The sequence below is a fragment of the Rutidosis leptorrhynchoides genome, chromosome 4 (genome assembly GCF_046630445.1).
Source record: "Rutidosis leptorrhynchoides isolate AG116_Rl617_1_P2 chromosome 4, CSIRO_AGI_Rlap_v1, whole genome shotgun sequence".
NCBI classification, from domain to species: Eukaryota; Viridiplantae; Streptophyta; class Magnoliopsida; order Asterales; family Asteraceae; genus Rutidosis; species Rutidosis leptorrhynchoides.
The window spans coordinates 425,050,574-425,194,752 of NC_092336.1; the positions used below are offsets into that span (position 1 = coordinate 425,050,574).

The window sequence follows — 144,179 nt, forward strand, 5'->3', positions numbered from 1 at the left end:
TACCATAATTGGGGTTTGGATAAAAGAACGACACTTATGAAAATTAGACTATGGGCTATTAATGGGTTTTATATTAACTAAACAATACCTTGTTAATTTAATATACAAACTTATAATTCGACGTATTTATATATAACCACTTACGCTTTACTGGGTACGGTGGGCGGGATATCTATAAATACCAATAATTATTCATTTTACCGGACACGGAACTGGATTAATAGTTAATAGACTTGTTGAAACAGGGGTGAATTACATTCAAGGGTAATTGGTGTAATTGTTAACAAAGTAGAAAAACCTTAGTTTACACGCAGTCGATAACCTGGTGTATTCATTAAACAAAGTATTAAAACCTTGTTACAATTCGAATTCCCAATTAGTTGAAATATTTGACTTCGGGAATAAGAATAATTTGACGAAGGCTTTTGCTCTTTATATTTATGACTGATGGACTATTATGGACAAATCCGTATAGACATATTAAATAATCCAGGACAAAGGACAATTAACCCATGGGCATAAAACTAAAATCAACACGTCAAACATCATGATTACGGAAGTTTAAATAAGCATAATTCTTTTATTTCATATTTAATTTCCTTTATTTATATTTAATTGCACTTCTAATTATCGCATTTTTATTGTTATTGTATTTAATTACACTTTTAATTATCGTACTTTTTAATTATCGCAAGTTTATTTTATCGCACTTTCATTTATCGCAATTTCATTATCGTTATTTACTTTACGCTTTAAATTAAGTCTTTTATTTATTTGATATTTTACATTTGGTTTTAACTGCGACTAAAGTTTTAAAATCGACAAACCGGTCATTAAACGGTAAAAACCCCCCTTTATAATAATAATATTACTTATATATATATTTGTATTTTTATAAAAGTAAACTAATATAGCGTTAAGCTTTGTTTAAAGATTTTCCCTGTGGAACGAACCGGACTTACTAAAAACTACACTACTGTATGATTAGGTACACTGCCTATAAGTGTTGTAGCAAGGTTTAAGTATATCCATTCAATAAATAAATAAATATCTTGTGTAAAATTGTATCGTATTTAATAGTATTTTCTTGTAAAATTTAATAGTATTTTATACCCCTTAGCTTTAACTATCAAGTATTTTTGGCGCCGCTGCCGGGGAACTCTTAAACGCCGAAAGCGCAACGCTAAATATTTAAAAAAAAAGATTTTTATTTTTAGTTTAATTTTATTAAAATTCACTTTTGTAAAAATACGTTTTTTATTATTCGAAAATATAAAAAGAAAACAAAAATATAAATATTTTTAAGAATTTATTAAATATTTAAGTTTTGTAAAGTTTCTTTATTTTTATTTTATAAAAATATAAGTTTTATTTAAATATTTTTATTTAAAAACAGAAAACAGAAAAAAATATAAAATAAAATAAAAAAAGATCAAATATTTTCATAAAGATCCAATTTCCTTAAGGATCTACATTTTCATAGTCATGTGGGGCTGTAAACCGTCTTTCAAATGTGCACTTTGCTTTGAAAACCGAAAGTAAATCGGCTATTTGATTGCAAGTGTCGTTGACCTAAACCCGAGGCAACTGTGGATGACACACCCACCTTTAACCATGGTTCTATCGTTACTATCATTATTTATACCGCCATATCAAAATCACTGATGTACAAAGTGTGAAGAATAAAAAAGTGATTCGTGTGATGTATTATATTATTTCAAGTTATGTATTGCTTGAGGACAAGCAACGCTCAAGTGTGGGGATATTTGATAGTGCTCCAAATGAACATATATTTAGTAGCAATATCCTCCCAATATGTAAATTATTTAGTTGTAATTGTCCTATTTTAAGTTGTAATCGTTTATATTAAATAAGTGCAAAGACAAAAGGCGAAAATGACGATTTGAAGATGCAAATGACCAAAAAGCTCAAATGTACAAGATACAATCCAAGTGGTTCAATTTATTGATGAAAAACGTCTAAAAATGACAAAAGTACAAGTTGCGGAACGCAAAGTACAAAATATTAAATTGTACGCAAGGACGTTCGAAAATCTGGAACCGGGACATGAGTCAACTATCAACGCCCGACGCAACGGACCAAAAATCACAAGTCAGTTATGCACAAGAATATAATAAATATATAAATAATTATATTAATTATTTATATTTTATATTTATATATTTATTATGTCGACAAGCTAGGAGCCAAAAGTTTGTGAGCTGGATTTTCAAACTCCACGACTCGCGGAGTTTGAAGGCCAAAAACTCCACGACTCGCGGAGCTGCCAAATTCTAAAATGCCTATAAAAGGTCACGAATTCTGCGAGTAAAAATAACGTAATAATAATAATACTCCGTAGTATAATATATATATATATATATATATATATATATATATATATATATATATATATATATATATATATATATATATGTCATAACCCGTCCTTAACCATAAGAACGAGTTAGATAACGTATGATTTCATTGTGAGGTATTGACCTCTATATGCGACATTTTTAAAAGAACAACTGCATTTATTTTACATTACAAACCATAACTCTTATTTTAATACAAGCTTTAGACAATAAAAAGATGATTATCGTTTAGCGATAATCTTAGACTTACAAACTTTACATGTGATGATAACAATACGATTTCTAGCATATTTTACATTACAAATCCTCCGATATGCAGTTTTATTTTTGACACAAATATGCATACTCAAGATCTTGTTTAAATTCAACATGTTGCAGCGGAAGCTTCTAATTATCACCTGAGAATAGACATGTTTAAAACGTCAACATAAAGTTGGTGAGATATAGATAAGAATATCATCAATGAAAACGATAACAAACTTATCTAAATATGGACTACAAACTCGATTCATGAGGTCCATGAATACAGCTGGCGCATTCGTCAATCCAAACGGCATGACCAAAAATTCGTAATGACCATAACGTGTCCGAAAAGCAGTTTTCGGAATGTCCTCTTCTTTGACACGTAATTGATGATAACCCGATCTTAGGTCGATTTTCGAATAAACACATGATCCTTGCAGTTGATCAAATAAGTCATCAATTCTCGGTAGTGGATACCGATTCTTGATAGTTAACTTATTTAATTCACGATAATCTATACACATCCTAAAAGATCCATCTTTCTTCTTAACAAACAAAATTGGAGCTCCCCACGGTGAAGTGCTTGGTCGTATGAATCCACGGTCTAGTAATTCTTTTAACTGACTTTGAAGTTCTTTTAATTCGGACGGTGCAAGTCTATATGGAGCACGAGCCACTGGTGCAGCTCCTGGTACTAAATCTATTTGAAATTCTACAGATCTAAATGGAGGTAATCCCGGCAACTCTTCCGGAAATACTTCAGGAAAATCTCTTGCCACAGGCACGTCATTGATGCACTTCTCTTTTTCTTTCTTTTCGACTTTATTAACATGTGCTAAGATAGCATAGCACCCTTTCTTCGAGCACTTTTGAGCTTTCAAATAACTAATGAGTTTTAGCTTTGAGTTACCCTTCTCTCCATAAATCATTACTGGCGTTTTATTCTTACGAGGAATGCGAATTGCCTTCTTGGCGCACACAACTTCAGCTCCTATTTTGGACATCCAGTCCATGCCGACTATTACATCAAAACTTCCTAATTCTACGGGTATCAAATCAATCTTAAATGTTTCTCCGGCTAAATTTATTTTACAATCAAAGCAAATTTTATCGGCTTTAATTAGTTTACCATTAGCTAACTCAATCATGTACTTAGCATCTAGAGGTAATGATGAACAATTCAATTTAGCGTGAAAGTCTCTACACACGTAACTTCTATCAGCACCAGTATCAAATATAATAGATGCGGATAAGTTATTAATGGTAAACGTACCCGTAACAAGCTCCGGGTCTTCACACGCCTCTCTAGCATTAATAACAAATGCTCTTCCACGTGCAGATCCATTATTCTTCTCTGGATTCGGACACTGGCTCTTATAGTGACCTTGTTTTCCACACCCATAACAAGTAATGGTAGCCAAAGCAGTTCTATTTGCATTGGTGGCACGAGTCTTGGTACCATTTGTATTTGTAACGAGGGCCCTACAATCTTCAGCAAGATGACCCTTTCGATTACATTTGTTGCATACCACATTACAGTAGCCAGAGTGATGTTTGTGGCATCGGTTACATAAAGGATTTTGTCCTTTGTAACCAAAGCTTAAACCACTACCCGCACCTTGCGTGATTTCTTGTTTCTTAAAAGATTGTTGTTGGTTACCTCGATCATAATTTCCATTCCACTTTCTTTTGTTACCTGATACCTTCACATCAGTATTGGATACTTTCTTATCCATGATGACCTGATCCATTAGCTCGTTTGCCATGGTTATAGCTTCATGAATTGTCTTAGGTTTCGATGCTGTAACATTTGCCTTGACCTTTTTGGGCAAACCATCTTTGTACATTTCAATCTTCCGTTCTTCGGTTGGAACCAATTCAGGACATAGCAAAACTAATTCCATGAATCGCTGATTGTAGTTGGTGATTTCAGTACCAATAACCTTCAGACTTCGTAACTCATCTTCCAACTTCCTAACCTCGTTCCTTGGACAATACTCGTTGATTAACATTGTTTTGAATTCTTCCCATGGAGTATCATAAGCTACATCTCCTCCTACAGCCTTCACATAATTTTTCCACCACGTGAGTGCACTATCTTGTAAAGTGCACGATGCATACTTGGTCATGTCCTTTTCAACACAACCACTTATTTTAAACACAGTCTCCATCTTTTCTATCCACCGGGTTAAACCGATCGGTCCTTCTGTTCCACTGAATGATGAGGGCTTGCAAGCTTGAAAAGTTTTGTAAGTGCACCCCACACGAGGATTTGGGTTAACTGCAGCACCTCTTGCAGCCTCGACCCATAACATTCTGTCGTTCACTCGCTGATTGATGAGTTCCTGGATTTCTTGTTCCGTCATTCGGTTCAATCGCGCCATATTCTTCTATAAGAATGAAAAGAAAATAATTATTCACATGGAATATTATAGATGTAGTGTATATTTACAGTACATTATAGCTTATTAATAATATGAACCAGGTATTATTATAAAAGCCTTTTCTTCTTATTAGCGTTTTACAATTATATCTAGAGTAGTACCTACCCGTTAATGTCCATACTTAATAGCTTAGTACAGAATCAATTACTACCATCTAAATAATACTTAACCATGGAAAATTATTGCATTTCACACTTCACTATTTTACATATGCTTATCTTACATCGAACATTAAGCAAACCACACTAATAATATTATACAAAACATTATATGATCCCATGGTTTAATACGGCAGCGCATCGTTTGGTCTATTTTCTAGGACGTTTAGGTTCAAAGAATCGCTTAACGCTTATCCTGGCTGTCTGCCTATATTTTGGCTGTGGGACTGAAGAACTGGATGCCGGGATAGAACGAATAGGAATAGCGGGAATAGGGGTGGTAGTGTCTAGTGGAGTTGGTGCCACATCATCCTTACTAAACTCGGGATTTGAATTTTCTAATTCATTAGCCTTTCGTTTCTTTCCTAGTTCGAACTCGTCTTTTGTAATTTCCTGTATTTCTTCCTCGGGTTCACTTTCCTCCTCGGGTTCACTTTCCTCCTCGGGTTCACTTTCCTCCTCGGGTTCACTTTCCGGGTTCTCTATAGTCGGTTCATCCGGAATTTGTGAGTCTTCCCCAAAGATATTATTTTCGTCATCGGATAGGTTAATGACTGGAACACCATCTGAAGATTCTGGTTCGGAGTCGCTGAACGTGATGACAAGTTTTGAGCCCGACATCTATCACACAACAACTAACCCATTAGTACTACATAATATTTACATATAAATTTTAACCAACAATGATAAGCAATGGTTTTTAAATCAGACCCGGTCAAAGTCCAGACTTACTAATGTATCCTAACGACTTATCAGTTAGACACACCAATGCAAACCTGGTTCGCTAAGACCACCGCTCTGATACCACATGTCATAACCCGTCCTTAACCATAAGAACGAGTTAGATAACGTATGATTTCATTGCGAGGTATTGACCTCTATATGCGACATTTTTAAAAGAACAACTGCATTTATTTTACATTACAAACCATAACTCTTATTTTAATACAAGCTTTAGACAATAAAAAGATGATTATCGTTTAGCGATAATCTTAGACTTACAAACTTTACATGTGATGATAACAATACGATTTCTAGCATATTTTACATTACAAATCCTCCGATATGCAGTTTTATTTTTGACACAAATATGCATACTCAAGATCTTGTTTAAATTCAACATGTTGCAGCGGAAGTTTCTAATTATCACCTGAGAATAGACATGTTTAAAACGTCAACATAAAGTTGGTGAGATATAGGTTTAATGCCGGCAGCAATATATATATAGACCACAAGATTTCATATATAAACGTTTTAATAAAAATATTCTAAGTGGTTGAGCACTTGGTAACCATACTTAACATTTAATCACGTCGCATATTCCCTTTATTATGAAATCTTACTACACCGTACCAAGTGTAGTCACGAAACGAAGTACTGTGCAACCGTTGAATACTGGTCGTCCAGTCCGGTTGGGGTTGTCAGGCCCGATAGATCTATCAACAGGATTCGCGTTTACAATACCGCTGTAAATATTAGTTACCAAGCTACAGGGAAGTATGCCAGTGGTACAACTCAACGTAGAATATATTTTTCAGTTACTTGTATCCATAACGTAAAACATAAAATACATGTATTCTCATCCCGAAATATTTAGAGTTTAAAAGTGGGACTATATACTCACTTTTGCCTTGAAGATATATATATTTTGACTTGGTCTCCGGTTGATATCACGAACCTATCCATATATAGTTTATCAATATATTTCCATTTTAAACAATCGTCACATATATATACTTATTATACTTTTAATAGTTTTAATAATTTCTTAGTCCGTAGTTAGCAGTCCGATGTTAGTAATTCAATTTTAATGGTTCATATTTAGGTGTTTAATAAACCCCCAATGAAATAAATAAAAACCCCCATCGTATATGTATTGGTCGAGATTAATCTTGACCCACGGTACCGGTGTTGTCTAATGACGTGTTGCGTACATAAAGTACCGGTGTTGTCAAATGACGTGTTGCGTACAATCATGGGATCTTATGATTAATCTTCTCGTATTGTTTACGGGTGATCCTGAACCATATAAAATTAAATTATGAGTACATATATATAAAATATCATGTTATTTTAAAAAGATGTGATTTATTTAATTTTCTCCAATTATTTTCGTAGCTAAACTAGTCTTAGATATCCGATCTCGTTTTGGTCATAGTTTCTTCGTTACAACTCCGTTTTCGTTGATTCAACTTGCCACTTCCTTGGATAGAGTCCCTCTTTAAGACTATGAACTGTAAATACCTTAGTTTGTATTCGAAATCACAGGTCATAGGTCAAACTTTAGTGAAACTTATGAAGTTAATCATTTTCCATCATGTAAACAACCTTAAATGATTATTTTTCTAAAAATACTTATACTTTGAGTTAAATCATGAAATTTTTATGTGTTATCATATTCATAGTAAAAATCATTTTTCCAGAAAATAAACCTCCAATTCAAAGTTTAAGATGGTTTTTAATTATCCAACCCAAAACAGCCCCCGGTTACACTCCGACGTCGTAAAAACAGTTTTTAAGGTGTTCTTTGAAAAACCAAGTTAAACCTTGTTAAATTAGCATATATTTAAGATATATTACAGGTCTTGAAGTATTTCAAAAGTTAAGTTAGAAGGATCTATTTAGTTTGCAAACAAGTTTGAAAACATTCAAACTATGTTCTTGTTGTTAAAATTTTATACCACAAAATAAGATAGCTATATATATATGAATCGAATAAGGTTATGAACAAAGTTACTACCTCAAGTTACTTGGACAAGATTGCTGTAAAATAGGAGTAAGAACCTAGAACCAAAAGGGTGATGGAATTGGATGAAAGATTGGAAGTAAGTTTGTGTTCTTGGAAAGGATTCTTGAAGTGTTTTTGTAAGGGTTTTCTTATGGTGATTAAGGCTTGTTTCTATGGCTAGATCTTCATGGTTTCTTGCTGAATGGTTATGGAGTTTAAGGGTTAAGAAAGAGTGTGTGTTTTAGCTAGAAAATGGAAGTGAAAGTTGAATCAAAATGAGGATACATGATCCTCCTTAAAAACGTGATTTAGGGGGGAGCAAGGACAAAATTTTAAGCTTGTAATCTTGTGTATTTGTCAAACAATCATACAAAAGCAATTACCTCTACCTTAGGGCAGTAACAAGGGCTAGTTAGGTGGTGATTTGATGTGTATATACCAATAGTAAATACGTATAGAAGTTAGGTATGATACGAGTACATATACTCTAGATATACGTATAGAAATCTTGTGAAAAATAGAATGAGGATTCAAATATAGCTATCTTTTGTGAATACACTTATATGATTCTATGTATTTAAGTCCTTAAAAGTGATTAAATACATTACATATACGATATATGTATAAACATTATAGGTTATAAGTATTTATGTCAAATAACGTTACGTATGGTTATCGTTTTGAAAACTTAAGTTAGTAGTTTCATAATATACTTATAACTTATTGTTATTAATACAAAATGAGATATTAAAACATTCATTAATCATGTTAAATATGTATATATACATAAACGTATAATTATCATATATTGTATAGTTCGTGATATCATCGGTCAAACTAGACGGTCAAACGTTGTGTAAAACTCTTTTCGGAAACATAAATCTCAACAATTTGGATTGCTTATCATGTTGGTAAGGTTTAATTTATATAAATATTAATCTTATAAGTATAGAACGATCGAAAAAGTGCGGGTCATTACAATATATATATATATATATATATATATATATATATATATATATATATATATATATATATATATATATATATATATATATATATAATATAGATTAGTGTTATATTAGATTAGTTCAGGTTATGTAAAGGTTATTTTAAGGGTTTTAAAGTCGGAGCTCTGTCCGTGTAACACTACGCGATAAATAATCAATGTAAGCTATGTTCTCCTTTTTAAATTAATGTCTCGTACTTAAGTTATTATTATGCTTATTTAAGACGAAGTAATCATGATGTTGGGCTAAAAATATTAAAATTGGGTAATTGAGCTTTGTACCATAATTGAGGTTTGGACAAAAGAACGACACTTGTGGAAATTAGACTATGGGCTATTAATGGGCTTTATATTTGTTTAACTAAATGATAGTTTGTTAATTTTAATATAAAGATTTACAATTAGATGTACCTATAAATAACCATATACACTCGATCGGACACGATGGGCGGGGTATTTATATGTACGAATAATCGTTCATTTAACCGGACACGGGAATGGATTAATAGTCTATGGAATTATTAAAACAGGGGTGAAATTATGTACAAGGACACTTGGCATAATTGATAACAAAGTATTAAAACCTTGGATTACACGCAGTCGATATCCTGGTGTAATTATTAAACAAAGTATTAAAACCTTGTTACAGTTTAAGTCCCCAATTAGTTGGAATATATGACTTCGGGTATAAGAATAAATTGACGAGGACACTCGCACTTTAAATTTATGACCGATGGACTGTTATGGACAAAAACCAGACGGACATATTAAATAATCCAGGACAAAGGACAATTAACCCATGGGCATAAAACTAAAATCAACACGTCAACCATCATGGTTACGGAAGTTTAAATAAGCATAATATATTTTATTTCATATTTCCTCGTACTTTTATTTATTGTCATTTTAATTATTGTTATTTATTTTATATTGTTAGTTAAATATCGTCATTTACTTTACGCTTCGCTTAAAATATAAAATAGACAAACCGGTAATTAAACGGTAAAACCACTTTTATATATTATTAATATAATATATTTTGTACGAATATAATTGTTTAAAATATAGTGTGAAATAAGCCAGCTCCCTGTGGAACGAACCGGACTTACTAAAAACTACACTACTCTACGATTAGGTACACTGCCTATAGTGTTGTAGCAAGGTTTAGGTATATCCTATTTGTAAATAAATAATTAAAACTTGTGTAATTTGTATCGCTTTTCCTAGTAAAAATATAAACTATTTCATACCCCCACGCTACGACATCAGATATCCCCAAAAAATACAGGATTAACATATATGTATACGTACAGGATTAACACATCTGTACAAAAATCGAAGTACTAAAGCATCCAAACTCTCAGGATGGGGGTCGTTAGTGCTCATAGATCTATCTTTAGGATTCGCGTCAATTAGTGGCCAGTTCACTAATTCTTAGGTTACCAAGAAAAAAGGGGTGATATCCGGTATAATAATTCAGTTGTAGAATATTTTTAAGTACTTGTGTCTATTTCGTCAAACATTTATAAAAGCAGCGCATGCATTCTCAACCCAAAAATATATATTGCAAAATCATTTAAAAATGGAGCAAATGAAACTCATGTATCAATATTGTGGTTCAATATTGCAGGAAAAGTATGCAGACGCAACGGAAATGATAAATGCAAGGTTGGCCTTTGATTCACGAACAATACCCCCGAACAATACCCATAATTTCCTTAGCTTTAACCTATTTGAAAACCCGTTTTGAAATCACTTGAACATAACCCTGTCGTAGTATTTTATGTGTAATACTAATAATAATACTAATAATAATACTTCTTAATAATAAGATTAATATTAATAATCTTAATATTAATAATATTTATAATATTAATAATATAAATATAAATAATAACAATAATAATGCGGTGGGAGTAATATATATGAATGTAAAATGTGTGTGTGTTTTGTATCTAGCAGAAACTGAAATCGAATGATGTATATATATATATATATATATATATATATATATAATATTAAAATATATATAAAAGTTTATGGAGAATCAAATGTGCTTAATGTTAGCCGCCTCTTTGTCTCATTCTACTGACAGTTTTTCACGGACGGTATTTCGTACTCTGTTGCTAATAATAGATGGGTAAAAGTATGAGTAAAAATTTCACTTTTATATTTGAATAAATATATATCTGTTTTTATTCTAAGCTTTATAAAACTAGTTGTAAAAAAAAATTCGTAATATAAAGTTTGTACACATAATATGTGTTTTCCTAGTTTTTGACTAGACAAAGATATATAATATAATAATATAATATTATAATAATATAAATATAATATAATAATTATGATAAAGTAATAATATAATAATAATTCGAATCAAATTTGAATTTTAAAATTTTAAAAAGTCGTATTTCTCAAATACTTTAGGGGTATGTTATGTAACTTATAATTAATAATTTCTATCATGTCGCTTCCATGTGAATAATAAATTAATTAATTTCGTTTTATTTACTATTCATATGAATAGTAAATGAATTAATTTCGATTCAACTATTTAAGTTACATTGTTGTACGTTGTGCTTTACAGCTTGTACATACAACAACAGCAAAACCCAATCACATATGTGTGGGGTATGGGGGAGGTGAGACGTAGTCAATCCTTCCTCTACCCTTGAGTAAAGAGAAGTCGTTTCTCCACCCCGAGTGAAACACTCACAAGAGTAGAGAGAGTCATCCCTCTCTCGATTCGAAGGATAAAGAGATTGCTTCCAAGCGGACCTCCGGCCAGATAAAGGAAAAAAAAAATAGAAGAAAATTTATATATATATATATATATATATATATATATATATATATATATATATATTAATAATAATAAAATAAAAATAATAATAAATAAATAAATAATAAATAGATAAATAAATGAATAAAACTAAAATAAAATTAAATAAAGAAATAATTAAATGGAGACTCCATGAAAATGGTGGGATCAAATTTTCATGGGATTTAGAGACATGCCTGAAATTCAATTTAGGCTCTAAGTAGCAATCGAGTTGCCAATAAATCGACACTCGCTATTGGCTCACTTAGTAGGGCCGTAATTAGGAAAAAAAAGTTATAGAAAAAAAGATAATATATATATATATATATATATATATATATATATATATATATATATATATAATAAATGTATATAAATATATATGGGAAACGTACCTTAGGCTGCTGAGGTGCTTAAGGCATACCTGGAAAGTGGTACACTAAAAGAACAATAACAATATATGACCATATACAAACAACCATAAACACACCAAAACATGCATATCTACATACGTACATACACCCCACAACCATCCATATATACATACATACATACATACATACATACATACATACCTACATACATACATATATACATACATACATACATACATACATACATACATACATACCTACATCCGAACCGAAACATACCTAATAAGGAACATACCTACATACACAAACATACACACGAAAGCATACGAGCCTACGTCCATAAAGAAACATAGAAGCAACCACATAAGCACACAAACAACAAAACAATAACATGCATACCCAAAAACATACCTACATAGACATGCGTGCATCCATACCCAAGACCCCAAAAAATGCGTACATAAAAACACAAACAACCATACAAACAACAACATACCTGCACATACAAGCATACCCAAATACCAAGAGGGGATCCTGGTAAAAAGCAAAGCGCGAAAAAACACTAAACATGAAGATACATGCTCACAAAAACATTCATACGTAGATCCCTTTAAAAGAAGACGCATACACACATTCCCCCATATCCATAAACCCACATACATACATAACCACATAACACACCTACGAACCAAAACCTACTCATCTATTCTAATTAAAGTCCTCCACGCATTCCTATCAGAAGTCATGTCCTCGGTCAATAAGAGCTCCTTCAAGTCGAGCTTTATTATATCCTCCCACCTACGTGTAGGTCTACCCCATCTCCTTACACCGTCAACCGAAAGTGTGATGACCCGAAAATTTTCGACCAAATTTAAACTTAATCTTATATGATTTCGATACGATAAGCAAAGTCTGTTAAACTGAATCTCAAAATTCTTGAACTATTCAATTACCTTTCGTTTATTCACGATGATGCACGAATAATTATATGTAAATAGATACATATACTATAACTTGAAAACATAACTAAGTGTTGGGTATATGATACTGTGCATTAATCTTATTTGATTGATTACCTGATTGATATATTTAACTACGGAGTTAAAAGATTATGCCAAACGATTCAAGTAAAAGACATTTACTGAGTCTCTTAAGGATTATGATATCATTACGGGTCTCTATTGAGAGGTCCACGTTGATTTGAGAAATCATTCATTTTTAACGGTATTCGGAACAAATGATAAAGTGTTTGTTTAAATAACGTAACTTGGACACATACAATAATAAGGAATATTAACTGTTGGAATTAGATATATGAATAACCTGTGTTATGTATTTTAAAAACGTGTTTATTAAATATTGAATATATATATTTAAATATAATATTAACTTGGTCATAAAACAATCTGTTATTATATATATAATAACAAATAACGAGACGATGATTTATAGAAGTAAATGACCAAAATACTCGAATGTTTAAGATATACTTTGAGTGGTATAGTTTAGGAATAATTTAAGACTATATTTTGACAAAGGTACGAGTCGCGAAACGTAATGTACAAGTTTTCTCAACGTACGAAGAGACACTCGAAAAACCAGAACCGGGACATAAGTCGAGTGATGACGTACGACTTATCGGAACAAAAATTACAAGTCAACTATGCATGTGAATTTAATATAATATATAATTAATTATTTAAATTAAATATATTATATATATTATATTAAATTATGTCGACAAACAAAATTACAAAAAATATGTGAGCTGGATCTGACGGCCATGTGATCGCATGGCAAATAGGCATAAAACCCATGCAATCGCATGGGCATCAGAATCAGGCCACACCTATAAAAGCTCAAGCATTTTGGTCTCTGTCTTACACACATACATATCATACTCCATATTTATATTATTATTATTATTATTATTATTATTATTATTATTATTATTATTAATATTATTATTAATCTTATTATTATTAATATTATTAATTAGTATTATACATAAAATACTACGACGAGGTTATGAGTGTGTCACTTTCAAAATGGTTTTAAGAGCGGGATAGAGCTAAGGAAATTATGGGTTATTGCCAAGGAGGTTATGGGTAATGTTCGGGGATATATTTATGAATCAAACCTAGTGTTTATCATCTCATTACATCTACGTACTTTCCTACAATATTGAATCTCAATATTAATACGTAAGTACTTATATTTTATCTATTATATATTAATAGTGTATCCATGTCTAGTACTCGAGTATATATATTTATAAATGCTTGTATGCTAAATTTCGTCTTTAAACAGTTTATAATGAATCAGGAATTAAATCCATATATTACTGGTAAAAGGTATATGATATACATGTTTTTGGAAAGCTGGCGAAAAATCGATAACTTTTCATTTAGACACCGAATAGTTTCGATGAACGGATTAAAAGATATGATCAACTGAATTATGATTGATGTTATTTGAAATTGCTTTTGAATCTACAATTAAGATTTAAACAACTTGTTTACGAGATTGATAAAGTGAATTTTTAAATATTGCTAACCGAGTAAATGAATCTTTATATAAGGCACGTCTCATTTTGTTAAACTATTGTCAAAATTGACTTTTTGAAACGACTTTGGATAACTTTTGTATGTCGATCTCGAGCATTAGGATTGTGATACACTATGACCTGACCTAGCTTGATAGACATTTATTGACCAACATATGTTCTGTAACATCCCGCCTTTTTCCATTTACTTTTTCGTTTAACTATTTAAGTTCCGTTATATGTTTATAACACATCTCGTTAATACGCGTTTGAATTATCTCGTTTAGGTAATTCCCGTACCCGTTTCCTAAGTTGAGGGACTAAAGTTGCCAAATGGAGAAAGAGATGACTAGGTCAACTAGTCAACTCTTTCCCCTCCATTCATTTTATCACCTCCCAAATAATACTTCACCTTTTTCTCTCAAAACCCTCAAACCTTCAATCATCATCCAAATTCGTTCAAGAAGGATTCGATCAAAACAAATTGCATATTTGAACTCCTCGTGATCTCCTCTTCGTTTCCATACCGATTTCATCAATTTTGGGTAACTTTCTAAAATCACTAATTCTTGTGTACTTGAGATTTTTAAGTTATAAGGTTGTTAATTAGTGTCTATGGCTCGAGTCTAGTTTGTTTATGTGATTTGTATGCTCGTTTTTGATATTTTGATGTAACTAGTTCATATTGAAAGAATGCTTGCTTAATCTTGAGTTTTAGGTGTTCATATGTTGTTGAATGATGAAAGTTCATGTTTTAATTGTGTTCCTAACATCACTAGCTTCAAATTGGTATGTAGGTTGACATGGATTAGTTTCATATGCAAGATTGTTGAATTTGTGATTTTGGATTAGGGTTTGATGAGCTTTACATGAACTTTTGATGCGTCAAATGCTATGAGATATTGTTGTTAAGTGTTTTGTTGCAATGTGTGTTTGATTACCTTCGAAACGGCATAACATACATGTAAATTGGTTGCCCGAATCATAAAATGCGTTTTTGGAACTTAAACTTTGATTATGAATGTTTAATTACGGTTTTTGGTTGTTGTAAGTGGAAGTTTGATTGATGAAATGTACTTAGTTGTATTCCTCGTCAAAATACCTTTCCAACGATATATAATAGGCATTATAAGTGTTTGCGGGTCAAGAGTTGGGTTGGAAAAGGTTTTGGCTCGTGCATACTTTGGAAAAACAGAAACAGACCTGCACAGAGGGTGGCGCGGCGCGCCCCTACCCCGCGCGGCGCGCCGAATGGCCTGGACAGATTCTGACCTCCATGTCCCTTTTAACGTGAAATGTTTGACTAGCTACCGACCTCCGATTCACATGAAACTTGTTTTAATATACTTGTATATGAATAATTAGCATGGAAAATTTGTCCGGGACCCGACCCGAACATGTTGACTTTTTCGTTGACTTTGACCCGACCAAGTTTGACTTTTTGTCAAACTTAACCAATTAATTATGCAATCTTCCTAACATGCTTTTATACTTGTATCTTGCATGAAACTTGACAATTTGCTTCACATGCTATATTAATCGAGTCGTATCGAGCCATAGGACTAATTGAACATCTTTGACCCTTCGTGACTATCGTTATTGATACAACCTAATTGTTTAGGTCGAGACTAGCATTGTTCTTTGCACGTTTACTTGTTGAAGTACTATTTCACTCTTGCAATCAAAGGTGAGATCATAGTCCCACTTTTACTCTTTTGAACTTACTTTTGGGATGAGAAAACATAAACGATTCTTTTGAACTAAGTGAACACAAGAACGGGAAAACAAACATTCTACATACGAGTTTAGAACGAAAATCCTCAATCCGATTATCATTAGTTACATCAGATGGTGTAAGCGAGAACTTATGTTATATGGCCATATGGGTTTGACAAACCCTCATTCAAACGGTTCGCTACCGTTTACGAATGAAATATATTTTCGGGAACAGTGTTGTTCTAGCACTAATTGATGGGGTATTCAACGGACGGAACGTTAAGCTTTGATAATTGGGTGCTCGTGAATATTAACTTTTAGAATGTACTATGGCTTTATCGATGTTGCAAATCTTGTGGTTCAACTTACTATTACTCATTTACTTGTTTAAACCTATGATTTCACCAACGTTTTCGTTGACAGATTCTCTATGTTTTTCTCAGGTCCTTGAACTTAGGTGATACATGCTTCCGCTCATACTATTTGATACTTGCATTGGATGTCGAGTATACTTGCATACGTGGAGCGTCTTTTTGACTACTTTTAATCGTGTCGCACGTGTTTCATACAAACTCTAAACATTGTTATGTACTTATTATGGAAACTACTTTTGTAAACTTTGAAACACCCTTATTTATGAAATGAATGCGACATACCTTTCGGTCAAACTTTGTTATAAAGACTTACGACCATGTAATGGGACCATACGTAGATGACGCCGTCATTTGACGATTTGTCGGGGTCGCTACATGTTCTCTAGGTTGAGATCTACGATTCTTTGATATACCGAGTTTCGGTCACATTACGATGAACAACTGTATGTGCTGCTAAGGTGAGTTTCATATGATCCCTTTTACTCTCTACATTTTTGGGCTGAGAATACATGCAAATGCTTTATTAACCGATATACAATATTTATATGTGTGAGTTTCATATGATCCTTTTTACTCTCTACATTTTTGGGCTGAGAATACATGCAAATGCTTTATTAACCGATATACAATATTTATATGTGTGAGTTTCATATGATCCCTTTTACTCTCTACATTTTTGGGCTGAGAATACATGCAAATGCTTTATTAACCGATATACAATATTTATATGTGTGAGTTTCATTTTCTCCCCTTTTTAATTGCTTTTGCAATCTATATTTTTGGGCTGAGAATACATGCAATTTATTTTAAAACGCAATGGATACAAGTACATACTAAATTCTACACTGAGTTTGAACCGAAAATCCCTTAGCTTTGGTAACTAGTAGCTGCCAGTACATAGGATATGGACTGGTGGGCGCGAATAACAGTATATGGATCCATAGGGCTTGACATCCCCGTCCGAGCTAGAGCGCTAGCCTTTTAACGGACGTGTGTTATTTGAGTTTAGGACACGTTGGTTTGCGTGTATTAAAACGAATGGGGTACTTATCATTATAACGTTAAAGCTTAGTTACCAGGGTGCTCTGTTATGTATAATCTATTGATAAACGTTTCTGGATGAAACAACTGAAATCTTGTTATCCACTTTTATATACAGATTATGCGAAACACTAAAACTATGAACTCACCAACCTTTGTGTTGACACTTGTTAGCATGTTTATTCTCAGGTTTCCTAGAAGTCTTCCGCTGTTTGCTTACATGTTATACAAGCTATGTGCATGGAGTCTTGCATGCTTTATTCAAGAAAACGTTGCATTCACAAAATCATCACCATGTATCTTATTTTGACTGCATTGTCAACGGAAGTACTATTGTAAACTATTATTTAAGGTGATTGTCTATATGTAGAAATCATCAGATGTCGAAAACCTTTGATTTAAATCTTCATTGATGGTGTGCCTTTTCAAAAGAATGCAATGTTTACAAAACGTATCATATAGAGGTCAAATACCTTTCAATGAAATCGATGAATGATGTGTTCGTCCATATGGATTTGGAGCGATCGTCACAGAAAGTGCCTCGACTCTCCTGACAGGTGCAGTAAGAGGTCGTCTCCTCACATGCCCAAACCATCGAAGCCGTTCTTCTCTTAGCTTGTCGATGATGCTTCTAACTTTCAGGTTCTCCCTAAAACACTATTTGGAATCATATCCAACATGGTTTTACCGCATGTCCACCTAAGCATCCTCATCTCTGCCACCTCCATCCTTCGCTCTTGCGCCTTCGTCAATGGCCAACACTCAGATCCGTATAGCATGGCAGGTCTAATTGCCACCTTGAAGAATTTCCCTTTCAGCTTAAGGGGGATCTTCTTGTCGCATAACACTCCAGTCGATGCCCTCCACTTTACCCATCCTACTTTAATGCGGTGCGACACGTCTTCATCTATCCTCCCGGATTTGTGGAGCTCCCAGCCAAGGTATTTAAACGAAGTTTGTAGATGCAGGATCTGGTCTCCAATGTAGATGTTCACTCCATCATCTTGTACATCATCGTTCCTAAGGAAATCACATCTAAGATATTTCGTTTTTTGTCTACTAACTTTAAGACCATTGCTTTCTAAGGCCACCCTCCATTGCTCCAGTCTTCTATTAAGCTCCTTCTTAGATTCGAAAATAAGCACAATATCATCGGCAAAAATCAAGCATCAAGGGATACACTCGTGTATCCCTCGAGAAAGCTCGTCAAGGATCAAAGCGAAAAGAAGTGGGCTAAGGGTCGATCCCTGATGCAGACCTACTCCTATTGGAAAATCTTCGGTATTTCCCATCGGCGTTCGAACGCAAGACTTCACCCCTTCGTACATATCCCTAATAATACTAATATATTTTCCCGGGATACTTCTACCATTAAGGGTCTTCCAAATCAAGTTTCGTGGGACACAATCATAGGCCTTTTCTAAGTCAATGAAAACCATCTCTAAGTTCTTTTGTTTTTCTCTATACTTCTCCATCAGGTTCCTAATAATATGGATTGTCTCTATCGAAGAGCGCCCTGGCATGAAACCAAATTGGTTCTCCAAAAAATTTGTTATGCGTCGAAGTCTAGTCTCTATCACTCTCTCCCAAAGCTTCATAGTATGACTAAGTAGTTTTATGCCTCTATAATTACCGCAGATTTGAGCATCCCCCTTGTTCTTATAGATGGAGATAGTCTCGCTTAGTCTCCATTCCATAGGCATTTTTGCGCTTCGAAACGTCATATTGAAAAGGCCAGTCAGCCACTTAACACCATCCTCACCAAGGCACCGCCACGCCTCAATAGGGATCTGGTCCGGTCCCACTGCTTTATTTCTTCCCATCTTTCGTAGTGCCACTCGTACTTCCTCTTGGTTAATCCTCTCACAATCCATGTTGTTCTGGGGTTGTTCTATATCAGACTCTTGTAGATCTTCGAGAAGCCCAGATCTTTCCCTAATGAAAAGAGATGAGAAATACCCTTCCCATCGTTTCCTAATTTCGTCATCCTTTACTAAGGTTTGACCAGCTTCATCTTTGATAAACTTGATGCTATCTAGATCCCTGCGCTTTCGATCCCTAGCTTTAGTTATCTTGTAGATATCGTTTACTCCCTCTTTGGAGTCTAGTTTCCTGTACAAATCTTCGTATGCCTTTTCCTTTGCGCGGGCTACAGCCTTCTTAGCTTCTCTTTTGGCTTCTTTATATCTCTCTTCGGCCCTAGTTCTATCCACCGCAGTCCCCTCCCGACAGGTGATGGGCTCCCTAAACCTAAGTTGCTTAAGCACGACTTTGATTTGAACCTCGTCACTAAGCCACCATGATTCTCTATCATACTTATGTCCTCTCGATGTTCCTACTGCCACACCCAAGGCTTCCTTGGCTACCTCTCTAGTGGTAGATGCCAGCCGATTCCACATCTGATCCGCGTTATCAAGGGATACCGTTTCAACTTCTGCACCAATTTTCTCAACAACCGAAGTTTTAAAAGTCTCTGCCTTCTCCCCGTTCAACTTCTTCCACAGGATTTTAGGTTTGACGGGCCTCACACTCTTGGTGGCCCGTCTCTGGAAAACCAAATCCATGACCAACAATCTATGTTGGGAGGAGCAAGTTAAGTCAGTCAGGACCTTACAGTCTCTACATGTCCTAAGATCCCCTCTGAGAATCAACAAAAAGTCAATCTGGGTACTATGACCCCCGCTGTGGAAAGTTGCTAACTGCGCAACAGTCTTCCTGAAAAACGAATTCGCCACAACTAACTCATGAGCTACAGCAAATTTGAGAATAGAACACCCTTCCGCATTTCTAACTCCGTACCCAAAGCCCCCATGGACTCTCGTATAACCCTCAACATCTGTTCCAATATGGCCATTAAGATCTCCACCAATAAGTAATCGATGGTCCGGGGGGCACATTCTCACAACCTCGTCTAACGATTCCCAAAAGTATCGCTTTTCCGCTTCTCCCAGGCCCGCATGTGGTGCGTAAGCGCTAATGACCGTGTAGGTCACCTCCTGGATTACTAACCTAACCGACATAATCCTATCGCTCCGCCTACCCACATCCACGACATTCTCGTTATAAGGTGGGCCTATAACGATTCCAACACCGTTCCTGCTACTCTCGATCCCGAGAACCACAACTTGTAGTCCTTGATCTTAGCCGCTCCTCGACCCTTCCATCTAGTCTCTTGGACACACAAAATGTCCACTTTACGTTTACGCAAAGTCTCTACTAGTTCATAACGTTTGCCGGTCAAAGTTCCCACATTCCAACTACCTACTCTAATCCTACCTGGCCTCGCAAACCTATTGCTGCATCTAGGCCCTATAAACCTACCCGCCCCTGAGCTAGAAGGACATGACCTCAAGTAACCATGAGAGCGTATAGTGTCTATCTTACCCTAAGAAACGGGAACGATAACAAGAAACGAAAATGTACATCTTTGATTTAATTGAGTTTTTCTTATAAATTAAAAAAAATTAGATCATAAAAATAAAATGATTATATATGTAGAAATTTTAATTTGAAATTGCATAATTCAATAGTAAATTTTTATTATTTCGTATATAAATATTATAAAATTTAGTTTTCTAGAACTAATTATATTCAAAATCATTTTATTAAGAGGTTATAATAATAGAAATTATTATTATTATATCATAAAACGTCTTTGTTTAAGAAAGTAAAATCATATATAAATCATGACGGGTTCGAGTTTTAAATTATAGGTTGTTCGTGAATCGTAGGGTAAAGGCCAATGGTTAATTAAATGTATGAAAAACATTTTAATGCAACACATCAATTTGCTTATCTTGCCGGAGTTATTAGAACTTAAATTTAACCGAAATTTCTGGGTCGTGACAGTATGTAAATATTTGATTTAGGTGTTAATTGGTGTTTTGGAAATATAATCACTAGTCGTTAGTAATTTTGGGCGTTTTTATGACTTTGGTCAAAATGGGTAAATTGAATTGGGTCAAAGTTGATGATGACACTAATTTTGGATTAAATGGATGTTAAACACTCTTGTTAAGTGTTAAATGACATTTTTGAATGAAGGTAATTATGGGAAGTAATTTTGGGTTAAAATGGTATTTTAACATAAGTCAAACGTGGTCAAATGCAAGATGGGTCAATATTACACGTGTTGTGGTTTTTGTGTAAATGGTGTTTGAAATGAGCACTACTTAAGTAGTAATCTAATGTCGGGATCTAGATTGGTCTAGCTAGTGTAAAGTACAAATTGGGTTAACTTGTACTTATTAGTGTGGGTTTAAATTACCACCCGAAGTGGTAATTGGGTTGAGCTCATTAGGAGATAAATGGGCGGGTCAAACGAGCAAGGTGAGATCCCTTGACTAAGGGATGTGAGTGTCGGGTTCTCTTTTAGAGATTTGTTATTTATGTACATATTGTGCCTACGTGTGATATAGGTGGTTGCTTTCTCGGATATGAGGATGGAGATCATGTTATACATGACATGTGCGGGCATTCCAAGGTGAGTGGAATAATTATACGTGTATGTATATAGTGTATTTATTTGTGTGTTATGGTATGAACCAAAGAGACGGTAGTGCCATAGCATGTGCGAATGTGCTATGATGTGAACCAAAGATCCGGTAGCATTATGGCATGTGTGTTGTAGTGTGAACCAAAGAGCCGGTAGCACTATAGCAGGAGTTGTTAGGGTGTGACCAAAGAGCCGGTAGCACCTTAGCGTGAGTTTATTAGAGTGTGAACCAAAGAGCTGGTAGCACTTTAGCGTGAGTATGACTCAAGTTGTGATGTGAACCAAAGAGCCGGTAGCATCATGACATGTGTGTATGGTGTGAACCAAAGAGCCGGTAGCACCATGACGCGAGTATGGTTAACCATATTGTGTGTGTGTGTTGTTGTTTATTTAGCATTTATTATTGTGATGAATATATGCTATTGGTTATGCTAGCTTGTGGTATTGGAGGATTATTAGCCTTATACTTTGTGATGATATGTTAATTAGATTGCTAGCATGTATGCGGTAATTGTGTAAGTGTTTGCAAGTAAGTAGATTATATATGTATATGTATAATTATTGCATTCACTAAGCTTTATGCTTACCCCTCTCGTTGTTTACCTTTATAGGTATCGTTGATGCGGAGTTACCTAGTTGCTAGACTAGGGTTGTTAGACGTTGCTTAAGCTTGGAGGATTAGCTTTCGAATATTTGGATGCTGATTGGGGATTTGGTAGTCACTGGGATTATGCTCTTGGTATCGGGTTGGGTTATTGAGTATTAACCTGTGTTTTGTGTAATTGGGTCATGTTTACAAATGCTTTTATAATGTGTCATTTGTGTACCAAGGGTTGCGATAAAATGTAACGACCCGGCTTTTTCGACTTGCTTTTGTGCTTTTGTGCTTTCACGAAACTGCGTATTTGTGCATACTGAGCTAGCTTATGCTCCGAGATCTTTAATTATGGTTAATTACTTTCGTTAATATCTTACAACGTGCTATTAAGTGTGTAATCACTTAACTTGATCCTCGAATGCTTTTACGACCGTTGGTGTCACTTATCGTTTTAAACGAAATACGTACTTGGTACACGTTAAACTTTTATCGTAATTGGAATATTATGACTGCGTAAACTTGATTGTTATTTATTATAACAATTACTTGGCTTAAGGGCTTATTTAATTAAGCTTAGTGTTTACTAATGCTTACTAGTTACCTTAATGGACTTAACATCTAAATTGACTTTCCATGGCCCGATTTGTCTTTGTGACACACGTACTTTACACGAATAATATTTTCGAATATTATTTACATTCATGATTATTTATTATTAATCATTTTAATTAACTAAGGTTACTAGTTAATTACTTGAGCTTTATTTGGGTTAATTGCATACTTACTTGGACTTGGGCTTTTATTATTGGAAATGGACTTGGAAGCCCACCCTACACTCTTAATGGACTTGTAAGCCCATGTTTTATGCAAGTATTACTTTAAGATGAAACTAGATTAGTTAGTTCATGAGGAATCTTGTTACTTGCATATTTACACCTTGTTCCCATAACCATTTAACTTTAATACCATTCCAAGCTCTCACCATTCTCCCGTGTTTGAAAGTTGATTTTTGACTTTCCCTTCTTGGCCATCCAAACCGTCCACTATGGTGGTGTGGGAGGGAGTTTTGTTTTCATTTTTTTGGTGACTTATTTACTTGTATCTCATCTCATTTCTTCACACACACATACTTACATTTTCTCTCAACTTTCTCTCATCTTTTCTCTCAAAATATTGTAAGTAACAAGGCTTCTTTTTCTCTTCTTTTTCTTGTTAAAACCGAAACATGAACCCTCATCATCATCATTCTTACTTGTTGATTACTTACTAGTTATTTGTTGTTGTTAAAGATTAAGTTTTCTAACTTGTATCTTCATGAAATCTTGTTACTTCTATCTTTATTTGATGAATTCAAGAACAATGAATCTAAACTTTCTAGTTTATGGTTCTACACTTAATGTTTTAAAAGATTTAAAGTTCATGAGTTTATAATCATACTTGTGTGCATGTTTGTAAACTTAAGGTTTACTTTCCTAAAGATCAAAGCCTTGGCTTGAATCTTTAAAGTATGAACAACCATGAACTTATTACTTGTAGATTTAGTTTATTTCTTCATTTCATTTATTTAAAGTTGTAATATTGTTAATTTGGTCAAGTATTACTAGTTAATCTTGATCTCATATTTCTTAAACTACTTTGTAAGTTCAAGAACATGGAAGTATAACTTTCTAGTTATAACTTCATATACTTGTGTTGGATCTAAGTTTCTATGGCTTATGGTCTTCTAATTTTGTTGTAAACAAGAGCTTATGAGCTTACATACACTTTTCAAGATGAAAATCTAAGTTTCATAACTTATGGTTTCATTAAAGTAAAGATCCAAGTATTATAACTTAGGATCTAACTTAAGAACTTTAGATCTAGACTTTTGAGTCTAGGATCTTTAAGATCTAGCTAGGAACTATGTTCTACAACTTAAGATATTGATTATTTAGTTTACTTTCAAGTTTGTAGCTTAATATTACTATTAGAACTCATGTAAGTGTCGGATCTAAGATCTTGATGTAACTTTAGTTCATCAAACTACATACAACTCTTAAGTGAGTTGTACAACTTATCTTAGACTTACACTAGTGTTATGATGGTCAAACCTTGGTTAAGATGATGCAAACCCATCAACAAGTTGTACACTTGAAGCTATACGCATCAAGGATGAGAACCGTGATGAGCATCAAGCACCAAGAACACACCGGAACACATTTCTTACTGTTTCTGGAACTCGTTAGACTACCTGGGCTACTGGAAAGTTTATTTTCAGCTATTTCGGTTCGAGTAGATGATTTTCCGTTTAGACCTCGTCTTAATCCGAGTTACGGTTTAGGATCTATGGCCTCCCGAAAGTCACTACACCCTATTAACGTTGTGCTGAAATTCCTGACCTACTCGCACTTAAACTGTCACCACGGTCAAACGAAGACAAGTTTGGTTCTGGAAATTGGTCAGTACCTAGGGGACTCATATAGGAGCCATGTCCACTGGTCTCACCTCATTTCAGTATGTATAGAGGTCGTGGTGACTGAACGAAGTCAGCCCTTGTTTCAAACCCTAGTCTTGACTTAAAACTTACTTTACACTTTTTGTTTAATGATGAATGATGATGATACTTAAGACCTAATTTACATACATTCAAACCTTTGGGAACGATTTACTAACTTAGTACTTTTGACTTAGGTTGAGGACTTTCCGGACCAACATACTTGCTTACTATTCCCGCTTATCGACTTTTACTACTTTATCACTGTGAGTTATAGCATCCCTTTTTTACTGTAACTATTTTGAAAACTGAGAATACATGCGCATTTTACGTTTTACATACTAGGCACGAGTACTTAAACTTTATACATGTGTGGGTTATACAACGGCATAAACTTTCCCCTTAGCTCGGTAACGTTTAGTCATTGGTCTTTGAACCGGTGAACGCGAATCTTAGATATGGATCCATAGGGTTTGACATCCCCACTCGGGCTAGCGCTAGCATTTAACGGGTGTTTAATACTTCGTAAGCATACGCACTTGCCAAGTGTACTTTTAGGGGGTTATAAACGTTAAGTTAGTTACCAAGTGCCCACGGTTAAACATATACTTTATCATACTATTTTGAAACGCTGTCTGCAGCACTGAAATCTCGTGGCCTACATTACTTTACTGTTATACTTAAACTATAGCTCACCAACCTTTGTGTTGACGTTTTTAAGCATGTTTTTATCAGGTGCTTAAGGTTTGCTTGCTTCCGCTGTTGTACTAGTCATGCTTTGTAGACTTTCGCTGCCTTTGATAGAGATGTCACTGCATGAAACATTTTATCTTGCATTCAAACTTTATTACTTTTGAAACGATGTATTTGTAACGACCTATGGGTCACGTACTATTATTGTTTGCTATTCGTAGAAGCATACTTTTGGTTGTTAAACATTTGACGTTGGTTAAAAAGCCACTCTTTTATGAATGCAACTTATTTTGAAATAACATATAGTGTTTGACCTTGTAATGATCCTGTTGTTGATGGTCTGTATATGTTGATTTAGTACGGGGCGTCACATAAAACGTTTAACGTGTCGATATGGCATTGTGTAATTAATAAAACTCCTAAGGTTTAAAGTTTGAAAATTGGAGGTCTTACGTATTAATGGAGGTCAGAATCAGTTTCAGGGTGGAGCCGCGCCGCGGCCCTTGGGGGCGCGTCGCGGCCCTTGGGGGCGCGTCGCGGGAAATAGTGTAATTTGGCAACAGTCATTTTCAAGGCTGCTGATCTTCAGCTCCCAGCATGAGCCGCGTCGCGGCTGGGGAGTGGCGCACCGCGCCTAAGTGCAGGCTGAACTGCCTTGTGTTTAAAAAAAAAGGGTGTCAATTTTGGTTAAATGATTTGGGGTTGTTACACGTATCAATAGCCAAAATCCTCAATTGCGACTCCATCTTCATTTGAGAGTAGTACGATTTCTTTTCTCGAGACATATCTTCAAAGTGTTCCTTCATGGACACGTGTAAAGACTCACGGGATGATGCGGCTGAATCACTTGAGGTCTTCCTTGATTTCCTTGAGCTAGCCTTCTTTGGTTTGCCGGGTGGACGTTGTAGTCGATCTCTACCAAATAGCCCCTCATTTGGATATGTTTCAACTTCTTCATCTCGGTTCAAGTCAAAATCAGTTTCATCTACAGCTTCATCAGCAACGGGATCAGGCACTCGCTTGTTTCGCCTACCAATAACAACGGGATCAGGATGTAGCCACTTTGGTTTGTCTTGCAAAAAGTCTCACGCCTTATAACTTGGAAAAGTCTTCCCCATCTCGAACCTAAACTGATTGTCACACCTGGTGAGAAAAATTTGATCATTTTCCCCGCTCCTCCACGCGGCCTTCAAACGGTTCACAATACCGTTATACTTGTTGCAATCAGCATTCAACTTTGTCCACTTCGAAGACAATGCATCTTTCGTACGCGCACATGGTGGATTACGTTTGTTGTATTCTTCAACAATTTGGTACCAAAACGTTTTCCCTGTACGTATAAACGTTGTCAGTGTATATACATATAAATAATAGTATACGCATACGTATACATATATATAATAATTAATAATGCGTGTATACATATATATAATATATATATACGTATATACCGGTCATTGCGTTTCCTCCAATCGAGTTCTCGGAAACATGTATCCAACATTGAGCCAAAAGTAACTCGTCATCGACATCCCACGTGGTTTGGATGCGGCTCGAACCTTCACCATTCATCGGCTTCTTTCCTTTCCTTTCCTTTGGCTTTTTTTTGAGACGTTGGTGACGACACTTCATCTACGGATTGATTGTTTGATAGATTATTTGAGTAATGTTGTGAGTCGCTTCTTCCTTGATTGTTGAAAGCTTTCCAAGTCAAAAAATTGCGGTAGTCATCTTGAGTTTGTGGCATTTGAGTTTGATTAATCGAACCATATTGACTACCAAACGAACCATATTGTGGACCACTTTCATTTTGCGTATTAACCCAACTATTATGATTACTCCAATTCCAATTTTGGCCAAATGGATTGCTTGAATTCATAAGGTGTTGTGGGTGATTAGTGTTGTTTTGATTCATAGTATTAAGAATTGTGGAGTGTGTTTTAATTGAAGAAATCGTGTGCGTATAAAATGAAATAGGGATATGGTGTGTATATATAATGTTAAAATTTTATTTTGAATTTTTTTTTTCAACGGCTAAATATTTGAATTCGAGCCCCACAAAAATTGCAACGGATACTAGTTCCCGAAGTCTTGCCTGCGACGGTGGGACTACCGACGCCGAGGTGACAACGAACCACACATGGAGCTCTAAATATTGAGTAGGTGATGTGGTAAAATCTGATTAGAAATAGAATGGACAAAAATATTAAAAATAAAATAATATATAATGAAAAATTGTGATGGGTGGGACAAAAACTAACGGATCCTTCAACTTGGGTCCCTTTCGTGACTGACGGACGAGAAGCCAACTAACTGACGCCCCGTTAGGGTCCGTCAGTTTCTGTCACACTTGGCCATGTAGGAGTGACGGAGCAAACTCACACCAAGATGGAAATGGTCTACTTTAATGGAGCTCAAAAAAATATGTCAAATGACATGGAATCCGATATGGCACTAGTTTAACGTCGTTGACGCCTCTAATGGGGCGTTAAATTTTGACGTAAAGAGCGTCGGTCATAAATTTGACGGAAGAAAGAAGGTGTGTCTAATATTTTTCAACTAATCAGATTTCACCATTAATTTTTATATATTATTAATTAATATATTTTATACCCAACTACTAATAATATTTTATAACATCATCACCACAATATTTAACACTCAAACTTAACACTCCCGTTTAAAAAAACTTCATCTCTTGACTTTGCCACAACACCAAAAAGTACATCATTTGCCTTTGACGTCACCGCTACGGATAGAAACAGTCTAAGGATAACGATAAGGATATTACTATTACTATTAAATACTATTAAAATTCACCCAAAATGTGTATAAAATAGTACTCCACTTAAAAGAAGATTATTAATTTAACACGAAAGAAAATAATCAGTCCGAATCAAGATGTGTACTTGGTTTACTTTGTAACATTACTCTCCAAGCCTCCTTTGATGCTTGGTTTTAACGCCTCACAACATAAGTTGCGAGTGTCGTTATCATCAACAATACATTTTAATGGGTTGTAAGATCATTTCCTATGGTAGAGGAAATGTTTGGGAGTTTTAAAATTATATGTAAAGATTAAGCTGACGTTAGAGTGTTGTGAGATGAATCTATATGGTAGTATTGTCGAGAGTGTTGTAGTTGACGTGACATTTTAATTTAATCAAATATTATTTAAATATGTAAACAAATAAGCTGGAAGCATGATCACCGATGATGTACAAGTGTGGTTATGATGAGATTATAAAGAAAAAATAATGTCAGTTCACGATATTCCATATAAAAATAAAGTGTGAACCACCAAAATCTTGCGACATTTGTTTTTATTAAGTAATCCCTCGTACAACGCCTTCAATTTTTTTCCCCCGCAACGTACATAAGGAGCATTGTGGGAGTGAAAACCAGCCAGGTTAGAGAACGGGCAGATTCAACAGTGGCTTATTGTAAGGTATAATAAATTATCACATCGTTCAACATATTGGGCCAAAAAAGACCCATACCGCCAAAATATTGATGGTATATTTGGCAAAACTAGGTGATAGTTGTTAACTTGGAGCTGTTAACATGTGATAGGTATTAATGTGTTTGCTAGAGTAGTCATAGTTGTAAAAAATAAAGAGTAAATTGACAAAAAGTAGAAGTTTGTTTTGTTCACAAACGCTAGTTCTTTAACTTTTAATTTTTTTTCTTTTAGCATAAAAGCTTTAATTTTTTATCGAAATGAAATTTTTATTAAATATGAGATTTCATAAAAGTTGTTTACTTCATCCCATATAGATAATCCACTATTATTATTTTCGAATATCCAAATTAATAATATATTAAGAATAATAAAATAAAGTTATTTTATGTTATTAACTTTTACATATAAAATTAAATTAAATGTTTGGTAAAAGATAGAGTAAAAAGTTTAAAAAAACACATGGTGTTGGTAGCCAGTGGCGAAGCCAGGATATTTGATGAGTGGTGTCATGTTAGGACGTATGGTACGGTGTACTCAAGAATGATTATGTTTTTTTTTTCTTTTGGCCAAAAAACAAGAATTTTGTTAATAAAGGAGACTAAAACAGAAACTGAAGCTCCAAAAACATATAAACCAAAGACAACCGAGCTAAAAATAAGAACATCAAGCTAAAAAAGCTCGCACCGAAACAAAAAAAACTATATAACATAAAAAAAACATAAAAGAAAAACGAATCAACCATGCATGAGCGGAAAAAAAAAGAGTAACCAATCAAACGAAAGACAAACGAATTAAGCATTCAAAAATGATTATGTAAGTTAAATATTATCTAATGTATTAATTCTAATTAATTGGGCTGTGCATTTAATTTAAATATTTCTCGATAAATGGGCTTGCGTTAAATAATACTCCATAGTTTTAAAGGTTTTTAATTCTCAGCCGCTAAAAGCCATCTGAATTCCTTCAAAAATTTCCCAAATCAATCTGGAAATTAATAGCTTGAGCTTTAACATGTCTCCCAACTTCTCTCACCCCTTCCACCCAACTTTCCCAAATTCCATCCCAATTCATAATAATTTCCCACATTCCCACATATACAATCGTTCAATCCCCAATCAACACATAAATCAATCATCATTCGCTGTTAAGTCCTCTATTTTTTTAGGCAATTTAGCTCGTATCACAGATCTCTCAACTATTCAAGATTCCTTCAAAAAATTCGGATCGATTCTAGGTATTTCATGGAAAAAGGATCTTTCGTATGCTTTTCTTAAATTTGAAACTATCACCCAAGCCTCTAATGCGCGATCTTCAATAAATGGTGTTTACATCAATGGTAGAAAACTCATTGTAGGTTATGCAAAGAAGGAATTGATTATTGAAATTCTACCTAAAAGTCATGTTCATCCTACAAGCCCTAAGTCCACCGTTACTACAGCGAATACGCCTTCCATATAGCTTTCAAAGAACAATGAAACTTGTAATCGTCTTCATCTTTCTGCTTTAATTGTAGACAAAACTCTAGTCACTGCCTCCAAACTTTTTAAATGGTTAAAAAGTCGTTACATCGCTATTGAAGCAATTTCATCGTGGGGTTTATTTGCTTATATCGTTCAATGCTCCGGCAAATAAAGCTTCAAGAGAATGACAATGGGTCCAACCTTAAACGAGGTGGAATTTATTAAAGTAATTCAAATGGTGCAACGTTTGAATTAGTATTCTCGTTTTGATAAAGTGGCAATTTCGGGTATTCCTTTTGAATATTGTCACCCTAATTGTACCATTGTAGTGGCCGAGCAATTTGGAAGAGTTGTGCACATCAATAGAATGTCTTATAATCTTAAAAGAGCTGATGTAGTCTTCGCTTTAGTCGAAGTTTACAACCCGGGTCCAATCGAAAAAATGGTAACAGCCAATATAGATAATTCGGGTATTTGCAATTTATGGGTTGAAGAAATCAATTACAATGAACAAGTGGAGATGATCGATGCTGATACCATCGACGAATATAACTCCTGGTTAAAAGATTATTTGAACGCTGCGGAAAAACAATAGACGAAGGCTTCAAAAGAATTTCCCGTTCACGAAATTGTTGATGACTCGCCGGAAAAGATGTCAGAACAGTTGCCGGAGGAAGGTGAGATATTGGAAAATTTTAAGTTCAATACTCCAAAAAAGAAAAATATTACCGTTGTTGTCCATAACTCTTTAGAAAAGGTAACCAAAGCTGTTCAATCTCAAAAAGAAAAGTTGTGTGGGTCCTATGGTTTGGCAGATGAAATCAAAAAAACCTTGTTCAAACCTTTTGATAGAGATACATCAGAAGTCAAAAAGAATACTTCTGTACACCTACTTTCGGTTGCAGAACCCGAAACTGACCAAACTTTACCTTTTAATTTAAAGGATAATGACTATCCTACTGTAACGACCCGGATTTTTCCGATCGTTTTACACTTATAAGATTAATATTTACATAAATTAAAACTTACCAACATGATAAGCAATCTAAATTGTTGAGATTTATGATTTTGAAAATAGTTTTACATAACGTTTAACCGTCTAGTTTGACCGATGATATCACGAACTATACAATATATGTTAATTATACGTTTGTGTATATATATGTATATATACATATTTAACATGATTTAAGGATGTTTAAATATCTCATTTTGTATTAATAACAATAAGTTATAAGTATATTTTAAAACTACTAACTTAAGCTTTCAAAACGATAACTATACGTAACGTTATTTGACATAAATACTTACGACCTATAATGTTTATACATATATCGTATATATAATGTATTTAATCACTTTTAAAGACTTAAATACATAAAACAATATAAGTATATTCACAAAAGATAGCTATATTTGAATCCTCATTCCATTTTTCACAAGATTTCTATACGTATATCTAGAGTATATGTACTCGTATCATACCTAGCTTCTATATGTATTTACTATTGGTATATACACATCAAATCACCACCAACCAGCCCTTGTTCATGCCTTATGTATAAGGTAACTACTTTTGTTATTTAGTATGACAATTTCACATGATTAAAAGATCTTTTCACAAAATTACAAATTTATACACCTTTTACACCACCATAAATACATGCATCCATTTTCAATTTTTGGAACATCATTTCTCTAGCTAAACACACACACTTACTAGCCTCATGTCTCTCTAAGAACTCCAGCAAAAATCCTCTCAAGAATCACCTTAAACACCACCATAAAAAGATCAACAAAAACACTACAAAAATACAACTTTCAATTCAAGTTTATGTCTTAAGTTGCTTCCAATCTTTCATCCAATTTCATCACTCTTTTGGTTCTAGGTTTTTACTCCTCTTTTACAGTAATCTTGTCCAAGTAACTTGAGGTAGTAACTTTGTTCATAACCTTATTCGATTCATATATATATAGCTATCTTATTGTATGGTATACAATTTTAACAACAAAAACATAGTTTGAATGATTTCAAACTTGTTTGCAAACTAAATAGATCCTTCTAACTTAACTTTTAAAATACTTCAAGACCTGTAATATAACTTAAATATATGCTAATTTAACAAGGTATAACTTGGTTTTTCAAAGAATACCTTAAAAAACTGTTTTTATGACGTCGGAGTGCAACCGGGGGCTGTTTTGGGTTGGATAATTAAAAACCATCTTGAACTTTGAATTGGAGGTTTATATTCTGGAAAAATGATATTTCTTATGAATATGTTAACACATAAAAATTTCATGATTTAATTCATAGTATAGGTATTTTTAGAAAAATGGTCATTAAATGATGTTTTTGTAACAAAAATGATTAACTTCATAAGTTTCACCAAAATTTGACCTATGACCTATGATTTAGAATACAAACTAAGGTATTTACAGTTCATATTCTTAAAGAGGGACTCGATCCAAGGAAGTGGAAAGTTGAATCAACGAAAACGGAGTTGTAACGAAGAAATTATGACCAAAACAAAATCGGATATCCAAGACTAGTTTAGCCACGAAAATAATTGGAGAAAATTAAATAAATCACATCTTCCTAAAGTAACATGATATTTTATACATATGTACTCATAATTTAATTTTATATGGTTCAGGATCACCCGTAAACAATACGAGAAGATTAATCATAAGATCCCATGATTGTACGCAACACGTCATTTGACAACACCGGTACTTTATGTACGCAACACGTCATTTGACAACACCGGTACCATGGGTCAAGATTAATCTCGACCAATACATATACGATGGGGGTTTTATTTATTTCATTGGGGGTTTATTAAACAACTAAATATGAACCATTAAAATTGAATTACTAACATCGGACTGCTAACTACGGACTAAGGAATTATTAAAAGTATTAAAAGTATTATAAGTATATATATGTGACGATTGTTTAAAAAGAAAAGGTATTGATATATTATATATGGATAGGTTCGTGATATCAATCGGAGACCAAGTCGAAATTACATATCTTCAAGACAAAAGTGAGTATATAGTCCCACTTTTAAACTCTAAATATTTCGGGATGAGAATACATGTATTTTATGTTTTACGCTATGGACACAAGTAACTGAAAAATATATTATACGTTGAGTTGTACCACTGCATACTTCCCTGTAGCTTGGTAACTAATATTTACAGCGGTATTGTAAACGCGAATCCTGTTGATAGATCTATCGGGCCTGACAACCCCAACCGGACTGGACGACCAGTATTCAACGGTTGCACAGTACTTCGTTTCGTGACTACACATTGGTACGGTGTAGTAAGATTTCATAATAAAGGGAATATGCGACGTGATTAAATGTTAAGTATGGTTACCAAGTGCTCAACCACTTAGAATATTTTTATTAAAATGTTTATATATGAAATCTTGTGTTCCATTGTTATAACGCTGCTAGCATCAAACCTATATATCTCACCAACTTTATGTTGACGTTTTAAAGCATGTTATTCTCAGGTATGAATTAAGTCTTCCGCTGTGCATTAGTTCATGTTAAGGATACTACTTGGGACCTTTTAAGCCATGATACAAAGACGTTGCATTCGAGTCATTGGAGTTCAATAGAGAATATAAATAAGTAAATGACAGGTTAGGTCATTTGGATATTAGGAAATGTTAGACGAAAATGTCAAATATTGATGTAATGATAGTTTGTCTTTTAAGAATAAATGCAACGTTTGTAAAATGTATCATATAGAGGTCAAGTACCTCGCAATGTTATCATATGTTATTGTATTCGTCCCTATGGATTGGGTCGGGTCGTCTCATGTGGTATCAGAGCGTTGGTCTTAGCGAACCAGGCCTTGCATTAGTGTGTCTAACTGGTAGTTGTTAGGATGCATTAGTGAGTCTGGACTTTGACCGTGTCTACATGTCAAAAGTTTTGCTTATCATATCTAGTCGAAAATCATCTGCTTATCATCCTTAAGAATTGCCTGCTTAGTATTCTTAAGTCTAGACACGTCTTACTGCATTTGGTGCATCGATAGTGTATAGACAAAATTCGTATCCTAGCGTATCTGTTGCTATAGACATTGCCTGACGAATTTCAAAGATTCTCCGTAATTCACGGGATTTTGAGTATTATAAATACATATGTAAATTATGTATTGAAGAATACCAAACCCAACTCCTATAATCTATTCCAAACCAAAAATTCATTTCCCCGACTGTACAAGATGAACTCTGCGTCCAGTTCGAATTCCTCCGACTCCGACAGCTACGCTGATATGGATTTCCATTCGGGCTCCGAAGGCAGCGTCACTGGAATGGATCAACCAATTTCTCATCATCTATTCTGGATGAATTGGGGATGGGTTCGTAGTATACTAAATTATTGGAGACAAGAAGAAGGTGATCCCTTTCACCCACCGAATTGCCCCATTGGCGACGAACCTGAAGCACTTACCGGCGAACCTGTTCGAGAAACCATTTTCTCTCTCATTTCTCGAGTATCTCGTCACGATTATATCCTATCCCATATTTCGGATCTTGTTCATTCGCTCACTCCAACCGCCAATCATCCTGGTGTACTAGCAGAAATTAACGAACTTCGCGCTCGTGTGACGGCTTTGGAGAACACGGTGCGAAGGTTACAAACACCAGCAGCAGCACCAGCAGCATAACCAGTACCGTTAACAACATCAACCTCGCAATCTTCAGTACCAGTAGCATCATCGACGTCAACGACATCATCAGCATCAACACCAACCGTATCATTACCACCACCAACAATCACATCCGCACCACGTACCTCAACATCATCATCTGAACTTCGAATATGATCTTTGTTCTACATATCATTCTACACCGATTACCTCTTCTTTACGTATCGTTCTTCGTTCGACATGACGATTATGTAATCTCTAATGTTTTGGAGATTATGTAATCTAGTAATAACGATAAATCAAATGAGTTGAATATTTTATTGACTCATTAAATTCATAGTTACCTCCGAAGAAAATATATATGCAAATATATTTTCATAAAGATTGTAATTAAAAATTTCATTCGTACAAACTGTTAATGATGAAAATATTTTAACGGGTGGGTAGTACCCAAGGAATATTTAGAATTCACATTAACAAGTTACACTGTACATTCTTCGAATCTGATTCAACGATCATTTATTATCCTACTTACAATTACCGATATACGTATCCGTTCACCCCAGATTAACCATTTCCATTTAAATTTCATATTTGGATTTTTACCTATCCGAATCCAACAAGTGGCATAATGAAGAAACATTGGCAAAATAAAAATTGTTAGAAACAGATGAATTAATTAATTGAAATTGTGATAGGATTACACGCTAACTGTTCCGGCTAACTGTTCCCAGCTAACTGATTAATATTTAATTTATCACAATTTACATTCTTGCAATTTTAATTTCTGTACTTTACATACCGTCGGGACACATGTACAACAACACGTCGGATTAATTCTGAGACAACACGTTGTATAATGGGTCATGATATATATTTATTTATTTTACGCATTTTAAATAACGGGACACGTGTACAAGGTTTCGACTTATCATATTGATCCATCTATATATATATTTCGGAACAACCATAGACACTCTATATGTGAAGGTGGGAGTTGGCTATACAGGGTCGGAGTTGATTCCAAAATATATATATACTTTGAGTTGTGATCGACACCGAGACCAGTACACGGGTCACGATACGTATTAAGTAATTCGAATATTATATATTTAGTTCATATATGAATTTATTGAACCATTGGACAATCGGACTATTGGACTGCTAACTTTGGACAATTAAAAATGAGTTAAAATGATGATTATTACATATGAAACTAAACAATCCTTCAAGTTTGCCACTTGATTCTATTTTAAACCTCATTTGTATCTTGACGATTACAATTCGCATTCACAACTTTTCATGATTCTTGAAAACATCTCGATCGAGAAGTTCAACCAGCCGCACCTCGTCTACGGAATAAAGATTTATGCATACAGTTATGCACCTAAAAATTTTTGAACTCGAAGTTATAGTTAAAACGTATCCGCATCGAATTCCTTATCATCCATTAGCAAAAACAATCACGCGATTCCTTTTCAATTAACTAATTTTGTCACAGCTCCACTTCGATATCTCAGTAAGACTACTCTTATTACAATCTCGATATATATATATATATGTTGTTCTTTCGCCATCGTTACCGGAGAACCTTTTATATTCCATCATATTACCATCAGCGTTTAATCATCTAAAAATACAATTCTCCTTAAACCATCTTGGTTTGATAACCAATGACCCAGATCCGATAACTTTGAAAATACTGACGAAGCAGCATGTTGTAGAAGGTCTTAATGACCAAATGTTGATGATAAAAGAAGGAAGTGTTAGGAACGCTCGATAGAAAATTGGTACTGAAAACCGGATTGAACAAACCATGAAGGAGACTCTAAACAAGTTACAAGGACTAAACTTGTACATAAAGAATTATGACGATTCTGTAGCAAACACCTTGCTTCTGAATCTAAACCCTTACGGGTCAATCTTCATCATCATCCTTCGACATTAGAAATTCCAAGATATTATCATATCTTTCATATTTCTGAAGATATTTTCACCACTATCCTTATCTGAAATCATTTATCTCTCTGTAATATCTGCGTTACAATATAAAGAAAACTGTGTTAGTTTCTAAGTCCTTCAAGTTTAAAATAGGAATGTTCTGAAGCAGTGTTGGGAACTGATGCATGAACTAGTATAATATAATGAAACTTGATCAACTTCATTATATTACAGTAAGTCATGTTAAGTTTCTAATGGAATATGATGATTCACAGTACCGTCATCATGTGCCATGTTACACGACTTTTACATTCTATCCAATTCCGAAACATATTAAGAACAAATCATCTTGATAGTTCTATTTTCCTGGATATTCTGGTAATTTGACAAATCAAAATCGTGCCATTACCATTCCTTTCTTAGAGCATTAGCTATGTTCATTCCGAATTTTATACCTACGAATTTCGAACTATTGATCGCTTGACTCAAGGACGGGAAGAAGAAACGAAGGGACAAAGTCCCAAAATAGAAATTGGGGTATAGATTACAGCAAATAGGAGAGAGTATTAACTATGGATGACAATGATTATGGAAAACAGAAGCAGGAGCATCGAAATATAAGGAAAGATATCAAACCCAATAACCACCCAGAAACTACAAACCGTGTGTATCAATACGTATGGCGACGTAAAGACACGGGAGAATTAGAAACATTATAATTCCAAGAAAATCATAAAAGTGAATAGATTCTTCTAGCGGTAGATGAAAGAGAAGAATGAAAGATATGAAAGTTAGAAGTATAACAAAAATCAGAACGGGATGAAGCATTTTAAAGGATACCTTAAGGTATGAATTAGAGGAGGAAGAGTAAGAGATGTGAGGTATGGAAGTAAGAAAGGGAAGGAGGTGGATTTATAGTGAAATATCCGACAAAGAAATCGAAACAAATTATCGCATTAAATCAAAGGAGATCATGTTTTCTAAATCATCGAAGAACCAAATCTTATTACATAAGATTTTCTTTAAATCCCTTAAATTCTGGAAATCAATCCTAATCTCGACATCAGTTAAAACAATTCTATATTCACTCATTTCATTCTTTTGTGATAGCTTCACTCGTGCGCTTCACATGACCGAATCGTTTTATCCATATCTTCCAATAATGATAAAACTCTATTAATACCTTATATTCGTCATGAAAACATTCCTATTGTTATTTATGACAACCTCTACCAAATTTCGGGACGAAATTTCTTTAACGGGTGGGTACTGTAACGACCCGGATTTTTCCGATCGTTTTACACTTATAAGATTAATATTTACATAAATTAAAACTTACCAACATGATAAGCAATCTAAATTGTTGAGATTTATGATTTTGAAAATAGTTTTACATAACGTTTAACCGTCTAGTTTGACCGATGATATCACGAACTATACAATATATGTTAATTATACGTTTGTGTATATATATGTATATATACATATTTAACATGATTTAAGGATGTTTAAATATCTCATTTTGTATTAATAACAATAAGTTATAAGTATATTTTAAAACTACTAACTTAAGCTTTCAAAACGATAACTATACGTAACGTTATTTGACATAAATACTTACGACCTATAATGTTTATACATATATCGTATATATAATGTATTTAATCACTTTTAAAGACTTAAATACATAAAACAATATAAGTATATTCACAAAAGATAGCTATATTTGAATCCTCATTCCATTTTTCACAAGATTTCTATACGTATATCTAGAGTATATGTACTCGTATCATACCTAGCTTCTATATGTATTTACTATTGGTATATACACATCAAATCACCACCAACCAGCCCTTGTTCATGCCTTATGTATAAGGTAACTACTTTTGTTATTTAGTATGACAATTTCACATGATTAAAAGATCTTTTCACAAAATTACAAATTTATACACCTTTTACACCACCATAAATACATGCATCCATTTTCAATTTTTGGAACATCATTTCTCTAGCTAAACACACACACTTACTAGCCTCATGTCTCTCTAAGAACTCCAGCAAAAATCCTCTCAAGAATCACCTTAAACACCACCATAAAAAGATCAACAAAAACACTACAAAAATACAACTTTCAATTCAAGTTTATGTCTTAAGTTGCTTCCAATCTTTCATCCAATTTCATCACTCTTTTGGTTCTAGGTTTTTACTCCTCTTTTACAGTAATCTTGTCCAAGTAACTTGAGGTAGTAACTTTGTTCATAACCTTATTCGATTCATATATATATAGCTATCTTATTGTATGGTATACAATTTTAACAACAAAAACATAGTTTGAATGATTTCAAACTTGTTTGCAAACTAAATAGATCCTTCTAACTTAACTTTTAAAATACTTCAAGACCTGTAATATAACTTAAATATATGCTAATTTAACAAGGTATAACTTGGTTTTTCAAAGAATACCTTAAAAAACTGTTTTTATGACGTCGGAGTGCAACCGGGGGCTGTTTTGGGTTGGATAATTAAAAACCATCTTGAACTTTGAATTGGAGGTTTATATTCTGGAAAAATGATATTTCTTATGAATATGTTAACACATAAAAATTTCATGATTTAATTCATAGTATAGGTATTTTTAGAAAAATGGTCATTAAATGATGTTTTTGTAACAAAAATGATTAACTTCATAAGTTTCACCAAAATTTGACCTATGACCTATGATTTAGAATACAAACTAAGGTATTTACAGTTCATATTCTTAAATAGGGACTCGATCCAAGGAAGTGGAAAGTTGAATCAACAAAAACGGAGTTGTAACGAAGAAATTATGACCAAAACAAAATCGGATATCCAAGACTAGTTTAGCCACGAAAATAATTGGAGAAAATTAAATAAATCACATCTTCCTAAAGTAACATGATATTTTATACATATGTACTCATAATTTAATTTTATATGGTTCAGGATCACCCGTAAACAATACGAGAAGATTAATCATAAGATCCCATGATTGTACGCAACACGTCATTTGACAACACCGGTACTTTATGTACGCAACACGTCATTTGACAACACCGGTACCATGGGTCAAGATTAATCTCGACCAATACATATACGATGGGGGTTTTATTTATTTCATTGGGGGTTTATTAAACAACTAAATATGAACCATTAAAATTGAATTACTAACATCGGACTGCTAACTACGGACTAAGGAATTATTAAAAGTATTAAAAGTATTATAAGTATATATATGTGACGATTGTTTAAAAAGAAAAGGTATTGATATATTATATATGGATAGGTTCGTGATATCAATCGGAGACCAAGTCGAAATTACATATCTTCAAGACAAAAGTGAGTATATAGTCCCACTTTTAAACTCTAAATATTTCGGGATGAGAATACATGTATTTTATGTTTTACGCTATGGACACAAGTAACTGAAAAATATATTATACGTTGAGTTGTACCACTGCATACTTCCCTGTAGCTTGGTAACTAATATTTACAGAGGTATTGTAAACGCGAATCCTGTTGATAGATCTATCGGGCCTGACAACCCCAACCGGACTGGACGACCAGTATTCAACGGTTGCACAGTACTTCGTTTCGTGACTACACATTGGTACGGTGTAGTAAGATTTCATAATAAAGGGAATATGCGACGTGATTAAATGTTAAGTATGGTTACCAAGTGCTCAACCACTTAGAATATTTTTATTAAAATGTTTATATATGAAATCTTGTGTTCCATTGTTATAACGCTGCTAGCATCAAACCTATATATCTCACCAACTTTATGTTGACGTTTTAAAGCATGTTATTCTCAGGTATGAATTAAGTCTTCCGCTGTGCATTAGTTCATGTTAAGGATACTACTTGGGACCTTTTAAGCCATGATACAAAGACGTTGCATTCGAGTCATTTGAGTTCAATAGAGAATATAAATAAGTAAATGACAGGTTAGGTCATTTGGATATTAGGAAATGTTAGACGAAAATGTCAAATATTGATGTAATGATAGTTTGTCTTTTAAGAATAAATGCAACGTTTGTAAAATGTATCATATAGAGGTCAAGTACCTCGCAATGTTATCATATGTTATTGTATTCGTCCCTATGGATTGGGTCGGGTCGTCTCACCTACCCTCCACAAAATTTCACCAGAAAACCCTTTATCTTCTCTTAAAGATCCTGCAAAATCTTCAACCCATTTTAACCCCTCTCCTAAAAAAATTTACGCAGCCAAACTCACCGATGCTCAAATTTCTAAACCTGCAACCGAAGATAAATGCTTAAATCCTCCGTGTCGAAAATCTTGTGAAGAAATCAAAACCAGAAACATTCGGCCAGGTACAAAAGAAATTCTTATTCAACCTATTGTGCCTCCAAAAAACAGTGGCAAAAACAAGAAGTCTAATTGGATTGATGAGATCCCCAACATCTCTGATTTATTCGATACCACTAGCGAGATTAATCATGTTCTTGGACAATCCTCTTGTAAAATTGGTTTAAATGGCAGTCAACAATTTGGTTCTGCAAAACTTTCGTATAAAGAAGAGTTGCATAATTTTGGTGTTTTTATGGAGAACATGACTCCGGACAAGACGCCTTCTAAACCTTCCAAACAATGAGGTTTGCCTCATGGAATACCCGAGGCCTTGACAATCTAGTGCGAGGTCGTATGGCGGGTAAGATGGTCAATCGTTTCCAAGTCTAATTCCTTGCAATCCAAGAGACCATGGTACATAAAGTTTCTCAAATTGTGCTCAACGAAATTTGGAAACATTATGCCTTTGATTCAATTCAAGTCGAGGCTACATGAAGATCGGGTGGGCTTCTTTCTATTTGGAGAACGGATGTTTTCTCGCTAATTATGTCTTGGAAGAGGAGACATTGGATCGCCACCGTGTTGAGCGCCTTTGCACTCAAAGTGAAGTCGAAAAGCCTTCTGTATGATAAAATTATCAACAATTGCAAATCAATTCAAATGAAATGTGGTGTGGAAGTTTTAGTGAGCTAAGAAATATGACATTTCAAATGGCAAGGATAATATGTATGTAATGATTCCAAGCTCAATGTTGTCGTGCGGTATGTTTTAGTTTTCAAGTTGTCATCCATGTTCAAAATCCAAGTTTCCAACAAGATCAATATGACTGCCAAGTTCCAATCAATTTTATTGGAATATTTTTTCATGGAATAAGTTCAAGCTGTAAGTCAACAACAGTCAAGTGGTCAAATTTGCATTCATTTGTTTGTAACTCTAGATTAGGGGCATATTTCTTTTGATCCATTAGATTACATGGTTAGTTGTAATGCTTCAAATAGGCTTTGTGTGCCTTTAGACTTTCTCCTTAGATGTATTCCTAGGATTTTCATATTTTTGATGAATTATCCTTTTATTTTTAATATACTTTATTTATCTTTTCGCCGAAAAAAAGTCATCTGAATTACTGTAACATCCCGTTTTTCTTCATACATGTCTGAGGTACTTGATTGATCTTTAGAATGTTCATACTTGGTTGTATAATAGTATAAAGATGATTGTACGATGAGTGCATGAAGTGTACCAAGCGTACACGTGTTGCTTGTTCGAATGTCGAAGAAAACTGGACGTTGTTTGAGTTACATGATGTGTACGTACCTTTTCGATCCCAAATAAAGTTTGAGTTGACATTTCAAAACCTTACCATTAGAAAGGAAATCTTATTACGTTTCCAACGATATTTGATTCATCGAAAACGGAGTTACGGTCAAAAAGTTATGGCCAAAACAAGTTTGCTGAAGTTCGGCTGAAACAGGCAATTGTCACGGCGCGACAAATTGCTCCGCGGCGCGACAAATGCCTATGTTGAAGGTCAGAAAGCTTGAAAAACATGTTCTAAAATCACCCTTTGGGCCACGGCGCGACAAACCTGCTCCGCGGCGCGACAATAGGCACGTTCTGGTACTTTTCAGCCTTTTAATGAGTTAAATGAGGGGTACTTTGGTCCTTTCACTTATGGACGGATTTGAGGCTTTAATATCAGTTTTAGATCCACTTTTGGATCATTTTGACATCCATTCAAACACTCCCAATCTTAGAGAGAGAGATGAGTTTTCTAGAGAGAGGAAGCTTGAGTTAGTGATGAAGATGGTGATTTTTGCCCAAATTGGAAGCGGGTTTTGGTTCTCCTTGGTGTTTCTAGCTACTAGAGCTCGTTTTGGTGCTTGAGGTAAACCCTAATCCGAATTGTAGTGTTTGATTTCTTGTTTGAGTTAGGGTTTGTGTTAGTTAGAGTTATAAACCCATTTTATTGTGAAATTTGGGGGTTTTGGGTAAAATTCATGTAAGTAAGCCTAAATGGGTGACTTAGGGTTTCGATTGATTAAATTGTAAGTTTGGATCTTGCGTATGTTGGTTAAACCTTAGAACACTTGTGTTGACTTGGTTTTTGGGTGTAAACCCTAATTTAGGTAAAAACGGGTCGAATGGGTATTTTGGGACAAGTAAGCTCAATTCATTGTCAAATTAAGTTTTAAATCAAGTTTTGGTAAATCAAGTAGGTAAATACTTGATTTAAGTGTTAGTGGTTGTCTTGAAAATATAATCACTAGTCGTTAGTGATTTTGGGGCGTTTTATGACTTTGGTCAAAATGAGCAATTTGAATTGGGTCAAAATTGCGGATGACACTAATTTGGATTAATTGGATGTTAAACGCTTTTGTTAAGTGTTAAATGATGCTTTTAATGTAATTACTCGCGAGAAGTGATTTTAGGTTAAAATTTGGTGTTTTAGCAATAAAGTCAAACTTGGTCAACCATGGAATGGGTTTTGTGTAAAATACGAGCGAGTATGCGTTTAGAGGTTAAAGTTGACATAATTGGGTATTTCGAGAACGCGGGAACTAGTCTCGCTAGTTTTGGACCTTCGGGTAACGTTAAAAGTGCAAAAGGGTATATTTTGCACTTGTTGTTCATTTAGGCGGGTCGAGAGTCCAAATGGGATTGTATGTTGATTATGTGTATACCTATATGCGTATTATAGGTAAAATCTTGCTCGGTTGCATGTGGTGAAGATTTCGCGCATGGTTTGTAATGCTCGAGTTCACGAGGTGAGTGGAATAATTATGCGTGTACGTATATAATGTATTTATTTGTGTGATATGAATGTGGAATTGTCACGGTGTTCAAGACACCACATTCTAAGTAACGAGTAGCATTGTCGCGGTGCTCAAGACACTACTCATTGTTTGATTGACATGTGGTATTGTCGCGGTGTTCAAGACACCACATTGTCATGGGAGTGGAATTGTCGCGGTGTTCAAGACACCACTCATTGTTTTGATTGACATGTGGAATCGTCGCGGTGTTCAAGACGCCACATTGTCATGGGGGTGAGTTAGTCGCGGTGTTCAAGACATCACCCGGGGGATTAGTGATTACGCGGTGTTTAAGTAGCACTAATGGATGTTATGAACTCCGATGGTCTTTCAAGTACCGTTCCCTTGTACGATTGGTTAACCATGGTTGAGTGAATTTGTATTTAGCATATTAAATTGTGAACTATATGCTATTGTTGTTGCTAGCTTCTTGTGAATTGTGGATAGTAGTTTATGCATGATGTTTGCATGGCTGTCGAATTGCTAGCTTGTATGCGGTATTGTGTAAGTGTTTGCAAGTAAGTAGATTATATATGTATATGTATAATTATTGCATTCACTAAGCGTTAGCTTACCCCTCTCGTTGTTTACCTTTTTACAGGTATTGTGATTGTGAAGCTAGCTAGTTGATAGACTAGTTGCGTAGTAGCGCTTGGGCTCGATGGGGTAGCTTTCGGATATGGATGTGGATTGGGGATTTTGTAGATCCTCGGGATTATGCTCTTGGTATCGGGTTGGGCAATTGAGTCTTAACCCGTATTTCTTGTGATCGGGTCATTATTACAAATGATTTTGTAAAGTGTAATTTGTGTGCCAAGGGTCATGATAGATTGTTAAACGTATCCTTATGATGTTATGTTTCGATTAAAACAGAGTTGAAAATGTATTATATTAATGGGACCTAACAAAAAAAAAAAAGTACTCCGTTTTTGGTTAAACGGTTTGGGGTTGTTTCAAGTGGTATCAGAGCATAGTCTAAGGGAATTAGGTGACCTTGGAATAGGTGCCTAGTCTTAGACTTTTGACGGATGTGCGTTATTTGCGGGACTTGTAGGAATACGGGTCGGATTGAGATTTGTTAGTGCCTTAGAGTAGGTGACTAACTAGGACTTATTTTTGTCAAAAGTGTGATTATGTGGGGCCTTATTTCGTGTGTGAATTAGTGCCTTAGATAGCTAGTGCCTAATGTAAGTAGGCGAACGTGGACATTGTTTTAGTGATAGTCACCTAGGATGTAGGTTGACTTGTGGTTGCAGTGTACTTGTGTACATTTATTATTATATTGTATATAGGTGTATATATATATACAGGTATCTTTTGGGTGGTATCCTAGGAATGAATCTATTGGAGAGATTCGTATGTTTGACGGTTTTGAGTGATCAAGTTCACGTAAGGACTTTGGTCATTCGGGTACTAGAATTTATCGCGTGTTATTTTGTGTGAATGTTGCGTCAGTCCGGGTAAAGTACTTTGTGTAACCGTGTGGAAATGGTAAGGTACACATTTGTAATAATGACCGATCACCATTATTACGAAAGTGTATCTTGACACTAAGCATGACATGACAAGTACCGAACGGAGGAAACGTGGCATGGTTGGGGTAGAACGGGACGTGTTAGGAATCTTTTATTGGTTCCTAGGATATAGTGGTCTCGAGTGATGTGTTTGTTGTCACGTTGAGTTCTTTACGAGTCGGGAAGTGTTACGCTGGATTCGGTTAGCTAAGGTGAGTGAGCAGCTCACGAGTTTGGCACGTGCTTAGTCACCCTAAGTAGTGGGTGTACTGTTGAGAATGTTATTGGTTTTAGTTACCTATCGTAACTAGGATGACCGATTTACGTGTGCGTGTGTGCGGCGAAGACTTGAATTTCGTAATGGAATGCAATAAGTCTAATGATTGTAGTTTTGAGTTACACTCGGTAGAGTGTGTGGTTAGAGAATTGTGTTGGGATTCTTGTTGTGAGTCGCCTTGGAATTGGCGAATCGTGGAGTCGTTGGGTCATTAAACTCATGGGAGTGGGACCCGTATGATGGTGATTGCGTTAGTGCGTTATGGATTGTAGGGTAACATTCCTAACGGAATATCCCTTGTAGTAGTGGTGTTATCGAGATGTAGAAGGGTGTAAGACTTGGTGTTCCCGAGCATCTTTTTAGTGTTAGATGAAGGGTTTCGTGAGGCTATATCGTTTGGCCTTGTGGACTATTGCGGGTAGCGTGTGATCACTAGGAATTTTCGATAAGACGATAAACCGTAAGGTTTGTCGGGTATGTATGACTCCAGGTCATTATTATAGAGAGACGGGTGACATCGGGCGTATGGAACCTAAAGGTCGAGTTTCTAAAATTCGGTTGATTGTGGTGGGAGTCTGCATGACACGGCGTCAGGTGCCTTCTTATACCTGCTAGTGTAATGTTCAACTCCGGTGATGGTGTGATCACTTTGTGCTTAGGGTGCTTGTGAGATACCCTTTGGAAGCATCGAAGATTTTAAATAGTGATCGACGGGTGATAGTAATTCGACGGTTGCAAAAGTCGAAGTTTAGGAGCATTGCAGTAAATACTTCTTATGAAGTGGCAGATGAGCGAATCTTGTTGCTCTTATGTGATGGACGAGTAAGGATGACCGGTGATCCGGTGATGGGCTTAATGGTCGATTAGGTCGAAGGTTATGATGAAGCGTTGATATTGCGGTCGATGCAATTATTGTGTCGGATTGGTCACTCTTCCCCATGAGAGTGAGTAATTGTTGATAATGGTTCGTTGCGTAGAAGGTCGGGTGATCTCGACTGAGATGCACGAATGATTTATCGGAGTGGCATATGCCTAGTCATAGAGGCGTGTGTGGGACTTTGGTGGAGTTCGCTTTGCGAACGATGAAGAGCTATAAATTATGATTTGTGGTATGACGGTGCGATGTCGTCGCGTGTACGACGTCTCAAGTGATAGTACATGTCGGCTCTAAGAGCCTAAAGTGAATTTGCAGTGATTTGATGTTTATGACCAACGGTGAGAATGGTCAGGTATGACGTGAAATTACAATTCCGCGGGATGTTATCATCTTGGCGGTGAGAATGGAGAGATAAATCCTAAGTGGGGGAGTTTTTGCTGCCGCCCGAGGAATCTCCGGTGGTGTTAGATCAAGTGAAGTGTAAGTCTTCTTGTATAAGGTGGTCGTGCAGTACCAAGTGCGGTATGAGACCAAGTGTGAAGTGTGAGATCACGGACCTGAGAGAATGTAACTGTCGTTGCGGGTGCTCTCGTGATGAAAATTGGGTTGGTGCGAAACCCGGATAGTGCTGTTGAGTAGGTACGAGTTCGATTTCGGTATGGATACTATATATTCCCTTTCGGGAAACGTGATCGTGGAAATCGTCAGTGGATTATTCCATTTTATGGACGATTGTGAGGCGCGGAGCGACGGTTCCGATTGTCTCACATAGAGATACGCGGATATTGTTTCTTTGCAGGGGTGTGTTCCCTAGTGATGTGACGTGTTGGTTGCATTGAAATGTCAAGGCCATCCTTTATGGACGGTCTAGGTAGTAGGGTTCACCCGACGTCGGTGAATATTTTAAGGGTCGTGTGACGAATTGCGAATTGTCGGGATAATAATTCGCCATTGACAGGATTCTAGTACACGAATAGTTTCCATGCTAGTACTAAGGAGCCGTAGGGTATGGATGCGTTGTAGGGTTTGGAGGAGAAACCCTGTGTCGAGTGTTGATGATTTTCCTAGTTCGTGGTGTATTATTGTCGTCCTGGATTAATCCAGAGACTGGAGATCGTGTGCGGATCGATCGATGGGAAAGTTTGTGTTCCCTAGAGTGATTATTTTGGTGATACCGAAATTTCTTCGTTGAAGGAATAATCCGGTTACGGAAATGAGGGAGGTTGGTTCTTGAAATAGAGAACATACTTGATTGACCGGTTGAGTGTTGCGTTATGGACTGTTAAAGTGCAGAGTTTTAATGGAGGCAGCTTGAACGTTGAGCGCGTGAAATATCGCTTGTTGCGGTAATGCACGCTAGGGATTATTAGCGTGTGGTGAAAACTTCGGATTAATGGAAATTGTTAATGGAATTGTTGCAGACATCGAGTTTGGATGTGTGTCGGAGGACTATAGAGTGTAGGTTCGGATTAGTTAAGTGACTAGGATCACGAGGACGTGATTGAATTTAAGTGGGGGAGAGTTGTAACATCCCGTTTTTCTTCATACATGTCTGAGGTACTTGATTGATCTTTAGAATGTTCATACTTGGTTGTATAATAGTATAAAGATGATTGTACGATGAGTGCATGAAGTGTACCAAGCGTACACGTGTTGCTTGTTCGAATGTCGAAGAAAACTGGACGTTGTTTGAGTTACATGATGTGTACGTACCTTTTCGATCCCAAATAAAGTTTGAGTTGACATTTCAAAACCTTACCATTAGAAAGGAAATCTTATTACGTTTCCAACGATATTTGATTCATCGAAAACGGAGTTACGGTCAAAAAGTTATGGCCAAAACAAGTTTGCTGAAGTTCGGATGAAACAGGCAATTGTCACGGCGCGACAAATTGCTCCGCGGCGCGACAAATGCCTATGTTGAAGGTCAGAAAGCTTGAAAAACATGTTCTAAAATCACCCTTTGGGCCACGGCGCGACAAACCTGCTCCGCGGCGCGACAATAGGCACGTTCTGGTACTTTTCAGCCTTTTAATGAGTTAAATGAGGGGTACTTTGGTCCTTTCACTTATGGACGGATTTGAGGCTTTAATATCAGTTTTAGATCCACTTTTGGATCATTTTGACATCCATTCAAACACTCCCAATCTTAGAGAGAGAGATGAGTTTTCTAGAGAGAGGAAGCTTGAGTTAGTGATGAAGATGGTGATTTTTGCCCAAATTTGAAGCGGGTTTTGGTTCTCCTTGGTGTTTCTAGCTACTAGAGCTCGTTTTGGTGCTTGAGGTAAACCCTAATCCGAATTGTAGTGTTTGATTTCTTGTTTGAGTTAGGGTTTGTGTTAGTTAGAGTTATAAACCCATTTTATTGTGAAATTTGGGGGTTTTGGGTAAAATTCATGTAAGTAAGCCTAAATGGGTGACTTAGGGTTTCGATTGATTAAATTGTAAGTTTGGATCTTGCGTATGTTGGTTAAACCTTAGAACACTTGTGTTGACTTGGTTTTTGGGTGTAAACCCTAATTTAGGTAAAAACGGGTCGAATGGGTATTTTGGGACAAGTAAGCTCAATTCATTGTCAAATTAAGTTTTAAATCAAGTTTTGGTAAATCAAGTAGGTAAATACTTGATTTAAGTGTTAGTGGTTGTCTTGAAAATATAATCACTAGTCGTTAGTGATTTTGGGGCGTTTTATGACTTTGGTCAAAATGAGCAATTTGAATTGGGTCAAAATTGCGGATGACACTAATTTGGATTAATTGGATGTTAAAAGCTTTTGTTAAGTGTTAAATGATGCTTTTAATGTAATTACTCGCGAGAAGTGATTTTAGGTTAAAATTTGGTGTTTTAGCAATAAAGTCAAACTTGGTCAACCATGGAATGGGTTTTGTGTAAAATACGAGCGAGTATGCGTTTAGAGGTTAAAGTTGACATAATTGGGTATTTCGAGAACGCGGGAACTAGTCTCGCTAGTTTTGGACCTTCGGGTAACGTTAAAAGTGCAAAAGGGTATATTTTGCACTTGTTGTTCATTTAGGCGGGTCGAGAGTCCAAATGGGATTGTATGTTGATTATGTGTATACCTATATGCGTATTATAGGTAAAATCTTGCTCGGTTGCATGTGGTGAAGATTTCGCGCATGGTTTGTAATGCTCGAGTTCACGAGGTGAGTGGAATAATTATGCGTGTACGTATATAATGTATTTATTTGTGTGATATGAATGTGGAATTGTCACGGTGTTCAAGACACCACATTCTAAGTAACGAGTAGCATTGTCGCGGTGCTCAAGACACTACTCATTGTTTGATTGACATGTGGTATTGTCGCGGTGTTCAAGACACCACATTGTCATGGGAGTGGAATTGTCGCGGTGTTCAAGACACCACTCATTGTTTTGATTGACATGTGGAATCGTCGCGGTGTTCAAGACGCCACATTGTCATGGGGGTGAGTTAGTCGCGGTGTTCAAGACATCACCCGGGGGATTAGTGATTACGCGGTGTTTAAGTAGCACTAATGGATGTTATGAACTCCGATGGTCTTTCAAGTACCGTTCCCTTGTACGATTGGTTAACCATGGTTGAGTGAATTTGTATTTAGCATATTAAATTGTGAACTATATGCTATTGTTGTTGCTAGCTTCTTGTGAATTGTGGATAGTAGTTTATGCATGATGTTTGCATGGCTGTCGAATTGCTAGCTTGTATGCGGTATTGTGTAAGTGTTTGCAAGTAAGTAGATTATATATGTATATGTATAATTATTGCATTCACTAAGCGTTAGCTTACCCCTCTCGTTGTTTACCTTTTTACAGGTATTGTGATTGTGAAGCTAGCTAGTTGATAGACTAGTTGCGTAGTAGCGCTTGGGCTCGATGGGGTAGCTTTCGGATATGGATGTGGATTGGGGATTTTGTAGATCCTCGGGATTATGCTCTTGGTATCGGGTTGGGCAATTGAGTCTTAACCCGTATTTCTTGTGATCGGGTCATTATTACAAATGATTTTGTAAAGTGTAATTTGTGTGCCAAGGGTCATGATAGATTGTTAAACGTATCCTTATGATGTTATGTTTCGATTAAAACAGAGTTGAAAATGTATTATATTAATGGGACCTAACAAAAAAAAAAAAAGTACTCCGTTTTTGGTTAAACGGTTTGGGGTTGTTTCAATTACTCCTCCGTAGATATTAATTTTAATAAATGAGTTTATTAACAAATGAGTTGGGGTCATATTTGTGGAGTCTATTATTTTTACACTAACTTATATGAATTTACTGACATACACACATATTGAGTGGTGTCAGTTGACCACTCAAATTAAACTGTGGCTCCGCCACTGTTGGTAGCGGCATTATAAGGCTCTTGACTTTCAATGTAGAGGTTAATGGTTCGATTTCTGTCATTCACAAAATTATTCTTTCTTATGATCACGGAGATTCATCAGCAATGACTTCAAACTACTCTGAAAAAGGAAAAAAAAAAAAAAAAAAAGAACCCAGGGTCAAACATGCCCCTGCTGATGACCCGACTTGATCCGAATGATCCGACATGACCCGTTTAAATTCATTTACATCCGTTCGTTGTTATTCATCCAACGATCACAATTTCTGTTTCAGAATATAAAAACCGGAGATTTCTAACTACATCTTCACAAGTTCTAGGTCTAAATCGAATTTTGGGGAAAATTGATAAGGTTCGTTCATATCGCTAATTACTCACCAAGTCGCAAAATTATTTGAAGAAATTTTTATTCAGGTCCTTGATTTTGTCAAATTTATTTATTTCGTTTCAATTTGATGGTATCGAATTACAACGCTATACACACAAACTCGTGAGCACACTAAAGTTGATATATTTTTTCGTCAAATTTCATCTACTTATTTCCACTTTGCTGATACGTTTCAATTTCTTATTGTTGTTGTTTTCTGTGAATTGCCTATATTTGCATGTGTGTAGAAAATTATTAGTAAAGAATAATCATGTTATATAGATTAGATGTCGTATCTGTTGTATTATCAATTGATTTTGCGGTACAGTGAGATTATAGTTTCACCTGCATTTGATCAATAAATTCCCAAATTTGTACAAATACGAGTATTAAACATAAGGTTACAGCTATTATGTGTTGTATATAATAAAAACTGAAACAAACTAAAAAGATGTCAATTTGCCTAACTTTATGAAGTTCAAATTAAGTGAAACTATTAAAGAAGTGTTTCGAGAACAATAATTTATACACCTATACTCACTATTGATAGTATGAATAAATAATTTGAATTAATGGTATAGTACCTGACGACATCTTGCTTGCACCAGTATGGAGTAAAGGAGTAATTTTGAATCACTATACTTCTAGTCACATCATAATAACACTAAACTGGTCATTAGTCAAGTTACCAAAGTAGATTGGTCACTTCTCATCACTACATCACAAACCATCATTACAGACCAAAATACTAAATTGGTCACTATAGTGATAATTTGTTTGGTCAATAATATCGTAATATCATATAGTGTATAGTGACTAGAATTTAGTGATTTAGTGGTAACTAAAAAATCGTCAACAAATGACAATCTTCTTGTAGTGAACACACCTGCAACGAAGAGTAACTTGCACATTGACATCTTTATGTTTATCATCTTTGTTACACGTAATGCCATTTTCAGTTTGACAACAACATTTGTGATGGTGATGAAGAGACTAAACTCCCTCGTCTCTGTTGTTATGACTTCGTGTTTTCCATAAACGAAGTCTGGCGAATAACTTTTCTCTACAAACACAAAATGATATATTATCATATTACTAAAACTTGCAAACATTAATATTGATCTAATCATAACAATGAATAATATAGCAAACATGTGATGAACATACATGATGATTAGTTATTGTAGATGATTGAGATATTGAAAGGAACTTCATAAACATATTAATTAATCAACAATTATCATAATTTATGGAGTTCTTTTCAATGTCTCAAGATCATTAACAATAACTGGTTATTATGTATGTTCATTACATTTGCTGTATTATTCGTTTTTATGATTTAATCATTATTAATGTTTGCAAGTTTAATAATATGGTAATATGTCATTTTGTGTTTGCAGGGAAAAGTTAGTTCGCCAGGCTTCGTTTATGGATAATATGCGGTCGTATCAGCAGAGACAAGGGAGTTTAGTCTCTTTATCACCAACACAACTGTTGTGGTTAACTGAAAAATGGCAAATGGCAGTACACGTAACAAATATGATAAAGATGAAGGTGCCAATGTGCAAGTTATTCTTCGTTGCAAGTTTGTTCACTATAAGAAAAATTGTCATTTGTTGACGATATTTTAGTGACAACTCATTATTTGGTAAAAAATAATGCTATTGTATTTAGTTACCATTAAAAATTCGTCACTATATGATATTTGTCACCAAACAAATTGTCACAATAGTGAACAAATGTAGTATTTTTGTCTCGAATGGTGGTTAGTGATGAGAAGTGACCAATCTATTTTGGTCAATAACTTAACTAGTGACCAATTTAGTGTTATTATGAAGTGACTAGAAGGGTCACTGTCAACATTTCCATTGGTCGGGTTAAGAGATCGGTATTGACAATGTATCGATCATGAACCTCAGGGTTTTTTTACAAAAATATAAATAAAAGGGTGGCCAACAACCCAACATATACGCTATCATAAGTTATATTTTAACTTGTATGGTTTGTGTGAGTTAATATATTTATTAATAATGTTGCATTAATGTGTTAGGTAATAGTGTAGATATTTATATTGAATTTATGCTACATCAAGAAAAATCTATATACTAGGCAAACATATGCCTAGGTCACGGTTTTCTGTTATCATTCTTCTTTTATTGAAATAGTAACTAGATCGTTAATTTTCTTCTTTCTAAAACACGTTTATCCACTCTTACGCAAACCATTAGTCTTCAAGTACAAAATTGACAATTTAGTAAGGAAGTGTTGTTTTACGTGCAGAGATTTTTGTTAATTCTTGTTAGCATTAACCATTTTATTTATTGTGGGTTGGTTTTATTGCTTCATCTATAATCTATATGATTTCACTTCAATTGGCATTTGATAGATAATTTTATTGACTTCTACCCCCTTAATAGAGGATTTTTTATATTAGGTTGAAAATGCCTCGCTATGATGATCGATATGGTACAACTCGTTATGATGATCGATATGGTACAACTCGTTATGATGATCGATATGGTACAACTCGTTATGATGATCGATATGGTACAACTCGTTTGTATGTCGGCCATTTGTCTTCACGGACACGCTCTCGTGATTTGGAGTACCTTTTTAGCAAATATGGGAGGTAAGCATTCCATTACGTCTTTCAGTTGTTGTATTCAAATTGAAGGTCATTGGAAATACTAGTGGATAAAAACTTGAACTGTTTGTTTATGTTTTTTCTTGTTATTATTGTTAATTCTTAATGTTCTTTTATGAGTGCATAGGACTTGAGTATGAGTGCATAGGACTTGAGTTTTGTAGACTGTTTGATTAATGTTGTGGTTATGTTAGAATTTGATTTGAGTATTACTTGCCAAATGTGTGAATTTGCTACATGATTGAGTATAGGTGATCAACAAACATGGGAAGATAGTGTGATGTGCGTGTTTCCCCGTAGACTAATAGGATGCTATTGATTATGTATGGAAAGGGCATCGTTGTTGTAGGTGTATTTGATTTAACTTGAATGAGTTTGTTGAAGGTTATCAGGCTTTTGCCTGGCCGTGATGTCAAATGGTGGAAATGGTGGGACCTAGTGTTTGGCGATACTTTGTGTAGTGTTAGTACCTGTTTTTATGGAATTGGCAACAATCCAAACTGGTGTTTAGTTCGTCTTGATGCGCGATGTATGATGCTTCTTAAGTAATGATGGCCTTACTGTTTCTGGAAACCGTTTGCGCAGAGTACGAGATGTGGATATGAAGCATGACTTTGCATTTGTTGTACGCACCTCTTCTATCCCTTCTTTTGGCTGTGTGTGTGTGTATATATATTATATTTTATCTTTAAAGAATGCAAAGATTGTGTTACATGGTTGTTTGCTTCTTTTTTTTTTTCTTCCTGTTTTTCCCTCTTGTATTGATTTATGACTACAGGATTTTAGAGATCCCCGTGATGCTGATGATGCAAGATATAGCTTGAATGGTAGAGACTTGAATGGCAGTCGGCTTATTGTGGAATTTGCAAAGGGTGTAAGTGACTTATACTATTGTATTTGGATGAGCTTTTATTTTTGAGTTTTTTATACACATAAAGAAATGTAAAAGTTGGTCTCTAGATTATGGAGGGGTGAAAGCCGGGTTGGGTAACTATTCAAAGTTACTCGGTAAGGGTCTAAGCAAAAATATCCCACTGGCTAAATCGCTACAGTATAACAGTTCCTAATAGTATAACAGTATCGGGTTTTTTTTTTTTTCCCCTTTCCCTGAACGCTCATTCACAGCCTTCCAGAGCTGTCTTCCTCCATCATCTACCCCAGCGACCACCACCCCAGCGACCGCCACCATCGCTACCACCATCAACACCAACCCACAAATCCGATTGCAACGTTACGAACCACCACTTACGGGAATCAATTGCGTGAAATTGTGGCTACATCGACTGCTTTTCTTGCCCGATTCAGTCGCTATTTCACCGCCGGCTTTGCTCTGTGATCGTTTCTTACCTTCGACGTTCGTTTAGTATGATTTTCTTCATTTATTTCCGTCGATAGTTGTTGTGGTTCTGTTCGTTGATTTTGACGACAGTAAGTCGTTTGGGTTGTATGTTCATTATTATTCCATTAAAACGTATTGAAAAGATGATTTAGGGATCTAATCGTTTGATCGATTCTGTTTATTTTCAACAACAACGATTGAGGGCCTCGATCGTTTGGTATAGCCGATGGTTTCATCTATTGACCATGTTTTTGGTGCAACCAGGCTGCTTTGCCTTGATTCAAACTGAAAACATATCTATACTGTGAATATCTTTTGAGGGACATCTAAAACGTGAGGCTGTGATAACAAATACTTATAAGTTGAGCCTTACAATAGGAAATAATAGGATCACACCTAAACATTGTATACAGACTCTTACACACTATCAGAGACTACCAGGTTCTGCGATTAGAGAAAAGAAGCAGCTTGAACAATGCAATCAGACCTGTGAGAGACTCGATTCAAATTACAGTAACAAGAAGGTTTAGGGTTCAAGCACTATCATCGTATAATCATACAGGGTTCCTAAACCTCACGCTCCAAAATACGGGCGATTAGGGTTCCTAAACCTAATCGCACTTCCTTCGATCAAGATCTACATCGTTCTCGTTCAATCATGGGCGGAAGATACCGATACAGACGTGATGATTACGGATGGGTACATAAGGAACGCAATGGCAATTCGCGACCAATACCTAATCCGTATTCAGCGGGACCTTCTAGGGAGAAAACTTCGTTCTATGTAACAAATCTTCCTGAGAAGATGGATCGGAACAAACTGTGGGATTTATGCAAGTGATACGGCACTATCGTCGACTCGTATGTGGCGTTCAAACTCTCGAAATTGGGTACTAGATTTGGTTTCGTTCGATTCGCTGACTTAAAGGATCCAATTACGTTTGCGAGGTTATTGTCGACGATCACAATTGATGATCAAAAATTGTTTGTCGCAGTTGCTAGGTTTCAAAGGGGTAACGATAAATTCCAACAGCCCACAAAGGCACCGGCTCAACATGTACCTTCTAAGGATTCGTTTCCTCCATTGAAACAAACATCTCCATTTGCATCGAGCAAATCTAATTCTAATTCATACGTAAAAATAGCAGCGTGTGGTAAAAAGAATGAGGGTATAGGTGCAGCACAGAAGAATGAAGGTAAAGGTGCAGTTCAGGTTTCAATTAAGAAGGTTAGCTTATTGGAACAAGATTTGTTGCAGATTTCGAACCCTATGGAGTCGTTATTGGTTAAGTTAAAAGATATTCGTTCTTTACCTTCGTTTGGAACTGTGATCAAAGAAGAGGGTTTCCCGGACGTAACGGTCCATTACGTGGGAGGATTATGGGTTTGGTGTGTGTTTGACACGGTTGACGCATGCACCGCTTTTAAACTCAACTCTACATTTCGTTCATTGTATACTCATGCACGCCCAATACTTAAGAACTTCACCATGGATGAACGACTCACGTGGATTGAAGTTTCGGGTATGCCTCTTTGTGCGTGGAAGTCTAGTGCGTTTAAAAAGGTTTCTGAATTATTTGGTAAGTTTATCTTTTTCGATAAAGAAGGAAATGATGTGATGAGTCTCGGGCGTGTTTGTATAGCCACGAGACAATTAAATATCATTAATGAAGGTATACATGTTGAAATTAATGGTGTTGTGCACGCTGTTCATGTTCATGAAGTCGGATCATGGACATACAAACTACAAGATGGTGAAAAGTGTGACTCGGAGGAGGGTTTATCCTCGGCCCCTTCCGGCGTATATGAATCTTCTGTAGATGAAACCGAATTAGAAAAGAACGTTAATGTTAGTACACCTTTGGTGGTTCCCGACTCGTTTGAAGGAACTCCAGAACCGGTGTGTAAACCGGGCGTTGATGGTAACAGCAATAAAGATGGGGTCCCTGTTGCCGAATGTAATGACCATTACTTTGGTGCAAATTCGTTCCCTCAGGTGGATAAGAAAGCTTCTGACCGGATTCAAAGAGAAGATGCATTGTTTGCTGAGTTAAGTGCGAAAATGGGAATGGACCTGGATAAAATCCGGGAAATTTATCCACATCTAGCGGGTTCAGTGGGGATCACAATGGTTTCCCAATGAGGTTGCTATCCGTTAACATAAGGGGTTGCAAAAAGAGTAAAAAAAGGGTGTGGATTAAAGAAATGTATTACGCGAATAACATTCAATTTTTGGGGATTCAAGAATCAAAGATGACAAGGTTGGAACTTTTTCGGTTAAAAACAATGTGGGGAAATTATACGTTCGATTACGCTTGTTCATTATCACGAGGCATGTCGGGAGGTATTATTTCTATTTGGGATCCTAATTTTTTTACTGAAGATCGTGTATGGTGTGACGATAATTTCATGATGGTGAAAGGAAAGTGGGTTGACTCGGACGTTGTTTTTTATATGGTGAATGTGTATGGTCCGCATACATCGGGTGCAAAGGTTCGTTTGTGGGATCGTTTACTATTGTTCATGAACAATAATGTTGGTGAATATGTTGTTTTTGGGGATATGAACGAAGTTCGTAACGAACATGAAAGACTGGGTTCGGCATTTAATCGGGAAGAAGCAAGGGTGTTCAACAATTTTATTAGTAATGCCGGTTTGGATGAGATAGTTTTATGTGGTAGGCGTTTCACTTGGATGAACAAGGCGGCCTCAAAGATGAGTAGAATCGATCGGGTGTTAGTTTCTAATAATGCGATTGATAACTTTGCGGAACACCGATTAGTTGCTCTTAATCGGGGTTTTTCGGATCATGTCCCGCTTTTGTTTCACGATAACCGGTTAGAATTTGGACCGTTGCTGTTTAAAATGTTTCACTCGTAGCTTGACATGAATGGTTTTGATGAGTTCATCAGAACATCGTTAAATGCTAATGACCATAAAGAATTATAAAGAATTAGATGCTTTTAACGACAAACTCAAGCTAATGAAAGGAAAGATCAAAAGTTGGGTTAAAACGAAACGTTCCGAATTGAAGTCTAGGATTAAGACGATTCATGAGAAAGTGGGTGAAATAGAGTTGAAAATTGACTCGAATATTGCTACAGATGCCGAGCTAAAAGAAAGACTAGATATGCTTAATGAAGTTTCCGAATTACAAAGATTGGAGGAGCGTGATATTATTCAAAAATCCAAGATTAAATGGAATATTGAAGGCGATGAAAATACTAAATATTTTCATGGTATGCTTAAACATCGACGTTGCAAACAAACGGTACAAGGTTTATCTCTTAATGGTGTTTGGGTAACGGAACCGAGTATTATTAAGAATGCGTTTAAGGAGTTTTATGCTACAAAGTTTACTCGTTCATCGAATTTTGGTCCTTTACCGAGACTCACGGCCGAATCTCAACTGGTACATACGGATGTTGTTTTTATTGAGCGAGATGTTTCCGAGATGGAGGTTTGAGAGGCGGTGTGGGATTGCGGGAATGATAAATCTCCGGGCCCGAATGGTTACACTTTTTTATTTATCAAAAAATATTGGGAGGAGTTAAAAGTCGAGCTTGTTTCTTCCATTATGCATGCATTTGCCTCTAATGTTATGCCAAAAGGTTCGTCATCGGCTTTTATTACGTTAATTCCCAAGTTGTCTAACCCTTCTTGTATTAAAGATTACAGGCCTATTTCATTAATTGGGGTTCAGTATAAGATTATCACCAAAATCCTCGCTAACCGGTTGGCGGCGGTAATCGATAAAGTCATCTCTAAGGAGCAATCGGCATTTATCAAGGGTAGACAAATTCTAGACGGTCCGTTGATTGTTAGTGAACTTCTTAATTGGTACAAGTTGAAGAAAAAACGTCTCATGTTGTTTAAAGTGGATTTTGAGAAGGCATACGACACGGTTAATTGGGAGTTCTTAGATCACATGTTCTCGCTCATGGGGTTTGGTCAGATACGTATGATTTTGACTAATGCAAAGACCTCGATCTTGGTTAACGGTAGTCCGACAGGAGAGTTCCGCTTACACCGTGGACTTCGACAAGGTGACCCGGTAAGTCCTTTCCTTTTTTTAATTATTATGGAGGGACTTCACTTGATCTTGAAAGACAAGGCAGAAGCGGGATTGATTCATGGGGTGAAAGTCGGGAATTCTAATATCAATATCTCGCATCTATTTTTCGCGGATGACACGATAATTATTTCGGAGTGGAACCGCGAAAGTGCCAATAACATTCTTGCAGCCCTTAACGAATTTTATGGTATGTCGGGGTTGAAAATAAATGTCGCAAAATCACATTTATTCGGGTTAGGGTTTGACGAACTTGAACTTGATGGTTTCGTACAAGAGTTGGGATGTTCAAAAGGTGTTTTTCCTTTTAAGTATTTGGGTTTACCAATTGGGGTCAATATGAATTCAATCGCTAATTGGAAAGTTTTAGAAGATGTTTTATTAAAAAGTTGTCAGGTTGGAAAGCGAACTTGTTATCATTTGGAGGCAGACTAACGTTAATTAAATCTGTTTTGGGTAGTCTTGGAGTATACTACTTTTCTTTGTTTAAATGCCCAGAAACGGTTTTGGATAAGTTAGAAAGCTTACGTGCCGGTTTCTTTTGGGGAAGTACCGATAATAATAAAAAAATGCATTGGGTAAATTGGAACCAAATTCTCGCTTCATATGACAGGTGGTTTAGATGTGGGAAGCCTTCGAGCATTTAATTACGGTCTTCTTCTAAAGTGGATTTGGAGGTTTAAAATATCTCCAAATTCGAATTGGGTAGCGGTTCTAAAAGCTTTATACGGTCCAAATGCGGGGTTGGATGGAACAACAATATGTTGCAAAGGTATTTGGTTCAACATTGTTAATTCGTTTACAAAAGTTAAAGAGAAAGGTTTGTTCCCGAATAATGTTCTTCGTGTTAAAATCGGGGACGGGCGTTCGATTAGTTTGTGGAATGATAATTGGCTAGGTGACGGTCCATTACGTAATAAGTTTGGACGTCTTTGTCACTTGGATATGGATGCAAATTGTAAACTCGCGGATCGATACGGGCACGAGGGATGGACGTGGGCTTGGAAACGCACTCCAAGTTCACGTAACGCATCTTTGGTACTCGAATTACAGGATACTGTAGGTAATATCATGTTGACGACTAGACCGGACTCGTGGAAGTGGGGTATTAGTTCCGATGACTCTTTTACCGTTAGCGAGACGCGGCAATATATGGATGACCGAGCTCTTCCAACTAACCTTATTCCGACTAAATGGGTTAAGTGCATTCCTCGTAAAATCAACATTTTTTTGTGGCGTTTGGCGTTAGATAGGTTACCTACCTACTCGGGTAAATCTATCAACTCGCGGGATCGATATTTCTTGCATCGAGTGTGTAGTGTGTTCGTCGGGCACCGAAACTGCTCAACATGTTCTTTTCACGTGCGATTTGGCCGCGGAGTTATGGAGACTTTGTAGAATTTGGTTGAATATCGGTATGCCACAATTTAACAGTTGGGACGAATTTCTCGAATGGCACGACGGGTGGCACACAAATGAAGAAAAGAAGAACAAAGTGTATGCGACGGTTGCGGCTCTTTTATGGCACGTTTGGCGGTTTAGAAATTTCTTGGTTTTTGATGGTGAAGAGATAAAGAAAAATTCGCTTTTTGATTCAATTCGTTGTATTTCTTTTTCTTGGTTATCTAGTAGAGGAAAATGTAACATTGTTTAGAACGATTGGCTTATAAAGCCCGTGTAATTTTTTCGTAGCGCCCGCATAGCAACTTGTTAGCGGGTGGCTAGTTTTATATAATTATTTTTTGATGTTAAAAAAAAAAAAAAAAAAAGGTCTAAGCAGATTGGGTCAATTTAAACTTACCTAAAACAATACTTTTCGATTATAAACAGAAATAGTTACAAACTTCAAGTGATCAACACTTATTACTGAATTTGTTTAGTAAATTGATTTTGAGGTTCCATGCATAAGATATGCACACTATGCGGCTTTTGACTGTTGCAATGGATGTGTTGAAGTTGCCACATCTAGCTTGTTTCTCAAAAATATTGAAACGCATATAAGTCCTTAATAAATGTTTTTGTTTTTTTTTTTTTTTGGTTATAGACTCCACGTGGACCTGGCGGATCTAGAGAATATTTAGGTAGAGGACCACCTCCTAGTTTAGGGCGGTGTTTCAACTGTGGGCTTGATGGTCACTGGGCTCGAGACTGCAAAGCTGGTGACTGGAAGAACAAATGTTACCGATGTGGTGAAAGGGGCCACATTGAAAGGAACTGCCAAAATAGTCCTAAAAAACTCAAGTTCGTTTCGGCTTCTTTTCAATGTTTATTTTGACATTTCTGATTGCCAGACCTATTGATCATATCACTTGTTTTTATAGACGTGGTCGTAGCTACTCAAGGTCACCTGTGCGATCACGCTCTCCCCGTCGTCACAGAAACCGGAGTCCAAGCTACAGTAGAAGTCCCAGGTAACATTACCTGATTTGAGTGTCTGGTGGTATAAATATTGCTTGGTTTTGTCAATTAGCATTTTAAAGGAGGTGCTATAATGGGCGGGTCAGTGACATTGGTAACAAGTCATAGGGGTTGGCTAATAATACTCGGTATATAAGTAATAAGTAATACATGTATGATAGTAATATAAAAAGTTACTGCTACCAAGGTTACAAAAATCGCTACTCGGGCAGTATATGGTCGTGAATTTGTTGGGAGTACTCGGCAACTCGTGGAGTACTTGGATGTTGACTAAGTTTGACTTTGACTGATTTTGGCCGAGTTTTGACTAACTTTGACCAATTTACCGAGTAATCCCGAGTTTTGGCCGAGTTTGACCAAGTTTTGATCAAGTTTGACCAAATTTTGACTGAGTTTGACTGAGTAGCCATCGAGCTGCATAAACCGAGTACTTGCTGAGTACTGCACGAGGAATTTCGAATTCTTCAACACTGACTGCTACAATGAAATTAATTTGTGAAAATTCTATATATGAATACACTTCAAAATTTGAAAAATATATATACGAATACACTATAACCCTCAACTTGTTCTGTTGTAGTGATTTCATACCATTTTATTAATACAACTCATTTGAAAACATTTGACCCATTATTTTTTAAAAAATTTATTGTTTGCAGTCATTCGAGATCTCCAAAGAAGGAACGTATAGTGGTGCGTGAAAGAACAAGGAGCCCTCGTGATTCTAGGAGCCCAAGCCGCAGCCCTGGTTCACCAACAAGGAGCCCTCGTGATTCTAGGAGCCCAAGCCGCAGCCCTGGTTCACCACCTCCCACCATAGGAAGAGAGCGCAGCCCAACTCCAACTGAAGACAGAGTCAGCCCTTCGCCTAGTCCACAAAGAGCAAAGAGCCAAAGTCCTACAAGCAGTCCAGTTGAAGCCAATGGTCACAGCCGTAGTCCAAGCCCTGTGTTTGAGCAGAGCCCCGAAGACCCTAATGGTGCTGCTGGCGAGGAGACCCTGGTTGACCATGATGTCCCTGCAGCTCAGGGTAGCCCAGTTGACGAAGATGGTCTAGTTGTTGAAGGAACTCCTGTTGATGGTGATGAAGAGAATCTACCAGGTAGTGAGTGATGTAATACTGTGTTGAAAATAAGCCGTGGTTATATTACAGTAACTTACTGAAGAACTATGTCTGTTTTGTGTTTTTTTTGTTTTTTGTTTTTTTTTTTTGTTTTTTGTTATGGAGGAATGGTTGTAACAGTTTGAACTTACATCTTTGGCTTTAATACCTTGACCTCCTAATATGATATGAGCTATCAAGATATGAGTTTTAGTTTTAAGTTCTTACAAAACATGAGATACTTGTTGAAGAGCTTCTTTTAATTAGGGCCATGATCAGTGGCGTATCTAGGATTGGCGGTCACTGGTGTCTAGGATTGGCGGTCACTGGTGTCACCAGTTAAAACCCCAAAAAATATTTTCACTGTGTGCCTTATTTCAATGGTGTCACAAAAAAAAAAAAAAAATTTACACTATTCACTTGTATCACTAGTTAAAAACCTAAATTTTTTTTCACTACATTGCGAATTTCAATGGTGTCCTGTGCAACCATGGGTCACATAATAGATCCGCCCTGGCCATGATGGTGGCCGAATGCTGACACTATTGTCTCTTATATGACAGAAAAATCTGTGGCAAAATGTGGAGAATGCCATATTTGAAATAAACGTGTAAATTTTGTGGGTCTTAAACAACAACAACAACAACAATACCCAATCCCATATGAGTGGGGTATGGGGGAGGTGGGATGTAGACAATCCTTCCTCTATCCTAGAATAAAGAGAAATCATTTCTCCACCCCGAGTTAAACCTTTGTGGGTCTTAAACTAGTATAATTATATTTATTATAGTTAGATATATTAAACCATCACAAGATAGCCTAGTAGTTGTGGTCCTGTGTTCCTTGCGAAAGGTTTCATGTTTGAATCCTCTCTAGGACCACTATTTAGTGGTGGCCAGGGATGGGTGCGTACATTAAAGTATTAGGCCGAATTACTAGTCTTTCCGGGTAGCCTAAACAGAGAAAACTTTTCACTTTTTTTTTTTTTTTTTTAGTTGGATATATTAGATGTATAAGAACATATTTTAATTTGAATTCCTTTAAACTAACAGTACACGTTGACTAAAGCTAACCGCTTATGGGATTTTGAGTATGTTATTAGGTTTTCAGTTATATGAGAAAAAAGTCTTATATTCTGCAATTGCCTGGACCTTATAAAAGCAATATTCCTTTTGATCGACTATGAAAACTGTATACATTAGTTTGTTCTTTGGAAAGGTATAGCAAGATGCCAAGATGTAATATTGATCATTTTCTGAGTTGAAATTTGTTCATTGTAAACGTAAATTCAACTATAGTACTGGTTAAATTACATTGTATAGATTATAGAGCCATGTAATTTTACGAGTTATCAATAAAAGTTTTACTTGCTTTTCAAAAAAAAAAAAAAAAAAATACAGGAAGATATATAAAATCATGGAATAAAATTAAAAATATATGCAGTTTTAGTGAAACTTCTTATACGTAATTGTAGAAATGAATTTGTACAAAAAAGAAAGAAGAGGGAAGTTATAGAGAACGTGGGAGAAAAATAGGTGTATTATTCTATAATGAAATCCATTCCCCCCATTTTAATGGGTAATGATCCATTAACTAATTTTGGGTAATGGATATTCCCATTATAAACAACCAAGCACTTACAATGACTATTATTACTATTCCTTGTAGTCCATTACCCTCAATCAAGCACACCTTATGTAATAGTTCAAGACTTGGTCGACTATGAAAGAAGGAATGAGCGGTAACAAAGGTTTGAACATTCACTATATGCGCAATCACGTTAAAAGGCTTAAATTTGGTATATAATAAGGATAGTGTTAAGACTTGACATTCACATGATTTTTGTCATTGGAAATCAGACTCAAACCGTTCTTTGAAGTATTCAGATTTTAAACCAATAAAGTGTTCTGATTTGACCCTCTGAATTTGCCGCATACATACTAAAAAAGCAACCTTCAATCACAAACGCTTACATGTTTTCTCAACCTGTTAAGTAAAAGAACACAAAAACACCCACAACATACTAACAATGGTAATGAAAAAACATCTACTCTATATATCATTAAAATTTATTTATGTATACATCTCAAATCAGTAAATGCTAGTTGATGTCCTAAAATAAGTATGGTTATCATATCATTTTTTTGAAAAGCAAACACACACCATTAACACGAATATCTACAACCACGAATATGTCCCAAAGTGGGACTTGAACCCTCAACCTCTTGGTTGGAGGGCCACCACGATACCGCTGAGCCAAATGCCCTTTGGTATGGTTATCATATCATGTAATCACCCTTTCAAAAGATGTTCAGTACTTATATATATACAAACTACCGAGCACAAGATAAAACATAAGAAGGAAAAAAACACTACTTAGATCGAATCACTTAGAGGGCCGATACCCAACTCCTCTTCTATGTCATCCGTATCTTCAAACAGTTTCAAAAACCGAGCCTGATCCTTCTGTCTCTTCTTCTTCTGCCAATACTTGTACGCAGTAACAAGTCCCGCGGCGAATAGTACAGTAGAAGACACAACGCTTAAACCGATAATTAATACGGACCGATTTATTCCATGTTCATCCTCATCACCAGGTGAAGCGTAATCTGAGCTAATGCCTATGTCTGCACCAGCAACAATTTAGTTAGTAATACACTTCCATTTATTTAAGATCTACAGTATTATATTAAAAAAATTACTTATTACTTTAAACTGACATAAACTTACTTCTGTAATCTGTAATCAGTTTTGTAATACACATTAACTTTTTAAAGATCAAAACTTTAAAAATACAAGTGTCTTGTTCAGCCCAACCCGGCCTATTTTGACATAATACTCAACCCACACCCTTCTTGCAGTTATGTACAATATATACATATTACATATAATAATAGTTATAATAATAAAGTATAGGAAGAACATGCCTTTTTGTACGCACTCATGACACAAGAACGTCGCATTGAATTCCTTGCCTTTAGTGTGAATGTATCGACCATCCGAGGTTTTAAAATCAGAGGGACAAAATTCCCACTCATCAAACACATCATCAGACTTTATACGATCCTCCTCATAAATCCCACATCGCTTGCATTTTCTACTGTGAAACTCCGTAAGAGGCTGAATATATAGCAACAACCAACAGTTAGTTTTAGTTTTACTCATTTACTGTACTTTAAAAGAACCTAAGGGATACTTCTGAACATATTATCAATCAATATAAGTAACCGATGAAAACAAATAACTGAACATCAAATACCTGAAAAGATTCCTCACCCCTGAACTTATATACAATATTTGTTTTCTTTACGTCTGTCAGAGCTGTCTTGTTCTCGCCACTACACAAAAAGTATACTGTTGGAGTTGATGCCAACCATTCATGGGTTGTATATATTTCGATAGAATCTAATGTAACAATCGCTGACAATAAAAGTTCTGCAAAGGAAAAGGGAAACCAAAAATCCAAGAGTCAAACATAATAATAATTAACACCAGTAAGCAAATCATATATAATCTATTTAAACAAACATGTGTTTTCTTAATAAAACACTAAGAACCTTGGTAGTCTATTATCATCCCTGTAACAAAATGATGATACTATTGTAAGCATTGTAAACATTAATGATGTACATGTGCTTCAATTTTCACTTAGATTAGAGATATGTATCAATTGAATGACATATGTCTACTGAAAGCCAGTGGGACTCTCGAGTCTCGACGGAAATGCAAACCTAAGAAACTCGAAAGCACTTTCTGTATCTCGTAGAACTCGGTAACGAATGCATTGGGAACTATCTTTTGATTATAACTCTAAGCTCAAATTTTTACTCTATGGTACACAGATTTCATAATGCAAACCACTAGGTTCTTCTAATTTCATACAAACTCAAAAGATTAAAAAAAATTATTTTTGTCTGAGCAAACCTAAGTACTTAAATCTCGAGTCATTAAAACTTATGCAGGTAAAAAATTAACAAAAATACAAACATATCAAGAAAGCTTCTTTGATTATTCATAAATACCAAAAGTTATTGATGCAATTGGACATTTAAAATTATAGCAAATTAAAAAATCTAAGACAAAAGTATATAAACCTAAATGAATCTGCGATTACAAATCAATTAACAGCAATCACGTTATTCAAATCAAGAATATTACAGAGTAAACAGAATTCGATTCGATTATAAGCTCGATTAAGGATAAACCTGGAAAACAAAAGACAAGAATAATCGAAACCCTAATATTCCAACGACTAGCCATTGACGTGACGTGACGAATCAATCGAACATTTATAGCTATAAAAAGTAATTTATAATTCGGTTTATGAGGATAATGATAAGGTTTATTAAGATGATCAGGAAAGTTATCGAACAATCAATTGTTTCCGGTGACGGTGGCGTGTTGAGTTTACCGGCGATAAAGAGCTTCGCGCGTTATTTGTAGGTACGTTTTAGCATCAAACAGAATGGTCAAAAGGTCAATGGTCAAATGTTGTAAATAAAACTATTTATTTATTTTTTGTAAATAACCACTCTACAGATATTAGAATTGAAAACTAATCACGCCTCAATACACATCTTAAATAACATATGCAACTATAAACACAAACCAATTGCATTTGTCAATGTTTTGTAGGTTTTGGTTCAATTACGAACACTTTATTTCTTTTTTTAGTTTAATGTCTTTATTTTTACAAATAAAAAAATATTAAATTGAGAGACTTAATTGTGCGCCCTATGATCTGCACGCATTAAAAGATTATTTCTAGACAAAAAAAGACAATTAAAGGACATGAAGATAGCATTAACGATATTTTTACTAATAATTTGTTTAATGTTTTCTGTCTAGAAAAGCATTTTAAAAAGTAAGTCAGACCGTCCAATGTTTTATGTAAGTCCTAAAGACAGCTTTTTATGCTTAAGCCATGAAAATAACACGTGAGCAGCACACATGCAACGTCAGCATAAACACAAGGTCGGTCACGAACATTTCATATAAATCAACCAATAACAGCGTGACACGTGTCTCCGAACATTACAGAGCACTCATGCCTTTAAATAAGCCACCTGAGCCATCACTTATGAGCATTTGAACTTGTGGCAGAGAACACACTTTTCTCACACACAGTGCTTTCTCACCCCTAGAACCTGAAGACTTAGCCGCAAAGCGCTAGACCAACCAATTCTCATTTTGGCTCCGCAAAGATTGATAATGTGAAGACCCGTCCTAATCCATCCGGACGAAGTCCATAATGATTATAAACGAATCACAACAGTTGATTACATCGCGAGTACTTGACCTCTATATGATACATTTTACAAACATTGCATTCGTTTTTGAAAAGATAATATTTCATTACATCGAAAGTGGACGTCATGCATACCATTTTATAATATCTAACTATAATTGACTTAATAATAATCTTGATGAATTCAACGACTCGAATGCAACGTCTTTTGAAATATGTCATGAATGACTCCAAGTAATATCTTTAAAATGAGCAATTGCACAGCGGAAGATTTCTTTCATACCTGAGAATAAACATGCTTTCAAGTGTCAACCAAAAGGTTGGTGAGTTCATTAGTTTAACATAAATAATCATTTCATAATTTTAATAGACCACAAGATTTCATATTTCCGTTTTTCATAAACATACGTCCCATGCATAGAGACGAAAATATCATTCATATGGATTGAACACCTGGTAACCGATATTCACAATATGCATATAAGAATATCCCCATCATTCCGGGATCCTCCTTCGGACATGATATAAAATTCGAAGTACTAAAGCATCCGGTACTTTGGATGGGGCTTGTTGGGCCAGATAGATATATCTTTAGAGTTCGCGTCAATTAGGGTGTCTGTTCCCTAATTCTTAGATTACCAGACTAAATAGGGGCATATTCGATTTCGATCATTCAACCATATAATGTAATTTCGATTACTTGTGTCTATTTCGTAAAACAGTTATAAAAACAGCACATGTATTCTCAGTCCCAAAAATGTAAAGAGTAAAAGGGAGCAAATGAAACTCACCTACTGTATTTTGTAGTAAAAATACACATGACGGCATTGAACAACTGAACAAATGCAGGGTTGGCCTCAGATTCACGAACCTAAATCATTTATGTATTCATTAATACCTATAATCGTAATCAAACAATTTCATATATTATAACTTTATATATTATTTATTTAATTTGTATATATATTTGAAAATTGTTATTATTTATTTAGTTATATATACATATGTCTATATATATATATTAAAAATACCTAATTTGTTTTATATCAATATTTATATAAAAAAAATTGTTAATATAATATATTCATACTTATATGTAATATTACTTATGAGTATATTTTTATATAGTAATTAAAAGTTGTATTTGATTATAATGATAATATTAATTATAACATTACTTATAATAATAATTATAATAAGAATCATAGTAATAATAATAACAGTGACATTAATAATAATAATAATAATAATAATAATAATAATAATAATAATAATAATAATAGTAATAGTAATAGTAATAATAATAATAATAATAATAATAATAATAATAATAATAATAATAATAATAATAATAATAATAATAATAATAATAATAATAATAATAATAATAATAATAAGAAAAGTAATTGTGTATACTCTCATAGCTTTGTCTAAAAAAATAAAATACTCCAGACGGGACTTGAACACGTGACCTCTCGCTCCCCAACATCGCCCTTAACCATCTACTCTAATCAATCTTTTTGTCTTAACTCCCAACTTATATCTATTTAGCTAATATTTCAGTTTCTTCTTTAACTAACATCCCAACAGCAACTAGATCCAGGCTCAACACTCAAACTAGTTTACGGCCTAATTAAATCATTAGCCCAACAGCAACTCCTAATCATTTAATTTATGTACGGCCCAATTATCTGAACCCAACACCTAGTCGGGCCAACATGGCAACCTATTATTTCGGCCCAATTACTATTCACGACCCAATAGTCACACTCTACATGCTTAGCCCATTTACTAAAGTCTGATTCAATGGCAGTTGGTTATATTTAAAAAAAAATCTTTTGCAGCAAGCTAGGATTGAACTCGCGACCTCCAGTATATCCGACCCTTCTACCAACCATCTGAGCTGTGCGTTTATTTGTTACAACGTTCAAACACTGTATATCTATATAACTCGTAATCCAAATTTCTTTTCCTAATCACAACCACCAACAGATTACCCATATCATCCTCATCATCTTCTCTTCTCATCGTCATCATCATCATGCGATATTTTCATCATCTTTTACGACTCATATAATATCATATCATTATCATTATCGTATAATTATCTTCATCATCATTTCACCAACTCGTCATCATCTATTTATAATACACGATCATTACCAATAATTTTCTTAACCCATTTTCTATCATCAAAGAGTTATAAACTTAAATCTAATTTGAATTTCTATTCATCTAAATCCAAATCGGTTGAAGTCTTGAGAAATAAAAAAAAATATAGTTTTTGTTTTCAATCATGGAGTTGTTGTAGGGAAAGTGGGTCGACACCTTGGCCCGTTAATTACAAAAAAAAATATAACATCGCCCCACTAGATTAGACGAAGACAAAGTGTCGGTTGCTTTAGTGATATGTCATTTTAAAAGGGTTACAGTAAAAGACTATTAGAATATATATATGTCTAATGTGTTGGAAATTAATAATAGTTAATCGAATCCATAGTCCCACCAAAAGTGCTATAATGATAATGATTTGTCGTAATGAAGTCCTTGCAATCATACTTAATACTTTAAATATTATCAACATGCTACAATATGTGACTAGATTCGGTATACATCACTATCTATTAGTCCTGCAATATACCTCAATTTGACGTCTCTCGGTGGTAGAGGTTGCATGTAGTTTCGTTTGGCTTTGACAGAAAAACAGGCTCGAAACAGCAGCACAGATAAAGCTTGTGAAAACAGTGGTGGTTGTGGTGGATCATAAAAGAATACGGATGATGGTTGGGGTGGCGTACGGGGCTGACCAACAGAAGAGAACATAAGCATTCATAGAAATTAAGTGGTGGCCTTATTATGTTCTTGGGTTAAACCGAAAATAGAGAACAAACAAGAAGGTGGTAATTGTTTTGGTGACCTCATTCAAAATAAAAAGAAGAAGCAGTAACATTAAGCAGTAGTTTTTCTTGGGTGGTTTTGGGTCGTGATCCACAATGGTGGTTGGGAGGTGGCCATGAGGTGATGGTAATAGGGGTGTTGCAAGGTGGTGATAATATAGATAATATATTCACGTGTATGTATGTATACCTATAGTGGTGGTGAATGTTTCATGGTGTTCGATTATATTTATTGATGGTGGTCGTAGGTGGTTTTATTTGGACAGGAAACAGGAGAAAGAGAGAAAAGATAGAGTAAGTTAGTTTGTTGGGTTTTTCATAGGTTTTAGTTTAATGACTGATAGTGCTCCAAATGAACATATATTTAGTAGCAATATCCTCCCAATATGTAAATTATTTAGTTGTAATTGTCCTATTTTAAGTTGTAATCGTTTATATTAAATAAGTGCGAAGACAAAAGGCGAACACGACAATTTGAAGACGCAAATGACCAAAAAGCTCAAATGTACGAGATACAATCCAAGTGGTTCAATTTATTGATAAGAAACGTCTAAAAATGACAAAAGTACAAGTTGCGGAACGCAAAGTACAAGATATTAAATTATACGAAAGGACGTTCAAAAATCCGGAACCGGGACCTGAGCCAACTATCAACGCCCGACGCAACGGACCAAAAATTATGAGTCTACTATGCACAAGAATATAATATAATATATATATATAATTATATAAAATTATATATATTATATTGTATAATTAAATATAACGTCGACAAGCTAGCAAACAAAGCAATTGGGCATGGCCAGACTGGCCATGCGATCGCATGAGATTAACACTGAGAACCCATGCGATCGCATGGGCCTCAGGATCAGACCACATCTATAAAAGGCAACGAGTTTTGGCAATAAAAAATATAATAATAATAATACTCCTCTGTAATAATATATATATATATATATATATATATATATATATATATATATATATATATATATATATATATATATATATATATATATATATATATATATATATATATTATATATAAATAGTATAGTGTAGTTTTATATTAGATTAGTTTTGGGTTATGCAAAGGTTATTTTACGGGTTTTAAAGTCGAAGCTCTGTCCGTGTAACACTACGCGATAAATAATCAATGTAAGCTATGTTCTCCTTTTTAAATTAATGTCTCGTACTTAAGTTATTATTATGTTTATTTAAGACGAAGTAATCATGATGTTGGGCTAAAATACTAAAATTGGGTAATTGGGCTTTGTACCATAATTGGGGTTTGGACAAAAGAACGACACTTGTGGAAATTAGACTATGGGCTATTAATGGGCTTTATATTTGTTTAACTAAATGATAGTTTATTAATTTTAATATAAAGATTTACAATTAGACGTCCCTATAAATAACCATATACACTCGATCGGACACGATGGGCGGGATATTTATACGTACGAATAATCGTTCATTTAACCGGACACGGGAATGGATTAATAGTCACTAGAATTATTAAAACAGGGGTGAAATTATGTACAAGGACACTTGGCATAATTGATAACAAAGTATTAAAACCTTGGGTTACACGCAGTCGATAACCTGGTGTAATCATTAAACAAAGTATTAAAATCTTGTTACAGTTTAAGTCCCCAATTAGTTGGAATATTTGACTTCGGGTATAAGGATAATTTGACGAGGATACTCGCACTTTATATTTATGACTGATGGACTGTTATGGACAAAAACCAGACGGACATATTAAATAATCCAGGACAAAGGACAATTAACCCATGGGAAAAAACTAAAATCAACACGTTAAACATCATGATTATGGAAGTTTAAATAAGCATAATTCCTTTATTTCATATTTAATTGCACTTTTAATTATCACATTTTTATTTACTATCATTTTATTTATTGCACTTTTAATTATCGCACTTAAATTATCGTCATTTATATTTTTCATTAGGTTTTAATTGTGACTTAAAATATAAAATCGACAAACCGGTCATTAAACGGTAAAAACCCCCATTTTATATATTATTATATATATATATTTATATATTTTTGTACAAATGTAATTATATAAAAATATAGTGTAACCGTCTCCCTGTGAAACGAACCGGACTTACTAAAAACTATAATACTCTACGATTAGGCACACTGCCTATAGTGTTGTAGCAAGGTTTAGGTATATCCATTTTGTAAATAAATAATTAAAACTTGTGTAATATTTCGTCGTATTTCGTATTTAAAATATAAGCTATTTCATATACACCTCGCATAACATCAATGACATAACAGAAGTAGAAACAGGAGTTCTTGCAGCAACTCCATCGAATATAAAAGAAAATGGGTGTAGCTGTATACGAACATGGGTTTAGGTTTGGGATTCGATTAGTAACAGAAACATTAACAAGTAATGAATGTTGAATGTTCAAAGGTGATGGTTTGTAATTGATATTAAAGGTGTAAAGTTGAGTTAATTTCTTATAAACACAAGTTAATCGATTTATATTATGGTCTATGGATTCCGCAGGCTAATTGAGCCAAGGAGGAACAAAACAAAAAAAAATTAAAGTAGATTAAGACTGGAAACTAATTCTGTACGTACTGATATTGATATGGAATAACTTTTAGACAACAAACAAAAATTATAAAAGTTGAAAGAGATATGTAATTGAATTTGGAATCGGCCTGTTTGTTATATTTATGTATATAATTAATATTAATAATAATTATAAATATCTTAATAATGATCAAAATACTAATAATATATGATAACACAAAAAATGATAAAAAATGATATGTGTAATAATAATTAATAATAATGGTAACTATAATAAATTTCTATCGAAACAAAATACGTTCATATAGAGTATTATATATCTAATACACATAATTGTTCGTGAATCACTAGACATGGTAAAAGAGTAATTGGTTACATGAATATAGTCTCAAACTTTTCAAGACTCAACTTTACTAATTTTGCTTATCGTGTCGGAATCATATAAAGATTAAGGTTTATATTTGATCGGAAATTTTTGGGTCATTACAGATAAAGCCACCCCTCGGTTTCAAACTGTGATCCGGGTTTGCAGGGATACATCCCGAGGGTAAACATCAATCGACAATCCACCCTACCAAGCTAGGTTGTTCTAGACCTGTACTAATACTTGTTAACCGCTAGCCCGAAAATATGTATCATTATCTATACTGTAAAAATTGCTTTTTCGTTTAATTTTCTTAAAAAAAAACTTCTCTAAAATAATGATTGGTGTTCGAGTATTTCTAATTTTCCAACTTCTCCTAGAATTTATTTTTAAAAAATTTCACTCACATTCTACAGCCATACAAATTACGAATTCTACAGCTATACAAATTACGAATATACACGTATATAAAGTATAAACTATTTAAGATTGATATTCACATCCCTATTCAAATTACGAATCTATATATCTATATACAAAGCGCGTGACAATAATCATATGTGTCAACTCTTGATTAATTCCTGCCACGTGTCAACTCCTCCTTAAATCCTGCCACGCGTCATGTAGTGACCCGAACTTTTCCATGTTTATATATATTAATTGAGATTGATATTTACATGATTAAATGTTTCCAACATATTAAGTAATCAAACTTGTTAAGACTTGATTAATTGAAATATGTTTCATATAGACAATTGACCACCCAAGTTGACCGGTGATTCACGAACGTTAAAACTTGTAAAAACTATATGATAACATATATATGGATATATATATATATATATATATATATATATATATATATATATATATATATATATATATATATATATATATATATATATATATATATATATATATATATATATATATATAGTTAAAATGATACTATGATAAGTAAACATATCATTAAGTATATTAACAATGAACTACATATGTAAAAACAAGACTACTAACTTAATGATTTTTAAACGAGACATATATGTAACGATTATCGTTGTAAAGACATTTAATGTATATATATATATATATATCATATTAAGAGATATTCATACATGATAATATCATGATAATATAATAATTTAAAATCTCATTTGATATTATAAACATTGGGTTAACAACATTTAACAAGATCGTTAACCTAAAGGTTTCAAAACAACACTTACATGTAACGACTAACGATGACTTAATGACTCAGTTAAAATGTATATACATGTAGTGTTTTAATATGTATTTATACACTTTTGAAAGACTTCAATACACTTATCAAAATACTTCTACTTAACAAAAATGCTTACAATTACATCCTCGTTCAGTTTCATCAACAATTCTACTCGTATGCACCCGTATCCGTACTCGTACAATACACAGCTTTTAGATGTATGTACTATTGCCTATTGGTATATACACTCCAATGATCAGCTCTTAGCAGCCCATGTGAGTCATCTAACACATGTGGGAACCATCAATTAGCAACTAGCATGAAATATCTCATAAAATTACAAAAATATGAGTAATCATTCATGACTTATTTAAATGAAAACAAAATTACATATCCTTTATATCTAATCCATACACCAACGACCAAAAACACCTACAAACACTTTCATTCTTCAATTTTATTCATCTAATTGATCTCTCTCAAGTTCTATCTTCAAGTTCTAAGTGTTCTTCATATATTCTACAAGTTCTAGTTACATAAAATCAAGAATACTTTCAAGTTTGATAGCTCACTTCCAATCTTGTAAGGTGATCATCCAACCTCAAGAAATCTTTGTTTCTTACAGTAGGTTATCATTCTAATACAAGGTAATAATCATATTCAAACTTTGGTTCAATTTCTATAACTATAACAATCTTATTTCAAGTGATGATCTTACTTGAACTTGTTTTCGTGTCATGATTCTGATTCAAGAACTTCGAGCCATCCAAAGATTCGTTGAAGCTAGATCCATTTTTTTCTTTTCCAGTAGGTTTATCCAAGGAACTTAAGGTAGTAATGATGTTCATAACATCATCCGATTCATACATATAAAGCTATCTTATTCGAAGGTTTAAACTTGTAATCACTAGAACATAGTTTAGTTAATTCTAAACTTGTTCGCAAACAAAAGTTAATCCTTCTAACTTGACTTTTAAAATCAACTAAACACATGTTCTATATCTATATGATATGCTAACTTAATGATTTAAAACCTGGAGACACGAAAAACACCGTAAAACCGAATTTACGCCGTCGTAGTAACACCGCGGGCTGTTTTGGGTTAGTTAATTAAAAACTATGATAAACTTTGATTTAAAAGTTGTTATTCTGAGAAAATGATTTTTATTATGAACATGAAACTATATCCAAAAATTATGGTTATACTCAAAGTGGAAGTATGTTTTCTAAAATGGTCATCTAGACGTCGTTCTTTCGACTGAAATGACTACCTTTACAAAAACAACTTGTAACTTATTTTTTCGACTATAAACCTATACTTTTTCTGTTTATATTCATAAAATAGAGTTCAATATGAAACCATAGCAATTTGATTCACTCAAAATGGATTTAAAATGAAGAAGTTATGGGTAAAACAAGATTGGATAATTTTTCTAATTTTAGCTACGTGAAAATTGGTAACAAATCTATTTCAACCATAACTTAATCAACTTGTATTGTATATTATGTAATATTGAGATACCATAGACACGTATACAATATTTCAACCTATCATGTCGACACATCTATATATATTTCGGAACAACCATAGACACTCTATATGTGAATGTTGGAGTTAGCTATACAGGGTTGAGGTTGATTCCAAAATATATATAGTTTGAGTTGTGATCAATACTGAGATACGTATACACTGGGTCGTGGATTGATTCAAGATAATATTTATCGATTTATTTCTGTACATCTAACTGTGGACAACTAGTTGTAGGTTACTAACGAGGACAGCTGACTTAATAAACTTAAAACATCAAAATATATTAAAAGTGTTGTAAATATATTTTGAACATACTTTGATATATATGTATATATTGTTATAGATTCGTGAATCAACCAGTGGCCAAGTCTTACTTCCCGACGAAGTAAAAATCTGTGAAAGTGAGTTATAGTCCCACTTTTAAAATCTAATATTTTTGGAATGAGAATACATGCTGGTTTTATAAATGATTTACAAAATAGACACAAGTACGTGAAACTACATTCTATGGTTAAATTATCGAAATCGAATATGCCCCTTTTTATTAAGTCTGGTAATCTAAGAATTAGGGAACAGACACCCTAATTGATGCGAATCCTAAAGATAGATCTATTGGGCCTAACAAACCCCATCCAAAGTACCGGATGCTTTAGTACTTCGAAATTTATATCATATCCGAAGGGTGTCCCGGAATGATGGGGATATTCTTATATATGCATCTTGTTAATGTCGGTTACCAGGTGTTCACCATATGAATGATTTTTATCTCTATGTATGAGATGTGTATTGAAATATGAAATCTTGTGGTCTATTATTATGATTTGATATATATAGGTTAAACCTATAACTCACCAACATTTTTGTTGACGTTTTAGGCATGTTTATTCTCAGGTGATTATTAAGAGCTTCCGCTGTCGCATACTTAAATAAGGACGAGATTTGGAGTCCATGCTTGTATGATATTGTGTAAAAACTGCATTCAAGAAACTTATTTTGTTGTAACATATTTGTATTGTAAACCATTATGTAATGGTCGTGTGTAAACAGGATATTTTAGATTATCATTATTTGATAATCTACGTAAAGCTTTTTAAACCTTTATTGATGAAATAAAGGTTATGGTTTGTTTTAAAATGAATGCAGTCTTTGAAAAACGTCTCATATAGAGGTCAAAACCTCGCAACGAAATCAATTAATATGGAACGTTTTTAATCAATAAGAACGGGACATTTCAGTTGGTATCCGAGCGTTGGTCTTAGAGAACCAGAATTTTGCATTAGTGTGTCTTATCGAGTTTGTTAGGATGCATTAGTGAGTCTGGACTTCGACCGTGTTTACTTGAAAAATGATTGCTTAACAAATTTTGTTGGAAACTATATATTTTTAACATGTGAATATTATGTGATATATTAATCTCTTAACGCGTTTGATATTATGTGATAGATGTCTACCTCTAGAACAAGTCCCATTGACTCACCTAATAATAATGAAGAGTCAAATGTAAATTGGAATGATTCGTGGACTGATTCACAAGTTCCCGAAGAGGAACCGGAAGAAGAGTCGGAACTGGAAGAAGAATCGGAACCGGAAGAAGAATCGGAACCGGATGAAGAATTAGAACCGGTAGGGGAAATAATAAAACGGTTAAGTAAAAGAAAATCCTCAACCAACCAACCAAGGTTAATTATGGTCAATGGTGTTTCCGCCAAGGAAGCAAAATATTGGGAGGATTACCAATTCTCTGATGAATCGGATTCTGACGAGAATTCCGATGATGTTATAGAAATTACCCCAACTGAATTTAAAAAGGCAAAAGAAAATAATAAGGGAAAGGGCATAAAAATAGAGAAATCTAATTCCAACCCCGATGAACTTTATATGTATCGTCAACCCCCGAAGTCCTTAAGTTGTAACAATGACCCGGGAACCTCTAAACCACCAGGTTTTTCTAAACCAATGTGGAAAACAAAGGCTCGTATTAGGGGAACATCATATATCCCTAGAAACTTGGCAAAACGAACCAAAACCGAAGAAGAAGAAACAAACGAGTCGGAATAAGATAGTTGTATTCGTGTGGTGTAATATATGTAATATAGTGTGCTTATGCTTTATGATATATGTAAAAATTGCTTGTATTAATAAGTATTTTTTTTTATGAATCTAACTCTTGTCTATTTTACAGTATAAAAACACAAAATGGATAGACAACCCAATATTTTAAGAGACCTACCCGGAGACATGATTGATGAAATCTTGTCTAGAGTTGGTCAGAATTCTTCGGCACAACTATTTAAGGCGAGATCAGTTTGTAAGACATTCGAAGAACGTTCCAAGAATGTCTTGGTTTATAAAAGGCTTTCGTTCGAAAGATGGGGGATATCACATTGGGAAATCCATAAGTTACGATGTGTTTACTTTGACGCATATATTGCGGGGAACCCAAATGCTATTTTACGCAATGGGTTAAGAAATTATTTTGACTCAATATATCCGAATATTGGACTTCGTGATTTAGAAAAAGCGGCTAACATGCAACATAAAGAAGCATGTTATGCTTACGGATTAGTAATGTTCGCTTCTCACCAAAGTGAGAACAAGAACATCGGGCTACAACTATTAAACAAAACGTTCCCACAAGTGACGGAATCGGTAATTGGGGTAAGAAATGAGGTTTTTAGATTGTTACGGGACTGTTGGACATTACGTAACCCTCGTCCCTTTGACGACGTTACGACACACTATCTTATCAATGGCCATAACGGTTATGTTCCACAAGACCAAGGATGGGAAGTAATCCTAGTAAAACCAGAATGCATGACTTGTTTCTGGACGTATGAATTACGTGTCTTTATTGCCTTTGCTGAACGATTTGTGTACTAGCTAGAATTATCTTCACAACCATCTTGTATCAAATTTATTGTGTGCTATATTTCATGCTATCTGTAAAATAAGCGGTATTGTAAGTTTGTAAAATATTGTGTAAAAGTTTGAACGCGAAATATTATTATAATCAGTTTTTCATATAGAATTGTAGTAGTTGAATTGTATATTAGCTACTAAGTATGAACTTAACGGGTAGGTACTACCCGAATTTAAACTTATAAAACGCTAATATGAAGAAAAAGCTTTTATAAATGAGTTCATATTATGCTACGAAATACTATTAACTAATCTTAATATTATGTATGATTAACTTGTTCCATTTGATTATCTTGAAGGAAATGGCACCGACTACTCGACACACCGTGAATATGAATGAAGAGGAATTCCATACTTTTCTAGCTTCAAACATAGCCGCAGTACAGGCTGCGCTACATACCAACAATAACCTTGGATCTAGCAGTACAGGAAATCGTGTAGGATGCACCTACAAAGAATTCACTGCCTGCAAACCTTTGGAATTTGATGGAACCGAAGGACCGATCGGATTGAAACGGTGGACCGAGAAGGTCAAATCGGTGTTTGCCATAAGTAAGTGTACTGAAGAGGACAAAGTGAAGTACGCTACGCATACCTTCACAGGTTCTGCGTTAACATGGTGGAATACCTATCTAGAGCAAGTGGGACAAGATGATGCGTACGCACTACCGTGGTCAGCATTCAAGCACTTGATGAACGTGAAGTACCGTCCCAGAACCGAGGTCAATAAGCTCAAGACAGAACTTAGAGGGTTACGAACCCAAGGATTTGATATTACCACGTACGAAAGACGATTCACAGAATTGTGCCTATTGTGTCCGGGAGCATTCGAAGATGAGGAAGAGAAGATCGACGCGTTTGTGAAAGGATTACCGGAAAGAATCCAAGAAGATATAAGTTCACACGAGCCCGCCTCCATACAACAGGCATGTAGAATGGCTCACAAACTAGCGAACCAGATTGAAGAAAGAATTAAAGAACAGACTGCTGAAGAGGTCAATGTGAAGCAAGTCAAAAGAAAGTGGGAGGAAAACAGTGATAAGAATCACCAATACAACAACAACAGCAATTACAACAATAATCGCAACAATTATCCCAACAATCGCAACATCAATCGCAACTACAACAAACGGCCCAACAACAACAACAACAACAACAACAACAACAACAATAATAACAACAACAACAACAACAACAGTAACTACAACAATCATCCCAACAACAATAATAACCGCAACAACAACAACAATCAGAAGCAGCTATGCCAAAGGTGTGAAAAGTATCACTCGGGGTTCTGCACCAAATTTTGCAACAAGTGTAAAAGAAATGGTCATAGCGCGGCGAAGTGTGAGGTCTACGGACCAGGGGTTAATAGAACGAAAGGAACAAATGGTGTCGGAACGAGTAATGGCGGAGCAAGTAGTGTCGGAGCAAGTTATGCCAATGTAGTTTGTTATAAATGTGGAAAATCGGGCCACATTATTAGAAATTGCCCGAACCAGGAGAACACGAATGGACAAGGCCGCGGAAGAGTTTTCAATATTAATGCGGCAGAGGCACAGGAAGACCCGGAGCTTGTTACGGGTACGTTTCTTATTGACAATAAATATGCTTACGTTTTATTTGATTCGGGTGCGGATAGAAGCTATATGAGTAGAGATTTTTGTGCTAAATTAAGTTGTCCATTGACGCCTTTGGATAGTAAATTTTTACTCGAATTAGCAAATGGTAAATTAATTTCAGCAGATAATATATGTCGGAATCGAGAAATTAAACTGGTTAGCGAAACATTTAAGATTGATTTGATACCAGTAGAGTTAGGGAGTTTTGATGTGATAATCGGTATGGACTGGTTGAAAGAAGTGAAAGCAGAGATCGTTTGTTACAAAAATGCAATTCGCATTATACGAGAAAAAGGAAAACCCTTAATGGTGTACGGAGAAAAGGGCAACACGAAGCTACATCTTATTAGTAATTTGAAGGCACAAAAACTAATAAGAAAAGGTTGCTATGCTATTATAGCACACGTCGAGAAAGTACAAACTGAAGAAAAGAGCATCAATGATGTTCCCATTGCAAAAGAATTTCCCGATGTATTTCCGAAAGAATTACCGGGATTACCCCCACATCGATCCGTTGAATTTCAAATAGATCTTGTACCAGGAGCTGCACCAATAGCTCGTGCTCCTTACAGACTCGCACCCAGCGAGATGAAAGAACTGCAAAGCCAATTACAAGAACTTTTAGAGCGTGGTTTCATTCGACCAAGCACATCACCGTGGGGAGCTCCTGTTTTGTTTGTCAAGAAGAAAGATGGTACATTCAGGTTGTGTATCGACTACCGAGAGTTGAAAAAACTTACCATCAAGAACCGTTACCCACTACCGAGAATCGACGACTTATTTGATCAACTACAAGGCTCGTCTGTTTATTCAAAGATTGACTTACATTCCGGGTATCATCAAATGCGGGTGAAAGAAGATGATATTCCAAAGACTGCTTTCAGAACACGTTACGGTCATTACGAGTTTATGGTCATGCCGTTTGGTTTAACTAATGCACCAGCTGTGTTCATGGACCTTATGAACCGAGTGTGTGGACCATACCTTGACAAGTTTGTCATTGTTTTCATTGATGACATACTTATTTACTCAAAGAATGACCAAGAACACGGTGAACATTTGAGAAAGGTGTTAGAAGCATTGAGGAAGGAAGAATTGTACGCTAAGTTTTCAAAGTGTGCATTTTGGTTGGAAGAAGTTCAATTCCTCGGTCACATAGTGAACAAAGAAGGTATTAAGGTGGATCCGGCAAAGATAGAAACTGTTGAAAAGTGGAAAACCCCGAAAATTCCGAAACACATACGCCAGTTTTTAGGACTAGCTGGTTACTACAGAAGGTTCATCCAAGACTTTTCCAGAATAGCAAAACCCTTGACTGCATTAACGCATAAAGGGAAGAAATTTGAATGGAATGATGAACAAGAGAAAGCGTTTCAGTTATTGAAGAAAAAACTAACTACGGCACCTATATTGTCATTGCCTGAAGGGAATGATGATTTTGTGATTTATTGTGACGCATCAAAGCAAGGTCTCGGTTGTGTATTAATGCAACGAATGAAGGTGATTGCTTATGCGTCTAGACAATTGAAGATTCACGAACAAAATTATACGACGCATGATTTGGAATTAGGCGCGGTTGTTTTTGCATTAAAGACTTGGAGGCACTACTTATATGGGGTCAAAAGTATTATATATACCGACCACAAAAGTCTTCAACATATATTTAATCAAAAACAACTGAATATGAGGCAGCGTAGGTGGATTGAATTATTGAATGATTACGACTTTGAGATTCGTTACCACCCGGGGAAGGCAAATGTGGTAGCCGATGCCTTGAGCAGGAAGGACAGAGAACCCATTCGAGTAAAATCTATGAATATAATGATTCATAATAACCTTACTACTCAAATAAAGGAGGCGCAACAAGGAGTTTTAAAAGAGGGAAATTTAAAGGATGAAATACCCAAAGGATCGGAGAAGCATCTTAATATTCGGGAAGACGGAACCCGGTATAGGGCTGAAAGGATTTGGTTACCAAAATTTGGAGATATGAGAGAAATGGTACTTAGAGAAGCTCATAAAACCAGATACTCAATACATCCTGGAACGGGGAAGATGTACAAGGATCTCAAGAAACATTTTTGGTGGCCGGGTATGAAAGCCGATGTTGCTAAATACGTAGGAGAATGTTTGACGTGTTCTAAGGTCAAAGCTGAGCATCAGAAACCATCAGGTCTACTTCAACAACCCGAAATCCCGGAATGGAAATGGGAAAACATTACCATGGATTTCATCACTAAATTGCCAAGGACTGCAAGTGGTTTTGATACTATTTGGGTAATAGTTGATCGTCTCACTAAATCAGCACACTTCCTGCCAATAAGAGAAGATGACAAGATGGAGAAGTTAGCACGACTGTATTTGAAGGAAGTTATCTTCAGACATGGAATACCAATCTCTATTATCTCTGATAGGGATGGCAGATTTATTTCAAGATTCTGGCAGACATTACAGCAAGCATTAGGAACTCGTCTAGACATGAGTACTACCTATCATCTACAAACTGATGGGCAGAGCGAAAGGACGATACAAACGCTTGAAGACATGCTACGAGCATGTGTTATTGATTTCGAAAACAGTTGGGATCGACATCTACCGTTAGCAGAATTTTCCTACAACAACAGCTACCATTCAAGCATTGAGATGGCGCCGTTTGAAGCACTTTATGGTAGAAAGTGCAGGTCTCCGATTTGTTAGAGTGAAGTGGGGGATAGACAGATTACGGGTCCGGAGATTATACAAGAAACTATCGAGAAGATCATCCAAATTCAACAACGGTTGAAAACCGCCCAAAGTCGACAAAAGAGCTACGCTGACATTAAAAGAAAAGATATAGAATTTGAAATTGGAGAGATGGTCATGCTTAAAGTTGCACCATGGAAAGGCGTTGTTCGATTTGGTAAACGAGGGAAATTAAATCCAAGGTATATTGGACCATTCAAGATTATTGATCGTGTCGGACCAGTAGCTTACCGACTTGAGTCACCTCAACAACTCGCGGCTGTACATAACACTTTCCACGTCTCGAATTTGAAGAAATGTTTTGCTAAAGAAGATCTCACTATTCCGTTAGATGAAATCCAAATCAACGAAAAACTCCAATTCATCGAAGAACCCGTCGAAATAATGGATCGTGAGGTTAAAAGACTTAAGCAAAACAAGATACAAATTGTTAAGGTTAGATGGAATGCTCGTAGAGGACCCGAGTTCACCTGAGAGCGTGAAGATCAGATGAAGAAGAAATACCCGCATCTATTTCCAGAAGATTCGTCAACACCTTCAACAGCTTAAAATTTCGGGACGAAATTTATTTAACGGGTAGGTACTGTAGTGACCCAAACTTTTTCATGTTTATATATATTAATTGAGATTGATATTTACATGATTAAATGTTTCCAACATGTTAAGCAATCAAACTTGTTAAGACTTGATTAATTGAAATATGTTTCATATAGACAATTGACCACCCAAGTTGACCGGTGATTCACGAACGTTAAAACTTGTAAAAACTATATGATGACATATATATGGATATATATATATATAGTTAACATGATACTATGATAAGTAAACATATCATTAAGTATATTAACAATGAACTACATATGTAAAAACAAGACTACTAACATAATGATTTTTAAACGAGACATATATGTAACGATTATCGTTGTAAAGACATTTAATGTATATATATCATATTAAGAGATATTCATACATGATAATATCATGATAATATAATAATTTAAAATCTCATTTGATATTATAAACATTGGGTTAACAACATTCAACAAGATCGTTAACCTAAAGGTTTCAAAACAACACTTACATGTAACGACTAACGATGACTTAACGACTCAGTTAAAATGTATATACATGTAGTGTTTTAATATGTATTTATACACTTTTTAAAGACTTCAATACACTTATCAAAATACTTCTACTTAACAAAAATGCTTACAATTACATCCTCGTTCAGTTTCATCAACAATTCTACTCGTATGCACCCGTATTCGTACTCGTACAATACACAGCTTTTAGATGTATGTACTATTGGTATATACACTCCAATGATCAGCTCTTAGCAGCCCATGTGAGTCACCTAACACATGTGGGAACCATCAATTGGCAACTAGCATGAAATATCTCATAAAATTACAAAAATATGAGTAATCATTCATGACTTATTTACATGAAAACAAAATTACATATCCTTTATATCTAATCCATACACCAACGACCAAAAACACCTACAAACACTTTCATTCTTCAATTTTATTCATCTAATTGATCTCTCTCAAGTTCTATCTTCAAGTTCTAAGTGTTCTTCATATATTCTACAAGTTCTAGTTACATAAAATCAAGAATACTTTCAAGTTTGCTAGCTCACTTCCAATCTTGTAAGGTGATCATTTAACCTCAAGAAATCTTTGTTTCTTACAGTAGGTTATCATTCTAATACAAGGTAATAATCATATTCAAACTTTGGTTCAATTTCTATAACTATAACAATCTTATTTCAAGTGATGATCTTACTTGAACTTGTTTTCGTATCATGATTCTTATTCAAGAACTTCGAGCCATCCAAGGATCCGTTGAAGCTAGATCCATTTTTCTCTTTTCCAGTAGGTTTATCCAAGGAACTTAAGGTAGTAATGATGTTCATAACATCATTCGATTCATACATATAAAGCTATCTTATTCGAAGGTTTAAACTTGTAATCACTAGAACATAGTTTAGTTAATTCTAAACTTGTTCGCAAACAAAAGTTAATCCTTCTAACTTGACTTTTAAAATCAACTAAACACATGTTCTATATCTATATGATATGCTAACTTAATGATTTAAAACCTCGTAGTAACACCGCGGGCTGTTTTGGGTTAGTTAATTAAAAACTATGATAAACTTTGATTTAAAAGTTGTTATTCTGAGAAAATGATTTTATTATGAACATGAAACTATATCCAAAAATTATGGTTAAACTCAAAGTGGAAGTATGTTTTCTAAAATGGTCATCTAGACGTCGTTCTTTCGACTGAAATGACTACCTTTACAAAAACAACTTGTAACTTATTTTTCCAACTATAAACCTATACTTTTTATGTTTAGATTCATAAAATAGAGTTCAATATGAAACCATAGCAATTTGATTCACTCAAAACGGATTTAAAATGAAGAAGTTATGGGTAAAACAAGATTGGATAATTTTTCTCATTTTAGCTACGTGAAAATTGGTAACAAATCTATTCCAACCATAACTTAATCAACTTGTATTGTATATTATGTAATCTTGAGATACCATAGACACGTATACAATGTTTAAACCTATCATGTCGACACATCTATATATATTTCGGAACAACCATAGACACTCTATATGTGAATGTTGGAGTTAGCTATACAGGGTTGAGGTTGATTACAAAATATATATAGTTTGAGTTGTGATCAATACTGAGATACGTATACACTGGGTCGTGGATTGATTCAAGATAATATTTATCGATTTATTTCTGTACATCTAACTGTGGACAACTAGTTGTAGGTTACTAACGAGGACAGCTGACTTAATAAACTTAAAACATCAAAATATATTAAAAGTGTTGTAAATATATTTTGAACATACTTTGATATATATGTATATATTGTTATAGGTTCGTGAATCAACCAGTGGCCAAGTCTTACTTCCCGACGAAGTAAAAATATGTGAAAGTGAGTTATAGTCCCACTTTTAAAATCTAATATTTTTGGGATGAGAATACATGCTGGTTTTATAAATGATTTACAAAATAGACACAAGTACGTGAAACTACATTCTATGGTTAAATTATCGAAATCGAATATGCCCCTTTTTATTAAGTCTGGTAATCTAAGAATTAGGGAACAGACACCCTAATTGACGCGAATCCTAAAGATAGATCTATTGGGCCTAACAAACCCCATCCAAAGTACCGGATGCTTTAGTACTTCGAAATTTATATCATATCCGAAGGGTGTCCCGGAATGATGGGGATATTCTTATATATGCATCTTGTTAATGTCGGTTACCAGGTGTTCACCATATGAATGATTTTTATCTCTATGTATGAGATGTGTATTGAAATATGAAATCTTGTGGTCTATTATTATGATTTGATATATATAGGTTAAACCTATAACTCACCAACATTTTTGTTGACGTTTTAAGCATGTTTATTCTCAGGTGATTATTAAGAGCTTCCGCTGTCGTATACTTAAATAAGGACGAGATTTGGAGTCCATGCTTGTACGATATTGTGTAAAAACTGCATTCAAGAAACTTATTTTGTTGTAACATATTTGTATTGTAAACCATTATGTAATGGTCGTGTGTAAACAGGATATTTTAGATTATCATTATTTGATAATCTACGTAAAGCTTTTTAAACCTTTATTGATGAAATAAAGGTTATGGTTTGTTTTAAAATGAATGCAGTCTTTGAAAAACGTCTCATATAGAGGTCAAAACCTCGCAACGAAATCAATTAATATGGAACGTTTTTAATCAATAAGAACGGGACATTTCACGTCAATCTATCAGTTATTTACATATATTAATCGAGTTATTATTTTTCTTAATTTAATTTAATATACATATTTCATTACCTAAAATATTATACTATTTTACCATATAATACAATATAGTATTAATATTAATATTAATATTAATATTTTATGTTATAATATCAATATAAAATTATTTTAAATGATCATAAATAGTAGTGTTTTAAACGATACATTAATTTAATATAAATATTGATAATATTTATATATATAAATAGTCATATATTGAAAATCATTTACAATGTTGTTTTTAATAAAAATTATACAATAGATATTTATTTCTTAACATTATAATATTATTTATGAATGATATTTTATATAATATAAAATTAATTTACATTTTGCGCATAAATTTAAAATATTATGTTAGTAAAATATTTGTAGAATATTATATAAACGCACAAGTTTATGTTGTGAATTGAAGTTGAAAATGATTATTTGATAACTCTTATATACATTTAGATGTATGTCTGCTTTGCTTCGTTTGAAATTTTGACATAATAGGAATTAGTTTGTATTAAAAACATATACAATTAGAGATGTACATAAAATATTATTCTTAACGATCAGTTTTAAAATAACTTTTTAGGGGTTTATGTTTGGTGTTTTATCGATAATTTGTCAATTGAAGCTAAAATGATTTCAACGAACGGACTCATAATCTATGCGTTAGTATTCAATATTAATGTTTTCGATAAGAATGTTATCAGTAATAAAGGATTTTTTTTTTTTTATAATTGTATTGTATAATACATTTGATAGAAATCAATATTAAAGTTATTGACTACTAATTTATAAAAATGCCGCACAACGTACGGGTTCATAAAACTAGTATATATACTCTTATATAACTATAAACTATTTAAGATTGAGATTCACATCCCATATTTATTTACAAATAATAAATAATTATAATAAATTTATAAATATAAATTATAATTTATAAATTTATTAATTTATAAAGAAAAACCAAAAGGAAACCATAAATGATTCATATTCTAACAGTCAAACTTGCTAAAACGCTCATCAATCCTTCAAGCAAAAGCTTCTTTTTAAGTAACGCCAAATTATAAGTTTTTCAATCTCATTAAAACGTTACCAAAATACAATTTTTTTTCTTAACCAAAAAAAGTGTTGTATTCATCACCAATTCCTTGACTTTTTGCAAAACCAGCCGGCCTTAGTTGTTAAACTACTTTTCTTTCTCATAATTTATAGAGTTCATTTTAATGTCTCAAGATCAGTAACAATAACTAGTCATCATGTGTGTTCATCACATGTTTGCTATCTCTGTTTGATATGATTAGATCACTATTAATGTTTGCAAGTTTTAGTGATATGCTAATATGTTTTTTTGTGTTTGCAGGGAAAAGTTGGTTCGCCAGGCTTCGTTTATGGATAACACGAAGTCGTATCAACACAGACGAGGGAGTTTAGTCTCTTTATCACCAACACAAATGTTGTGGTCAACTGAAAATGGCAATACATGTAACAAAGATGATAAAGATAAAGGTGTCAATGTGCAAGTTATTCTTCGTTGTAGGTATGTTCACTATAAGAAAAATGGTCATTTGTGATGACTTATTATTTGATCACTAATAATGCTAGTATTTACTTACCATAAAAAACTCCATCACTATTTTTTTTATACGATATTAGTGACCAAACAAATTGTTATTATGGTGACCAATTTAGTATTTTTGCCTCTAATAGTGGTTTGTGACGGATCTATATTGTCGTGAAGTGACCAACCTATTTTGGTCAATTACTTGACTTAGTGACGAATTTAGTGTTATTAGTGACGAATAGCCCTAGTCATTATAGTCCTTTTTCTTGTAGAGGTTTCAAGTGACTTAATTAATCATTTCGTTATGTTGTTAGCATTATGTGAAACATGAAAGTTGGGCGTTGGGTTCAAGCATGGAGTGTTACTTTAGTGCACCATGTTATTAAATACGATTATTGTTGATGGTAGTAAATGGGGTAAATGGATAACGTTTTCCCTGTTCAGGCTATCTAGGAAGGGGAGTACTTTACTCGGATGTATGCTGCCTACTGGATTATCCTGTGACCGTTTTTCGGATCCTTTTCACTGGCTACCTAAGATATGATATTAGATATCAGGACCAAACTGCTAGGCTATATTCGAAATGTGGTACATTCTCAAACTTATTTTTGTTATTAATAATGTGTGGTTTGCAGGCCATTTAGTGAGGATGATGTGAGAGCAACAACACCTTCTGTGGTTACATGTAACGAGGATAAACAAGAAGTAATTGTTACCCAAACCATAGGTAATAAGCAGATAGGCAAAATCTTTAGTTTCGACAAGGTACGTTTCTTAGTTTATAATTGCTATTACTTTAATTTATCGGGATAAAGCACAGTAGAAGGTTGTACATAGAAGTACAATTCTTGTCGCTTTTGGCTCATTTGAGTCGTGTTCTTTGGAACTATATTTTAAAGAGCTAAATAATCCAATTTGATCTTTATATAAGTAAAACAATCGAAATTTTCACCTCTACTGTTATCATTTCAAGTTCATGATCAATAGATATATTTTTAATAGGTTTTTGGTCCAGAATCGAAACAAAAGGATTTGTATGATCAAGTTGTTAGTCCTATTGTGAAAGAAGCGCTTGAGGGATATAATTGGACCATATTCGCTTATGGACAAACGGGTACAGGAAAAACTTATACAATGGAAGGGGAAGGTGCAAAAACACAGGTCATATTTTTGCTCTATGAATACAACATGTTGACTAATGAAGTCAAATATTGTAGAAGTTTTTTAGTTACAATCGATAAATTTAATACAAAGTTTACACTATATTTCATATGTAGAATATCAATCTGCCATTATCACCATTTCATATGCAAGTTTAAAGGGGGGATATCACATTTGTGTTGACCTCAAAAGTCAACCTAATTAAGGATCCTTTTCTATGCAGAATGGGGAGTTTCATGAGGATGTTGGTGTTATTCCAAGAGCCGTTAAGGAACTTTTCGACACTCTTGAATCTCAAAACGCAGAATACAGCATAAAAGTAACATATATAGAGCTTTACAATGAGGAAATAACAGATCTTTTGGTTCCAGACGAAAAGACGAAAAAGCCCATATCTATAATGGAAGATGGGAAAGGTGCAGTTTTCATGAGAGGGTTAGAAGAGGAACTTGTATGCAGTGCAGATGAAATTTACGAACTCTTACAAAAGGGGTCTGCGAGAAAGCACACAGCTGAAACGCTTATTAACACGCAAAGTAACCGATCTCACTCGTTATTTACTATCACGATTCAAATTAAGGAACATACTGCAGATGGTGTAGAGGTAATAAAAAGTGGAAAGTTAAATCTTGTGGATCTTGCTGGTTCAGAAAACATCTTACGTTCTGGTGCACGGGAGGTATAATATATTTTCATTATACTAGAGGTGGCAAGATGGGCGGGTCTTGAAACTCAAAATGGGTAGAACTTCAATATCTCAAATCAGGTAACTTCACGTTAAAATGATTACACTTTCGGAAACTTTCAACCTGTTTTACTTTTTTGATTTGTTATAACTGAAACATTCCCCAAACGACCGATTTATAAGTGAATGGGTCTAAATTGCCACCTCTACTCCAATACCAAAAATGAGACTTTGACTTAAGAGGTCAAAACTTTGACTTCATATTTATGTCAGGAAAGAGCAAGGGAAGCCGGTGAGATCAACAAGAGCCTGCTTACACTTGGTCGTGTGATAAATGCACTCGTTGACCACTCGGGGCATGTTCCATATCGGTAAAAAAAAAATTCTACTTACATTAAAAATGTTGAATCGATATTACTTAATTATGGTAATAATAATACGTAAAATATCAGTGACAGTAAATTAACGAGGTTATTAAGAGATTCATTAGGAGGGAAAACAAAGACTTGTATTATAGCTACCGTGTCACCTTCTATCCATTATTTGGAAGAAACACAAAACACGCTCGATTATGCTTACCGGGCTAAAAGCATTAAGAATAGACCAGAGGTTAGTTTCAGTTTCAGTAATTGTGAATTTCCATTAAATTAAACGCCTTATGATTTTTTATTTTTTTTTAATATATCAGGTTAATCATAAGGTGACAAAATCAGTAGTAGTCAAAGAACTCTACTCTGAAATCAAAAGTCTTAAGCAAGGTAAACAACATTATATATTTCGGTTGTTGAAATTTTATTATTGTATAACGTTGCTTCTTTTTGTGTTTTTCATTAGAATTGCATGCTACAAGGGAGAAAAATGGCATATATATCCCGAACGATCGTTACCTCAGTGAAGAAGCTGCCAAAAAGGTTTACTTACCGATATATATTTTGTCGAAGATCATTTTGGTTATCAATGATCAAGTAACATGTATTTACTTTGTTCTTTTTGCAGGAATTGACTGAGAAATTAGAGTCAAAAAGTAAGGTAAAACATAGTAATAATTTGAATTAATATGTAAGGCCCTTTCCATAATACTACCGAAACACTGATACATTGATGATTCTTACAGGAAGCAATGAATCTTCAAGAACTTTTATATCAACAACAAAAGTTGACGAAAGAAGTAAATCAAAAACTTGAGAACTCTGAGGTTAGAATTTCGTCGAGTAAATCAAAAACTTAATATTTATATTCAGTTTAAACTCATAAATGTTCTTTATGTAATGTGAATGATTGTTTTTACATCAGAAAGAACTTTTGGAAAGTAAGAACGATGTCGTCAACCTAAAAGATAAACTGAGAATGGCTAATGAGTCTGCAAAAGAGAAGGAATATATTATACTCAATCTTCTTGGATCTGGTGTGTTAAGTTACAGCTGATGTTATATTATGAACCAGTAGAGGTGGCATTTTTGACCCATTATAGCATGAATGGTTTAAATTGGGTTATTTATAAACTCAAATGGGTCAGATGGGACAAATGGGTCAAACAAGCTGAAAGCTTCCAGAAGTGTATTTTCAATGCATTCCACCTCTAATTTGTTATATTAAAAAATTTAGAGTATTATTGCTATGAAAAATCTATGTAATGTTGTTAAATGCATTAGTTATATAAGATTTCAGAAAATTGACAACGAAGGTTTACATGACCCGACCGGACCCGTTCTGCTCCAAACCAAAAATACCACCTTTATGGACCAGTAAATTATATTTACTGATTACTTCCATACTTGTTCAGAGAAAACGCTCACTGAAAGATCAGTTAAGCTTCACGGTGAACTTGAGCGTGCAGCATCAGAGGTATCCAGCTTGTTCGCGAAAATTGGTTTGTATCTGTTTTTATTTTTCATATTTGATTATTTTTATGGGTTGACATGATAACTTGAAATTAAATCTGATTTGTTTTTACGTTTCATGTGATAGAGCATAAGAATCAGATAGATGATGGGAATAAAATGCTAATCGAAAGCTTTCAGATGCTATTAGATCAATATCTTGAAGCTGTTCACAAAATTATTCTTTCATCTGTAACACACCAAGAGCTACTATTAAGTGCAATGGAGGAACATTTAAAATCGTTTGTTTCTGAAAAAGATAAGGTAAACTTGGTCCGTAGGCTACTCGTGTAATCTGTTAAAACGGAATATGAGAACACATATTCTTGATTGGTGCATGTGTAGGCTACTCAAGAACTTCAAATTCGAGCAAAAACCATGAATGACATTTTCTCAGGTGGTATCAAATCTCTGGTTGAACTAGCTACTGAATTCAGTGAAAAATCTGTGACAACACTTGGTAACATAAATTCTGCAGTTATTGAGCATTCTTCTGCCCTTACAGATGTAAGTAAGCTAATTCTTGTGTAATTTTGATAGTCAAAATTTGATTCTAATACTTGTATGTATCTTGTTATGCAGCTTATAACAGTAGCTTCAGTCAAGTTTGGTAACATACTTAACGATTTGCGTAGTAACCTTAACGATCAGGAGCAAAGTATAGCTGCATTTTGGCAGCAGCAGCATGAGGTACATAACTGACTTTTTGTCAAAATTTTAATATCCTTACTGTGACAAAATAGGAGGTTTTTTCAATTAAGATCAATGCAAATGTGATAAAAGTATTGATCTTTTTTAATTTTTACCCGAACCCATTTCGACCCGTTACTCAACTTACCCATTCTGACCCGTCACATGGCATTAACTTTATATTTTTGCTCTTTTGTTAAGCAGAGCCAGTTGAGAGCATATCTGACGACTCAATCTGTATCGAGTATTACAGTGGAGTTTTTTCATACTATGAGCAATGACATTTTTCTGGTAAAGGAAATGGTCGAAGAAGCACGATCAACTTATGACAAGAATTTAAGTGACTTCAAGAAAAAATTTGAGGTTCTTTACACCCCATTACGTAAAAAAAAAAACTTTTACTTTTCAATTTTTAAGTTATATAAGCAATTTATAACCGTAAACTGTTTTAAATTGCTTTGCAGGACTATTCCAATAATGAAGACGAACAACTACTAAAGAAAATGGCAGAACTTTTATCAACTTCAAGTGCTAAGAAGAAACAAATGGTAGGTAACGTTTTCCTAAACGGAAGCTTTATTTGGAAAATATATTAATCTTTATGACTTTATAAGACAATGTTGCTATATTTGATAGATTCAAACAGAAGTAGATTTTATTCGAAACGATATTGGCAGCAAAACCAACATGGTTCATCGCAAAATATCAAGCATGCATACTCTCACTTCCTCTACAGAAGATGAATATACAAATTTTTTGGGAAAAATAGAAAAGCTTTACACCGAGGATAAAAATGCTACTCAAAATGGGAAGAAAGTTTTAACTGCCATACTCCAAAACGGGTAAAAAATCATGCATTATATAGAAGTACCAAAATTTTGGTTATAACATGAAAGGAGTTAGTTTGGGTTATGTTTTTGATTTATAGGGAAATGGGTTCAACTGGGTCAAATGGGTGAAACTATGTTCAAATGCATCTAACCTTATTAAATCGCTTGATATATAGTAATAATATAGTTTTTGTAACCATTTTAGCATTAGTTACTTATAAAAGTAAAAAAGAAATGGGTAAATAATGTACTTCTGGGTTGACCCAACCTAGTTAGAGTCTCTTTGATTAAGTAACCGGTTTGACCCGAACTGGTTTTGACACTTTACTTAAATATCTTATATTTCAATTGTAAAGGACAACCGAGGCAAGAAATGGTGATGAAATATGGAGGCAAGTCCAAGAATCTTTATTGAACCTACAGAAAAGTCATCTAGAATCTGTGGATTCCACAAGCAAGTAAGTTAAAATGGTCAACTCTTTGACTTTTGAGGTCAAATACTTCTCTCATAACTCTAAATGCTAATTAGATCAGTAACAATCCTGGCAATTGTAACATCAGTATCTTTCTGTTTACTATATCTAGTACAGAACTTGTTACATTTATGAAAGTAGTAAAAATGATTTGTATATATCCTTCTTTTGACTTTGCCTGTTTGACATTAAGCAATTCTTAATGTAATATGTAACAGAAAATGGTTTTTATCTTCCCTTTTTACTAATTTTATAATGCAGGGATGCCCTTGAAATCACGAAAGAGATCCAAACTCGTTTATCATCCATGGCCTCGTCCACACTAGAAGAAGCAAATAATGTGCATACTCGTACTCTCACATCCATTGAATGTAAGCATCTATGTATGCAGTGGTACTTCCGATTCATTTACTTGTAATGGTCGATTTAGGTTGTGTTTAATTCTTACGGGTCAAACCAACAATAAGAATGTATAGGGAGAGTTGTTCAAGAGGCTTCAAAATTGCACCATGTCAACACATTAGTGCATACAACCACCTACGATATATGCACTTCAAAGGTTCAAATATTTAATATGTTATGGGTTCTAAAATTGAAAAGATCAGTATAGTGGGTCAACCGAACCTGACCGTTCCCTTTTAACTGCTACTTAGAAATGACCTGTATCAAATGAAAACTCTATTTTGACCCGTTACCCAACCTACCCATCTTGCCATCTGTAGGTATTACCATCTTGCCAAGAGCTTTTTGTTACTCTATATCTGCCATATTGAATAGTTCCATATATTCGAATTTTTCAGATCTATCGAGGCTTAACCATGATGAAAATGAGGGGCTCAAGTCACTAACAAGAAGTTTCTGTGATAATATGCAAGATATGGAAACTGATCACTCTGCCAAAATATTAGATATTGTAAAAGATGCTGAAAAGTGCTTGATAAATGAATACATGGTAGTAAAATAGTTGAAAACTTATTTAACAATTACTTTTGAAAAAAATACTATTAGTTAACATCTCTTTGTAACAAGCAGGTGGACAACTCTATCTGCTCAACACCGAATTTCAGCAAATTACCAAGAAAAATGAACATGGAAGAACTCAAGACCCCACCATTTGAGGTGTTGTTGGATTCATATCGAAAAGCTAAATTAGGAAAGCAAGAAAATGGAGATTCAGATCCTGTTTCTTTCGGAAGCATCAATGGAGGCTAAGGATTCGGTATAATGATCCTCGTAATCTCATTATTTTTTTTAGCATAACGAGATTTTGCTATGAACAAACATAATGTAATGAGCTAAGCAGATTTCTTTTGATGTATTTTCATACCATATCAAATTATTATTTAAATTAAAATGTAAAATACATGTTTATAATAACTTCACAAACATCCTTTAGGTGTACTACTAGGGATGTAAACGAGAGCCGAGCTCGGCTCGTTTGAATTACATAAAGCTCGAGCTCGTCTCGGTTCGAGCCTAATAGTTTAAGCTTGAGCTCAGTTCGTTTGATATTTTACAAGCTTGAGCTCGGCTCGAGCTCGACTCGTTAGTTATATAATCTTTTTTTCTTTATATTACTTAATCTTTTATATTTCAAATTCATTGTTTTTGTTTTTGTAATTTTTATCAACATATAATAAGATTTACTATTATTCTTTTAATTATTATTAATATAATATATAATTAACTATTATATAACTATTTTCTTATTTCATTTAATATTTAATATTTGGTGGGTGTATATAAATGAAAAGCTCGTTTAGGTTCGCGAGCTTGTTCGAGCTCGGTATATGAAGCTCGAGCCCGAGCTCGCTTAATCAACGAGCTTCAAATTAAGTTCAAGCTCGGTCTTGAGCTCGTTTAGGCTCGGCTTGAGTCGAGCTTTTAACGAGTCAAGTTCGAGAAGCTCGTGAGTAGTTCGACTCATTTACAACCCTACTTCTACACAATCACATCATAAACCTTAATAATAATCTCTACTCTCTACTATATATAATAAGAAACACAAAAATAGGTCATCTCAATTTTGAAATTCTAATCCTAGCCATCCATTCATAAGTTACCATTAGATCTAAACCATTAAAAAGGCCATGTAATGATTACAACCTTATAATGTTCAAGATTAGCAATAATGAGACTAAAATACCCTTACAATTAAAAAAACACGGGTTGAAATATTGAAACTAGGGGTTCTCTACATTTTTATTCATTCAAGTTCAAGCTACAAGGAAAATAACCCAAATGCTGGTGTGTTTGGGTGAAACTAGCTTGTAGCTGGAGCTAGAAGTTGTGCCTTATTTTTTAAACTAGAAGCTGAAGCTTATGTTTAAGTGTTTGGTAAAGTAGTTGGAGCTTGTATATGTAAAATGACATAAAAAGACAAAATATAAATGATAAATAATGATTAGGGGCTAATAATGTAATTTTACATCAATAAGCTTCCTAACTTATTTTTATAAGCTACTTCTGGTATGTTTGTCATGCGAGCTTGTGGGAGCTATGAGGGTTTATAGGAGCTTGAGCTTATGATTGTAATAAGCTTCAAGTCATAAGTTTTTTTTGGTAAACAAAAAAAAGTAGAGCTTATGAAAATCACAAACTCTTAGGTTGTGTTTAGACGAAACTAGCTGAAACTGGAGCTTATTGTGAAACAACCCAAACCCGTATTTAAACCGGCCCATAATTTTTTTTTTCTTTTTTTTAATATACATTAAATAACATTTAGGTCCCATTACACAATTTCCAAAACGTATTTATTATCAAGTAAGTTCATCGAACTTAAAACATACATTAATAATTTAAACTCCTTAATACAATGATACGTTAATTAAATCATAACCGGTTATAGTCATTATGACCCGACTAGTTATGTTTACACAAAACCGAGCATGGTGATTTGAGACTACGCTACCCAAATCCTAATCGAGTACAAAAGCAAGATCTTCTAAGTAATATAGTCAAGATCTCTAATCTCCATGCTTATCCGAGCCGCCATCACGCGAACCTATAAAAATGTAAACAACGAGAGGGTAAGCTAATGCTTAGTGAATGTAAAGATACTATACACATACATATGCATAAAATGGCTACGCATCACCAAGCATCAAAATAAACACATACCGTCTCCGCATGGTAAACAAACTACAAAAGAGCACATACACAAAGTAGCTACACGCTACGTAATCACCAAGCTAACACCACAAGATTAGCTACAACACAACAATAAGTATATACGCATATACAATAAATATAATCAACAACAACAATAAGGTTAACCCCTTAACCCAAACCATATGAAGGTTGGCCGAACTACCCGGACCTTAGTGAATTCGTACTACCCGATATTCACTTCCTTCACCGCTTCTACAACCGAGGTTGGCCGAACTACCCGAGCCTTAGTGAATTCGCACTACCCGATATTCACTTCCTTCACCGCTTCTACAACCGAGGTTGGCCGAACTACCCGAGCCTTAGTGAATTCGCACAACCCGAAATTCACCACCTCATCACCAAGATGACCGAACTACCCGAGTCATCATGAATCCGTACTACCCGAGATTCATCTACTCAACATCAAATGCTAGCAACCCATCGCCAAAAGGGTTATCCAAAACGCTAGCCAAATCACTACACCAAGGGTAAAAACCCAAAACGCATAAGCGTATCACATGGACTCGAAGCACAAGGGGAGTCCATTCACCCACACCAACATAGAGTAAACCCAAGCAAGGGTCACTCTACACACACGCACCCATTTTACACATACACATGTGCATAGTAAATTTACACTCACCTTAAACGCCTCGATGAAGTGCAATCCAATCCCGCAACTCGCCAATGGAACGTACATATTCCATTTATCACATAAACATCAATACAAACTCATTTGGACTCTCGACCCGCCCAAATGAACAAGTGCAATTCACGCCCCTTTGCACTTTAATGCTACACGAAGGTCCGAAACCAACAAGACCAATTCCCGCGTTTTCGAAATACCTAAAAGTACCAACTTTAGCAATCGAACGCATTTTAACTCGCTTGTTGTTCAAAAACCCGTTTTGACCCTAAATAGTCAAAATCTCACCATTTACAAGTTTTGACACCAAAACATATTTAACTCGGGTTTATACTTCAACTTACTTCATTTTAAGTTTATAAACCTTATTAAATCGACAATCGGGTCACAATCATCACCAAACTCTAATTTTGACTCTATTCAAAATTAGTCAACCACATGAACCCTAAAGGCTTCCAATACCTCAATAATCACTAAATACTAGTGATTACACTCATTTGCAAGTCTTACAAGCTTACACTTGCTCACCAAACCCAAAACCCGCCAACATCAACAATAAACCAGAATCTTGGTGTTAATCTTCAATTACAACTAATGGGGTTTCATTATGAACTCACAATCAAAAACCCCTAAAATATGAACATGAACACAAAAATGAATTTCGGAGTTAGAGCTTACCGCTAGTATCACCTTGTAGCTAAGAACGAGGAGAACAAAGTTGCCTCTTACGCTTTCGATCGAATCCCGCTTCGTCCTTTTCAAAAATCCCTTGAATGATTTGAGGTGCTTGAGTTTTGAGAGAAAATGAAGAAGAAAAGGAAAAAGAAATGAAATGGGTGGATGAGATTTAAGATCTCAAATCTGGCACACACGCAAAAAGACCAAAATACCCCTGAAAACCCTTAAAAATACGAAATTCAGTACCAGTTGCACAGCACTGCCGCACCGCGGCAATCCTTTCTTGCACGGCGACATTAGGCGTGGTCTGGTGCCTGTTTGTCGAGCCTCATGATCCTGAAACTAGTTAACTGTCGCGCCGCGACAAATCAGCTCCAGGCCGCGACGAATAACGTGTTTTGGCCATTTTTCGCGTACGAACACCCTTCCACTCGTACACGCTTGATTCTCATCATTTACGAAACATACGAACACTTAGAATACGTACAACAACCCCTCAATCATTCTCGTACTCTATTTACGTACATGCAACATATATACATGCTCGATACATACATGTATATATATATATACATACATCAATATATATACATTAATTAACTTCATGTCTGGGACAAAGTTTTGGGATGTTACAACTCTCCCCCACTTAAATTCGATCACGTCCTCGTGATCCTAATCAATTAACCAGTCCGAACCTACACGCTATGGTTCTCAAACAATCGTCCCAATCCGACTTCTACCACGTTACTCATTAACCCGAAATTAATCCATTAACTAAATATACACTTGCACGCATTCCTAGACGCGCAATATATATAACATCCGAAGTCTATAACGATCACTTAGAATACGCAAAATCGCCACGTATTCTTCCAACTCCTATAGGCAATTCTTCTCAAAGAGTCACCCTTAACAACTAAATCGTCACCCGCGATTTATTAAAGTCCACAAATTCCAAGCACTAAAACTTGATCAATCCCTCACATCGGGAAAACTTAACCAATCTCGTACCGTGATATCAACTCCTAGCGTACCATACCAAGTACATCGCTAGTAACAACCACATACCACAATAAAGTCAACACCCAAACCGATGAAGACCGAAATGAAAGCGAATCCTAATGTATAACACTTACCACTTAACACCCCTTGTAGTGCGCAACACGACTAATACGCAACTACCCGCAAACACGTGAGCAAAACACGACTATTGCATCACTATTCACACCAACGTGGCCGAAACAACCCGAGCCTAAACACATATGGAGGATGGTCGAAACAACCCGAACCTTAGTGAATTCACAATAACCCGAAATTCACCAACCCAATCCATATTCCTCACAACGAAATGACCGCACAACCCGAGTCATCGTGAATACGCGCAAACCGATATTCACTACCACCACCACACAGTATAACCGAGGATGGCCGTACAACCCGAGCCTTAGTGAATCCGAACTACCCGACATTCACTACCTCAAACTATGAGTCCAACCAACAGGGACATCGTACTACCTGAAATATTGTGAATACGAACAACCCGATATTTACGTCCCAAATCACAACGTAATTAATGGTACTCCCATTCCCTATCGGTACCCACATTTCCCGATATAACACTACTCCCATGGTGAAGTTAGTGGACCGAGTCGACGGCCATAACCCACCAATCACATACGCTCTTTTGGCCTCAAACAACGAGTAGTGTGGCATCGCGCACTGCACACACCATAGTGAATCCTAACGGATTACACTAACCATTCACCACAAACAAAGTATATACGCATACTTAAAATCATTCCACACCGCCTGGAATTTCTGCACACGAATCATACGCACACGCGAACATCGCTATCACAATCGAGCAAGAACCACATATATCGCACATAGGCACAAAACAATAGTTCTCTAGAAGAGAATCCGACACGCACATCCCTTAACCGGGAATCCCACCTTGCTCGTCAAACACATCCATCTATCTCCCAACGAGATTCACCATATTACCACCTCGATGATAATTCAAATCTAAAACCTTAAGTACAAATTAACCGAAATTGTAATCTACCACAAATCGAACAAATATAGGTCTCGACACTAATTCTAGATCTACTATGAGCATACACTAAAACCTCCTCGTGCGGGAGTGTAACTCCCCCACTTGGAACTACGTTCCATAACCGCATCGCCGTGGTAACATCATCCGCGATAATTACCACTCTCTGACATACGTGACCAATTTCTCCATCGGTCGTAATACTCGAATCCTCACAAATTCATTTCGTACATTAGAAATTGACGCACACCATCACTCGTTGGCTTTATTTAAACAACGACACAAAACCAACACAACACACACCTTGTACAACCGTACAATGCTACCGAAAGGTAGACTTTTCTACAATTGGGTCCACACGACCCATCACCACATCTTGCTCCAATCTTGAGCACACGAAGGATTTTAACCAATCCTTAAACACTTCGAACGAAGAGTTTACCATGAATCACACAAACTTTATTCTTGCAATCCTCCGATTGCCATAGTTGTTAAATTCCCACCTAGTCACTCATGCACTTAAGGGTTTCTCTCCGGTACCCTAAGTATAATGTAACCGCAACACCATCGGAGTCGAAAACCACGCTAGTAGGTATGAAGAGGCACCTATCTTCGCGTCCCGTAGACTCCTCGATCTCCAGGGTTTCATCCACCCGATGAACCTAACGATTTATCAACTTCAACACGAGAGCGAACACGCTCTAACATCCGAACACCAAACCCATACTCATGGCTTGGTATAAACATTTCCCAACACTAAGGAATGCTTGGTTGCACCAAGTCTTATGCCCTTCACCCGTCAATCCAAACGCCACCGTAGGGTAATTCCATTAGGAACGTCACCCATAACAATAACATGCACAACACAATGCATCCAACAAAACCGAACGCATAGGCACATAAATAAATATTCAAAGGACATATTTATTAAAACGAAACGTACCTCAATGTCTCCTCGCGGCATTCGCCGCCGCCAACTCGGGACAATCCGGCTTGCGATGTCCCTCCTTATGAAAATAGTAGCACATCCTGTCATTACTTCTCGGCATTGTGCACTCCCATAACTTGTAGTGACCCGAACTTTTCCATGTTTATATATATTAATTGAGATTGATATTTACATGATTAAATGTTTCCAACATGTTAAGCAATCAAACTTGTTAAGACTTGATTAATTGAAATATGTTTCATATAGACAATTGACCACCCAAGTTGACCGGTGATTCATGAACGTTAAAACTTGTAAAAACTATACAATGACATATATATGGTTATATATATAGTTAACATGTTTTTATTATAAGTATGTATCTCATTAGGTATTTTAACAATGAGTTATATACATAAAAATGAGACTATTAATTTAAGAAACTCGAAAACGATATATATAACGATTATCGTTATAACAACGTCTTACTAGGTACATATGAATCATATTAAGATATTGATACACTTGGTTAATTATGTTAAATGATAAGTAAATATATTATTAAGTGTATTAACAATGAAATACATATGTAAAAATAAGACTACTAACTTAATGATTTCGAAACGAGACATATATGTAACGATTATCGTTGTAACGACATTTAACTGTATATACATCATACTAAGATATATTATATATCATAATATCATGATAATATAATAATTTAACATCTCATTTGTTATAATAAATAATGGGTTAACAACATTCAACAAGATCGTTAACCTAAAGGTTTCAAAACAACATTTACATGTAACGACTAACGATGACTTAACGAATCAGTTAAAATGTATATACATGTAGTGTTTTAATATGTATTCATACACTTTTGAAAGACTTCAAGACACTTATCAAAATACTTCTACTTAACAAAAATGCTTACAATTACATCCTCGTTCAGTTTCATCAACAATTCTACTCGTATGCACCCGTATTCGTACTCGTACAATACACAGCTTTTAGATGTATGTACTATTGGTATATACACTCTAATGATCAGCTCTTAGCAGCCCATGTGAGTCACCTAACACATGTGGGAACCATCATTTAGCAACTAGCATGAAATATCTCATAAAATTACAAAAATATGAGTAATCATTCATGACTTATTTACATGAAAACAAAATTACATATCCTTTATATCTAATCCATACACCAACGACCAAAAACACCTACAAACACTTTCATTCTTCAATTTTCTTCATCTAATTGATCTCTCTCAAGTTCTATCTTCAAGTTCTAAGTGTTCTTCATATATTTTACAAGTTCTAGTTACATAAAATCAAGAATACTTTCAAGTTTGCTAGCTCACTTCCAATCTTGTAAGGTGATCATCCAACCTCAAGAAATCTTTGTTTCTTACAGTAGGTTATCATTCTAATACAAGGTAATAATCATATTCAAACTTTGGTTCAATTTCTATAACTATAACAATCTTATTTCAAGTGATGATCTTACTTGAACTTGTTTTCGTGTCATGATTCTGCTTCAAGAACTTCGAGCCATCCAAGGATCCGTTGAAGCTAGATCCATTTTTCTCTTTTCCAGTAGGTTTATCCAAGGAACTTAAGGTAGTAATGATGTTCATAACATCATTCGATTCATACATATAAAGCTATCTTATTCGAAGGTTTAAACTTGTAATCACTAGAACATAGTTTAGTTAATTCTAAACTTGTTCGCAAACAAAAGTTAATCCTTCTAACTTGACTTTTAAAATCAACTAAACACATGTTATATATCTATATGATATGCTAACTTAATGATTTAAAACCTGGAAACACGAAAAACACCGTAAAACCGGATTTACGCCGTCGTAATAACACCGCGGGCTGTTTTGGGTTAGTTAATTAAAAACTATGATAAACTTTGATTTAAAAGTTTTTATTCTGAGAAAATGATTTTTATTATGAACATGAAACTATATCCGAAAATTATGGTTAAACTCAAAGTGGAAGTATGTTTTCTAAAATGGTCATCTAGACGTCGTTCTTTCGACTGAAATGAATACCTTTACAAAAACGACTTGTAACTTATTTTTACGACTATAAACCTATACTTTTTCTGTTTAGATTCATAAAATAGAGTTCAATATGAAACCATAGCAATTTGATTCACTCAAAACGGATTTAAAATGAAGAAGTTATGGGTAAAACAAGATTGAATAATTTTTCTCATTTTAGCTACGTGAAAATTGGTAACAAATCTATTCCAACCATAACTTAATCAACTTGTATTGTATATTATGTAATCTTGAGATACCATAGACACGTATACAATGTTTCGACCTATCATGTCGACACATCTATATATATTTCGGAACAACCATAGACACTCTATATGTGAATGTTGGAGTTAGCTATACAGGGTTGAGGTTGATTCCAAAATATATATAGTTTGAGTTGTGATCAATACTGAGATACGTATACACTGGGTCGTGGATTGATTCAAGATAATATTTATCGATTTATTTCTGTACATCTAATTGTGGACAACTAGTTGTAGGTTACTAACGAGGACAGCTGACTTAATAAACTTAAAACATCAAAATATATTGAAAGTGTTGTAAATATATTTTGAACATACTTTGATATATATGTATATATTGTTATAGGTGTAGTGACCCGAACTTTTCCATGTTTATATATATTAATTGAGATTGATGTTTACATGATTAAATGTTTCCAACATGTTAAGCAATCAAACTTGTTAAGACTTGATTAATTGAAATAGGTTTCATATAGACAATTGACCACCCAAGTTGACAGGTGATTCACGAACGTTAAAACTTGTAAAAAAACTATATGATGACATATATATGGTTAAATATATAGTTAACATGATATTATGATAAATAAACATATCATTAATTATATTAACAATGAACTACATATGTAAAAACAAGACTACTAACTTAATGATTTTGAAACGAGACATATATGTAACGTTTATCGTTGTAAAGACATTTAATGTATATATATCATATTAAGAGATATTCGTACATCATAATATCATGATAATATAATAATTTAAAATCTCTTTTGATATTATAAACATTGGGTTAACAACATTTAACAAGATCGTTAACCTAAAGGTTTCAAAACAACACTTACATGTAACGACTAACGATGACTTAACGACTCAGTTAAAATGTATATACATGTAGTGTTTTAATATGTATTTATACACTTTTGAAAGACTTCAATACACTTATCAAAATACTTCTACTTAACAAAAATGCTTACAATTACATTCTCGTTCAGTTTCATCAACAATTCTACTCGTATGCACCCGTATTCGTACTCGTACAATACACAGCTTTTAGATGTATGTACTATTGGTATATACACTCCAATGATCAGCTCTTAGCAGCCCATGTGAGTCACCTAACACATGTGGGAACCATCATTTGGCAACTAGCATGAAATATCTCATAAGATTACAAAAATATGAGTAATCATTCATGACTTATTTACATGAAAACAAAATTACATATCCTTTATATCTAATCCATACACCAACGACCAAAAACACCTACAAACACTTTCATTCTTCAATTTTCTTCATCTAATTGAACTCTCTCAAGTTCTATCTTCAAGTTCTAAGTGTTCTTCATAAATTCCAAAAGTTCTAGTTTCATAAAATCAAGAATACTTTCAAGTTTGCTAGCTCACTTCCAATCTTGTAAGGTAATCATCCAACCTCAAGAAATCTTTGTTTCTTACAGTAGGTTATCATTCTAATACAAGGTAATAATCATATTCAAACTTTGGTTCAATTTCTATAACTATAACAATCTTATTTCAAGTGATGATCTTACTTGAACTTGTTTTCGTGTCATGATTTTGCTTCAAGAACTTTGAGCCATCCAAGGATCCATTGAAGCTAGATCCATTTTTCTCTTTTCCAGTAGGTTCATCCAAGGAACTTAAGGTAGTAATGATGTTCATAACATCATTCGATTCATACATATAAAGCTATCTTATTCGAAGGTTTAAACTTGTAATCACTAGAACATAGTTTAGTTAATTCTAAACTTGTTCGCAAACAAAAGTTAATCCTTCTAACTTGACTTTTAAAATCAACTAAACACATGTTCTATATCTATATGATATGCTAACTTAATGATTTAAAACCTGGAAACACGAAAAACACCGTAAAACCGGATTTACGCCGTCGTAGTAACACCGCGGGCTGTTTTGGGTTAGTTAATTAAAAACTATGATAAACTTTGATTTAAAAGTTGTTATTCTGAGAAAATGATTTTTATTATGAACATGAAACTATATCCAAAAATTATGGTTAAACTCAAAGTGGAAGTATGTTTTCTAAAATGGTCATCTAGACGTCGTTCTTTCGACTGAAATGACTACCTTTACAAAAACGACTTGTAACTTATTTTTCCGACTAGAAACCTATACTTTTTTTGTTTAGATTCATAAAATAGAGTTCAATATGAAACCATAGCAATTTGATTCACTCAAAACGGATTTAAAATGAAGAAGTTATGGGTAAAACAAGATTGGATAATTTTTCTCATTTTAGCTACGTGAAAATTGGTAACAAATCTATTCCAACCATAACTTAATCAACTTGTATTATATATTATGTAATCTTGAGATACCATAGACACGTATACAATGTTTCGACCTATCATGTCGACACATCTATATATATTTCGGAACAACCATAGACACTCTATATGTGAATGTTGGAGTTAGCTATACAGGGTTGAGGTTGATTCCAAAATATATATAGTTTGAGTTGTGATCAATACTGAGATACGTATACACTGGGTCGTGGATTGATTCAAGATAATATTTATCGATTTATTTCTGTACATCTAACTGTGGACAACTAGTTGTAGGTTACTAACGAGGACAGCTGACTTAATAAACTTAAAACATCAAAATATATTAAAAGTGTTGTAAATATATTTTGAACATACTTTGATATATATGTATATATTGTTATAGGTTCGTGAATCAACCAGTGGCCAAGTCTTACTTCCCGACGAAGTAAAAATCTGTGAAAGTGAGTTATAGTCCCACTTTTAAAATCTAATATTTTTGGGATGAGAATACATGCAGGTTTTATAAATGATTTACAAAATAGACACAAGTACGTGAAACTACATTCTATGGTTGAATTATCGAAATCGAATATGCCCTTTTTTTATTAAGTCTGGTAATCTAAGAATTAGGGAACAGATACCCTAATTGACGCGAATCCTAAAGATAGATCTATTGGGCCTAACAAACCCCATCCAAAGTACCGGATGCTTTAGTACTTCGAAATTTATATCATATCCGAAGGGTGTCCCGGAATGATGGGGATATTCTTATATATGCATCTTGTTATTGTCGGTTACCAGGTGTTCACCATATGAATGATTTTTATCTCTATGTATGGGATGTGTATTGAAATATGAAATCTTGTGGTCTATTGTTACGATTTGATATATATAGGTTAAACCTATAACTCACCAACATTTTTGTTGACGTTTTAAGCATGTTTATTCTCAGGTGAATATTAAGAGCTTCCGCTGTTGCATACTAAAATAAGGACAAGATTTGGAGTCCATGTTTGTATGATATTGTGTAAAAACTGCATTCAAGAAACTGATTTCGATGTAACATATTTGTATTGTAAACCATTATGTAATGGTCATGTGTAAACAGGATATTTTAGATTATCATTATTTGATAATCTACGTAAAGCTTTTTAAACCTTTATTTATGAAATAAAGGTTATGGTTTGTTTTAAAAATGAATGCAGTCTTTGAAAAACGTCTCATATAGAGGTCAAAACCTCGCAACGAAATCAATTAATATGGAACGTTTTTAATCAATAAGAACGGGACATTTCAGTTGGTATCAGAGCGTTGGTCTTAGAGAACCAGAAAATTTGCATTAGTGTGTCTTATCGAGTTTGTTAGGATGCATTAGTGAGTCTGGACTTCGACCGTGTTTTCTTTAAAAATGATTGCTTAACATTTTTGTTGGAAACTATATATTTTTAACATATGAATATTATGTGATATATTAATCTCTTAACGTGTTTGATATTATGTGATAGATGTCTACCTCTAGAACAAGTCCCATTGACTCACCTAATAATAATGAAGAGTCAAATGTAAATTGGAATGATTTGTGGACTGATTCACAAGTTCCCGAAGAGGAACCGGAAGAAGAGTCGGAACCGGAAGAAGAATCGGAACCTGAAGAAGAATCGGAACCGGATGAAGAAATAGAACCGGTGGGGGAAATAATAAAACGGTTAAGTAAAAGAAAATCCTCAACCAACCGACCAAAGTTAATTATGGTCAATGGTGTTTCCGCCAAGGAAGCAAAATATTGGGAGGATTACCAATTCTCCGATGAATCGGATTCCGACGAGAATTCCGATGATGTTATAGAAATTACCCCAAATGAATTTAAAAAGGCAAAAGAAAATAATAAGGGAAAGGGCATAAAAATAGAGAAATCTAATTCCAACCCCGATGAACTTTATATGTATCGTCAACCCCCGAAGTCCTTAAGTTGTAACAATGACCCGGGAACCTCTAAACCACCAGGTTTTTCTAAACCAATGTGGACAACGACGGCTCGTATTAGGGGAACATCATATATCCCTAGAAAATTGGCAAAACGAACCAAAACCGAAGAAGAAGAAACGAGCGAGTCGGAATAAGATAGTTGTATTCGTGTGGTGTAATATATGTAATATAGTGTTCTTATGCTTTATGATATATGTAAAAATTGCTTGTATTAATAAGTATTTTTTTATGAAACTAACTCTTGTCTATTTTACAGTTTAAAAACACAAAATGGATAGACAACCCAATATTTTAAGAGACCTACCCGGAGACATGATTGATGAAATCTTGTCTAGAGTCGGCCAGAATTCTTCGGCACAACTATTTAAGGCGAGATCAGTTTGTAAGACATTCGAAGAACGTTCCAAGAATGTCTTGGTTTATAAGAGACTTTCGTTTGAAAGATGGGGGATATCACATTGGGAAACCCATAAGTTACGATGTGTTTACTTTGACGCATATATTGCGGGGAACCTAAATGCTATTTTACGCAACGGGTTAAGAAATTATTTTGACTCAATATATCCGAATATTGGACTTCGTGATTTAGAAAAAGCGGCTAACATGCAACATAAAGAAGCATGTTATGCTTACGGATTAGTAATGTTCGCTTCTCACCAAAGTGAGAACAAGAACATCGGGCTACAACTATTAAACAAAACGTTTCCACAAGTGACGGAGTCGGTAATTGGGGTAAGAAATGAGGTTTTTAGATTATTACGGGACTGTTGGACATTACGTAACCCTCGTCCCTTTGATGACGTTACAACACGCTGTCTTATCAACGGCCATAACGGTTATGTTGCACAAGACCAAGGATGGGAAGTAGTCCTAGTAAAACCAGAATGCATGACTTGTTTCTGGACGTATGAATTACGTGTCTTTATTGCCTTTGCCGAACGACTTGTGTACTAGCTAGAATTGTCTTCACAACTATCTTGTATCAAAGTTATTGTGTGCTATATTTCATGCTTTATGTAAAATAAGCGGTATTGTAAGTTTGTAAAATATTGTATAAAAGTTTGAACGCGAAATATTATTACAATCAGTTTTTCATATAGAATTGTAGTAGTTGAATTGTATATTAGCTACTAAGTATGAACTTAACGGGTAGGTACTACCCGAATTTAAACTTATAAAACGCTAATATGAAGAAAAAGCTTTTATAAATGAGTTCATATTATGCTACGAAATACTATTAACTACTCTTAATATTCTGTATGATTAACTTGTTCCATTTAACTATTTTGAAGGAAATGGCACCGACTACTCGACACACTGTGAATATGAATGAAGAGGAATTCCGTACTTTTCTAGCTTCAAACATAGCCGCAGTACAGGCTGCGCTACATACCAACAATAACCTTGGATCTAGCAGTACAGGAAATCGTGTAGGATGCACCTACAAAGAATTCACTGCCTGCAAACCTTTGGAATTTGATGGAACCGAAGGACCGATCGGATTGAAACGGTGGACCGAGAAGGTTGAATCGGTGTTTGCCATAAGTAAGTGTACTGAAGAGGACAAAGTGAAGTACGCTACGCATACCTTCACAGGTTCTGCGTTAACATGGTGGAATACCTATCTAGAGCAAGTGGGACAAGATGATGCGTACGCACTACCGTGGTCAGCATTCAAGCACTTGATGAACGAGAAGTACCGTCCCAGAACCGAGGTCAATAAGCTCAAGACAGAACTTAGAGGGTTACGAACCCAAGGATTTGATATTACCACGTACGAAAGACGATTCACAGAATTGTGCCTATTGTGTCCGGGAGCATTCGAAGATGAGGAAGAGAAGATCGACGCGTTTGTGAAAGGATTACCGGAAAGAATCCAAGAAGATATAAGTTCACACGAGCCCGCCTCCATACAACAGGCATGTAGAATGGCTCACAAACTAGTGAACCAGATTGAAGAAAGAATTAAAGAACAGACTGCTGAAGAGGCCAATGTGAAGCAAGTCAAAAGAAAGTGGGAGGAAAACGGTGATAAGAATCACCAATACAACAACAACAGCAATTACAACAATAATCACAACAATTATCCCAACAATCGCAACATCAATCGCAACTACAACAAACGGCCCAACAACAACAACAACAACAACAACAACAACAGCAACTACAACAATCATCCCAACAACAATAATAACCGCAACAACAACAACAATCAGAAGCAACTATGCCAAAGGTGTGAAAAGAATCACTCGGGGTTCTGCACCAAATTTTGCAACAAGTGTAAGAGAAATGGTCATAGCGCGGCGAAGTGTGAGGTCTACGGACCAGGGGTTAATAGAACGAAAGGAACAAATGGTGTCGGAACGAGTAATGGCGGAACAAGTAGTGTCGGAGCAAGTTATGCCAATGTAGTTTGTTATAAATGTGGAAAACCAGGCCACATTATTAGAAATTGCCCGAACCAGGAGAACACGAATGGACAAGGCCGTGGAAGAGTTTTCAATATTAATGCGATAGAGGCACAGGAAGACCCGGAGCTTGTTACGGGTACGTTTCTTATTGACAATAAATCTGCTTACGTTTTATTTGATTCGGGTGCGGATAGAAGCTATATGAGTAGAGATTTTTGTGCTAAATTAAGTTGTCCATTGACGCCTTTGGATAGTAAATTTTTACTCGAATTAGCAAATGGTAAATTAATTTCAGCAGATAATATATGTCGGAATCGAGAAATTAAACTGGTTAGCGAAACATTTAAGATTGATTTGATACCAGTAGAGTTAGGGAGTTTTGATGTGATAATCGGTATGGACTGGTTGAAAGAAGTGAAAGCGGAGATCGTTTGTTACAAAAATGCAATTCGCATTATACGAGAAAAAGGAAAACCCTTAATGGTGTACGGAGAAAAGGGCAACACGAAGCTACATCTTATTAGTAATTTGAAGGCACAAAAACTAATAAGAAAAGGTTGCTATGCTGTTCTAGCACACGTCGAGAAAGTACAAACTGAAGAAAAGAGCATCAATGATGTTCCCATTGCAAAAGAATTTCCCGATGTATTTCCGAAAGAATTACCGGGATTACCCCCACATCGATCCGTTGAATTTCAAATAGATCTTGTACCAGGAGCTGCACCAATAGCTCGTGCTCCTTACAGACTCGCACCCAGCAAGATGAAAGAACTACAAAGCCAATTACAAGAACTTTTAGAGCGTGGTTTCATTCGACCAAGCACATCACCGTGGGGAGCTCCTGTTTTGTTTGTCAAGAAGAAAGATGGTACATTCAGGTTGTGTATCGACTACCGAGAGTTGAACAAACTTACCATCAAGAACCGCTACCCACTACCGAGAATCGACGACTTATTTGATCAACTACAAGGCTCATCTGTTTATTCAAAGATTGACTTACGTTCCGGGTATCATCAAATGCGGGTGAAAGAAGATGATATTCCAAAGACTGCTTTCAGAACACGTTACGGTCATTACGAGTTTATGGTCATGCCGTTTGGTTTAACTAATGCACCAGCTGTGTTCATGGACCTTATGAACCGAGTGTGTGGACCATACCTTGACAAGTTTGTCATTGTTTTCATTGATGACATACTTATTTACTCAAAGAATGACCAAGAACACGGTGAACATTTGAGAAAGGTGTTAGAAGTATTGAGGAAGGAAGAATTGTACGCTAAGTTTTCAAAGTGTGCATTTTGGTTGGAAGAAGTTCAATTCCTCGGTCACATAGTGAACAAAGAAGGTATTAAGGTGGATCCAGCAAAGATAGAAACTGTTGAAAAGTGGGAAACCCCGAAAACTCCGAAACACATACGCCAGTTTTTAGGACTAGCTGGTTACTACAGAAGGTTCATCCAAGACTTTTCCAGAATAGCAAAACCCTTGACTGCATTAACGCATAAAGGGAAGAAATTTGAATGGAATGATGAACAAGAGAAAGCGTTTCAGTTATTGAAGAAAAAGCTAACTACGGCACCTATATTGTCATTGCCTGAAGGGAATGATGATTTTGTGATTTATTGTGATGCATCAAAGCAAGGTCTCGGTTGTGTATTAATGCAACGAACGAAGGTGATTGCTTATGCGTCTAGACAATTGAAGATTCACGAACAAAATTATACGACGCATGATTTAGAATTAGGCGCGGTTGTTTTTGCATTAAAGACTTGGAGGCACTACTTATATGGGGTCAAAAGTATTATATATACCGACCACAAAAGTCTTCAACACATATTTAATCAGAAACAACTGAATATGAGGCAGCGTAGGTGGATTGAATTATTGAATGATTACGACTTTGAGATTCGTTACCACCCGGGGAAGGCAAATGTGGTAGCCGATGCCTTGAGCAGGAAGGACAGAGAACCCATTCGAGTAAAATCTATGAATATAATGATTCATAATAACATTACTACTCAAATAAAGGAGGCGCAACAAGGAGTTTTAAAAGAGGGAAATTTAAAGGATGAAATACCCAAAGGATCGGAGAAGCATCTTAATATTCGGGAAGACGGAACCCGGTATAGGGCTGAAAGGATTTGGGTACCAAAATTTGGAGATATGAGAGAAATGGTACTTAGAGAAGCTCATAAAACCAGATACTCAATACATCCTGGAACGGGGAAGATGTACAAGGATCTCAAGAAACATTTTTGGTGGCCGGGTATGAAAGCCGATGTTGCTAAATACGTAGGAGAATGTTTGACGTGTTCTAAGGTCAAAGCTGAGCATCAGAAACCATCAGGTCTACTTCAACAACCCGAAATCCCTGAATGGAAATGGGAAAACATTACCATGGATTTCATCACTAAATTGCCAAGGACTGCAAGTGGTTTTGATACTATTTGGGTAATAGTTGATCGTCTCACCAAATCAGCACACTTCCTACCAATAAGAGAAGATGACAAGATGGAGAAGTTAGCACGACTGTATTTGAAGGAAGTCGTCTCCAGACATGGAATACCAATCTCTATTATCTCTGATAGGGATGGCAGATTTATTTCAAGATTCTGGCAGACATTACAGCAAGCATTAGGAACTCGTCTAGACATGAGTACTGCCTATCATCCACAAACTGATGGGCAGAGCGAAAGGACGATACAAACGCTTGAAGACATGCTACGAGCATGTGTTATTGATTTCGGAAACAGTTGGGATCGACATCTACCGTTAGCAGAATTTTCCTACAACAACAGCTACCATTCAAGCATTGAGATGGCGCCGTTTGAAGCACTTTATGGTAGAAAGTGCAGGTCTCCGATTTGTTGGAGTGAAGTGGGGGATAGACAGATTACGGGTCCGGAGATTATACAAGAAACTACCGAGAAGATCATCCAAATTCAACAACGGTTGAAAACCGCCCAAAGTCGACAAAAGAGCTACGCTGACATTAAAAGAAAAGATATAGAATTTGAAATTGGAGAGATGGTCATGCTTAAAGTTTCACCTTGGAAAGGCGTTGTTCGATTTGGTAAACGAGGGAAATTAAATCCAAGGTATATTGGACCATTCAAGATTATTGATCGTGTCGGACCAGTAGCTTACCGACTTGAGTTACCTCAACAACTCGCGGCTGTACATAACACTTTCCACGTCTCGAATTTGAAGAAATGTTTTGCTAAAGAAGATCTCACTATTCCGTTAGATGAAATCCAAATCAACGAAAAACTCCAATTCATCGAAGAACCCGTCGAAATAATGGATCGTGAGGTTAAAAGACTTAAGCAAAACAAGATACCAATTGTTAAGGTTCGATGGAATGCTCGTAGAGGACCCGAGTTCACCTGGGAGCATGAAGATCAGATGAATAAGAAATACCCGCATCTATTTCCAGAAGATTCGTCAACACCTTCAACAGCTTAAAATTTCGGGACGAAATTTATTTAACGGGTAGGTACTGTAGTGACCCGAACTTTTCCATGTTTATATATATTAATTGAGATTGATGTTTACATGATTAAATGTTTCCAACATGTTAAGCAATCAAACTTGTTAAGACTTGATTAATTGAAATAGGTTTCATATAGACAATTGACCACCCAAGTTGACAGGTGATTCACGAACGTTAAAACTTGTAAAAAAACTATATGATGACATATATATGGTTAAATATATAGTTAACATGATATTATGATAAATAAACATATCATTAATTATATTAACAATGAACTACATATGTAAAAACAAGACTACTAACTTAATGATTTTGAAACGAGACATATATGTAACGTTTATCGTTGTAAAGACATTTAATGTATATATATCATATTAAGAGATATTCGTACATCATAATATCATGATAATATAATAATTTAAAATCTCTTTTGATATTATAAACATTGGGTTAACAACATTTAACAAGATCGTTAACCTAAAGGTTTCAAAACAACACTTACATGTAACGACTAACGATGACTTAACGACTCAGTTAAAATGTATATACATGTAGTGTTTTAATATGTATTTATACACTTTTGAAAGACTTCAATACACTTATCAAAATACTTCTACTTAACAAAAATGCTTACAATTACATTCTCGTTCAGTTTCATCAACAATTCTACTCGTATGCACCCGTATTCGTACTCGTACAATACACAGCTTTTAGATGTATGTACTATTGGTATATACACTCCAATGATCAGCTCTTAGCAGCCCATGTGAGTCACCTAAAACATGTGGGAACCATCATTTGGCAACTAGCATGAAATATCTCATAAGATTACAAAAATATGAGTAATCATTCATGACTTATTTACATGAAAACAAAATTACATATCCTTTATATCTAATCCATACACCAACGACCAAAAACACCTACAAACACTTTCATTCTTCAATTTTCTTCATCTAATTGAACTCTCTCAAGTTCTATCTTCAAGTTCTAAGTGTTCTTCATAAATTCCAAAAGTTCTAGTTTCATAAAATCAAGAATACTTTCAAGTTTGCTAGCTCACTTCCAATCTTGTAAGGTAATCATCCAACCTCAAGAAATCTTTGTTTCTTACAGTAGGTTATCATTCTAATACAAGGTAATAATCATATTCAAACTTTGGTTCAATTTCTATAACTATAACAATCTTATTTCAAGTGATGATCTTACTTGAACTTGTTTTCGTGTCATGATTTTGCTTCAAGAACTTTGAGCCATCCAAGGATCCATTGAAGCTAGATCCATTTTTCTCTTTTCCAGTAGGTTCATCCAAGGAACTTAAGGTAGTAATGATGTTCATAACATCATTCGATTCATACATATAAAGCTATCTTATTCGAAGGTTTAAACTTGTAATCACTAGAACATAGTTTAGTTAATTCTAAACTTGTTCGCAAACAAAAGTTAATCCTTCTAACTTGACTTTTAAAATCAACTAAACACATGTTCTATATCTATATGATATGCTAACTTAATGATTTAAAACCTGGAAACACGAAAAACACCGTAAAACCGGATTTACGCCGTCGTAGTAACACCGCGGGCTGTTTTGGGTTAGTTAATTAAAAACTATGATAAACTTTGATTTAAAAGTTGTTATTCTGAGAAAATGATTTTTATTATGAACATGAAACTATATCCAAAAATTATGGTTAAACTCAAAGTGGAAGTATGTTTTCTAAAATGGTCATCTAGACGTCGTTCTTTCGACTGAAATGACTACCTTTACAAAAACGACTTGTAACTTATTTTTCCGACTAGAAACCTATACTTTTTTTGTTTAGATTCATAAAATAGAGTTCAATATGAAACCATAGCAATTTGATTCACTCAAAACGGATTTAAAATGAAGAAGTTATGGGTAAAACAAGATTGGATAATTTTTCTCATTTTAGCTACGTGAAAATTGGTAACAAATCTATTCCAACCATAACTTAATCAACTTGTATTATATATTATGTAATCTTGAGATACCATAGACACGTATACAATGTTTCGACCTATCATGTCGACACATCTATATATATTTCGGAACAACCATAGACACTCTATATGTGAATGTTGGAGTTAGCTATACAGGGTTGAGGTTGATTCCAAAATATATATAGTTTGAGTTGTGATCAATACTGAGATACGTATACACTGGGTCGTGGATTGATTCAAGATAATATTTATCGATTTATTTCTGTACATCTAACTGTGGACAACTAGTTGTAGGTTACTAACGAGGACAGCTGACTTAATAAACTTAAAACATCAAAATATATTAAAAGTGTTGTAAATATATTTTGAACATACTTTGATATATATGTATATATTGTTATAGGTTCGTGAATCAACCAGTGGCCAAGTCTTACTTCCCGACGAAGTAAAAATCTGTGAAAGTGAGTTATAGTCCCACTTTTAAAATCTAATATTTTTGGGATGAGAATACATGCAGGTTTTATAAATGATTTACAAAATAGACACAAGTACGTGAAACTACATTCTATGGTTGAATTATCGAAATCGAATATGCCCTTTTTTATTAAGTCTGGTAAGTTAAGAATTAGGGAACAGATACCCTAATTGACGCGAATCCTAAAGATAGATCTATTGGGCCTAACAAACCCCATCCAAAGTACCGGATGCTTTAGTACTTCGAAATTTATATCATATCCGAAGGGTGTCCCGGAATGATGGGGATATTCTTATATATGCATCTTGTTATTGTCGGTTACCAGGTGTTCACCATATGAATGATTTTTATCTCTATGTATGGGATGTGTATTGAAATATGAAATCTTGTGGTCTATTGTTACGATTTGATATATATAGGTTAAACCTATAACTCACCAACATTTTTGTTGACGTTTTAAGCATGTTTATTCTCAGGTGAATATTAAGAGCTTCCGCTGTTGCATACTAAAATAAGGACAAGATTTGGAGTCCATGTTTGTATGATATTGTGTATAAACTGCATTCAAGAAACTGATTTCGATGTAACATATTTGTATTGTAAACCATTATGTAATGGTCATGTGTAAACAGGATATTTTAGATTATCATTATTTGATAATCTACGTAAAGCTTTTTAAACCTTTATTTATGAAATAAAGGTTATGGTTTGTTTTAAAAATGAATGCAGTCTTTGAAAAACGTCTCATATAGAGGTCAAAACCTCGCAACGAAATCAATTAATATGGAACGTTTTTAATCAATAAGAACGGGACATTTCAATAGGTTCGTGAATCAACCAGTGGCCAAGTCTTACTTCCCGACGAAGTAAAAATCTGTGAAAGTGAGTTATAGTCCCACTTTTAAAATCTAATATTTTTGGGATGAGAATACATGCAGGTTTTATAAATGATTTACAAAATAGACACAAGTACGTGAAACTACATTCTATGGTTGAATTATCGAAATCGAATATGCCCCTTTTTATTAAGTCTGGTAATCTAAGAATTAGGGAACAGACACCCTAATTGACGCGAATCCTAAAGATAGATCTATTGGGCCCAACAAGCCCCATCCAAAGTACCGGATGCTTTAGTACTTCGAAATTTATATCATATCCGAAGGGTGTCCCGGAATGATGGTGATATTCTTATATATGCATCTTGTTAATGTCGGTTACCAGGTGTTCACCATATGAATGATTTTTATCTCTATGTATGGGATGTGTATTGAAATATGAAATCTTGTGGTCTATTATTATGATTTGATATATATAGGTTAAACCTATAACTCACCAACATTTTTGTTGACGTTTTAAGCATGTTTATTCTCAGGTGATTATTAAGAGCTTCCGCTGTCGCATACTTAAATAAGGACGAGATTTGGAGTCCATGCTTGTATGATATTGTGTAAAAACTGCATTCAAGAAACTTATTTTGTTGTAACATATTTGTATTGTAAACCATTATGTAATGGTCGTGTGTAAACAGGATATTTTAGATTATCATTATTTGATAATCTACGTAAAGCTTTTTAAACCTTTATTGATGAAATAAAGGTTATGGTTTGTTTTAAAATGAATGCAGTCTTTGAAAAACGTCTCATATAGAGGTCAAAACCTCGCAACGAAATCAATTAATATGGAACGTTTTTAATTAATAAGAACGGGACATTTCATAAATTGTGGCCCCTAACACTACAATTGAAACATCTAGGTGCACGAGAATCCATCGTGCCTTTCTCCACATTACCCGTACTCGCACTTGCACCCTTATTTTTATTACTTGGGGCGCCGTACGAATCAACCCTTCTCTTACTTGAAGGCTCACACATCTTTGATCGCGAATACCATTCGAAACCCCTAGCCACCACGAATAACTCAGCAAACGACTTCGCTTAACCCCTGCTAATTTTATTCTTCAAGTCATCATTCAGGGTTCGATAGAAATCTTCCATCAACATACGATCATTCCCCATATACTCTGGGCAAAAACGAGCCTTCGCCATAAAAGTCGTCTTGAGAGTATTCAAGTCCATAGATCCTTGTCGCAAATTTCGTAACTCATCACGCAATTCCATCAAATCGGCTCCAGTTCGGAATTCCTCAAAGAATTCTTTCTTAAAATCGTCCCACGATAACGCCATAAACGGTTCACCACCGACAAGATCAATCTTACCATCCAACCAATCCTTCACCCTACCCCGCAACAAGCTAGTAGCGAGTCTTGTCATCTTCTCGGGAGGGCAATCAATAGTACGAAAACATCCTTCGACATCCGAGATCCATGTTGTGCTTACCAAAGGATCCGGTTTCCCGTCATACATCGGGGGTTTAGTCCTCATGAAGCTCTAATGACAATGCTCCATTTCACCCCTACCTTGAAATTCGGAATACTTCCTATCCATTTCTCCTCGAAACGCACCCATTTGCTCCGCCACGGCGGCCGCAACTCTAGTGTTAAACTCGTCGATATTCGTCTCGATCTCGTTTCGCGTCATCATTCTGAAGAATGCAAAACAATTAGTCCACGAACGCATAAAACAACACGCACAACACCGCCTCATCTTGCTAAACACTCGTCGTACATCACTTGTTAGACACGATTTGCACCCGTAATAAGGTTTGCAAGTCCTTATTACGTACACACGCCGTATTAACTCGTTAGTAAAACGACCGCCTCGCTTGATGATATAACCAACACAAACCAAAAATTCTACTCGTTATAAACACACGTAAGAATTACATCGCAACACAAGCCAAAATCCTAGTTAGTTCATCTACACACTAAGGCACTAACCAAATCCCCGTCCGACCCGTTCACCTACAAGTCCCGCAACAAATAAGCACACACAAAAGTCTAAGTCTAGGCACCTATCTCAAGTCGCCTAAATCCCTTAGACCATGCTCTGATACCACTTGAAACAACCCAAACCCGTATTTAAACCGGCCCATAATTTTTTTTTCTTTTTTTTAATATACATTAAATAACATTTAGGTCCCATTACACAATTTCCAAAATGTATTTATTATCAAGTAAGTTCATCGAACTTAAAACATACATTAATAATTTAAACTACTTAATACAATGATACGTTAATTAAATCATAACAGGTTATAGTCATTATGACCTGACTAGTTACGTTTACACAAAACCGAGCATGGTGATTTGGGACTACACTACCCAAATCCTAATCGAGTACAAAAGCAAGATCTTCTAAGCAACCTAGCCAAGATCTCTAATCCCCATGCTTACCCGAGCCGCCATCACGCGAACCTATAAAAATATAAACAACGAGAGGGTAAGCTAATGCTTAGTGAATGTAAAGATACTATACACATACATATGCATAAAATGGCTACGCATCACCAAGCATCAAAATAAACACATACCGTCTCCGCATGGTAAACAAACTACAAAAGAGCACATACACAAAGTAGCTACACGCTACGTAATCACCAAGCTAACACCACAAGATTAGCTACAACACAACAATAAGTATATACGCGTATACAATAAATATAATCAACAACAACAATAAGGTTAACCCATTAACCCAAACCACATGAAGGTTGGCCGAACTACCCGAACCTTAGTGAATTCGCACTACCCGATATTCACTTCCTTCACCGCTTCTACAACTGTGACGCCCTGTACAAAACCATCGTGTACGGTTCATCAACAACATGATCATTACAAGGTCAAACATTATATGCTGTTTGAAAACCAGTTTTGCATTCATAAAAGATAGCGTTTTACAAAAGATAACGTGCTTCCTATGAATAGAAGCATTAACATAAGTAAGTGACACAAAGGTCGTTACAAAGCCATTGTTTGAAAATAACGTAAGTTGCGAATGCACAATAAAAGTTTCATGATTGAGACATCTCTAAGTAATGCAGCGGAAATCTAACACAGCAGGTCCATAATAGCAAGTCTATAAAACCAAGACAACAAGTCTAACAGCGAAAGCAACAACGTCTAAGCACCTGAGAAATACACGCTTAAAAAGTCAACATGAATGTTGGTGAGCTATAGTTTGTTTGTAATCAGTAACGTAATGTAGACCACGAGATTTCAGTGCTTCAAACAACGTTTCAAAACAGTAAGATAAAGTATATGCTTAACCGTGGGCACCCGGTAACTAACTCAACGTAATAGTAATACCCCCTAAAAGAACACTTGGCGAGTGCGTATGTCCTCGAAGTATCAAACACCCGTTAAATGCTAGTGCGACTAGCCCGAGTGGGGATGTCAAACCCTATGGATCCATATCTAATATTCGCGTTCACCGGTTCAAAACCAATGATTAAACGTTACCGTATTAAGGGGAAAGTTTATGCCGTTATATAACCCACACATATGTAAAGTTTAAGTTCTCGTGTCAAGTAAGTAAAACATAAAAAGCGCATGTATTCTCAGTCCCAAAAATAGTATAAGTAAAAAGGGAAGCTATAACTCACAGTGAATAAGCAGTAAAAGTCGATATGAAACGTATGCAGGTAGTAAGTCGGCCCGAAAGGTCGTCAACCTAAGTCAAAGGTCACTAGGTCAATATGTTATCCCAAAAGGGTTAAAAGTGAATAAATTAAGTTTAAGTGTCATCATCAACATCATCATTATCATCATCATTCATCAAAACTAAGGTAAGTTTAACAAGAATAGAGATCGGAACAAAAGGCTGACTTTGGACAAATGTTACGACCTCTATACAAATCGAAAAGAAGTGTAGTCAGTGGCCATGGCTCCGTATGTGAGTCCTCTAACCGCTGACCAATTTTCAGAACCTAACTCATCTTCGTTTGACCGTGGTGACGGTTTAAGTGCGAGTAGGTCAGAAATTTCAGCACAACGTTACAAAGGCGTAGTGACTTTCGGAAGGATATAAATCCTAAACCGTATATCGGATTAAGTCGAGGCCTAAACAAAAAGTCATCTACTCGAAGCGAACTATCTGAAAATCAATTTTCCAGAAGCCCAGGAGTCTGATCAAATCCCGAAAAACAGCAAACAAGTGCTCCGGTGAGATTTTTGGTGCTTGATGCTCATCACGGTTCTCATTCTTGATACTTGTAAGCTTCAAGTGTACAACTCTTTGAAGTTTTAGCATCACTTTGACCAAGGTTCAACCATCAATACACAACTAAGAGTAAAATCTATCATTCTACAAGTTTTGAACATCAAGATTGCCTCTTTATTTCATAGATCCAATAAAGCTTCAACCTTTGTCCATTTTACACAAGTTTATACATCTCCATCATATATGATGATGAAGACTTGATCTTTATCATCACAACAAACACAAAAAGGTTCCAAGTAAGTGAGATCTACAATAATAACTTAGATCTCAAGTGTTAAGAAAATCCTAAGCTAGAAAGCTTGGATCTTTACAAGATTAATGAGACCATAAGCTAGAAAGCTAAGATCTTTAACAAAATAATGAAAGTAATGAGACCATAAGCAAAAAAGCTAAGATCTTAAACAAAATAATGAAACCCTAAGCTAAAAAGCTTGGATCTTTAGTGTTCTTGAAAATCTTGAAGCATAAAGCTTGGATCTTTAAGATACATGAAGATTACAAACACAAGTTTGAATCTTTATAACAAAATAACAAGACTAAAGCTAAAAAGATTTAGATCTACAAAATAAGTGAAGATTCAAAGCTAGAAAGCTTGAATCTTCCATGATCTTGAAGGATTCAAACCCAAGTTTGAATCTTTAAGATATAACAAGATCAAAAGCTAAAGGCTAGATCCATACATAATGATGATGATGTCGTGGGTGATGAAGGGAGAAGAAGAAGAAAAATCAAATACTTACACTTTTTAGAGAGAGAAGAACTAGAGAGAGAATTAGAGAGTAAGTGTGTGTAAATTACAAATGAAATCAAGTGTGAAATGGGTGAGTTAAGGCTTGTATTTATAGTGGGAATGGGCGAGGCAAGGCCCTCATGGCCGTAGGTTTAGGAGGGGACAAGTGGGGGACAACTTTTGCTTTTTGGTTAATGGTTGTCTAAAGTTGGTGCTTATGTTAGGATCCCATGCAACATTAAGGATAATACTTAACAAAAATGCTAGTATGTTCCCTTTAATAAATGGGCATTTGTCTTACATTAATATGGGTCACTAACTTATTAAAATTAGACTAATTTAATAGTCCACTAGCTAGTGTAGGGTGGGCTAAAGTCCAACAAGGTAGAAAGTCCATCAAGACTAACTAGTGTGCTCTAGTAAATTACTAAGCGTAATTAAGCATCCAAAAACCCAAGTAATTGTTATTATAAAATAACAATTAGTGTTTCGTAGTCATAATATTCCGATTATGACCAAAGTTAAACGTGTACCGAAATACATAGCTCGTTTCAAACGTCAAGTGACACCAACGGTCGTAAAAGTTTTCGGGGATCAAGTTAAGTGATTACACACTTAATAGCTTGTTGTAAGATATTAACCCAAGTAATTAATCATTAAATAAGATCCCAGAGCATAAACTAGCTCAGTACGCACATATACGCAGTTTCGTGAAAGCACAAAGCGCAAAAGCAAGTCGAAAAAGCTGGGTCGTTACAACAACCGAGGTTGGCCTAACTACCCGAGCCTTAGTGAATTCGCACTACCCGATATTCACTTCCTTCACCGCTTCTACAACCGAGGTTGGCCGAACTACCCGAGCCTTAGTGAATTCGCACAACCCGAAATTCACCACCTCATCACCAAGATGACCGAACTACCCGAGTCATCATGAATCCGTACTACCCGAGATTCATCTACTCAACATCAAATGCTAGCAACCCATTGCCAAAAGGGTTATCTAAAACGCTAGCCAAATCACCACACCAATGGTAAAAACCCAAAACGCATAAGCGTATCACATGGACCCGAAGCACAAGGGGAGTCCATTCACCCACACTAACATAGAGTAAACCCAAGCAAGGGTCACTCTACACACGCACCCATTTTACACATACACATGTGCATAGTAAATTTACACTCACCTTAAACGCCTCGATGAAGTGCAATCCAATCCCGCAACTCGCCAATGGAACGTACCTATTCCATTTATCACATAAACATCAATACAAACTCATTTGGACTCTCGACCCGCCCAAATGAACAACAAGTGCAATTCACGCCCCTTTGCACTTTAATGCTACACGAAGGTCCGAAACCAACAAGACCAATTCTCGCGTTCCCGAAATACCTAAAAGTACCAACTTTAGCAATCGAACGCATTTTAACTCGCTTGTTGCCCAAAAACCCGTTTTGACCTTTAATAGTCAAAATCTCACCATTTACAAGTTTTGACACCAAAATATATTTAACTCGGGTTTATACTTCAACTTACTTCATTTTAAGTTTATAAACCTTATTAAATCGACAATCGGGTCACAATCATCACCAAACCCTAATTTTGACTCTATTTAAAATTAGTCAACCACATGAACCCTAAATGTCACACCCCCAAATAGGGCCGGGGGTATTTGTGACTAATTATATCAAATCAAGCAATTGTATAACGAGAACGACTCTATACGAGACGTTTTATATAACTTTTATTGAGTTTTTGCAGTGGAAGATAAATAGTCATTACATTTTATTGAATGAACAAAGCATTAAATGTTTTTAAATGGAATGATAAGTAATGCATGAAGACTCCAAGCATAGCAAGCAATCATCATCAAAGCAGCACATCAACAGCTTCTAATTACCTGAGACAAACATGCTTAAAAAGTCAACACGAGGTTGAGTGAATAACATAGGTTTAATTTTGAGTAAGTTTGTTAGACCACAAGATTTAAATAAAGTCGATATATCATGTATATCAAAAGTATGCCATGAGCGTATAATATCAAAACTAAACGATTTTACCCCGTAAAAATACATATGTAATTGTCGAGATCATTATTATACCACCAATTGACCTGAGGTCAACAGTGCGGGACGTTACTCCCAATAGCGCTATCTATAATAATTCCGTTTGCCACTTTAATTCATCTAGCAATTAATGATATTACAAAGCAGGGATTTGTATGTTTCAAATGAACATAATAAAATACTCATGTTGGTCACATAATAAGTTTGTACTTGTGTCTAGCATGTCAAAGCATTTAAAATAAAGCATGTGTCTCACCCCAATGTAAAAACATAAAAATGTAAAAGCGGGGCTATGAAATTCACCTTAAATAGCAGTTGAAGTATTCCACGCAAGAAGGAAAGTAAAGCAAGTAAGTGATCTGGATATCAACCTAGAGGTATAACGTTTGATTAGTTAGTGTCTAACTCGACATAAAGTATGTTTATTAATATAGCAACTATATTGACAGTGACGGTTTTCGAGAAAAGTTTCTATTATTGGAAACCTACTATTTATAGAAAGCTTCCACTTATAGTAAGCTTCTAGTTTAAGAATGTTCGGGTTATAATTTTTAACAAAGATGTTGTACAATCTCGCCCAAACTTCGTCGCTAACATGCAAGTCACTCGAATGATCTATTATTACCGAGCGGCCAGGATCTCTTGACCATAATCTAAGTCTTGGCATTCGAGATCCACAAGCGTCCCATAATGGAAACAAGGATCACCCTAGGCCACAAGTAGTGGTGATGTTTGTAGTCTTTGTACGCTATCTTTAATTATGACCTTCACGTTAGGTGCGTATATACATATATATTCATTAATTCGATTTTAATTATAATTCCTATATATTAATTCATAAAAATACTTTTATAATTTTTAGTAACATATATTACTAATTATAACATGTTATTTATTTTAATTTTAATTGCATATAATTTATAACATTATTTACATGTTTCGGTAAAAAAATAATAAACCGAAGTAAATAGTAAAAAGTAAAAAATAAAAAGTAAGAAAAGAATACTTACTAGTAGTAATTCTTCAAAGAGAGAATGAGAGAAATTTTGGTGTGAGTTTGAATGAGAAATGAGGGGTATTTATACTTGAAAAAAATAGGTAAAAAGAATAAAATAATTAAAAGAAAAAGAAATATTTTAATTTTTAATGAGATTTTAAAATTCAAAAGTATTAAATGTTAGGTCATGGGATAATGCACAAAATAAAATAATAAAAGTAGTTTTTCATTATAATTTTTAATTAAAAAGTAATTTTTTTTAAATTTGTTTATTTTAAGGATTTTTTTAAATAAACAAATTGATTTACTACTTTTCCAAGAGTATTTGTCAATATTTTTTTTATTTTTATTTAATTAATAAATACGAATTTTGCATAAAAATAATAAATAATTCGGTATTTTGTATTTTTAATAATAATTATGATTTTAATTATTAAATTATAGTTTTAGTAAGTTTGTAAATATTATTACATTTATATATAATTGGATTTATTATATAGTTAAATATATAATACATTAACTAAATAATAAAAGTGATACAAAGTTTATATACTTAGTTAAATTATGTCAAATTATATAAATTAATAATATTTTATTTATTTAAGCGTACGTTGTTGACTAAAAATTAATATTCGGTCAATATTTAATTGTATATAACAACCCTTAATACATATATTCAGGCAGATAACCCTAGGGTTAATTCAGTAATTTTAGAAGTCAAAAAGTGAGGGTTGTTATAGTACCTCCCCGTTAATAAAAACTTCATCCCGAAGTTTTAGGTAGACTTCTCGGATGCATCAGCAGTTAAGAAGAGATGGGGATATTTCTGTTTCATTTTGTCTTCACGTTCCCAGGTATACTCGGGGCCACGTCGTGAATTCCAACGGATCTTAACAATAGGCATGGTGCTTTGTTTCAAGCGTTTAACAGATCGGTCCATGACTTCTACGGGTTCCTCTATGAAGGGCATTTTATCATCAATGCGAATGTCATCCAAAGGAATAACGAGAGTGTCATCAGCGAGACACTTTTTAAGATTCGAGACATGAAATACGCCGTGTACACTGCAAAGTCAGCAGGTAATTCTAATCGATAAGCCACAGGTCCGATTCTTTCAGTAATCTTGAAGGGTCCAACAAAACGCGGACTTAGTTTGCTTCGTTTACCAAAACGAACGACGCCTTTCCAAGGGGATACTTTCAACATGACTTTGTCACTAATTTGGAATTCCAAATCTTTCCGACCTTTATTAGCATAGCTCTTCTGTCGGCTGCGGGCAGTTTCTATTCATTTCTCAATCTGAACTATCTTTTCGGTTGTCTCGTGTATAATTTCAGGACCGGTTAACTGTCTGTCCTCTAATTCATCCCAACATAGTGGGAATCTACATTTTCGTCCGTATAAGGCCTCAAAAGGTGCAGCCTTAATACTTGAGTGGTAACTATTATTGTAAGAGAATTCAACCAAAGGAAAATGTCTATCCCAGCCTTTGCCGAAGTCAATAACACAAGCGCGAAGCATATCTTCCAACCTTTGAATGGTTCGTTCAATTTGACCATCGGTTTGCGGATGATAAGCAGTACTCATGTCGAGTTGAGTTCCAAGAGCAGTTTGTAAGGATTTCCAGAATCTGGAAGTGAATCTACTGTCGCGATCGGATATGATTGATATAGGAACACCATGACGAGAGACAATTTCTTTGATATACAGTTGTGACAATCTCTCCATCTTGTCGGTCTCCTTGATCGGTAAAAAATGAGCAGATTTAGTAAGACGATCTACTATGACCCATATAGTATCATTGCCACTAGAAGTCTTGGGAAATTTAGTAATAAAGTCCATAGCGATACATTCCCACTTCCACTGCAGAATATCCGGTTGTTGCAGTAAACCAGACGGCTTTTGATGCTCGGCCTTAACTTTTAAACAAGTAAGACACTTGCTCACATATTCAGCAATATCAGATTTCAGATTAGGCCACCAATAAAATTCTTTCACATCGTGATACATCTTACTAGAGCCTGGGTGAATAGAATATCTAGTCTTATGTGCTTCATCCAAGACTAGCTTTCGCAGATTTCCGAATTGAGGAACCCAGATACGGTTGTTGTAGTACCGTGTTCCATTCTCCTTGATTTGTAATTGATTTTCAAATCCTGAAGGTCCTTCATGTTTGATATTTTCTTGATTTATAGCTTCTAGTTGTGCTTCCCGAATTTTAGCTGTCAGATTTGTTTGAATGAACATATTTAAAGCTCGCACTCTGATAGGCTTGACTCGATCCTTTCGACTGAGTGCATCAGCAATAACATTTGCCTTACCAGGATGGTACTTGAGTTCACAGTTGTAGTCATTTAGTAATTCGACCCAACGTCTTTGTCTCATGTTCAGTTGCTTTTGATCAAAGATGTGCTGGAGACTCTTATGATCGTTGAATATGGTGAATTTTATTCCATAAAGATAGTGTTGCCATATCTTTAATGCGAATACTACAGCTCCTAGTTCCAAGTCGTGGGTAGTATAGTTCTTCTCATGCTTCTTTAATTGCCTGGATGCATATGCAATGACTTTCTGGCGTTGCATTAACACACACCCAAAACCTTGGTTTGAAGCATCACAATAGACTACGAAGTCTTCAGTTCCGTCAGGTAGTGATAAGATTGGAGTGGTAGTCAACTTTTCTTTCAGGGTCTAAAACGCAGATTCCTGTTCAATAGACCACTCAAACTTCTTATCCTTATGAGTCAACTTGGTGAGTGGTTTGGCAAGAATGGAAAAATCTTTGATAAATCTCCGATAGTAACTGGCAAGTCCTAGGAACTGACGAATGTGTTTCGCGTTCTTAGGTGTTTCCCAGTTCTGAATAGCCGAGATCTTCGCGGGGTCGACATGTATTCCATTACTGTCAACTACATGCCCCAAAACTGAATAGTCTTCAACCAAAACTCACACTTGGAGAACTTAGCATATAAATGTTCCTTCTTTTAAAACTCCAGAATTTGTCGGAGGTGTTGTTCGTGTTCTTTCTCACTCTTAGAGTAGATGAGAATATCGTCGATGAAAACAATCACAAACTTATCGAGATAAGGCTTGCATACACGGTTCATGAGATCCATGAACACAGCAGGAGTGTTAGTTAACCCAAAAGGCATTACCAAAAATTTGTAATGTCCGTAACGAGTCCGGAAGGCAGTCTTAGAAACATCGGATTCCTTAACTTTAAGTTGATGATATCCAGATCTTAGGTCGATCTTGGAATAGATGCTTGATCCTTATAACTGATCAAACAAGTAATCGATTCTAGGAAGAGGATAACGATTCTTGACGGTCAACTTGTTTAGTTCGCGGTAGTCGATACACATCCTCATTGAACCATCTTTCTTTTTGACGAACAATATAGGTGCTCCCCAAGGTGATGAGCTAGGACGAATGAATCCTTTCTTCAGAAGCTCTTGTAGTTGCATAGATAGCTCTTTCATTTCTGATGGAGCTAGCCGGTATGGTGCCTTTGCAATAGGTGCAGCACCGAGGATCAAATCGATTTGAAACTCAACTTGTCTTTGTGGTGGAAGACCAGGGAGTTCATCAGGAAAACTTCAGGAAAGTCTTTAACAATAGGAACGTCTTCAATACGCCGTTCATCTGGCTTGACTTCCTTTATGTGAGCCAAAATGGCCTGACATCCTTTCATAAGGTACTTTCGAGTTTTGATGCATGATATAAGATTAAGTTTGGATCCACTCTTATCTCCTTGGATAACAAGAATTTCACCAGTTTCGAGAGGAATATTAATTGTCTTATCAAAACACTGGATACCCACTTTCATCGGGGATAACCAATCCATCCCTAAGACTACATCAAAGCTTCCTAGTTCAACAGGTAATAAGTCAACCTTGAAGGTTTTATTGGCTAGAGTCAGATTACATTTCTTGTAGATCCAGTCAACTTTTACAAATTTATCGTTGGCCATTTCTACAAGACATTTAGTGTCTAAGGTTTGGGGTTCCTCGTCAAATAAGGCACAAAATTCAGTAGACACATAACTTCTATCAGCACCAGTATAGAATAAAGTAGAAGCATATCAGTTGTTGACAAGAAACGTACCAGTGATGACGTCCTCGTCGTCCCTAGCTTCTTCAGCAGTCATGAAGAATGCTCGGCCTTTAGCCTTTCCAGCATCTGCGTTCTTAGTGATATCCTCCTTCTTAGGACAATTGGGTTTTGTATGTCCTATTTCACCACAAGAATAGCAAGTAGGAACAAAGGGCTTGTCTTTAGTTGCAGGAGTATATGTTGTAACAGCATGAAGTCTACAATTTTTGCTCAGGTGACCCATCTTCTTACAGTTTCCACATTGAATATTACACTTCTGATTGTGATGTTTTTCACATCTGGAGCAGTAGGAAGTTTACCAGCATAACCACCTGTTGTAGTATCGCCAACTTTCTTGTTTGAATTCTGACCTGAACCTTGAGTAGGCTCAAACTTTCTTTTGTTATCAGTAGTCTTCACTTCGTTTTTTTTCCTTGGCATTTCTTCTAGCAGCCATAACCAGATTTTGAGTCATCAACATCGTAGCCTCAATGGTTTCTTTACCAGCAGCTATAACATTCCCCTGAATCTGAGGAGGAAGACCGATGATATACTTTTCAATCTTCTTGCTCTCAGGAGTAACCATACTATGGCATAAAACATCTAGCTCCAGAAATCGATTGTTGTATTCCTCAACTTCAAGATTTTTCATTCTTAACTCCCAGAATTCGACTTCAAATTTTTGGACTTGATGCCTGGGACAATACTTGCCAATCAGCATGGTTTTTAATGTTTCCCAGGGTATGGCTAAAGCAGCAGTCCATCCAACTATACCAGCATATGCAGTCCACCAAGTTAAAGCTCCACCAGATAGAGTTCCAGTAGCATACTTGACCTTGTCAGCTTCACCTCAGTTACACAGACGAAACACAGATTCCATCTTTTCGAACCAACGATTTAGTTCAATTGGTCCTTCAGTTCCTTTATAGCTTGGTGGCTTACAACTCATAAATTCTTTATGTGAGCATGAGTTTGGAGAGTTTCGGTTTTCGTTGTTGTTGTTTTGATTATTGTTGCTGCCTTGAGCGGTAGTAAGGAGTTGTTGAAATTGTTCATTTGTGAGAGTAACGTTAGGAGTGTTGGTGTTGTCATTTGGTTGTCGTCCTCCAGCCATTGTTCTTCAATACATAATTACAGTATTAGTTGAAGAGTTATGGTGCAATAAATATAATTTGTAATAATAATCACATAATCACACACATATGGCCAAGGTAAGATAAGTCAAGATATATAACCACTTAACTTGTTATTAACAACGAATGAATAAATCATCCTTATTACACAAAGGAAATGAGAAGTACGGTAGGCAATGCCTTTACATAAATGAAATAGACATAATGGATGAAACAAAAATCCTGAGGATTATCAGTCCTTCTTTGAAATGGAGGGTTTGTGTTGATCCTTTTTCCCATTCGGGTATTAATGCTTGTGGTGGCCTACTTCTCCACATATATTGCAAGTAGGAATGGTTGCATTAGCTTTGGTTGCAGAAGTTTGAGTTGAGGGAATCGTAACTCTACAATTTTTGGCTATGTGACCCACCTTCATACATTTGGAGCACACATCGTTACATCTCCCAAAGTGATGTTTCTCACACCTTTGGCAACAAGGAATGGTTCCTTTATAGCGTTTGTCGGGTTCACTCTTAGAGTCTTTTTGCTCTATCTCTTCCCACTTTCTTTTAGAATCTCCTTTCCTCCCAGGTTTGTTAATTAGTTGGTTTGCCATACAAATGGCTTCTTGTGTGGTCCTTGGGTTTAATACGACGACGCCCCTTCGAAGGCCATCAGGTAACCCATTGATGTAGTATTGGATCCCTAGATACTCGGGAGTAGTCATGTGAGGATTCATGAAAGCAAATTCTTGGAATCGGTTGGTGTAGTTTATGAGATCAGCATCTACCATTTCCATGTTCCCAAACTCAGGTCTTTCAATACCCTTGTATGTAGGGAGCTGGTAGTTCATGAAATTCTGATATGAATAAATAGTCAAAAGATTTCGCGGTGCGCTGTTATTGCCATCGCTTTGTGCCGCAGTCAGCAGTTGTTGGAATTGGGGAGATGTCAAGGTGACGTTTGGAATTGCGTTGCTTGATTCACCGTGAACCATGTTTCTTCGAAACACAATAAGGTTAGCATTCTAAGGAAGACGTAGGGCAAGAAGTAAAAGTATGGATAACAGATAGCAAGATAATAAGGAATAGGAAATTAAAACTAAAGCAGGAAAGGCTATAGTCCTAAAGATTGCTAAGGCACCCTAGCTAACACATAAGACACACATAAAATGAAATCCTGGTTCTCTATAACAACCTGCTCCGATACCAATCTGTCACACTCCCAAATAGGGCAAGGGGTATTTGTGACTAATTATATCAAATCAAGCAATTGTATAGTCATTACATTTTATTGGATGAACAAAGCATTAAATGTTTTTAAATGGAATGATAAGTAATGCATGAAGACTCCAAACATAGCAAGCAATCATCGTCAAAGCAGTACATCAACATCTTCTAATTACCTGAGACAAACATGCTTAAAAATTCAACACGAGGTTGAGTGAATAACATAGGTTTAATTTTGAGTAAGTTTGTTAGACCACAAGATTTAAATAAAGTCGATATATCATGTATATCAAAAGTATGGCATGAGCGTATAATATCAAAACTAAACGATTTTACCCCGTAACAATACATATGTAATTGTCGAGATCATTATTATACCACCAATTGACCCGAGGTCAACAGTGCGGGACGTTACTCCCAATAGCGCTATCTATAATAATTCTGTTTGCCACTTTAATTCATCTGGTAATTAATGATATTACAAAGCAGGGATTTGTATGTTTCAAATGAACATAATAAAATACTCATGTTGGTCGCATAATAAGTTTGTACTTGTGTCTAGCATGTCAAAGCATTTAAAATAAAGCATGTGTCTCACCCCAATATAAAAACATAAAAATGTAAAAGCGGGGCTATGAAATTCACCTTAAATAGCAGTTGAAGTATTCCACGCAAGAAGGAAAGTAAAGCAAGTAAGTGATCTGGATATCAACCTAGAGGTATAACGTTTGATTAGTTAATGTCTAACTCGACATAAAGTATGTTTATTAATATAGCAACTATATTGACAGTGACGGTTTTCGAGAAAAGTTCCTATTTCTCAAAAGTTTCTATTTTTGGAAATCTACTATTTATGGAAAGCTTCCACTTATAGTAAGCTTCTAGTTTAAGAATGTTCGGGTTATAATTTTTAACAAAGATGTTGTACAATCTCGCCCAAACTTCGTCGCTAACATGCAAGTCACTCGAATGATCTATTGTTATCGAGCAGCCCAGGATCTCTTGACCAGAATCTAAGTCTTGACATTCGAGATCCACAAGCGTCCCAAAATGGTAACAAGGATTACCCTAGGCCACAAGTAGCGGTGATGTTTGTAGTCTTTGTACGCTATCTTTAATTATAACCTTCACGTTAGGTGCGTATATACATATATATTCATTAATTCGATTTTAATTATAATTCCTATATTTTAATTCATAAAAATACTTTTATAATTTTTAGTAACATATATTACTAATTATAACATGTTATTTATTTTAATTTTAATTGCATATAATTTATAACATTATTTACATGTTTCGGTAAAAAAAAAATAAACTGAAGTAAATAGTAAAAAGTAAAAAGTAAGAAAAGAATACTTACTAGTAGTAATTCTTCAAAGAGAGAATGGGAGAAATTTTGGTGTGAGTTTGAATGAGAAATGAGGGGTATTTATACTTGAAAAAATTAGGTAAAAAGAATAAAATAATTAAAAGAAAAAGAAATATTTTAATTTTTAATGGGATTTTAAAATTCAATAGTATTAAATATTAGGTCATGGGATAATGCACAAAATAAAATAATAAAAGTAGTTTTCTATTATAATTTTGATTTAAAAAGTAATTTATTTATTTATTTATTTATTATTATTTTAAAATTCGTTTATTTTAAGGAATTTTTTATATATATATATATATTTTAATAAACAAATTGATTTAGTACTTTTTCAAGAATATTTGTCAATATATATTTTTTTATTTAATTAATAAATACGAATTTTGCATAAAAATAATAAATAATTCGGTATTTTGTATTTTTAATAATAATTATGATTTTAATTATTAAACTATAGTTTTAGTAAGTTTGTAAATATTCTTACATTTATATATAATTAGATTTATTATATAGTTAAATATATAATACATTAACTAAATAATAAAAGTGATACAAAGTTTATATACTTAGTTAAATTATGTCAAATTATATAAATTAATAATATTTTATTTATTTAAGCGTACGTTGTTGACTAAAAATTACTATTCGGTCAATATTTAATTGTATATAACAACCCTTAATACATATAGTCAGGCAGATAACCCAAGGGTTAATTCAGTAAATTTAGAAGTCGAAAAGTGAGGGTTGTTATACTAAAGGCTTCCAATACCTCAATAATCACTAAATACTAGTGATTACACTCATTTGCAAGTCTTACAAGCTTACACTTGCTCACCAATCCCAAAACCCGCCAATATCAACAATAAACCCGAATCTTGGTGTTAATCTTCAATTAACAACTAATGGGGTTTCATTATGAACTCACAATAAAAAACCCCTAAAATATGAACATGAACACAAAATCGAATTTCGGAGTTAGAGCTTACCGCTAGTATCACCTTGTAGCTCAGAACAAGGAGAACAAAGTTGCCTCTTACGCTTTCTATCGAATCCCGCTTCTTCCTTTTCAAAAATCCCTTTAAATGATTTGAGGTGCTTGAGTTTTGAGAGAAAATGAAGAAGAAAAGGAAAAAGAAATGAAATGGGTGGATGAGATTTAAGATCTCAAATCTGGCACACACGCGAAAAGACCGAAATAACCCTGAAAACCCTTAAAAATACGAAATTCGGTACCAGTTGCACAGCACGGCCGCGCCGCGGCCATCCTTTCTCACGCCGAGACATTAGGCGTGGTTTGGTGCCTGTTTGTCGAGCCTCATGATCCTGAAACTAGTTAACTGTCGCGCCGCGACTAATCAGCTCCAGGCCGCGACGAATAACGTGTTTTGGCCATTTTTCGCGTACGAACACCCTTCCACTCGTACACGCTTGATTCTCATCATTTACGAAACATACGAACACTTAGAATGTTGGTTCAGTGTGCACGACATAACACAAATCTATACTATCGATTATATACAAGCCTATGAGGTCACACACTTTAGCATTTAGACACCATTATTATATATTGTTGATATATAATTATAACCTATAGTTTGAGAAAACATAATTTAATTAAATATGATTTAATTAAATTAAATAATAAGAGTTTTATTTTAGTTTTAATTAATATGTAGTTAATTAAACTACATATCGGCTAAGAATATTGTCCTCAATTTTAGCCGTGATTTTTGAGGAAAGCAATAAAAATCAAATATAAAAAGACAAAAGTGGTTGAAAAGTTTTTGATTTTGTTGAAAAGGAAAATATATGAGATTTGTTATTATATATATATATATATATATATATATATATATATATATATATATATATATATATATATATATATATATATATATATATATTCCATCTATTGAATTAGGAAAAGGACATATGTCGGTTTTTGTTTTTCTAAATGAGGTGTGAGAAATCAAAAGAAGTTAACAATATAAATATGGACATGGTCTATGAATTTGGCAGAGAAGTTGGTTTTAATATTTCACACAATTTTCAATTGTCTGTGATCAAATTTATTTCTCAATTTTCTTAGCTCATGATTTCTTTTGATCGACGAGAAGCAAATAAACAAAAGGGTTTTGTTTAGTTTGTTTTACTTTCTTAAACGTTGTCAAATAATATAGAGATATTATTTTTGGGTTATTTACGGACTAGCATCTGGTTGGTGTTGCTCGATGTGCTGTGTGGATCAACCATATAGATATTCATACACTTTGAATATATGTTTCAACCTAGACGCGGATAGTTGTTTCTACCGTTCTTGCATCGCTCGCTAAAGGTATATATCTAAACTTCTCTTTGTGAATTTATTACTTTGACAATTATTAGTGGTGTAATTGGATCTTGTTGGGATCGTTAATCGTGCGAATGTTTTACTTGAAAGTTTATAATAAAATAAATGATGTTTATTGTAAAGTTAATAAAAGATGTTTATTTTTCATGTTCCGCTGCGTTTCGAAATTTTAAAAGTACACACGGTTATCCATCAGTGGTATCAGAGCCGCTTTTACACAGTTTTAATTGTCGTGTGACTATTCTTTAGATTTAACTTTGTGGTGTATTGGTGAAAGTCGACACCTTTTTGGGTTTTAAAGTCAACGCGGTTGATTTAGACTTAACCTATTGACGCACAAATATGATTGAAAGAATATCATTAATTTAAATTGTAGATTTAATTATTATGGCTTGAATATTTATTGTAATTGTTGATTGTTGTATTCCATGGTTGTACACATGCATTGTAACCATGGACAAGCCATATGTAGGTTTTAATAATGTAGTTATTAAAATTATGATTGTACACATAGCCCATAATGCCCCGACCTATGTATGATTGTTGTGATTGTTGATTACGGCAATATTATATCATGATTAGAAAGGCCATTTTGAAGCCAAAGTTGTATTTTATTTATTTTTCAATTTCATAGTATTTATTTATGTTTATTCTAAATTGTATAAGTATTAGATTAGTTGTATATTTTAATTTTAAATAAATGTAATAAGATGAAGATTGAAGATATAGATGCAACGTGAAGTTTGACTTAGAAGATGGCGAACAAGTCAAGTTAACAACGATGGCGTTTGTCAAGTTTTTCACTTGGTTATTGAATCAAGTGGGAGCTACGATATTACCCTTAGTTTGACCTCTTGATCCCATGTCGGCTCATGGGATCAAGCATATGATTTTTGGGCTAGGCTATGTGTGTGTGATGCATGGTTGTGTTTTATTTTATGCATTTATATTTAATTGTTGATTATAATATATGTTAAATGTTTTTGATGAAAACATCAAATAAAACTGGTAACGAGTTTCAAGATTAAAATTGATGATTTTAAAAAGTTAAACTCTAACGAGTTTAAAGTTAAATGTTTTTTGAAACTCAAATAATATATATGGGCCACATCTTTTAAAACTATTTTAAAATGATACACAATGTGTATTTGTTATTTTTATATATAAAATGAAATAACAAACTAGATGCATAAACACGATTGACATATATATAATTGGTTAAAATATTTTTTTTAACTAATAGTGTTGCAAATCTTGTGTGCATGCATTATTCGTTGACACGAGCGTTTTTTAAAATACCCGTCAAATTTAAGTCATGCCATCCAATGAGCTTGCAAACACTCCTCGTTATTTTTCTGATCTAGTGAGACTAGGCTGAATTATAGCCACGAGGTGGATTTTCTGATCTAGTGAGACTAGCGTGAATTTCCACTGTTTCCAAATTGGACGACTTAATCGTATTCACGGTGAGACCTGAGTTCGAGGCAAGGATGGGACAAACATGCCATTAGATAATAGTGGTTTGTTGGTCTACATATATCTCTAGGTCCCATAAAGATCTAAGAGTTGTACTTGTAATGCAATTGGTACCCGCTACCTACCAATAGACTCCATAACTGCTAGCTGATCAACAGATGTGGCTATGGAACCTCTATGTGGATCTTAGGCTTTCGTAAATTAATTTTTTTTTAAAAATATTATAAAAACTTGGGTAGTTAATTTATTAAAGCTCAATATCAAAAATACTAAATTGAATCTTATATCTGTTGTAGATGTCAAATAATCAAAACGTAAACCAAAACATACTTCCTTCTTTGTTGGAGAAGGATAAACTCAATGTTCAAACTTCCTAGACTGGCACTGCAACCTGAGAATTGTTCTCAAGCATAAATGGAAGTTGAACAAAATTTAGAACCCGTTATCCATTCTTCCTGCTGTGGCAGTTGCTGCTGCTCAGCAAAATGCTTATCGAATGTTGTTCGATAATCAGGAAGAAATAGGATGGAAGGGTGAAAAATAATAAGTCGAATACTTTGTGGAAGGGATATGGTAAATCATTTGCCATGAAAATATTCCACCTTCCAAGAAGTAAATCCCAACAAAAGACGTCGAATGTTTCCATTGTGGAAATGTTGGCAATTGGAGAAGGAAGTTTTCCTATCTACAAATCTGAGCTGAGAAAAGGCAATGCTGGTAAGACTAGCAAACTCAGGTATATTTCATATACAATTATATACTTTTTCTAGTGTCCTGGATCATTGTTAACCGGTTATGGTCTTCACACCTATAACAATATGAAATGAATGAGAAGAAGTAATTGACTGAAGAAAGGCACACTAGATTTGCAAGTGAGCAATGGAAATCAAGCTTCGATTGAAGCCATTGGTCACCATGGGCTTACTCTTGTGGTCTTATTGTTTTATTGAAACAATGTTATTATGCTCCTAGTATTAGGAGCAATATGTTTTTGAAAGATGCTGGTTTTGAACTTGCATTTACGCACTTTGATATTTCAATTTCTAAGGATAATATTTTTTATCTTAATGCCTATCCAAGTGATGGTATTTTTGAAATTGATATGCATGGTGTGATTTCAAATGAGAATTCTATGTATACCTGTACTGCCAAGCAATTCAAGCAACACTTGAATAAGACCTATCTATGACATTGTCATCTTGGTCATATAAACAGTGCATTTCAAAACTCCATTCTTATGGACTTTTGGAATCAAATGGCTTTGAGTCATTTGATGTATGTGAGTAATGTTTATGTGAAAGGATGACAAAAAGCTCATTTCTCCGATTTAGGTGAAAGAGCTACATATCTTTTAGGACTAATACATATTGATGTATGTGACCCTTTTAGAACAATGTCTAGAAATGGTAAATCTTGCTTCGTTAAAGTAACTATGGTTATAGTAGATATGGTTATGTTTACTTGCTGAAACATAAACATTAAGTTTTTAAAACGTTCAAGTTCTTCAAAAATGAAATAAACAATCAGCTTGGAAATATATTTAAATCACTTCACTCTGATGGAGGAAGTGAGTATATGAGTCAAGAGTTTTTGGACCACCTATAGAATTGTGGGATTGTCTTACAATTCACTCCACTGGTGAGTTTGAATGGAGGAATCGAACTTTACTTGATATGGTTTGATCTATGATGAGTCTGACTGAAATGTCCCGTTCATATTGATTATAAACGTTCCATATTAATTGATTTCGTTGCGAGGTTTGACCTCTATATGAGACGTTTTTTAAAGACTGCATTCATTTTTAAAACAACCATAACCTTTATTTTATAAATAAAGGTTTCAAAAGCATTACGTAGATTATCAAATAATGATAATCTAAAATATACTGTTTACACACGACCATTACATAATGGTTTACAATAGAAATATATTACATCGACATATGTTTCTTGAATGCAGTTTTTACATAATATCATACAAACATGGACTCCAAATCTTGTCCTTATTTTAGTATGCAACAGCGGAAACTCTTAATATTCACCTGAGAATAAACATGCTTTAAACGTCAACAAAAATGTTGGTGAGTTATAGGTTTAACCTATATATATCAAATCGTAACAATAGACCACAAGATTTCATATTTCAATATACATCCCATACATAGAGATAAAAATCATTCATATGGTGAACACCTGGTAACCGACATTAACAAGATGCATATATAAGAATATCCCCATCATTCCGGGACACCCTTCGGATATGATATAAATTTCGAAGTACTAAAGCATCTGGTACTTTGATGGGGTTTGTTAGGCCCAATAGATCTATCTTTAGGATTCGCGTCAATTAGGGTGTCTGTTCCCTAATTCTTAGATTACCAGACTTAATAAAAAGGGGCATATTCGATTTTGATAATTCAACCAAAGAATGTAGTTTCACATACTTGTGTCTATTTTGTAAATCATTTATAAAACCCGCATGTATTCTCATCCCAAAAATATTAGATTTTAAAAGTGGGACTATAACTCACTTTCACAGATTTTTACTTCGTCGGGAAGTAAGACTTGGCCACTGGTCGATTCACGAACCTATAACAAATATGTATATATATATCAAAGTATATTCAAAATATATTTACAACACTTTTAATACATTTTGATGTTTTAAGTCTATTAAGTCAGCTGTCCTCGTTAGTAACCTACAACTAGTTGTCCAACGTTAGATGTACAGAAAAAAATTGATATATATTATCTTGAATCAATCCATGACCCAGTGTATACACGTCTCAGGCTAGATCACAACTCAAAGTATATATATTTTTGGAATCAACCTCAACCCTGTATAGCTAACTCCCACATCACTGCATATAGAGTGTCTATGGTTGTTCCAAATAATATATACACATGGGTCGATATGATATGTAAAAACATTTGCATACGTGTCTATGGTATCCCAAGATTAAATAATATATTAGAATACATGTATAATACAATATAAGTTAGCTAGGATATGATTAATATAGATTTGTTACCAATTTTCACGTTGCTACAACAAGAAAAATTATCCAATCTTGTTTTACCCATAACTTCTTCATTTTAAATCCGTTTTGAGTGAATCAAATTGCTATGGTTTCATATTGAACTCTATTTTATGAATCAAAACAGAAAAATTATAGGTTTATAGTCAAAAATATAAGTTACAAGTCGTTTTTGTAAAGGTAGTCATTTCAGTCGAAAGAACGACGTCTAGATGACCATTTTAGAAAACATACTTCCACTTTGAGTTTAACCATGATTTTTGGATATAGTTTCATGTTCATAAGAAAAATTATTTTCACAGAAGAACAACTTTTAAATCAAAGTTTATCATAGTTTTTAATTAACTAACCCAAAACAGCCCGCGGTGTTACTACGACGGCGTAAATCTGGTTTTACGGTGTTTTTCGGGTTTCCAGGTTTTAAATCATTAAGTTAACATATCATATAGATATAGAACATGTGTTTAGTTGATTTTAAAAGTTAAGTTAGAAGGATTAACTTTTGTTTGCGAACAAGTTTAGAATTAACTAAACTATGTTCTAGTGATTACAAGTTTGAACCTTCGAATAAGATAGCTTTATATGTATGAATCGAATGATGTTATGAACATAATTGTAGTGACCCAAACTTTTCCATGTTTATATATATATATATATATTAAATGAAATTGTTATTTACATGATTAAGTGTTTCCAACATGTTAAGCAATCAAACTTGTTAAGACTTGATTAATTGAAATATGTTTCATATAGACAATTGACCACCCAAGTTGACCGGTGATTCACGAACGTTAAAACTTGTAAAAACTATATGATGACATATATATGGATATATATATAGTTAAAATGATACTATGATAAGTAAACATATCATTAAGTATATTAACAATGAACTACATATGTAAAAACAAAACTACTAACTTAATGATTTTTAAACGAGACATATATGTAACGATTATCGTTGTAAAGACATTTAATGTATATATATATATCATATTAAGAGATATTCATACATGATAATATCATGATAATATAATAATTTAAAATCTCATTTGATATTATAAACATTGGGTTAACAACATTTAACAAGATCGTTAACCTAAAGGTTTCCAAACAACACTTACATGTAACGACTAACGATGACTTAACGACTCAGTTAAAATGTATATACTTGTAGTGTTTTAATATGTATTTATACACTTTTGAAAGACTTCAATACACTTATCAAAATACTTCTACTTAACAAAAATTCTTACAATTACATCCTCGTTCAGTTTCATCAACAATTCTACTCGTATGCACCCGTATTCGTACTCGTACAATACACAGCTTTTAGATGTATGTACTATTGGTATATACACTCCAATGATCAGCTCTTAGTAGCCCATGTGAGTCACCTAACACATGTGAGAACCATCATTTGGCAACTAGCATGAAATATCTCATAAAATTACAAAAATATGAGTAATCATTCATGACTTATTTACATGAAAACAAAATTACATATCCTTTATATCTAATCCATACACCAACTACCAAAAACACCTACAAACACTTTCATTCTTCAATTTTCTTCATCTAATTGATCTCTCTCAAGTTCTATCTTCAAGTTCTAAGTGTTCTTCATATATTCTACAAGTTCTAGTTACATAAAATCAAGAATACTTTCAAGTTTGCTAGCTCACTTCCAATCTTGTAAGGTGATCATCCAACCTCAAGAAATCTTTATTTCTTACAGTAGGTTATCATTCTAATACAAGGTAATAATCATATTCAAACTTTGGTTCAATTTCTATAACTATAACAATCTTATTTCAAGTGATGATCTTACTTGAACTTGTTTTCGTGTCATGATTCTGCTTCAAGAACTTCGAGCCATCCAAGGATCCGTTGAAGCTAGATCCATTTTTCTCTTTTCCAGTAGGTTTATCCAAGGAACTTAAGGTAGTAATGATGTTCATAACATCATTCGATTCATACATATAAAGCTATCTTATTCGAAGGTTTAAACTTGTAATCACTAGAACATAGTTTAGTTAATTCTAAACTTGTTCGCAAACAAAAGTTAATCCTTCTAACTTGACTTTTAAAATCAACTAAACACATGTTCTATATCTATATGATATGCTAACTTAATGATTTAAAACCTGGAGACACGAAAAACACCGTAAAACCGGATTTACGCCGTCGTAGTAACACCGCGGGCTGTTTTGGGTTAGTTAA

The 144,179-nt window shown here is 34.7% G+C and overlaps 4 protein-coding genes across 7 annotated transcripts; 2 read left to right on the forward strand and 2 right to left on the reverse strand.

Moving 5' to 3' along the window:
* Nucleotides 1-19,694: 19,694 nt before the first annotated feature.
* Nucleotides 19,695-20,851, reverse strand: LOC139842067 (uncharacterized). Its single transcript, XM_071832244.1, has 2 exons — nucleotides 19,791-20,851; nucleotides 19,695-19,722 (listed from the first exon to the last, which is right to left on the reverse strand). Exons 1-2 carry the CDS (start codon nucleotides 20,849-20,851, stop codon nucleotides 19,695-19,697), a joined length of 1,089 nt encoding a protein of 362 aa, XP_071688345.1.
* A 31,188-nt stretch (nucleotides 20,852-52,039) lies between these two features.
* On the forward strand, nucleotides 52,040-63,923 carry LOC139839408 (uncharacterized). 4 transcript variants are annotated; one of them, XM_071829468.1, is made up of 9 exons: nucleotides 52,096-52,193; nucleotides 53,547-53,794; nucleotides 54,581-54,775; nucleotides 55,376-55,415; nucleotides 55,569-55,664; nucleotides 62,246-62,442; nucleotides 62,523-62,612; nucleotides 63,279-63,323; nucleotides 63,375-63,923. In XM_071829468.1, exons 3-9 carry the CDS (start codon nucleotides 54,588-54,590, stop codon nucleotides 63,730-63,732), a joined length of 1,014 nt encoding a protein of 337 aa, XP_071685569.1. In that variant the 5' UTR covers nucleotides 52,096-52,193; nucleotides 53,547-53,794; nucleotides 54,581-54,587; the 3' UTR covers nucleotides 63,733-63,923. The 4 variants fall into 4 exon arrangements, with proteins under 4 accessions (XP_071685571.1, XP_071685569.1, XP_071685570.1 ...); XM_071829469.1 differs by having other exon boundaries at nucleotides 53,547-53,700; XM_071829470.1 differs by lacking the exon at nucleotides 53,547-53,794 and having other exon boundaries at nucleotides 52,040-52,131.
* Nucleotides 63,924-65,773: 1,850 nt separating this feature from the next.
* Nucleotides 65,774-68,186, reverse strand: LOC139844250 (uncharacterized). Its single transcript, XM_071834471.1, has 4 exons — nucleotides 67,927-68,186; nucleotides 66,981-67,156; nucleotides 66,649-66,841; nucleotides 65,774-66,348 (listed from the first exon to the last, which is right to left on the reverse strand). Exons 1-4 carry the CDS (start codon nucleotides 67,979-67,981, stop codon nucleotides 66,098-66,100), a joined length of 675 nt encoding a protein of 224 aa, XP_071690572.1. The 5' UTR covers nucleotides 67,982-68,186; the 3' UTR covers nucleotides 65,774-66,097.
* Nucleotides 68,187-89,878: 21,692 nt separating this feature from the next.
* On the forward strand, nucleotides 89,879-97,340 carry LOC139844253 (kinesin-like protein KIN-5D). The gene is made up of 23 exons (XM_071834473.1): nucleotides 89,879-89,940; nucleotides 90,043-90,219; nucleotides 90,879-91,008; nucleotides 91,246-91,404; nucleotides 91,628-92,083; nucleotides 92,363-92,460; nucleotides 92,542-92,698; nucleotides 92,778-92,847; nucleotides 92,924-93,000; nucleotides 93,086-93,118; nucleotides 93,204-93,284; nucleotides 93,383-93,494; nucleotides 93,873-93,959; nucleotides 94,058-94,233; nucleotides 94,315-94,476; nucleotides 94,552-94,659; nucleotides 94,864-95,022; nucleotides 95,124-95,207; nucleotides 95,296-95,501; nucleotides 95,846-95,947; nucleotides 96,224-96,333; nucleotides 96,763-96,914; nucleotides 96,995-97,340. Coding segments are annotated over exons 1-23 (3,078 nt in total). The 5' UTR covers nucleotides 89,879-89,938; the 3' UTR covers nucleotides 97,175-97,340.
* Nucleotides 97,341-144,179: the final 46,839 nt, after the last annotated feature.

What these genes read in the sequence shown, in the direction of transcription:
- LOC139844250 (XM_071834471.1), bottom strand. Translation starts at nt 67,981, where the DNA reads ATGGCTAGTCGTTGGAATATTAGGGTTTCGATTATTCTTGTCTTTTGT. An exon ending in TCTTGTCTTTTGTTTTCCAG is followed by an intron (nt 67,157 to 67,926) that starts GTTTATCCTTAA and finishes TTTCCTTTGCAG; the next exon opens with AACTTTTATTGTCAGCGATT. An exon ending in TCATGAGTGCGTACAAAAAG is followed by an intron (nt 66,349 to 66,648) that starts GCATGTTCTTCC and finishes TTGCTGGTGCAG; the next exon opens with ACATAGGCATTAGCTCAGAT.
- LOC139842067 (XM_071832244.1), bottom strand. Translation starts at nt 20,851, where the DNA reads ATGTCGGTTAGGTTAGTAATCCAGGAGGTGACCTACACGGTCATTAGC. An exon ending in ATTAGGAAACGATGGGAAGG is followed by an intron (nt 19,723 to 19,790) that starts GTATTTCTCATC and finishes AGTCTGATATAG; the next exon opens with AACAACCCCAGAACAACATG.
- LOC139839408 (XM_071829470.1), top strand. Translation starts at nt 54,588, where the DNA reads ATGCCTCGCTATGATGATCGATATGGTACAACTCGTTATGATGATCGA. An exon ending in AGCATGACTTTGCATTTGTT is followed by an intron (nt 55,416 to 55,568) that starts GTACGCACCTCT and finishes TTATGACTACAG; the next exon opens with GATTTTAGAGATCCCCGTGA. An exon ending in AGCTACAGTAGAAGTCCCAG is followed by an intron (nt 62,613 to 63,278) that starts GTAACATTACCT and finishes TATTGTTTGCAG; the next exon opens with TCATTCGAGATCTCCAAAGA.
- LOC139844253 (XM_071834473.1), top strand. An exon ending in GGGAAGGTGCAAAAACACAG is followed by an intron (nt 91,405 to 91,627) that starts GTCATATTTTTG and finishes TTTTCTATGCAG; the next exon opens with AATGGGGAGTTTCATGAGGA. An exon ending in TTGTTTCTGAAAAAGATAAG is followed by an intron (nt 94,234 to 94,314) that starts GTAAACTTGGTC and finishes GTGCATGTGTAG; the next exon opens with GCTACTCAAGAACTTCAAAT.